Source organism: Camelus bactrianus, chromosome 4 (genome assembly GCF_048773025.1).
Source record: "Camelus bactrianus isolate YW-2024 breed Bactrian camel chromosome 4, ASM4877302v1, whole genome shotgun sequence".
NCBI classification, from domain to species: Eukaryota; Metazoa; Chordata; class Mammalia; order Artiodactyla; family Camelidae; genus Camelus; species Camelus bactrianus.
The window spans coordinates 60,251,103-60,378,817 of NC_133542.1; the positions used below are offsets into that span (position 1 = coordinate 60,251,103).

General features: G+C 44.1%; 3 protein-coding genes and 1 long non-coding RNA gene across 10 annotated transcripts; 2 read left to right on the plus strand and 2 right to left on the minus strand.

Annotated features, from left to right (window-relative positions):
- Positions 1 to 16,690: 16,690 nt before the first annotated feature.
- On the minus strand, positions 16,691 to 34,034 carry LOC123617449 (uncharacterized). Its single transcript, XR_006725579.2, has 3 exons — positions 33,904 to 34,034; positions 32,534 to 32,630; positions 16,691 to 18,812 (listed from the first exon to the last, which is right to left on the minus strand). It is a non-coding gene; the product is annotated as an uncharacterized LOC123617449 (long non-coding RNA).
- A 92-nt stretch (positions 34,035 to 34,126) lies between these two features.
- ATP6V1G1 (ATPase H+ transporting V1 subunit G1) lies at positions 34,127 to 41,340 on the plus strand. The gene is made up of 3 exons (XM_010957250.3): positions 34,127 to 34,323; positions 37,804 to 37,904; positions 40,543 to 41,340. The coding sequence occupies exons 1-3, from the start codon at positions 34,242 to 34,244 to the stop codon at positions 40,714 to 40,716; spliced, it is 357 nt and encodes a 118-aa protein (XP_010955552.3). The 5' UTR covers positions 34,127 to 34,241; the 3' UTR covers positions 40,717 to 41,340.
- A 1,645-nt stretch (positions 41,341 to 42,985) lies between these two features.
- Positions 42,986 to 76,174, plus strand: TMEM268 (transmembrane protein 268). 7 transcript variants are annotated; one of them, XM_045518235.2, is made up of 9 exons: positions 42,986 to 44,099; positions 54,777 to 54,963; positions 59,296 to 59,429; positions 61,970 to 62,080; positions 63,087 to 63,236; positions 68,047 to 68,157; positions 69,186 to 69,266; positions 70,277 to 70,462; positions 73,187 to 76,174. In XM_045518235.2, the coding sequence occupies exons 2-9, from the start codon at positions 54,855 to 54,857 to the stop codon at positions 73,364 to 73,366; spliced, it is 1,062 nt and encodes a 353-aa protein (XP_045374191.1). In that variant the 5' UTR covers positions 42,986 to 44,099; positions 54,777 to 54,854; the 3' UTR covers positions 73,367 to 76,174. The 7 variants fall into 7 exon arrangements, with proteins under 7 accessions (XP_045374191.1, XP_074218183.1, XP_045374192.1 ...); XM_074362082.1 differs by lacking the exon at positions 42,986 to 44,099 and adding an exon at positions 44,143 to 44,570; XM_045518236.2 differs by lacking the exon at positions 42,986 to 44,099 and adding an exon at positions 51,399 to 51,598.
- A 13,136-nt stretch (positions 76,175 to 89,310) lies between these two features.
- On the minus strand, positions 89,311 to 95,485 carry TEX48 (testis expressed 48). The gene is made up of 4 exons (XM_074363176.1): positions 95,435 to 95,485; positions 94,145 to 94,394; positions 92,531 to 92,659; positions 89,311 to 91,422 (listed from the first exon to the last, which is right to left on the minus strand). Exons 1-4 carry the CDS (start codon positions 95,483 to 95,485, stop codon positions 91,319 to 91,321), a joined length of 534 nt encoding a protein of 177 aa, XP_074219277.1. The 3' UTR covers positions 89,311 to 91,318.
- Positions 95,486 to 127,715: the final 32,230 nt, after the last annotated feature.

The following is a 127,715-nucleotide window of genomic DNA, read 5'->3' on the forward strand; positions in this document are numbered from 1 at the left end:
ACTTGGTTAAATAATTCCTGGTTACGTGACCCTGGAGGAATCACATCACCTCTCTGAGCCTCAGTTTCTTCATTTATTAAAAAAAGAAAGCTATAAAAAGGGCTATAAAAAAACGGAATAGTTGGAAGGCTAGTGAAGCTAATGCATGCAAAGCAGTGAGCGCCATGCTGGGGACCAGTGCTGCTCTGGGCTGCTATGAGAATAGCTTTGAGAAAATAACTCCTTAGCTTTGCTTATCTGTACAGATCTCGTAAAACTTTTTGTGTTTTAATAGTGAGGTGCCTGAATTTCTGGCTAATTGCCGAATGTCCTCACTGATCTTCAAGGAAACTGCTGTGTGTTTTTATCTTTAACTTCAATCTTCAGGAGATTCTGGAAAAGAATGCTATTCTTGGTCTCTCTATACATGGTTGGCCAAGACCTTTCCGAGCCTCAGTCTTCCCATCTGTCCAATGAGGGGCTTGGAGGCAGGGATCTGCTGGTACTTCTGGTTCTAAGAATTATGTGTTTGTTTCTAGGGCAGACGAGGAGGAGGAGAGAGGAAGACAAGGACGAGGGGGAGGCATGAAGAGTCTTCTGGGGGTTCTGAGCAGATTCAGACTCAGAATTCTGTCTCTGGCTCCGTGGCTGACGGATGACTTCCTCTGACTGGCTTGAGGCTCTTAATGCCTCTTTGCCTCCAGGTTTCAAATAGCAACTAATGGGCCTAGCTGCCTTTCAGCAGGTTTTGTGATTTTGCCTTTGACTTTGACCATCTTCAAAGACACTCGGCAGACATCATTATTACACTTACAGGGCCCAGTGTGCCCAACTGCTTGGCGGATTGTGTCAAAGACTCTGTAACTGTTACAGAAGAATGCTTGCTCTCTGCATTCTTCTTTATTCCTTGGAAATTGGATATTCTCATTGACCTTATATGAAGGTAACTGTACATGGAGTTTCAACATCCTAGAATTATAGTGATTTTTAAAAAACCAGGTGGAACCTTAAAGATCATAATCATCTAGTCAACAAACATGTATCAGGTGCCTACTGTGTACCAGGCACTGTGTGGGGTCTGAAGGAGCTGAACTCTAGTCCTTGTTCTCATGGCTCCCATCTAGTTGGGAATAATATATGAAGAATAACACTGGCTATGTGTTTTAATAGAGTGTATTAGTTATCTATTGCTGTGTAACAAATTATTACACACTTGGGAGCTTAAATAACGCACATTTATTATCTCATAGTTTCCATGTGTCAGAAGTCTGAGCTGATTCCTCTGCTCAGTATCTCAAAAGACTGCAGTCAAGGTGTTGGCAGGGCTGTATTCCCATTTAAGGCTCAACTGGGGAAGGATCACTTCCAAACTTCCTCAGTTGATGGCAGAGTTTATCCTCTGTGTCACTGTGACTGAAGGCCCCACCTTTTTGCTGGCTGTTGGCTGGAGGCTGCTCTCTGAACCTAGATGCCACTCACAGGTTTTTGTTTTGTTTTGTTTTGTTTTGTTTTTTGCCACATGGCCCACCCATGGCAACTGACTTCTTCAAAGCCAGCAGGGGAGTCTCTCTCTCCAGTGTGCTAAGACAGAGTCATCTATAATATTAGGTAATCTTAGGAGTCCCATCCCATCATCTTTGTCATATAAGGTAACCAAATCAAAAGAGGAACATCCTATGACTTTTGTCATATACTATTGGTTAGAAGCAAGTCACTGGTTCTGCCCACACTGAAGGGGAGGGGACTATACAAGAGTGTGACTCATTGTGGGGTCACCTTAGGGTGGTGGCCAACCCATAGAAAATGGACAAAGTGGGAAGGACACTCTGGGCAGAAGGAACAGCATGAACAAGACACAAAGGCAGGAAAGTATGCAAATTGCTCAGGGCGCTGCAAGGAAGTTCTGCATAGTTGGTTTCAGCAAGCATGTGGCCAGCAATTTGGCTGGAGAGGAGGTGGGCAGAGGCGAATCATGACAGATGTGTAATGCCGAGCTAAGCAGTTTTGAACAGTATCCTAGAAGCAACAGAGAGCCATCAATTTGCAGGTGCGGATTCCGATTCTTCCTCAAGGAGCACCAGGCACCTTCTCTAACAGCTCTCAAAGATTTATAGAAGCACTTGTATTTCATAAAGAATCCTCAGTGAGGGTGGCAATCTTTCAAGGGTATGACAGACACCAGAGCTTGCTAAAAATATGTCTGCACCTCCACAGCATACAAACCATAGACTGTTTATATTGGAAGGGACTTCCAGAATGCACACAGGCCAGTGGCTGCCTTTTCGCCTCATCTCAATTTGATGCAGCTGAGCAATGGGTGGCCGGCATCAGAGTCAGAATGACCTGGATTCGAATCCTGGTTCTGCCACCTGCCAGCTGATAAGACCTCGAGCAAGTGACTAACCCCCTGGTCTGTTTCCTCACCCATTAAATGCAGGTTAACAAAGAATGCAATGAGGATCCAATGTAATGGTATATGCCAGGCACTCGCCTGGCATAGAGTGTGTGTATTAGTTTGCTAGGGTTTCCGTAACAGAGTGCCACACGCTGAGGGGCTTCAACAACAGAACTTTATTTTCTCACAGTTCTAGAGGCTGGAGGTCTGAGATCAAGGTGTCAGCAGGATGGTTTCTTCTGTGGCTTCTCTCCTTGGCGTGTGGTTGTCTTCTTCCTGTGTCTTTACACGGACTTCCCTCTGTGTCCATGGGCATGTCTGTGCCCAAACGTCCTCTTCTTATAAGGACACAAATCATACTGGATTAGGGCTTACCCTAATTTTAACTTCTTTATGTCTTTAACAACCTTATCTCCAAATATGGTTATGTTCTGAGGTACTAGGGGGTTAGGACTTCAATATATGGATTTGGGGGGGACACAATTTCAGCCCACAATAGTATACTCTCAACTAATATGAGATACCTCTTCCTCTACCACTGATGGGTGAAAATCCTTATGTCCCAATTCCCAGCCTCTCCTAACTATTTCATGAGAATTAGTTTGTCTCATCAGTAACCTTCCAGAAGGACGTGTGTTCATGCCTCACTCTGTCAACAACAGTAGCAGCATTGACCGTCCGTGATGCTATCCCAACCCCACTGACACATGCCCGACGAATCAGTTGAATAACATTTCTTTAATTCAATCCTATGGCAGTAATTTTCTGGAGCACACCATTACAAGGGAGCCGTATCATCTCCTGGGCTTTTTGATGCCTAATTAAAAGGCAGTGTAGCAAGAAGGAGATTTCAGTTACATCTCAGAATCACAGTGTTCTGATTTTGGAGTTGGAGGAAAGGAGGAGAATTTTTTTTTTTTATTTTTTGTTGTTGTTGTTTTGTTTTGTTTTGTTTTGTTTTTAACCAGACTGTGAGAAGGTTGGGCAGGGTGGCCCAGGGAGACTGTGGGGGCCTCTGCTGGTCACGTGGAGTAAGCTCTGTGCCATTGTTCTTGCTTGTCAGAGTAAGCCAAGGTCATTCCTCTTTCCTTTCAAGTGATGGGCTGAGATGGTCATTGGCTGAGGAATTTCAGGGAGGGCTGATCCAGTTTCAGTACAAATTCATTCAGCAGTACCTTCTTATTGAGCGTTTATTAGGTGTTACTGATGGTGGACATAACAAAGGTAACTGACATCTATAAACATCTCTAAATTGTGGGTTTTTAACTTGAGGCTTGTGCTTCAGTGCATCTTCGAAGTTCCTGGAATCGTGCACATATTTTTTTCCATGTGTGTGTATATCAGTATTCTATTTCTCTAAATTATGTCCATGACCCCAAAAGATTAAGGCCACTCTATTGCAAATAATGCTTGCTTCTATATATTGAGAGCTTGCTGTCTCAGGTGCATTATGTTCCTTTCTTCATTTAACACTCATGTCAACTCTCCCAGGTCTCTGAATCATCCCCGTTTAGTAAATAGGAAAACTAAGGCTATGAATCTAAGCCTTTAAGAGGCAGGGCCAGGATTTCATCCATCTATGCAACAAACATTTACCGAATACACACTAAGCGCCATGCATTATTCTAAGAAGTGGGGATGCGGTGGAAAATAAAACACAAAAAGTCTTTGTTCTCATGGAATTTACATTCCAGGGAAATTTGAATAATCTATTGAGATTGCAATTACTAGATTGAAACGTGCTGTTATACTGTTTTACTTATCTTCTTATGATAACATGTAACAGTCATCAATTGCCATAATAGTGCTGCATAACAAACAACCACAACATTTCAGTAAACACTTATTTGGGGGTCAGCTGAGTATTTCTGCTGCTCTGAGCCCACTTGGCTGATCTTGGCTAGGTTCACACATGCGTCTGCAGTCAGCTGGTGGGTCAGCTGGAGTCTGATTAGCTGACCTCAGCTGAGATGCCTCTTTTCTGCTCCATGTGGTTACTCATCCTCTACTCGGCTAACTTGACCTGGCTCCTATGTTGGAGGCAGCCATCCAAGAGAAATTGAGACAGAGAGAGAGAGCGAGAGAGAGCACAGAACCACATTTCCACCACATTCTGTTAGCAAAGCAAGTCACAAGCCCTGTCCAGATTAAAGGTGTGGGAAAGGGGAATAGACTCTACTTCCTGATGAGAGGAATTGCAAAGTCACATTACAAGGAGCATGGATACAGGGAAGGGAACAACTGCAACTTTTTTGCAATTAATCTACACATAACAAGCTGTAATTGAATATCCCCCCCTAAATCCAATGACTGGTGTCCTCATAAGAGAGAAAAGAGGGAGATTAGGGAGATTTGACACACACAGACACAGGGAAGAAGGCCTGGTGAAGACAAGGGCAGAGGCTGGAATTAAACTGCCAGCAGCCACCAGAAGCTAAGAGAAAGGCATGGAATGGATCCTCCCTCAGAGCATCCAGGAGGAGCCCACCCTGCCAATGCCTTGATTTGGACTTCTGACCTCCAAACTGGGAGAGAATAAGCCTCTGTCCTTTTAAGTCACTCAGTTTGTGGTAATCTGTCACAGCAGGCACGGGAAACTAATACACATGGTTAATAACAAATATTGAAAGTTACTGTGCTTCCAGTGTTATGGTCTTCGACTCTCCCAATTTTAGAGATGGGAAACTGAAGTTGAAAAAACACGATGACTCTCTCAGGGTCCTTCCCTAAGACAGGTGGCGGAGGGACTCAGATTCAGGCAACCAGATGTGTGCAGGGCTTCTCACACTTAGACACACGCAGGAATCTCTACTTTTTGGCTATCATGAATCACGCTGTTTGGAACAGTCATGTACAGGTTTTTGGAGTGGACATACATTTTCATTTCTCTTAGAAGTAGAACTTCTGGGTCATACGATGACTCTATGATTCACCATTTGAAGAACTACTAAATTGTTTTCCAAAGTGACGGCAGTAAGCCTGAGAGTTCATAGCTCTCAAAAGTCAGCCTTTTAGGTTTTTCTAAGTTAACACTGGTTCAGGTAGCTTTTAGCTCCTTCCTTGCTATTCTTGTTTGTTTCGTTTCTTTGCTGGCTTTTTAATAAACCAGGATTCAGATGTGAGATGGCTTCAGGCCCCCTTAAGCTGATGTGTTTGGGCAGCTCTGACCGTGCCTCCTGCTGGCCTCTGAGGCTCCAGCAGGATTTACAGCCAGTGGCTCCCTCACCTACACACTTTCATTGGGCTCCTGCGAAATCTTTCTGTTCCCAGTTCTATTTCATTCCTGTTTCCTCTTCTACAGCGTCATCCATAACCCCACTCCTCTGCTAGGCCACCAGGGAAGGGCCTGGAGGTCACTAATCTAATCCCCTCTTCTTGCTGGGGACTGAGGCAGCAAGGGGTGGGGGTGGGGCGTTGTGATTAAAAAAAAAAAAAGTTGATAGCATTGAAACAGAAACCCAAGGGTTTTTTTTCTTTCTTTTTCTTCTTAATGTACATGTAATACAGGCTTAGCGTATAAAAATCAGAAAATAGATATAATTCAAAAATAATAAAAACACATTTAAAAAAAAAAGATCACCCATAATTTTACTACCTACAGAAAACTAATGCTAATGTTTTGGTTTATAGCCTTTATTCATTTAATTATTTATTAACTTATTTAGTAAATGTGTATCAGGTATCTGTTAATGGCCAAGTACTTTACTAAACCCTGGAGACATTTTTCTTTGCATACGTATATATGTAAATATATACATCTTTCCCTATGAAAAACAGGATCATCCTATACATGTACTTTATCACTTGAATTTCTCTATCATTCCTACAATCTGTTGTAAATCCCTTTCTATGGTAATACATCATCATTCTTAACGACTGCAAAGGATACACCGTGATTTATTCACAGCCCCCTGTTTTGTACTCTTAGATTTTTAATTTCCCCTATCATCAGTGTAGCTATAATCATCTTTTTATCTTCTCCGTTCTCCAGATAAATTTATGGAAATATGAACTGCTGGGTCAAAAGGTATATTCTTTTTTTTAGGGTTGTTACTAATACCTTTTGCCAATTCACCCATCGAAGAAGCACAATCTCTCATCAGCAGTGTGTAAGAGTGTCTATTACCACCCCTCACGAACACTCTACTAAGCCCTGGGGAAGTTATTCTCTTCATTCTTTACCAACGTGGAAAGTAAAAATGGTTTTATTCACTTCCCAGGGCTGTCCTTACAAAGCACCACAAACGGTGTGACCGAAAATCACAGAAACTAATTGTCTCATGGTTCTAGAGGCTAACGTCCAAAGTTAAGGTGTTGGCACGACCATACTCCCTCTGGAAACTCGAGGGGAATCCTTCCTCCTTTTCCTAGATTCTAGGGGTTTGCTGACAGCCTTTGGTGTTCCCTAGCTCGCATATCAAATCTCCACCGTAACCATCACATGACTTCCTCCTGGTGTCTCTGTCTTCATATGGCCATCTTACTACAAGGACACCAATCACATTGGAGTAGAGATCCACCCTACTCCCGCGTGACCTCATCTTAACTAACTACACCTGCAATGACCCTATTTCTAAATAAGATTACATTCTGAAGCTCTGCGGGTTAGGATTTCACTATGCTTTTTTAGGGGGTTGGGTTGGGGGAGACACCATATCAACCCATAACAGTGGCACCACATATGCTGAGGGTTTTTTTGCTTTTTGATTACTGGTAAAATTGAGCATTTTTCCATATGTACCTTAGGCCATTTTTCTATAGAGGTGTTTGTCTTTTCCTTATTTATAAAACCATTTATATAATAAAATATTCATACCTAAACCACAGGTTTTTCTCTTTTACTCAATTTCAAACACAGTAAGATCTGTCCAGACTTTGGGATATTTGTAAAATTGCCAGAGTGTGTGGCTTGCTCTGGGTGCAGCTGTCTGCCCACCAGCCTGGTGAGACAGTCCTCTCAGCACAGTCCCAGGTGGAGGACAATGTGACGTCATGGCTTCTATGTTAGTCAATATACGATAGATTTTTGCTCCTTAAAAAAAAAAAAGACCTCAGGAATCTTGCCAGGTCACAGCACAAAGGCTTGCTCAGTTCTTGCTCAGACCATGTGTCTACTGCAGGATGGCCAAGACTCTGCCCATACCACTACTGCAAGATCCAAGATGCTGGAGGAGCCCCCATCTGGGACATCAGGGTCAGGAAAACAAAAACAACCTTGTGGTTTCAATACAGATAATTTAATACCAGGGACTGCGTTATTGAGTCCTAGTGGACTAGAAAGTCAAAAGGAACAGAGGTTTAGTGCAGAGAGAGTAACTGCAGGGAGCAAAGACCACTCCTAGGTCTAGGGGAGCAAAGGAAAAGAGTTGGGGACGGTGGAGCCTAGTGGCTCAGCGGTGGGGCCACACAGACCTCTGGGGAGGGGATGCAACTGCTGGCACCTCGCAGGGGGTGCCGTGGGGCTGGCTTTGGGAGGGCTAGAGCATCTGGAAACTGGAACCAGCTGTTAGTGTAGGACCAAGGGCTATCCTGCTGTGGCAGCACTGACAGGATCACAGGCAAACAGGAGCGAGCAAGACCCTCCTTCTCTCCTCCAGCCTTGCATCCTCCCTCAACGCCCACTAATGGTGTTCCCGTTTGAGCGGCTATACCAGAATACCACGGACTAAGCGGCTTAAACCACAGAAATTTACTTCTCACAGCTCTGGAGTCTGTGCATCCAAGTGGGAAAGGCTCTTCTCTACAGCACAGCATGCCTGGCAGTCCCTTTTACCTGGACCGCAGGAGAGTATCCCTTGCATTAAGGCTGGGTAGGTTTTTTCCCAGCACCCCCCCCACCCCCCACCCCGACCCAGCATCAGCAGCCTTGAATTCCTGTCAGTTCCTCGCAGATTCTGGCCGTAATTTGAGAGTCTACCTTAGTTTTCCTCATTGTTGGGAATTTTCTTTTTCTCTCTTTTTTTTTTCCTGCCCAGTTGTAAGGATTTAGTGAGAAGTCGGAGGGGCCCCTTAGGGGGTTGCTAGTCAGTTGCCACTTTCTGGCAATTTTTTGATCCCGAGTCCATGGTTCTAACTTGCCTGGATTCTGGTTTGTAACTTCACTTGGGCGTCCATTCTGTAACTCTCCTAAGAGGCTCTGGGGTTCTATGAGTTTCCTAGGGTACCATCACAAATCATCACGAACCTGTTGACCTCACACAACAGAAATGCATTGTCTCACAATTCTGGAGGCTGGAAATCCAAAACCAAGGTGTTGGCAGGGCCATGCTCCCTCTGAAGGCTCTCAGGAAGAACCCGTCCTTGCCTCTTCCTAGCTTCTGGTGACTGCCCACAATCTTTGGCCTTCCTTGGCTTGGAACTTCATCCCTCTATTTCTGCCTCCATCTTCACATGCCTTCTTCCTTTGGTCTAAGTGTGTCCTCTCGTCTTCTTAAAGGACATCAGTGATTGGACTGAGGGCCCATCCTAACTCCAGGACGAATCCTCCTTAGATCTTTAACTAATTACATTTGCAAAGAACCTACTTCCATGTAAAGTCTCTTTCTGAGGTTCTAGATAGACATGGATTTGGGGGGATACTATTCAACCCATGTGTGTGTTTGGCAGCTTAGGGGTGGGGTGGGCATCTCTGGGACTTACTCCAAGCCCTTGTGGGCTTCATGGTTTCTTTGCACAGATGCTTCAGAGCATCCTGGCCTCATACCCTAACTCTACAGTGAGGCCGCATGTGACAAGACGCAGGTGTCCCTCCTGTAGCTGGGAATGTGCTAAATATCAAGTCCAAATACTGTAAGATAAGTTCATTAAGAGCCAATCTCTTTGCTTTTACAGCTTGCAAATCTGTGGATTCTGTACAAAGCCAATTATCTCAAAAAGTGCTTTTAATTTTCCACGTGCTGTGGCTTCTCCTCAAAGCAGCAGCCTTGGGCAGCACTCAGTAGCAAAGCAGGTGAGGCCACTCAACTGAGTGCTCGGGTAAGCTGTTCTGTTCCTCAGGCTACACCCAGAGGGAGCTTGGTTATCTGCAGACACAGGGCCCAGAACCAAGTGATCCCACCAAACTGTGAGCTCTCCAAGGGCAGAGACCATGTCTTATTCCTTTCTGAGCACGCGGGACAGTTTCCGGCACACAGCACTTAACTCAGTTGACTTCGGTCAGATTTCCCGTAAACAGATCTTGAGATGAAGATTTGTGGCACTTGAGTAGTTCTGGAAGAACTCCCAGGGGAACCCCGTAAAGCAGTAGGGGAAGCAGACAGGGGAGACAAGGAAGGCCAGCAAGCAGGGTGCAGGGCTGGGGGAGCCAAGTGAGGAGCCCCAGGGGCAAAATGTTTGGACCTTCATGCATGAACCTGAGAGTAAGTGTCCCTTTAAATTCTGCACCCTGTTGCCTCACTTGCCTCACCCTAGTCCCAGCCCTCTGGGCAAAGATGTGATTTCAGACAAAATCTCCCAGAAGGCAGCTCCAGCCTGATCCTGCAGGGGTAGGCACCCTGGAGTGTAAGTTATACAGTTTTCCTGATTAGAGGCCAGAGGTCTGGAGCTTTCTAACTCTTGCACTCCACAATCATTGGTTAAAGTCACCCTGGGGGTTTCAAGGATGTCAGTTCCCAAGGACAGTCCTAAAAAGAGCCATAGATGTTCCTTGTTGGAAGAGAAGGCACACCTAAGGAGAGGCTACAGGGCACAGGAGCAGTAAGAAGGGATCTGTGCAGGCCATTCATGACATGCCTCTCCAAGGTTAGTTGAGCGAATGAATGAAGGAAGGAGAAACTTTATGAGTGAATTAACAATTGAACAAGTGGATGAAAGCACTAAAAGTTGAGAATACTCATAATAATCCTGTCCTTCAACTAACTGTGAGCTCCCACCCCACTCAGCCTACAGACTGTGTGAAGCTAATATTTATCTAACACTGGGTGGCAAGTGTGGCGGTGAACATCCTTACAGCAAAGACCATCTCTCTCTGACCAGGAAATTTCCCATTACTGGTGGAAACACAGAATGCCTAGTGACATGACTCAAACACTGGGGGACAAAACTGCTCCATAGAGAGCAGAGCAGTATCCTTCCCTTCCCTGGGAGCACCCCCTGAGGGAGAGGAAGGGAACAAGGAACATAGTTGCTGGCTGATTAGTGCCCTGGATGCTGGGCTCTTGCCTTCCCAATTTCTCCATCCCTCCCATTAACTAGGGCTCCTAAAAGCAGCCCAGCATATTGTGTCACCGTTTAAATCCCATCACATCTCCCTGCTGACTCCTATTCCAAAATATTTATTCATTTGATGGCTCAGCATAATTGCCTCAGTCCCCAGCCTCTGAGACTGGCAGTGCCAAGCAGCAGATAATTCCCATCCTCGCCTGGCTCTCCTGCTGCCAAGGGAGCAGTGGTGGTACCAACCACCCAGGGAGCAACCTGAGACACTCAAGCACTCTGCCCAGCCCAGCCCCTTTCACCCCAGAACCACTTTTCCTCTCATTTTCTATCAGGGGCATCCTCACTGTTCTAGCAACCCAGGCTTAAGACTGAGGGTCATCTACTAATTCATTTAAAACTTACTGAACACCTACTTTGGACCGAGCCCTGATCCTGCTCTTTAGCTGTGTGGTAGATGATCAGCACATGGGTGCCTGTATGGTGCCAAGCATAGGAAAAGCTTTAAATAAATGCTTGTTAGACAGACAAATGGATGGACAGATCCATGGATGGATGAAAGAGTGGATGGATGAATAGATGGATGGATGGGTGGATGGGTAGAATGGTAGAATTTGTTTGTGATGCGTCTTCAGTATCCTGTACATATTCCCAGTGATTAGATGGGGCTGAACTTGACCCCTCACACTCTCCAACTGGCCATGTGTCCCAGGCCTAGCTAATCAGACTATTCCAAACTTCTGGCTACAGAAATTGGTTTCAGGCAAGGACATGTAACATTAGCCAGATCCGATCCCTTGCTGGGATTTTTCGCTTGGGGCGGACAGTAGGCAACCTCTCGTCCGTGGGTCGCTAAGCTGCTAGGATGTTCACTTAGGTCTGGTGGAGGCTCTTTTACTCAGCACAAAGAGAGAGCCTGACTGAAGGATGGGAAGATGAGAGGTGGGAGAAGGGAAAAAGGAAAGGAGAGAAAAAGGAGGAGGAAGACAGACACCTAGGTGTATAATTAAAGCCCCCAGTGTGGGAAGCCGGTTGAACTCTTGGGCTTTTCAGGCACTTGAGCCAATGAATTCCTTTTGTCTGACTTAAGGCAGCTTGAGTTGTGTTTCTTTTACTTGTATCCAAGAGAATCTTGTCAGTGCAGAGTGAGGGACTGAATAAATGAGTGAATGCAAGATTGAATGAATGATTGAGCTCCATAAATATCAAACTAGACACTGGTTTTTCCTCTCTTTAGAGCTAGATCTGCAAACATAAGGATTTAATTAGATGTTCCTGGTTTCCACTGGGGCCTATCTGATTGTTTCTGTTATGCCTGGTATTGACTCAAACTCTTGAAATGTAAATGAAAAGTGAAAAGGAGAAAACAGCCCACTAAAATTAATGAAGTTCTGGGGCAGGCATTCAGCTCTGGCTGCAGATTCCAGGTTCCAGGAGTTATTATAAAAGGAAGATTGAAACTAAAACCAATAACATTAAAAACTCCTGCAAAGTCTTCTTCCCCAGCCTCTCACCTCCATTCAGACCAAAGGAGTGGGAGCAGGGGGCCAGGAAAATCTGACCGTACATACATACTGCCCCACCTTTCCTCCCCCATCTTCCAGAACTTTATCCCCATCCAGAACTTTCCAAGGGCTGCTCAATGACTGACAACAAGCAGAGCCTGAGAGTTCATGGAAGGCTTCCCAGGTGAGAGGATGTCTGAGCTGCACCTTGTGGATTAGGAAGGATCCAGGTCCAGGAAGGTGGGAAAGACTTCACAGACATGGAAACAGCACAAGTCAAGTCACTGAGTGGTAAGTACAGGTACTGGGAGTGGCCAGAGACGAGACTGGAGAAGTTGCAGAGGCCAGCTCACAAAATGCCTTATAAATCCAGAATTTGTGTGCTGCCTCAATTGCCTTATTGTAATTTTCAGAATTGGGTGTTTCTCTAATTGTTCTACATGGAACGTCTGTAATGGGAGCTCCCAGGGTGCTTTTAAACAACACTGATCACAGGGCCCCACTGCAGATCTACTTAGGAGAGAACCAGCTGGGGTGAAGTCCCCACCAAATTGTCTCAAGTGCCCTGGGGATCTGGATGCTCACGAAAGTTTACAAGCGTCTCCTACAGTTGATGGGAGAGTGTATCAGTTAAGACTGAATTTGACTTCAGTGACAGAAACAGAGATGCCAATTACTTAACCAAATGGAGATTTATTTTCCTTGTGTAGCAGGAAGTCTGGAGCTAGACGGTCCTGGGTTACTGTGGCTGCTCCAGAAAGTCATCACAAACACCAGTTTCTATCCTAGCTTCCTGCTCTACTAACCGTAATGTATGACGTTCATCTCCCTGGTGTCAAGATGATTCCTCCTCCTCCAGTCATCAATCCTCTGTGTGACAGACAGAAAGGGGGAAGAGGAAAAGGTACCACTTAAGCCCTCCCTTTTTATCAGGAAAACCATGGCTCCCCTAGAAACCCCCTTCCATAGACTTCTGCTTCCAGCTCTTTGACAGGAGGCTGGTCCTCTTTGAGAGAGTCTGGAAAGTAACTTTGTTTGTTTGTTTGTTTGTTTGTTTGTTTGTTTGTTTTACTGAGCACATTGCCACCTCAAGCAAAAGTGAAATCTCTATTAGGAAACAAGGCAAGATTGGATATTAGGTTAACAGGAAGGGGATTGTATAGGGGGCCATGGAAGGCTTTCAGAGAGGTAGACCCTCTCTGGGGTGGATGCCAGTCACCCTCACTGCAGAGTAGAGAATGGGCTGACAGGGGACAAGGCAGAGGCAGGGGGCCCAGGAGGAGGCTGCTGCAGCCCATCAGGTGAAAGATGACAATGATCCACACAGGGTCATGGCTGTGTGATGAATTCAGGAAACACTCAGCAGATAAAACTGACAAGACTTGATTGTATGGGATCAGAATGGGGGGATGGGCAGGATGGCAGATGATATAGGGTACAGGAAAAGAGAAAAAGGAGACCTCAAGGATGTCAGTGAGGTTTCAATCCCTGGGAGGATGATGCTGTTTATAAGTGAGTTTGCAGTCACAGGGAGAAGAACATTTAGTTTGGGACAAACTGCATTGCCCAGAAATACGAAATCTTAGCACCTCGGGTGGGAGTTCAAACTCCAGGAGTTGCTGTGATTGTCAAGGAGCATAAGGTAAGAAAAGACATGGAGCTTACATACCCCACACTGATGCTGATAAGGCCTCCAGACAGAAGTAGCATCATTTTGAGGCTTTTGTTTTTGAAACCTTGGGCCAACAGGGAGCAGAAGCAGAATGCTCCAGCTTCCAACCTCTCTCTGGTGCAGGGAGCCACCAAGTGGCTACCACCCCCTCTGGGAAACCATCTAAGATCTTGTCCTCCTCTGGACTGAGAAAGTAATTAATAATAATAGCTTACACTGAGTGTTGACTTGGAGCAAAGTACTAAGTACATTATGTATCTCATCTTTCTTAATTCATACAACTGCCCTCCCTCTCTCTCTCTTTCTTTTACAAAAGAGGAAACCAAGGAGAAATTAAATGACTCTGGAAATAAAATGACTTTCGCAAGGATGCATAGTTAGTCAAGGTCAAAACCAGTAGGTGAACCCTGGTCTGACTCCACAAAGTCCTAAATCTTAAACCACTATGCAATGCAACCTCTTAGCCCTAAGCATTTTCTACCACGAGTTCCAATAATTTATGTCCTTGTGTATACCCCTATTGAGCTGCAGCCATCTGAGAATAGGAGGTTATCTTAGACTTTTTCTTAGTAACTGTTGAATAAAAGAATGAATACAGGCCCCAAATGATGGCCCTAGGTTTAGCTCCCTGAACATCCTGGATTCTTTCATACCCCATCAACTCCAAAACAGTCTTCAGGGCCAGACTTAGTCCTTTTTAGTGTATAGATATTTGTGAAAATTCTGTTTGTGATTATCTTGCTTTCAGAGATGAAAAGGGGGCAAGTGACAACTTGTTAATGAACTGCAAGCACTATTATGCGAAACCAGTGCACCCGTGGTCACTGCTGATTCGAGCATGAGAATTTAAATTCTTAATGACACAGTAAAACCACTTTTCTTAAACAAGATAAAGCAGCACAAAGGGGCTCCTGCTTCTTAAGACTGTGTCTGGAGTGTTGATAGCTCGCAAGACATAAGTCTCTGCAGCACTCGGGCAGGAGGGACAGTGGGGAGCAGAATCTATCTCTGATGATCGAAGCAGGTAGGAAGGGAGAGGCTGCCGTAGAATTCTTCCTACTTGTTCAGGTGACACATACTGTGACCTGCCTCGAGCTGCTGGCTTTCCTCAGGCCTCCAGGAGAACCCAGGGAGATGTCTGGTCCATAAAAAGCTATGACCACATCAACACTGAAGGAAGATGTCTGCAGGCCAGGAATTGGAAATTAAGGGGATTGGGGGGCTAGGTCACTATTTCTTTCATTTCAACCTCATATCCCAAGTAAGTTTCTTTCCTTTCTTAAAGAGCTGAGTTCTCTATCCCATTTGCCCCTATGGCTACCGGGGAAGAATTGGAACCAGCTCTTTCTCTCCTGCTCTGAATTCCTCTAGCTAACTCAGAAACGGACCTCCAGACTCACATGAATTAAACTCTGGTTTGCTCTTCCAAATACCCTTGTTACATTAATTTAGGGGGCATAATAAATCTGGAGTGAAATATGTTTTCTGCAAATGCTAATTTGCTCGATGAGAATATCAGTTAGATCTCTGAGGCATAGAAAGTATGGCTGTTAAAGATCTCAAAGGTCATTCTTAGCCTGCTCCAAAGAAGAGGATGAGTAGTTATCTGCTGGAGAGGTCTGGGATGAAGCGATAAAGGTACAAATACTTAATGCCAATTAAATGTCAGATACTGTGCTTGGGACTGAAAAGTCAGGAGTTTTATAGACCCCAGAAACCCATGCATAGATCACCATCATCACCATCATCATCACCATCATCACCATCATCATCACCACCACCATCATCACCATTATCATCACCAACACCATCATCACCTTTGTCACCATCCTCACCATCATCAGTAATATTGATAATAATAGTGACAACAACAATTACAAGAATGATGGTTTCTACTTATTGAGAAATTACCGTGTTTCAGAGTCAAGTATTAAAATGTTTAATCCTTGCAACAGCTCTATGACATGGGCACTAATATTATTGTCATTTTATAGGTAAGAAAATTGAGTCTTAGAGAATTTAAATAACTTTTCAGGCCAAACTGGAGAAACAGGGATCAGATTTACTCTATTTGAGTAACTGAAAAACCAAACAACAGTTCTCAAGATATTGGCTATTACTCAATGAAGGGCAGTAATCCCTGAGAGATGGGAAACAAATGAAATGAGTCTTACACATGCTCCAGCTTTCTGCCTGGAGAAAGTTTCTAATCTATAGTGCTGATAGCGGAACCAGGTAGAATCCAGCAGACTCCTTGAGTTAAGGATACAGAACTGGGAGTCTGAGGAAGTCAAAATGAGTAGCGTTTATAGGGCAGGGTACCAGAGAGAGGAGAGATTAACAGAGATTAACTTGTGCTCTCTCTGCACAAGTATTCTGTTTACTGACAAGGGCACGTATGTGAGGAAATTGCCAAGACTGAGGAAAGAACCACCTGAAAGAATTAGAGGGAACACTGATGAGAGCTCACACAGGACTCGGAATAGACAGAATGGAAGCCTCTCATAATACACGGGGTATCAGAGGACTGGAAAGAGCATTGCCTCATTAGTAAAGAAAATGAACACTAGACTAAGTATCACCCTGGTCATGCTTAATAAAGCTTAAAGTTAAGCCTTGAAAGAATGCTACTGCTGCCAAGTAACTGAACCACATCCCAGAAAAACAGCTCAAAAATATATTTTAGAAATATGTAACTATGACCAGGCCAGATAAAATGGTAAGTGGATGGGCTAAAATGTGTAAAAAAGTTTAAAATCTATACATTTTATCATTTCTGGTTATATGTGTACTAAATTAAAATGGTCTCTATTCAAATTTGTTAGTTTAATATAACAATGTCCAGTACACAATATGGTAAAACTTACAATGTCTGGCATCCAATAAAAAAAAATGATTAGGTATGTAAAAGCAGTAAAATAGGAGAAAAGTCAATTAAACCTGACCCAGAAATGACACAGATGATAGAATTAGTAGATAAGGATGTTAAAACAGTCATTATAACTTTATTCCATACGTTCTAGAAGCTGGAGGAGAGATGAGACATGTTAAGTAGATACAAGGAAGGTACTTTAAAAAACAAAATGCCCGAACTGAAATTCTAGAGATGAAAACTATAATTAGAGAGTAACAATGTATCAGATGACACGCATGGCTTGTTAAACATCAAAGATCAGCGAACTTGATGATGTAGCAACAGAAACGATCCAACACTAAACACAGAAAATGCAAATCAATCTATTATGACAGAAAGCAGATCAGTGGTTTTCTGGGGGCAAGGGTAACTGGGAGGGGTGGGAGGGGCAGGAGGAAACTTTTGGAGGTGATGGATGTGTTCATTATCTTGGTGGTGGTGATGGTTTCGTAGAAACTTATAAAATTGTATGCTTTGAACGTGTGTAGTTTATATTATGTCAATCATACCTCCACAAATCCGTTTTACAAAACAAGTTTCCAAAGGTCATATAGCTCATAAGTTGCAGTCTAGCTCCAGATGCTAAATACTTAAACACTACTTTATAATGCAAGGAAGATATTATTATTATTCCCATTTTATAGAAATGAAAGTGTGGGAATCAAAGAGATGATGTGACTTCTCTGAGGTAAGTGCTGGTAAGTGCCAGAGCTAGAATTTATACCCCTGTCTGCGTTACTCCAAATCAAGTGCTCTTTCTGTCCCATCCTCTCTGGTTTTGGTGTCTATTTGAAGTTTGTGGACACCATGCGTACAGCCTCTGCTCTCCCCTGGGACTCTGGGTCACCTCTTCCCAAGCCCCACACCTCTTCCTCCAGATACAGAGCCCACCCTGGACTCTCAGCCCTCATCCATGGATCATTATTCAGCTGCTTACCTTCTCCACCTGGAAACACAGGGACAAATCAATTTCTAAATGCCTAGAAGACAACAGGGCTCTGAGTAATTGCCAATGCATCTTTGTGAAGGCAAGAGCTGGCTGGGCACTTGGAAAGCAGCCCCTGCCTGTTTTAAAGAAATAGGCACTCTGAATCGAGACAAATAGACCAGCATGCATGCAGCACTTAGCATCCAGAGGGTTCTTTCTCCTCTCAGGTCTTCAAAACAACTCAGTAAGCTCTGTATTCTCATTCCCTCTCCTCCCCCCACCATTTATTATTTTTTTAAGATGAGGCAACTAATGCTGAAATTGGTTATGAGGCATGGAAAAACATAAGTAGCTAAGCCTGCATCAAAATTCATCCTTGTCTTGGGGAGAGAATGTTGCTTTGTATTCTATATCCTATTCAGGTCATGGCAGAGTGAACATCTGACCACTTTTTTCAGTGTATGCATGAAGTTTATATAGCCAGAGCTGTTACAAAAAACCCCCAAAAAACCTCCAACTACCTGGATCCTGGAAGAGGGGCTTTCTACTCCAAGGGGGTGCTTCTAATAGCTGGCTATTAAGAATTTCACTAAGGAGACCCCTGCACAGCCCAGGGGGCCAGCCCTGACAACTCCTAAGGTCCCTTCCCAATCTGGTGGTTTCTGAATAACAGGGGTGCTTAGAACATGAGTGCTATTTACATATGAGGTTAGGAGTGAAAGGAATGTCTGACCTGTGGGTTGCCCTGTCCCTTGTCCTGACTGATTCAGCATTTCTCAACCACTGGACTGCCTCTCCATGTGTAGTGCAAAGCTTTAATCATTATGTTAAAACAATTTTTTTGGTAATAACTGAGAGAAGAAGCCATTGCGTATTGTCTGTTGGATGGGACACTGAGTGGTTACCTGATCCAGGGCAGAGCAAGGCACGCCTCTCCCTGCGCCCCAAGGACACAATTCACATAAATCCGAATTTTGTGAACTATAAATGTTGTGATTTAAAACATGGTAATTAAGTTTCATTCTATGGGCAAAATTTGAAATAAGGCAAATTCCCCTAAATTGGGGGAAAAATAGTCCATGATGTAAAGAATGATTTCCAAACTGGAAAGAGGCTGGGATGAATCGTCTTCTGGGTTTATGCTGTTGATTCACGGCTGTTCCTCTTTAGCAGGTACGGATCCTGACCATTTCCCTTGGTCAGGACTTGTCTTGGATCATGTATTAACTTCAGGAAACTTGTTCCTTGCATTGTCCTGTTAAGAGCTAAAAAAAACATCAAGTCAACTCCAATGAAGTGTGTATTTTCTGGAACAGAGGAGGACTTGATCTCCAGAGCAGCTTGTTCCAATAGGAATGCAATGTGAACTATATACATAATTTTAACTTTTCTAATAGCCATATTCAATGATGTTGAAAGAAATGGGAAATTCATTTTAATAATATATTTGACTTAATCCAATATATCCAGAATGTTTATTGTAACATGTAATCACTAGAAAAAAAATGATTTTTGAGATATTTTATATTCTTTCTTTCATACTAAATTTTCAAAATCCTGTGTGTATATTACAATTATAGCACATCTCAATTCAGAATGGCCACATTTCAAAGGCTCAGTTTTGGATATGCTGAGTTTGACATGCCCAGGAGAGACATCCACGATGAAGATACAGCACCAGGGCTTTTCAACATGTTGGTCAGATAATCTTCACCTAGTGATGATGAAAGGAGAGGGTTCTCTGGATCTCTGTGGGTAACCGAGAATCTCTAAATCTCCTACAATATTTCCAGATGTTTAGTTTATAATTTTTTTTGAAGAGGTAATAAGGTGTTTATTAAAAACTCATTTTCACCTGGAGGCAGTTAACATTGATAATTTAAAACCCAGCCCACTACAAAAAGGGGGAAGAGGAGGTTAAAAACTGTGTGGCTAATGGCTGATGTATTGGACAATGCAGGGCTATAATACGTATGGGGTGTGGTCACAGCATTAAAGAAGTTTACTTGGTGAGGGGCCTAGTTGCAGGGGTGGTTCCTTCTAGGAAACAGCATGATAACTGCCTCTTTTAATGATGCACTAAACTGTTCTCTGACGCCGGCGGCCATTGTACCTTAATTACTGCTCCCTTTATCTAAAGTCTTTTAATCCTGCCAAGTGGCCTGCCCTCAACCCCAGTATCCAACGGCATCTTCTCACACAAGACTGAGAACCACTGGATATAATATTAGACAAGCCACAAGTCAGTTAACTACTTTTTAGCATAAATTTCCCATCTGTAGAATGATGACAGGCAGGGATACCAAGAAGATAAAGTGAGGCAGCTGACGTCAGTGGTATATTTTAAATTTTCATAATGGATGGTTAAAGTTATATTCCTTGGCTAGATTGATATGTGAATGTCTTTGTATAATTTTATATTTCACCCCACCTTCAAAGCAGGTATTTGAACTTAAAGCAGGGAAAAGCAAATCTAAACAAAGAAACTAAAAAAACCCCAAATGAACTATATGTATTTGCTGAACCTCTAACAAACCAAATCTAATTTTTAAAAAAACATTTAACTGAGAATTAAATCAACCTCCCCAAAACAACAATAATAATAAAGCAAAAGACCCAGTAAGTCCCTTCTAACTAGTCTGAAGTGTTTTTGGTCCCTCTTCCTTGCTGCCTGATCTCAGTCACAGATCCCAGTTCAGGTGCTCTGAACCCATCACAGGGCTCCTCTAAGGCATGCGAAACCGAAAGATGTGGCTCCAGGGAAGGCAGGGAGGCATCAGCCAAATAATCATTCCTGTCTTATGATGTGATGCAAATGCAGTGAGGCTTATCTGTTTACTTTATAGAATGGGAGAAAAAGGAATCATTCAAGAAGAACTTCCAAGCTACCAGGACAGGGCAATCTGTTCCCAATCAATTATCACAACATGTACAGGTACCCTGATTGAGGACTTGCTTAAAGGAAATTGCCCTGAGTGAGAATCCATTCAGTAGCCTGTTCCACTCTGTCCTGCTCAGAAGCAGATTATTCTCCTTCCATTTGAATGATAGGTTATTATTAAGTCCCTGAGAAAAGATGTGAGGCTACCGAATGTGGGTGTCATACAATATTTCATTCAATGCAGTTTAATGAAGAACAACCAAAATAGCTACGTTCAATCTTTGCTTACACAACCAATGGCACCTCCAAGTGCTAAGTTCAAAAGAACTAGTCTACCGTGCTCCAATGGAAAATCCGTGGGCTTCGGAGTGGGGCATACCTAGTACATATCCTGGTTTTCCTCCTATACTGTATCTTAGTTTTTCCATCAGTAAAATAGAGATAATCCTGGCTGCCCAACAAAAGATAAAATGAGGTCATACAAGTAACTTCTTGGCACACAGAAGGTGCTCAATAAATACTTCCCTTTCCAATTGCCAAGCCAGGATTCCCCTCCCAAACTGATCTTTCAAGTAATTGCTGGATGTTTTTCAACTAGAACAGCAGGTGATGAATTTGTTGACCCTCTATAAATCATGACCAACTTTATTAGAGCAACCTGAGGAAGACTTCCCACAGGCTGGTGGCCAGTAACCAAAGCACTGCCAAACATGAGGATTTTCTGCTCTTGTCCCTGAATGAGTGGTTGGATACTATCAGCTCCCATGACTGTAATGTCAGTCTGTTCTTAGAGGCAGCCGATCAATCAGAAAATAATGAGAAATTAATGGGAGCTGTATGTGAAGATGTGTGTGTATTACTGTTTAATTCCTTGGAATAAAAATTCTACAACTAGAGTAGTTGGTTTAGCAGAGCCTGCATATTTAAAAGACTGTTAGAACATATTGTAAAAATGAGCTCAGGAATATTCCACCAGCAGTGGATGAAAGTGCCCCTTTCCTCGCAACCTCATTAAAACCAAGAATTGACAGTTTTCATGTCTATTAATATGAAACATGAAATGGTATAATGTTTAATTTGTAAGTTTTCGTTGGACATTTTTTCCATGTGTTTATTGGCTGTGTTTCTTATTTTTGTTCATGTTTTTAGCATCATATTCTTTGGAGGTTAGGTTTTTCCTTATTGGTTTATAAAAGATCTTGGTAATATAGATATATTAACTCTTTATTCTATTTATAACAACTGTTTCCACCCCCTGCCCCAATGTGTTATTTGACTTTTAAGGTTTATTATTCTGTTTTTCAAAATTGTCTAAAAAGTAATGAGCCACCATTTATTCATCCAATAAACACCTGCTGAATGACAATTATATGCCGGGCTGTGTGCCAGACATTGGCACTGGAAGAGAAAAAAGCTCAAATCTCTGCCCTCTAAGAGATCATAGTCTAGAGGGGAGCAGACATTTTTTAAAGAGAGTTATCAACCCAGTGTAATAGTTACTATGGCCAAGGGGAGCACTAGCGTCCATGGGAGCAGAGTAAGGGCATTCTAACCCAGTTGGGAGAGGAGGAGGGGAATGAGGGAAGACTTCATGGAGGTGGTGATATTAGAGCCTAGTCTCAACTAGACACAGCAAGGAGGGCATTCCAGGAAGAGGCAAGACCACTGGTGAAGGTCCCAAGGCATTGAAGAGGCTCGATCTTTTCAGAGATTCCAAATAATTCAGTGACTAAAGAATGTGATATAATGGGGTAAGGGGAGGCTCATTCAAGGAGAGAGATTTGACAGCAATGAAGTTGGACAAATACACAAAGGCCAGGTCACGAAGGTCCCTGGACTTCAGGATAAGGAGCTTGAATGTCATCCTGAGGTCCTTGGGTTGCCACTGAAGGGTTTTGGGCAAGGAAGGGGCTGGGTCAGAGTTAGGCATAAATGTTAAGGCATAGACTAGAAGCACAAATCCAGTTAGCAGGGGCAATGAACCAAGCCAAGAAGGAAAGTTGGTTTCCAATGGGGCAGGCAACTCTTCAATTTTTCTCTGGAATAAGATGATATTGGACCTCTTTGCATGCATAAGCCTTTTCTGGAAAGATTAGCTGCTTTTGCTAATAGCCTGAAATCAGATTCAAGAGGCACGAAGGGAAAGCCATCATCTCCGTGTCCCAATTCAGCCGTGGTCAGCCAGGGAATTTGCAGCCCTGGTTCCTGGGATTATTCATACTGGGGAGGCAGGAAGGAGGGGTGGCAAGGGAGTTGAGATCTGCTTTTCTGTTGGCTTCCATTCAGCAGGCTCTTTCCAAGCACCCTCTATATATACAAAGCCACAAGAGAGGAATAAATTATGGGCCCTGCATATAGTACACGGATAAGAAAAGCATGAAGTGTAAGATCAAAGTTGGCCTAAGCTTCCCACCGTATGAGATCCATACCATTAGACTCTAAGAACTAGGAAAAGTATCAAGGGGATTTTGGAGGCTGGCCCTAAACGGTGGGGTTACATTTCAGTTGTAAGAGGGATAGGAGAGAGAATTAAACATTTCAGGCAAAGGATGTGACTATTCAGCTTGAAAAAAGTATTCAGATGGAATGTGACATGGGAGGAAGTGTCATTTTCTTTTTCTTTTTTACTTTAAAAAATTTGTATGAGCTGATGGATGTTAACTAAATATAATGTGGTAGTCATTTCATGACATGTATAAGTCAGTCGTTATGCTGTATACCTTAAACATATACAGTGCTGTTTGTCAAGTATATCTCAATAAAACTGGAAATAAAAAAGCATCAAGCCCTGGACCGACGGCCCCAGAGGCGTTCTCAGCTGACCGTCAGCACCAACCTGCCCACCATGTGAGTGAACCATGTTGGAAATGGATCCTCCAGCCTCAGCTGAGCTTCCCCGGCTGACACTGCCTGGAGCAGAGGTAAACCTACCCGCCAAGTCCCCCAAATTGCAGATTCACAGGCAAAATAACTGATTGCTGTTGTTTTAAGCTGCTATATGTTCGAGTGGCCTGTCACATAGCAATAAATAAAGGGAACAGTCATCTACCAGAGGAGTGGCAAACTCTGGCTAGACAGAGTTTGGGCCATCACCTGTTTTTGGAAATGAAATACTACAATGCCCCCTTGCTCACCTATTGTCTGTTTTCCTGGTGCGACGGTGGAGTTCAGTAATTACGACAGAGACCCTCTGGCCCACAAAGTCTGAAATTCTTATTATCTGTCCCTCTACAGAGGAAGTTTGCTGACCCCTCATCTAGTATATTAGAAAGAGGCCCAAGGAGAAGAAGGGAGGGCTCAAAGCTGACATACGAGTTAGGGACAGAGTCAAGGCAAAACCTCAAGATTCTCTAATCCTCCCTCTGGGTTTATTAAGCACCTACTATAAAGTAGGCTTTGAGCTGTTAGTGTCCGGATGACAGGTGTCACAGCTGCTCCCCTAAAGCACACAAACACTGGGGAAGACAAGCAGGTAAAGAAAAAAGCATCTAGAAAAATCTACGGTAGAAGTGAGCACAGCGCATGAGAGCAGGCGGAGCAAGCACTCTTCATTCCTGCTGTGGCGACCAGGAGAGCTCCCGAGTGCCTTCCCAGCACCTGGCCGTGCCATCAGTTCACAGCGTCTGAGTGGGGCTCACCTCACCTTGCGGCTCCAGGCCTGGCCACTGCGCTTGGCTTCGTTCTGGGAAGTCCAGAACCTGGCAATGAGACTCCACCCTCAGACTCTTGCTGGATCTTCTAGACAAGGAGGAACGGAGTGGCTAAGCTGGAAGCCTGACAAGCTGGAGCCATTGGTGACTATCTCTGTCCCCACACTGGCAGCCCCCAGAGAGGAAGGCAGAACCCGAAGCTGGAGAAAGGTTCCTTATGATATTGAATCCGATATAACTTGGAGCTCTTCCGTCAATAATAATAACTTCCCTTTTTTCCTTAAACCACATAGAGTGTCATTGTAATTAAACAATTCCAGCCGGTATCGGTTTTTTCCTAGGCAACCACCACGCCGCTCACATATGAACCCTTCTCTTCCCCTCCCCGTCTCAGCCGCCTGCTATCTGCATCCCAATCTTCCATCTAGGAATGCAAATTCAGAAACCACTGGTGTCAAAGGCATGTCTGAGAGGAGCGGAGCCAAGTTTGATAATGAAATCCTACGCGCGCTGTGTGAGCCATTCCGCGATTATTCGAAAACCCATTCAATGTTTTTCTCTAGTGATAATAAGTGCGCTGTTCTTGGTATTGTGTCTGTCACCAGCTCAATGAGAGTGATATTTCCACTCAGGATCTTCATAGACTCGTGGCTCTGGAAACGATGCTTCTCAGAGGAGACTGGCAGCGCCACGCGACAGGTGTGTGTGAGTGAACGCGCTCGGAGCAGCTGGCGGCAGGCGATCGGCTGCCTTCCGAGGAACTGCTGCTGTCTGGTCCCCGATGTTTTCAGATTCCTGGCTTCAGAAGGCTTTTCCCTTCCCTTTGAAGTGGGGGCTGCCTCCTGGCATTGGCATCTCCAGGGTGGGCAGCAGGGCAGCTGGGAAGGAGGTGGTTGGCAGAACAATGGGTTGGCTCAGATCTTGGATCTCCAACGCCTGCTGCTTCAGAATTTCCTGGAGAGCTTTTTTCCAGTCCCCATTCCCTGCAAGATTCTGAGTCAGCAGGTCTGGGGCAAACACTCTTGATATTTTCTAAGCTCTCCGATTCTAAAGGGCAATAATCTTAGGTATGAAATGTCCAGAAGTCAAGGTCCATCTCCTTCCTCTTTGAGGGCCTCCCATTAGTCCAAGGCAATACTTCTCCCAGCCTTTAAGGCCCCCCACCGGAACCCTCCCAGAGTAACCTTTATGCCATCAGATGCTGTTGGGAGCAACAGTAGAAACCACTGATGTAGTGCAACCCCATAACATTGCATTAAATGAAACCAACTGAGAACCAGAGAGGCCATATGAGTTTCCCAAGATCACACAGCAAGTCCAGGGCTTAACCAGCGTGCAAACCAGGGAGGCTGCACAGAGAAAGCTCCCCTGGGCCTGATCCCACACACTCGGAATTATGGATGGTGCGCTATCTTCTCATTAGCACACTCAGCCTCTCAAAGCAGTCTCTGCAGCCTTCTCCCCATCCTGATAAGTGAGAAGAAGCTGCCCACTAAGGGAGGGGAGCAGGGAGGCTTGCTCAGTTCCCCACTCCCGAGCACAAGCTTTGGGCTCTGCAGAGGCTGCTTGGAAATTGACAGGTAGCTCACTAGCATCTATACGTAAACTTCCCCCCTCTCTTCCAGGCTGGGGTGACTCTGGATGGTGGGTACCCACTCTGTCCCCACCCCACCTCCTTCCCTCCGCTCTGCCCCCAGTATTCCATACGCCCACACAACCACTCTCTTACAGTGGATGACCCCCTTATCAACTTATGATCAGGCCAGACACAGACCTTCCAAATTCCTATTCTTGGCCATATAAATGATTTGCTATATTGTTTTGCCCCACTGATCAGTCAGAACAAACTTCATGTCAACCAAACTGTGGTTTATGAAATTCTCCTTCTCCCAGGGCCCTGAGCTTTGGCCCACTCTTCACATGAGCCAGCATACAGCCCCTCCCTAGGGTCCTCCTGAGTTGGGCTGACATTCTGAGTTACTCTGTCCCACCATACCAGCCTTTTATCCTTCTTTCCTCAGCTGGTTCTTTCTGGCTTTGATTACTTCTCTCCATCAAAGAAAACCTCTTGGCCTAACCCTTGAGCAGGTGCACATCTTATGGTGGAGGTTCTTCTCTACAGTGATTGTAGAGAGAAATAAATAAATCTCTTGCAATAAAGTCTCTCTGTGTCTCAATCCAGACTTGTTTTTTATTTGACACTACAAAGTTGGTACAGGAGGGTGCAGTTTTCTGCTTTCACCTAATGTTTCTTGCGGATGAAATAAAAATTTGCGTTACATTTAAGTTGTTCTCCAATAAATCAATTGCATTGGAACAAATTTACATCTTCAAAACAAGCATTAAAGCAGAAATAACTGCAGAGATCTGACCCAGACATTCTGAATCTCAGTGGTGGACACAGCTTATCCACGTGCCAGGGTCCCAGGTACATGACAGTCCTTTTAGACTCACAAAAAGAGAGATGCTGGGTTTGTATTTTGGTAACACTTTGGAGCTTTTGCAAAAATCCATGACAATTCGACTGTCTCCCATCTTTACCTTTATCGCCAAGTAAAGCCTTTCTTCACAGGGCTTCCTCCTAGAATTGACCTCATGTTTATAAAAATAATAGAATTTCAAGGTAAGAATGGATTTAAAAATCACTTAGCCCAATGCCTTCATCTTACAAAGAAGGAAGATGATGTTGCTGACAGTGAGCTCCTCAGGGCAGGTTCTGGGCCAGATTTATATCTGAGACCCTCATGCTTAGCTCAGGTCCTGGTACGATTAGGTACTCAGGAGGAATCAAAATGAGTTACAAACCCGAAGGGAAGGTGGAGGGAAAAACAGTGATGCAGGCTGGCTTGCTTGTGGGGGTTCTCTCAAACGATACCAACTGTCCAGAGGCTACTCTTCCTTTCAAAACCAACCAACAATTGTTCTCAGTCCCACCCTCTAGATGTTCCCTAAGCCACCAAAAATATAGAGGCCTCTTCGGGCTCAGGGAAGACTGAACTGAACCTTTTCAATTTTTCTGGTTTGATTGTTTTTGCCCGTATCTCAGAAGATAATGTGGATTGTAAATGATCAGACCACATCCTCTAAAATGTGACTCCTCTGGGAGTTTTTAATCTATGCAAGACGCAGACAAGTGCAGCAGGGAAAAATGAAAATATCTCAGCTTCATTAGAGAAAATGTATGAGCTTGCCGAGGGTCGCTATGGTGACCAAAAGACAGGAACTATTTGTAGATGCCAGTACCTGTAGAAGTTCTCAGGGAAGGGACAGAGCCACGTTTACTGACAACAAACTATGTGCCAGGTTGCCTGGCACACATTACTTTATTTAATTATTATGAATATCTGTGAGGTGGTTAGTATTATTCCATTTAGAACCGAGGAAAACAAGGCTCAGAGGCACTCAGCTGTATTTGCTGAAGACCACACAGAACTGATCTGAACTCAAGTCTGTGTGACCCTGAAGCCTCCGTGAGTTGGATTTTTTGAGACTGTGAGGATCGCCATGCTTATGCTGACTCAGGTGGTGGAAAATGTTATAAAACTGAACAGAGACCTACGCACACCCAGGGAAGCACGTCAGTGGGGGTGCCAGGGTCCAGCTCATCTGTTGCCGTTTCCTTTTTCCTACTTTAGCTTCTTCCTTCTCCGTTCCCTGAGAAAAAGAATCAGGTTGCTTTGCTTAATCATAACCATGCACGGAGTGGAGTTCTGGCCCACCATGGGTGGCTGTCTTGGGTCAAGGCTCAATCCTTATCTAATCAGTTGAGCCTGGTGGTGAGTGTGGGTTCCCTGGGAAGCAGACCCTGAAGCAAGTTCTTACGTGGAAGGTGCAGGGCAGGCTGGTAGGAGGGTATACAAGTGACCCAAAAAAGGAGCAATGCATTATTAAGCCAGTGGGAGAGGAGAGTTAAATCCAGAAACCCAGCACAAAACATGCCTCAGAATTATCCCACCCAAAGGTCGAGGGAACAGAGGTATTTATATGCCAACTCCCTAGTGTCACGGGTTCAGGGCTGCTCGCTGGGGAGTGCTCCCAGTCCCTTTCAGCTGGATCTGTACCTGGAAAAAGCAACCTTCCTCAATTCTCGGGGGGGGGGGGGGAGCCTTCAGTCTGAGAAATTCAGATACTGGCAGCTGGAAATGGGCTGGAGCCCACTAAGAGGTCACAGGGAATTGAGTGGAGCAATGACAGCTTCTACCACACTAGAGTTGCAGGGTCACAAGAGCAAAAGCATGGTGACCTTTTTGCAAAGATCAGCCTCTGGCCACTTGGTTCGTAGGTGAGCTGAGAGAGTGGCGGGCACCAAGTGGGATCTAGAGTCTTCTTGTAGGCAATGGCCTCTCACTCCTTTCAGAAGACCAAACTGTTTTCCCAACAGAGTCTGTAATAATAACAGGCTAACATTTCATGCATTCACTCATTGATTCCTCTCAACATCCTTGAAGGGTAGGCACGATTATTTTCATTTTACAGAAGAGAAAACTGAGGCTAAGATAACAGAGACAATAATATCTATAATATCTTTTTCAAAAGGTTGTCGTAAGTGCTCAAAGAAAGTTGTGATGATGACAATTTACCTAGAAGGTAATAGCATGTTGTTGCTGGTAGATTTATGCATCCTGCAGTCCAGTGCCTCACAAAGTGCTGTGCACAGAGAAGGTGCTCAATGAATGATGTGTTCAGCTGAACTGAATCCATCCTTGCTGTATGGCACATAAGTGCCAAGATTATAGTTTCCACAAATTCTGGTTTATGAATTTATTTGTCTGAAAGAGCTCGTCAAAGACAAAACACAGATTAATTAAGGGGATGACTTTATTCAGACTACTGCAACAAGGAGAGCCAACCAGATGTGAAGGATCAAAATGTCTTGGCAGAGTGGTTTTATCTTTGACTTTCACAGGAAGGTTAGACAAGTTATAGGTGGAGTGACGCAGAGTTGGAATTGTTCTGCAGTCAGAGGAAGTCTGAGCCAGCTGATCAGGAAGTGTTTACCTTCATTGTCTGGCTAGTTTCACAGGGACAAACAATTTTAATCTTAATCACTCGGGAGACAGAGAGCAGGAAGTTGGAGGGGATAATCTGTGTTTGGTCTCACCACAGGTGAACAAGAGAGTTGTCAGTGAATTTGTGGGAGTTACGGTAACTGGTGGACAGAGAGTCTTTTCTCAATTATGTGGGGAGGAGTGGATTTTTTTTGCGTAAGTCATTTCCAGAAACACAAAAGTGTAGATTTTGGAAAACAAAGCTTATGGGGATTTCTGAACTGTTTGCCGTTTTCCAGGAGCACAGGACTCAGATAAAAATCTAACACCATCAATCTCATTAATGAAATAAAATTCATATTTTATGGCAAGACAAGAAAAATTTAAACATAAAAATTTCCCCTACCCATTTGGACCTCCTCTCTCCACTTCAGCTTGTATTGTGCACTTGCATTAGCCTGACCGCAGAGGGAGAGAACCTTCCTTCTTACTCTTGTAAAAGGTCATGATGACCCATCACTCACCTTGTACTTGCAGAGCTGCATTGTGGAAAATGTCAATACGTCATCTGACCTATAACCTTATTCCTCAAAAAACATGCACAACAGTGCTTTGACCTTTGAAGGACAGAACGGTCCTCAGAGCTTTCTGAAAGACTGTCTCCTGGGGTTACAATCCTCAAGTTGGCTCGAGTAAAACTTTCTATTTCTTTCGTAGATTGACTCTCAAATTTTTTTGTCGACATCATGAAAATAGGATAAAAATTAACTACATTTGACTACATATTAAGCCTCATTTATTTAAAAAAATAAAAACAAAAACTACTCATACACATGCATACAGATACAGCAAGAGCAGTCTTTTCAGAAGACACATCCCTGTTCCTGAGCTGCTGGCTTCCCACGGCTTTTAAGATAAAGGTCAAAGTCCTTAGCAAGGCCTCCAAGCCCCACCTGGTCTGGCCTCATTTCAGACCCTCTGCCCCTCCCTCTGTGCACTCCAGCCTCACTGTTCTTTATGGAATATTCCATGCTCTCTCTTGCCTTCGTACTCTTCTTTGAGCTGTGTTCTCTGCCTCAAAAGCTCTCCACTCATCTTGACCTTGAACCCTACGCAGGACAGACACCTCAATCTTGGCTGGTTACCTCTTCCTCTACAATCAGATCAGGTTCCTTTGTTAAAAATCCCTGAAGACCCCTCAACCACCAGAAAGTTAAGCTTCAACAAACAGTTCAAGGCTAATTCTCTTCATTTGAATGTCTTCTAGAATGTGTAAAAAAGTAATAAATAAATGTATCTTCCATGCTACACATACAGTAAGAACAGACAGCTATGTTCTTATAAATTGGGAGTACATTCTAAACTAGTTACATATGTTAACTAATTTAATCCTCATTATAACCCTAGTATACTATTAATTTCATATGAACAACTTGAAGCTCACAGAGATTAAGTAATTTGCTCAAGGTCACCTAGCAAGTATGACAGGGCTGGGACCTGAACCCTCTCCAGTTTCCTAAGCCCAGGCAGTGAGAGAAACCCACTTCCTTAGTCACTGCTGACCTGGGGTCTGGAAAGATTGCTGTTTCTCCTTCACCTTGTTTCAGGCTTGTGTCCAAATAGCTCCACCTCAGAACGGGCACATTATTTCCTAGACTTGCTAATACCTTCCCTCATCAGAGGAACAGGGTCTGGGATTCACTCTGTATCTTTCAGATGACTTGGCTAATCTTTGCTCTGGCCTACTGGCTCAAGACTTCAAGGCTTCCCCTGGAGGGCAATGCTTCACTCTCATTTCCTAGCTATTGAGGGACACCTCCCCAAGGCACCCAAGTTCTGACAACAAACACCCACTCAGATAATCAGAAAATCCAAACCAGTCTGGAAAATTCACAGGACAGATTGTCTAGTGTTTCCTTCTTTACACAATAAACTTTTGAAAGGCTGCAAGAAAAAAAATGGGGAATTGGTAGATATTTAGATGCTTCAAGGAAGCTGGCTGTTAGAGAAACCCTGAAGTGAAGGCTTTTGTTAAGTGGAGGAGCAGATTTGTAAATCAAACAATCACCCCCTGGCCAGATGAGAACAACAGCTTCCGTTTGCCGGCACTTACTACAGACTAGAAACTGAGCAAGTCGTCACAACCATCGTTGCTCTCTTTTCATAACAGCTTTACTGTGACATAATTCACATACTGAACCATTCACTCTTTTCAAATGTACAATTTGGTGTTTTAAATGTATTTACAAGGGTTTGCAACCCTCATCACCTTATTCCAGAACATTTCCAAGATCCCCAAAAGAAACTGATACCAGTTAGCAGCCCTTCTTCATCCCCTCTCCCTCCAGTCCTACTGGCCACTGTAGGGGAGTGAGACTTGCCACCGCAAAATGTCTCTTTGGTGTGCAGATTATTTTGAACTGAAAATAATCAAGGCCCAAAAGACTCAGGAAGAAATGCTGACCTTCCCCCTAACTGCCTGAAGAATTTAGGGGGCCTGTTCCTGGAATAGAGCTATCACCAGAGATATTTGCAAATAAGATGGGCTGGGTGCGGTGGGGTAAGCTCTTAGAGACCAGAGTCTACTCTGTGTCCCATTATCTCTGCCATGGTCAGCAAACATTTATTCACCAAACATTTGCTTTTCCATCTTCATGTTAATTGCCTCCCCCCCACCCCTTGGAAGTCCCAAACCCCTATCCCCAACATCCTCTTTTGTCTTCAGCTGAAGACAGTATTTAAGGTGAAGATTTCAGCCATTTTGGTGAGTTACTCAGTTTTCCTGGGTCTCTCCTGGATACATGCATGAAATAAAATTCGTATTTTATGGCAAGACAAGAAAAATGTTAACATTAAAAAAATTTCTTGTCTGCCCTTTGGCTTCCTCTCTCCCTCCTCACCGTGCATGGTGTATCTACATTATGCATCAACCAAAACATCCCCATCAGCAGGTAATACCTGCTCAACCATAAACAGCAACTTTTTCCTGGCATCAACAAGACAACTCCTCAAAAGATAACATTCCTTCCTGAGCTTGTTAGGGGTCACATGACCCCCTAGGACGCCGCTTAGATCTGGATTATGTAAACTGTCAATAATATGTCATCTGATGTACAGCCCTGTGTCTCCAAAAACATAAAACCGTGCCTTGATTTTTAACCAGTGGAACAGTTCTCAGAGCTTTCTGAGATGCTTTTCCTGGGTTATAATCCTCAAATTTGGCTCAAATAAAATTTTCCATTTCTTTCTTAGATTCACTGATTAATTTTTCATCAACACTTAGAAGTGTATATTGTCCTCCACAGATTGAATGAATTATGTTTTCTCAAAACACCAAAAATGACAAATTTTCCCAAGAAATCACTAACTGGACTTAAAAGTCCCAGAGACCAGTTAAGTATCAGTTCTTAAAACAGGAAAGGATAGAAAAGTCAGATTTCAGCCTTCTTTTCAACCCCACCTCTAACCTCATCAAATGAAAACGTCCTGTTTGGCAGGAATCCAGCTCCTCCTGGAGTAGAGATACTTCCACTAAAACATTTTGATGTCGCTTATATGTGGAATCTTAAAAAAAAAAAAAAAGACACAAATGGACTTATTTACAAAGACTCACAGACACAGAGAAGAGACTCGTGATTACCAGAGGGTAAAAGGGGTGGGAAGGGATAAATTGGGAGTTTGAAATGTGCACCTCTAGGGGAGTGATGGGAAATGTTAGGTATCTTGATTGTGGCAGTGGTTTCATAGGTGTACACATCTATCAAAATTCATCAAATTGTACAACTCACATATGTGTAGTTTACTGTACAGAAATCACACTGCCAAAAAAGTTGTTTTAAAAAATTAAAACTAAAAAAAAAAAATTCCCACATCATTCCATGTTTTGGTCTTCGTGAATTCTGTAAGATCATCTGGTCCTTTCCACTGCCCAGAAATTCTTAAAGAAGAGCACAGTGGGTCAGATGTTCCACTCTGCAGACCTGAGTGATTCAGATGCCCCATCTGACAGATAGTAGGGGTGTGACTTTGGGCAAATTGCTTAAACTTTCTAAGCTTCAGTTTTGTCAGCGATAGAATGGGGTTAATAACTCTACTTCTAAGTTACCAACAGGAGTTGTGTAGTGTTTAGGACACTGCTTGTCATATTGTAAACTCAACCACTGGCTTCCTACTGCCTTATTTGTGATGGGATACGTCTCTATGCCAAGTTGCTCCCCCTAAATCCACACATGTGGGTCCTTCTCCCGTAATCACCCTCCACCCCATCATCCCCCACTATCCTTTCCTCACCAATTTCTCATTCTTCTGATCTCATTTTAAATGACACTTCCTTGGGAGAGTCTTCACAGGCACCTCCACAACCTGCATTTTTCCTTCATTACTTTATCGCAGTCTGTAATTTTCTATTATTTTAGTTAATATGCTTTTGTTCATAAACTCTGCGCTCCACCAAGGATCCTGCTGGTCTTGGTCTCCGCTGTAGCCTCAGTATCAACAGTCGTCTAGGATCGTGGCAAGCATTCATTAAATACTTACGGAAAACAGTCTAATCCTTTCCTGAACTAGAGTTCAGAGAGGGAAAGCATCCCTTCCCAAATCACACAGCATATTAGCGGCAGACTTGAACACAAGTCTCCCTATTCCCAATTCCAATTCCATCCCAAGAGACTGCCAAGAAGTCTAATCCTTAATATATTTTGAGTGCCGGGGAAAATTCTACAAAGGAGGGGAGTAAAGCAGTGTGCAGAAAAGGAGCGTGATTAGACTTGGCCCCTCCTCTCTGGACCTGAATCAGAGCTTAATTGTGAAGGGAGGGATTACGGCAACGACAACGTACCAGAGCGCCAACAAGGTCGCAACCAGAGAAAACACAGGCATTGCAAGAGTCTGCGGCTGTGAAAACAGAAGGAAGCGAAGACAAATCCTGCGCAGGCGCAGTCAAAGCCCTCCGCTCTCCGTCCTCCGCCCTTCCCTGCCCCGCCCCTTCCCGACGGAGTCACCGGACGCCAAGCGCAGTCAGCTGACGCAGCCTCGCGGCGGTCACGTGACGGTGGGCGGGACGCCGGGAGGCGGGCGCAGGCGCAGGCGCAGGTCTTGGGCGGCTGGGTCAGCTGACCCAAGGGGGCAATCAAGCCGATTTAGGCCGCTTTCCGTTGCCTCGGAGTAGCTGCCGCCATGGCTAGCCAGTCGCAGGGCATCCAGCAGCTGCTCCAGGCCGAGAAGCGGGCCGCCGAGAAGGTGTCGGAGGCCCGCAAGCGTGAGTTTCGGGGTGGGGTTGCTAGGCGTGACGCGAGTTCAGGGATTATAGCCAGGCCGCGGTGGGTGGTAGCTCGGTGAGGCCTGAAAGACTGTGGACAGGAGGGGTGGTTACAGTCGCAGAAGCTTGTGTGACTCGTTACTCCCTGGACCCGAGGTTCTGGAAGGCTTGTAGGTCGCCTAGAAGCTGCGATGTGGGATAGTAGATTGGACGTGGAGACAATAGGTGGACGTCGTTCTTGAGGCCTGGGAGGCGGGTAAAATGGGCTATCCGAATGGACCTCGTTGTCTTTCCCCCTCCCACTTGCTCCTTTGAGGTCTTCCGTCTCAGAGAAAGGAGCCACCGTCTGGACTGTTGCTTAGTCTAGAAAGAGTTCTCTTCGCCACGTCTCAGACCCTCTCTCGTTCGCCATGTTTGGTCAGTCCCCAAGGTTTATCTGTTCACTTTTCCTCCATCCCTACAGTCAGTATCTTAGTCCAGGACTCCAAATTCTCTGAGGCTCCTAATTTAATTCCTTAATTTTTTTTTAATGTGGGTAATATGTGCCAGAGGCAGTACTCGGTACATCATTGCGGTATTCAAAGCCCCAGTTAAAGAAGCAAGTATTGTGTAGATAAATTGCAGGTGAGAGAAGGGTTGGCTTTGAGAAATTGAGATTGCTAAAGAGCTTTACAGGTGGATCAAATCTAGATTGGTGAGTGGTAGAACGCTTCCTCTTACCCACTCCATTCTCCTCCCCGCAGTCAGTCATTCCTCTCTAAAATGCAACTATGACTTCCCCATTTCCATTAAAGTCAACGAAAGTTTAGTGCCTGCAGAATAAAGCCTAAATTCCTTAAGATAGTGTAGGAGATGCTTTGGGGTCAGGCTCCTGCTTTCTTTTCTAGTCTCACTTTTTTTTAGGTACTCTCTTCCAGACATAGTGATTGCTCAGAGGCACTTTCGTTGATTTCACCTGCAAGCCTTTGCACAGCCGGTTCCTCTGACTGGAGGAGCCTTTTCCTAGTTTACGCTCTTTTTCTTCTAACCTTAGTCTTCATTCAGTTAGACAGTAGTTCTTCCAGGAAGTCTTTCCTGATTTAGTCTGTTACTCTCAGACTAGGCTAGGAGTCCTTCCCAAGTGTCTGTTTCTGTCATCACAGTGCAGTAACCTGTTTTGTTTTTTCATATGGCTCAGTCACTAGACTAAGCTCCTGGGCTGTATCATACTAACTTTACATATTCAGTTTCCCATCTGGTGAGGTAGATGTTTTTATTCCTATTTTATAGATGGGAAAAATGAGGCTCAGGGAAAAATGATATGAACATACCCTGGGAAACAGCATAGCTAGGGTAGGATACCAAAAACTATTAATCATAGTAATTTCTTGGTGTTTCTTCGAGTATAGGATGTATACTCTTAATCCCATATTCAAGTAGGTTTCAAGCATGGCTCTTGTACTTTATAGTTAGGGGTTTTGTGGTACTCTGTATTTCATTAGAAAAGCTTGCTTTGAAGGAGCTGGAGATGGGAACAAGCTCCTATTCTTGCTCTGGTGACTGTAAAGTTCTTTGTTCCTCATGGAGTATTTCTGATCATACCCTTGATACAGTATTTCCAGAGTGACTTCTCAGAGTTTGTCCTGTGATGGCTCATCAGCAACAGAAGTTGTCTGTTGGGAAGCGTGTGAGAATATTTGAGGGAAGTACAGGAACAAATACTTGGCCTATGGTTAAGAATGATTCTGAGGGCCTTGGAGGTATGGGTCATGTTTCACACCTTCCTTTATCCCATCAGGCCTGGTGCAGGGGCTTGTATATCTCAGGTAGCTGTTATACATTGACTGAAAGAATTTGTTTTAAAGGAGTGAGTTTATGGCTAATGTACATCTCAGAATTTGCCATAGTTGGGAACAGAAGTATTGAGAAGACCTACAATTTGAAAAAGTGAATTGGCTGTCTTAATCTGTAATTATCGTTGACTTGCCCAGTTTGAAATTGGGAAGAGGTAGTGCATGATGTGGTAAAATGGTCCTACCCCAGTTTTTTCATGAAATCATCGCCCGGACCATAAAATTTAAAAAAACATTTGTAGTTTGTATCATTGGAGTGAAACCAAATGCTGGCCTCCACATATAAGTCTTATAATAAAATAAGATTTAAAAAAAGATTTCCTGTTCAAATACTTATTTTTGATTTTCAGAGAAGTCAATCAAAATTGAACTTTGAAGATGTTTGCTGACAGGCAGAGAATGGTTTATCTTAAGTAATTAATTCAGGGAGCCATCGGAATTGGAAGTGATCAGGACAGTGGAACTGTGAAATTATGTAGAGCTACTGCATGATGTTTGGGCCATGTTATTTGCTGGTTTGGAAAAGAACCTTGGCTTTGGAATATGGCTTTGAATATATGGCCGATGAGAACAGCATGTGAAGCATTGGGGTAAAGGTTGGCTGGAGCAGACAGCAGGAGGCCCTAAATAGTACTGGAGTAAATATTTACTTGCAGAAATTGTCCTTGGGTTGCTTGGATGCCTGTTGATTGATGTTAAACTAGCCTCATGGAGTATTGATGTCATAGGATCATCACCAGTCCAAAATCCTGTTGTTAATCAGGATGTGGGAGGTTAAATTCAGTTTCATTCATCTACGTGGGCTGAGTGGGATTTGAGCAGATAACACAGCGAATTCCAACACAGCTTGCTTTTAGGTGCTTGAAGTCTTTTACTCTGAATTAAATAAATGCTCAGACTGATTATCTAGGACCTGCTCCCCTCTCCTTCCCCTTTGGATACCTGAGAAGTTTGGTGAACAGAAACTTGTTGGTTGGTCTTGTGGTCTGTTTTCATAACAGGCTCTGATAGAACCTAGAGAATTTTTCCAGCTGTATGTTAAACGAGGTTCTTCTAGAAACCAGAGCCCCTGTATTTCCTCACTTCTTAGATGTTTGTCCAGTGCTCTCCATTCAGGATTCCTTCCTAGGACCACTTCCATTGCTTATTTCCTTGTGCACAGGCATGGTTTTTCATTTCCAGTATTGCATCATCTGTTTCATTAGTTACAGTTTAGCTTGATGTCCCTTGGGAGCAAATTAGCCTCCTTGCTAAGCTTATGAGCAGAGCTTCAATTGTAATCAGCTGCATAGTTGTTTACTTCTCAGGAAGAGAAAGAATTCCTCAGATGGCTAATGTCATCCATTTTATGTGGGTTCTTAGTAGTTGAGATTGAGAGAATATTCTGAAACATTCCAAAATTTTTTCCATCATTTTTACGGTCTGTAGTTAGAGAGGCAGTCCTTTTTATCTAGTCACTTCCTAGTTAAGTACAGGAGGCAAGAACCTGTACTGTTAGCTCTGAATTCCCTCTTTCCCATGCATGTCTCTTGAGACTGTATCTTTAAACTTTTTTCTTTGTTTATTGTTAGAATTCACCATCTCAGTCTCTGCTTTCTTTTCTTGTCACTTAACCACTTCCTGATGTAGCTGTTTCCTTTGAAAACAGGAAAGAACCGGAGGCTGAAGCAGGCCAAAGAAGAAGCCCAGGCTGAAATTGAACAGTACCGCCTGCAGAGGGAGAAGGAGTTCAAGGCCAAGGAGGCTGCGGTGGGCCTGGTTTATTTTCAGTGCTGCCTTAGTTTCCTGAGGTTTCCTTCTCCTCCCCTTCCCCTTCGGCTCACAGAATATCTGGCATAGCTCAGCTGTTCTGATTCTGGCTGAAATTTGAAAATTTGGTTATTGGATGCTTAGGCTGAATCTCTTAGGGTGATCAGTTTTTGTTTTTTAAAAATTTTTTTCTTTTCTTTTCTTTTTTCTGTTAGTGGAGGTACTCAGGATTGAACCCAGAACCTCATGCATGCTAAGCATGTGCTCTTCCACTGAGCTCTTCTGCCCCCTGGCCCCTCCTCTCCCCAGGGTGATCAGTTTTTAACTAACATTGAATTCTAGTCTACACTTACCCTGTTAAATTATTAAATTATTAATAGATATCATTATAAAGTATAATCATACATAAGGAATGTAATATTTAATATATATGTTAAATATAGATATTATTAAATATCTGTTGTACAGTTACTGTATGCCAGGTCCTATGCCAGATGCTAGGACATCAGCTACGAACAGAAATGGACATGGTCCTCATGGAACTTAGCTTACAGTCTGGTGGTCAGGGACACTTAGTAATAAAATGTAAGTCATGCAAATGGACAGCTGATGAGGGCTGTGATGGTCATAAGCATAAATCAGGTGGAGCCCCACTTTAATAGATAGGCTCTTACCAGTGGATAGGCTAGAGCACAGTGCATAAGATGCATATAATAACAGTACAAAAACAGATCACAGAAAGTACAGAGGGAAATTCTGGAAAGGAGAAAGGATGGAAGAGGCTTCATAGAGAAAAGAACCTTTATCAGGACTCTTGGATACGGATAACAGAAGACTGGAATTTATTGAAATATATGATTAGAAACCCAGGTGAAGACTTCACTATTTTGACCTAGGAGCTTAGTTAATGCTTTCAGGACTGTTTCCCTCTCTCATCCCTGCCTTAGCCTTGTGGGCTTCATTCTCAAGTTCTATATTGTGGCTTCCACTAGTTCCAGGCACACACCACCCCCCCCACCAGGGCCAACAGTGGTTAAAGGCTCACGCCTCCCTCTTAGCAGTAAGTAGCAAAAGGTTCATTCCTCTTTGCACTGGGCAGTGACAGTGCCGTTCAAACTTAAAATGGGTCTCTGACTCAAACTGGGCAGACTGGTGCTGTAAAATGTCAGACTGCCCACAAGACAGTGTAGAAATAGTTTTGTCAGGGCAGCCATCTCATCCTGTTTTTACATCTGTGCTGCAGCTGCTTGGGAAGACAGTCTCGATAATGCACTGCAAGCGTGAGCTCTTGAGTTTTTCTAGCAGCGTTGCATGGCACCCTCTTCACTTGTGGGACAGCATCTTGGGCTTGCATACCGTGTACATATTCAAAGAACAGAGGTAGTGCCCCTCCCCAGCCCCACTGAGTAGGGGTTATGGACTTTTAAAAATATGAATGAGCAACTGAGGCAGCCATTATGAAGTGCTCCAGGTATTCCTGTAGTGTGAACAGTGATAGTATGAGGAGCCCTGGGTTTGAACCTTTGCCTGTTCACTTGGACCTCTGAGCCCTGGTTTCCTCATCTGTGGAAAGGGGAGTGAGAGCCTCCTAATAGGTTATGGAGGAATAGGTAACAGGTCACATGAGACAATGCTCTGTGAACTAATGTGGTACCCAGATACGAAGAAGGGATACAGTCGTTCACATACGTAATGAGGCAGCAGCAGGTTAGGCAATGAAAAGGGTCAGACCCAAGTGATGCCTTAAGAAGCTGATAGGTCACATTCTAATAAAGTAGGCACAACAGTTAATGAGAAGACAGTAGACAGTAAAAGAAAATTTATGCATCAGTGTATGTTAAATTGTAAATGGAAACTGAAATGCTAAGACATCCATGTGCCAAAACTTCAAGCAATAACACGGCAAAAAATAAAATAAAAATTAAAAAATTTTTAAAAAGGTTTGCAGTACTAAATATTAAAAAATAATAATAATAAGTAACACCGGGCAACAATGAGAGGATAGGTTGCTTCTCACCCAGACCTATAATCCTCCTCAGAAACAGTCACTGTTCTGCATGCTTCTAGAATATTTATATTTGAAAGGACAGGTGTCCTGTATTGATAATACCAGTGAAACTAAAATGTTAACCAATAATAGTGAGACTGTATATTCCTCCTAAATTGCTTCTTCCTTGTGTTTATTATTTTTTAAGAGCTTTTTTTCCTTCCCAACACCATATATCTCCCCTTTTAAAACTGCACAAGGAGACTTATTACTAGCCACCAGGCCTCAGTTGTTAGGTCTTTAGGTTCATTCCAGCCTGTGGTTAAGGCTGCACATTAGACTCCATAGAGAGATGGAACTGTGTCACCCTCTGGGATAATTTCCTAGCAGTGGCAGTGCTGTGCAGTTTACCTTGGATAGATGTTGAAAGGCTACCGAAGTGGTTGTATCACCTTATGCTCCCCTTAACTGTGGGAGCGCCCACTTCTCACTGGTTCCTCAGTCACGATGTTACGTCGCCTACTGCTGGTAATTTATATTCATGATGAGTCGGGTTTCTTCAAAAATAAGGAAGTTGCTTATTAAACGGTGTTCCCGGCCAACGGGAGCACCGTCCTGATGTTCCCGTCTGTCATTGCTCCCCGGCTCCAGGCTCTGGGATCCCACGGCAGCTGCAGCACTGAGGTGGAGAAGGACACCCAGGAGAAGATGACCATCCTCCAGACCTACTTCCGGCAGAACAGGGATGAAGTCTTGGATAAACTCTTGGCCTTTGTCTGCGACATCCGGCCCGAAATCCACGAAAACTACCGCATAAACGGATAGGGGAGGAAGGAAGACGTGCCCGTTCCATGGCTGGCGTTTTAGATGCCTTCATGGAATGGGAAGCTTTAGCAGGGCTTGAGTTATATTCTTGTGAAAAGGCATTAAATTATTTCTGTATATTACGTAGTAGGTTCCTTCACTTTTTGCAGAATAGCAAATCTAGCTTCTTCATACAAACTTAGAGCTTATCCAAAGATTTTTATCTTTTTACCTCATATTTCTTAGCAATTTAATGCATATACGTTGTTTTCTTATGCCTTTTTGCTCAAGCAGCATATATATCAATACTGAATTTTTCTTTCTTAGATATAGTTAAACTTTTTTTTTTTTTTTTCTTAAGAAAGAAAGGGATTAAAAATTTTTTTTCCCTAAAGCTTTCTTGAAGGTCAGGGGCTTTATCTATGAAAAAGTAGTGAATAGTTACTTGTAATCTACATGAATCAGCAGCCAGCCTTAAAACAGTCCTTTCTGGCTAAGGGTTAGAACAATGAGTACTAGTATGATTGTTCAGGCTGCTTTCAGTGTCTCTTAATCAAAATTACTAGATGATAGAATTCAGGAACTTGTCACATGTTATTACTTGGTGTACTGATACTCATTTAAAAGTAAAGACTCTGTCATACACTTTCCTCTCCCTCTGGTTTATCTTTTTTTGATACTGCAAAATTCACTTTGAACCCAGATGTTCCGGAGAATTTCACTTAAGAAAATTAAATTAGCACATGTATTCCACACACATATTTAGAAAATATTCATGGCCTGTCTCGCTCCCTCCTCTTCGGAGACGGCCTGCACTCAGTCTACGGAGTGTGTATCTACTTTTACTTTAATGTGAGCACCCAACCCCCACACCTCATGGCCTGTCTTTCGCCTTCTGAAACAGCCTACACTCAATACAGTATGTGTCTCTAAATAAATCTGCCTTACTCAAAAAAAAAATTCATGGTATGCATCTTCACAGGAAGGAAATCACTTGTGATTTCACCCTACAGCTGTTTTGAAAAACAATAGCTAGTAAATCTGAAGTTTGCCTTTTCTCTAGAGCGCTCTGTCCTGGGACAGCCTTGGGTACAGTGTCAGGCATAGTTCCTTCCCAGTGGGCTAAGTGCTCTGTGTGGTGCCTGTAGTACCTTCGTACCAGCACTGAAGCATTAAATGCCCTCTGATCCTCTGTTAGCTGAAAGTCTTTGACTGCAAGATAATTTCTGTAGGTAGAAACAATTGAAAGGGGACATTACAGGATTTCCTTGCTTGTCCTGAAATGGCGAGAGAATTAGATGACCTTTAAAAAAAAGTAGTGTATTTTATGTGAGTGAGAAAGGGTTGATCTTGGGCCACTTCTGTTTCTAGTTACTGTTCCTTTTTATAGAATTCCTCAAAAGAATTTTCTGTATGAGCTTTTCTATTTTTTACTGTTAAAGCAGCCCAGTCAGGCTGGCCACGTCATGGAAACTGCTTGTCACGGTCACCAGTGATAACCAGATTGAGGTCCAGTCCTCCTCCGCCTGACCTTCAGTGCTGTTGGACGGGCTGGACTGTTCCCTTCTTGAGCCACTCTCCACGCTCCTCCTGCAGTGACGTGCTGCCTCACTTCTCAGTCTCTTGCTGGTTCCTCATCTTCCCAAGATTTGTTCTTGGATGTCTCTACACTCACTCCCCTCGTTGAGACCATGTATGTTTCATGGCTTTGACAGCATCAGTGTTGAAGAACCCAGATTTCTATCTCCAACTTACATCTCCTAAACTCATTTCTTAGATTGCTTATCTAATGTTTTGATTTAGATACGTTCTAAGCATCTCCCACCTTAAACGTGTCCCAAACTACACATGGTTTTGTTAGGACTTAGCTTATGGCATTGCTAAGTGTGGTGACGCCAAGCCTGCCTACTGCAGGTACAGATTTCCCAAACTGGAGGACCATGAGGAGGAACACCTGTGTTCACCGGTTTAGACCCAGAGTCTATAACTTGGTGGCCACTAGTGTTTTCATCCTGGATTAATAGGGTTGTATGCGGTTTGACTGACTTTTCTAGCCAACCAGCTGAATCTTGCTAACGTTGCAGAAGCAACAGAAGGAAGTATTTCAAAGGGGGATATGATCTAGGGTCAGTTGAGAGGACAAAGTCAGATCTGAAAAGAGCTTGGTGACCTGGGAGACAAGAACCTAAATGGTTTTGGCTGTAAAGGGTTCAGGAGGGAGAGGCCGCAGTGGCTGATGGAGCGGGTGGTCTGAGGGAGGTGATCGTGTGTTTAAGTGCTGGTGGGGAAGGGAATAGAGGGAGTGAGATGGGAGAAAGGCGTTCTAGGTGGGGTGAGATCCTCAAGTAGTCCACGAAGTCCAGGGTTCAGGTAGAGGGATTAATTCTGTGGTAGTCAACTTTGGCATCCCCAGTGAAAATGGTGGCTGCTCAGGCCACTACTAGGCCAGTGGAATCAGTCTCTGGAGTGGGGTCAGGATGAAGATTTTTTTTTTTAATTTGCCTTGACGGGATTCCATTGTGGCCTGACATGAGAAATTAGCACCTGGTAGGTTCTTTGACCACTAAGACATGCAGGTGTGTTGGTTCTGATGTGGAATGAACCTCAACATAACACAATGCAGAACAGTGTGTGACTCATCCCCTTTGAGCATATAAAGATAAACACGTGCTTGTGCTTCTAAATGCAGCGTATATATGGAAGACAGAATAAACTGGTGGTAACAGTGATCATCTCAGAAGAGAAGGTCTGGGCTGTGGTGGGAAGGTTAGTTTTCATACACTTAATCTATAGGGATGTTCAGCAGTGTCCTTGGCCTCTACCCATTAGATGCCAGTAGTACCCCTTCAGTTGTGACAACCAAAAATACCTTCATTGTCTGATGTTCCCTGGGGGCCCAGATCACCCCCAGTTGAGAACCACTGTTCTACAGCTACAACAGAATTTTATTAAAAATACCACACATGATTCCTGGAACATTCCAGTGCTCAACAAATGTCTCCCAATTTTCTAAAATTTGCCTGTCCCTTTCTCATCCTAATCATCCTTGATTACAAGTCTGATAATAGCTGTTATTGGTCAGGATAGGATACACTCTGGAGTCTTAGTGGCTTAATACAACAAAGATTTATTTCTTACAATGATACAAGTTGGGTGACCAGGGCAGCTGTTCACGTGGCAACACAGTGACTCAGACTACCTCCATGTTGTGGCGCTACCATTTTAGCACATGGTTTCCATGATTGCAGAGGCAAGGGAAGAAAAAGTTGGCAAACACGTACCAGCTCTTCTATGCTTCAGTCCTGAAATAATACATGACACTTGTTCGCAGCTCACTGACCAAGCCTGGGTCCCCTGAGCTGACCTGACTGCCGGGAAGGCTAAGAAATAAGGCAGAACCTGTGGTGAGTGAAAAGTACCTCTGCTCCAACTGCTAGGAATAGCTTTATCCGTGCCAGCTAGTGTTCTAAACTTTTGCTTTTATATTAACTCAGGATCATCAAATCATCATAGCAACTTGACTTTACGGGACATGAGACAGAGAGATTAATTAAGGAACCAGCCCAAGCGTGTGTGGTGATAGAGCTAAGATCTGGACTGGCAATCTGGCTTAGCATCTGTGCTTATCCTCTTGTGCATATGCTCAGTACTGGGCTTCATATTGTACACCTTTTATGTATCTCACCCATGTGACTCTTTTGCCTTTACATTTTTCCCAAATCCTAGGCTGACTGCTCCTCTGGGCAACTACATGTTCTGTGAACCATTTTCTAGTGAGAAGGATGCCCCCAGTATTGCCCATGACAAGGAAAGAAACTCTGACCGTGCCATTTGGTGCCATAACTCAGGCCTGCTCAAGTTCTCCTTGATAGAAGGTACAAACAGCTCACAGTAAAACCAGATCCTGTGTGTAACATCTTCCCAAATTCCCTGAAGATTCACCCCCGACTTTACAAGTGGGAAAACCCCCGAGGTTCTGAAAGGTGATGCAACTTGTCAGAGGCCGTACATTAAAGCTCTGCTTGCTTCTAGTGAGGGAGGCTTCTTATGTGCCGGGCACTCTAAACATTCAAGCTGGGGAGGTTAGGCACTGTAACCCTACCTGTGGATGAGGCAGCTGAGGCCCAGAGAGGCTTAGGGAATGCTCAAGGTCACAGAGCTGGAGATCAGATCAGCCCAGCTGGAGGGAAAACCCACCTCTGCCTCTAGGCTTTTTCTGAGAACTCTGCTAGACGGGTACTCAGGTTCCTATAACCTCATAAAGCTTAGAGCCCTTTTGCTAACATTCTGCATTTCCAGGCATGCTTGGCCCAGAAAAGATGGCACCAGAAGTCAATGAAAACTGTTAGGCTGAAAGTAAGTGCTCTGATGGTCTTGCGTGCCCCTTGTTTTTCACCTTTCTGTTTTTCCTCTCCTTCAGGGACAGTCTGGCAGATCTCAGAGTGGTTTTCTAAAAAAAATAGTATACATACCTTAATTAAAAATTGCTAAACAATGCTAACCATCAGCTGAGTCTTCAGCAAGTCGAAATCTTTTAGCTGGTGGAGGCTCTTGCCGCGATGGTGATGGCTACTGGCTGATCAGAGTGGTGGCTCCCAAAGGTCAGGGTGGCAACTTGCCAAATAAGACAACATTGAGGTACGCCAAATTGACTGACTTTACAATTTCTCTGTAGCATGCGCTGTGGTTTGACAGCATTTTATCAAAATTGGAGTCAATCCTCTTAAGAGCTTCTGCTACATTACCAACTAAGTTTATATAATTTTCTAAATCCTTTGTTGTCATTTCAACAAGAGTCTTCATAGCGTCTTCACCAGGAGTAGATGCCATCTCAAGAAACCACTTTCTTTGCTCATCCTTAAGAAACAACTCCTTGTCTGTTAAAGTTTTATCACGAGATTGCAGCAATTCAGTCACTTCTTCAGGCTCCACTTCTGATTCTAGTTCTCTTGCTGTTTCTACCACGTCTGCAGTGGCTTCCTTCACTGAATCTTGAACCCTTCAAAAATCATCCATGAAGACTGGAATCAACTTCTTCCTAACATGTTGATATTTTGATCTCACGAATCACAAATGTTCCAAATTCCAACAGAAGAATCACTTTTGCAGCTATAGCCTTATGAAATGTATTTCTTAAATAAAAAGCCTTGAAAGTTGAATTTACTCCTTGACCCATGGGCTGCAGAACGGATGTTGCGTTAGCGGCATGAGGACAACATAAATCTTGCTGTCCATCTCCATTAGAGCTCTTGGGTGACCAGGTGCACTGCCAATAAGCAGTAATATTTAGAAAGGAATCTTTTTTTCTGAGCTCTCAGTAGTGGGCCTAGAATACTCAGTAAACCATGTTGTAACAGATGTGCTGGATCCAGGCTTTGTTTATCCTTTTATAGAGCACAGGCAGGGCAGATTTAGCATAGTTCTTAAGCATCCTAGGATTTTTCAGAATGGTCAACAAGCCCTGGCTTCAACTTCAAGCCACCAGCTGCATTAGCCCCTAACAGGAGAGTCAGCCTGTCCTTTGAAGCTTTGAAACCAGGCATTGCCTTCTTTTTAGCTATGAAGTCCCAGATGGCATCTTCTTCCAATATAAGGTTGTTTTGTCTACATTGAAAATCTGTTGTGTAGTGCAGCTACCTTCATTAGTTGTCTGCGCTAGATCTGGATAACTTGCAGCTCCTAACCTCAGCAATTACTGCTTCACCTTGTACTTTGATGTTATGGAGAAGGTTTCTTTCCTTAAATCTCATGTACCAACCTCTGCTAGCTTCACACTTTTCTTCTGCAGCTTCCTCACTTCTCTCAGCTTTCATAGAATGGAAGGGAGGCGGGGCCTTGCTCTGGATTAGGCTTTGGTTAAAGAGAATGTTGTGGCCGGTTTGATCTTCTGTCCTAACCACTCAAACTTTCTCCGTATCAGCAATAAGGCTGTTTTGCTTCCTTGTCATTCATCTGTTCACTGGAAAAGCACTTTTAATTTCCTTCAAGAAGTTTTCTTTGCATTCGCAGCTTGGTTAACTGGTGCCAGAGTCCTCACTTTCAGCCTGCCTTGGCTTTTGACGTGCCTTCCTCATTAAGCTTAATCATGTCTAGCTTTTGATTTTAAATGAGGGGTGTGTGACTCTTCTTCCACTTGAATACTTAGGGGTGACTCTAGGATTATTTGCTGGCCTAATTTCAATATTGTATCTCAGGGAATAGGGAGGCCCAAGGAGAGGGACAGAAATAGGGGAACAACCAGTCGGTGGAATCATCAGAACACATGTAACAGTCATCAAATTCACCATCTTATATGGGCATGGGTCTTGGCACCCCAAAACAACAGTAACATCAAAACTCACCAGTCACAGATCACTGTAACAAATATGACAATAATGAGAAAGTTTCAAATATTGTGAGAATTACCAAAATGTGACACAGAGAGACGAAGTGAACAAATGCTGTTGGGAAAATGGCGCCGATAGACTTGCCTGACACAGGGTTGACACCAACTTTTAATTTGTAAGGGAAAAAAACCAAAAAGCATTATCTCTGAAGTTCAAAAAGCAAAATGCAGTAATATGAGGTATCTTGTGGGCAGGTCTTAAGAGGTAGGAGAGGCACATTCTTTGTTAAAAGATTTTGCAAGTAGTTTGGGAGAGGAAGCTGCCAGATCATGTCAACATCTAACTTCTTTGGCTTCTAAAAAGCTTCAAATGACACTGCCTAGCTCCTGGGTCGAATGTGAATTCAAAGCCATAGCTCACATAGCTCACTGATGGGGATGGGTGGGCCTGGAAGGTCAAGGGGCAGACAACTTTTTTTCCTGCTAGAAAATAACTTGCAAAGGGTGGAGTGAGTGGCCGCATTTTAGAACAGGTGGCAGTGGTTGAAAGGTAAGACTAGGAGAGAAGTTAGGCTGGTTGTTCTGACAGTATGACTGGGTTGTCTACTATTGTCCTACTGGGCTTTTAAAATGAAAAAGGACAGTGGAGCTTTCAAGTTGAAAGCCTGCTCACCGTAGATTGCCTCTCCCTCCCCTTCTCAACCAGATGCCCGTTCTCCCTCCTCAGGCTCTGCCCCATCTTATTCTCTTTGTATCTGTCTGTGGCCCTTGTCTTTCTGTCCACAGTGCAGGAACAGATTCCTGACTCCCCAGGGAGTGGTGGTCTTCCTGACAGAAATTCAGAGTATTTCTTCTGGTTCTGACCCAGTTTCCTAACAAACAGCACATGACTTCTCTAACTTCCTGCGCATTCCTGACAAGGACAGCTGTGTGTTTAGTCCCAAGCTCTCACTTGTATATCTTCTTCTAAAAAATTGAGGTACAGTTACTCTACAATGTTGTGTTAGTTTCAAGTGTACAGCAAAGGGATTCAGTATGTATATATATATATTTTTTTCTTTTTCAGATTCTTTTCCATTATAGGTTATTACAAGGTATTGAACATAGTTCCCTGTGCTCTACAGTAGGTCCTTGTTGTTTATCTATTTTATATAGAAGTGCGTATACATTAATCTCAATATCCCAATTTATCCCTCCCCACCTTCCCCCTTTGGTAACCATAGTTTGTTTTCTATGTCTGTGAGTCTATTTCTGGTTTGTGAATAAGTTCGTTTGTATCACGTGTCTGTCTTCTAGTGGAGCACTCACTGTGTGAAGTGACTTCCAGGATTTGGAATCAATGTAATGGAGCTGTGAGCAATGGAACGTTCTGGGGGACATGCTTTTGGAAATGCTTTTTAAGATAGCTCTCATTAGTGGCAAAGCCTAGATTTGAACCCAGGTCTGTCTGACTTGCTGTATGATTTAGTTCTGTTTGTTCAGGCCATGGCAATGTTTTAAGCAGTACATTTCTAAAAGAGTTAGAAAGTCAGTGAATCTACAACTGACAGACTCACCCCCCTCTCCCCAAAAGAAACTAATTTTGGATCTTTGCCTCTTCACTTACTCATCCAGTGGTGCTGAGGCTCACCTCTGAGGCTGCCACACGAAGATTCTGCCAGGTTGGGAAGAAGTTCTTTCCATCTTGCTTCATCCCGATTGCCAGATAGTTGGCAGCTCTCCTCAGACACAGGCCTGTAACCCTTGCAAACATGACAGGGCAGATGGTGCAAATGCTGAGTAAGGGTGGCTTTGGTTGGGGTTTGTGGTTATCTGGATTTATCTGTAGTTGAGGCCCTGATGATTTCATTCATAGCTATTCATTCACCAATTCAGATGCATGAACGAATGCTGAGGGCCGGGTGCTGGGGAACAGCTATGAGTGTGGGCAGAAACAGCCCCATGTCCCCAAAGATTTATTCTCTTTTAGGGATAGGGGAAGTTGAGCAATGACCATACCCTGTGCTAGTGTGGCCATAGGTCAAGCAAGGGTAACTATGAGAACGGGGTCCTGGCCTGGGCCCAGGACAGGAAAGGGTGCTCAGAAGAAGGGCCCTTTGAGCTGAGACCTAAGAATATGTCAGTTAACCAGGTGATGGGGTGGGGATGAGGTTTGAGGGTTACCTTCCAGATGGAGAAGGATGGCAACCACTGAGAACTGGAAGTGAGAGAGAGCACGGGTGGAGGAGGAACTGAGAGATGGTCTGTGTTCTTGGAGCTTAGGGTTTTTAGGGCTTGGGGGACAGTGGGTAACAATTAGCACGGTAGGCTGTGGGTGGGGAGGGGCTTAGACCCACCACACAGAGCCTTGTGAATCCATCAAAATATTGCTACCGAAGTCTGTTTTCTTTTTCTTTTTTTCTTTTTTATAAACATTTTTTATTGAGTAATAGTCATTTTACAATGTTGTGTCAAATTCCAGTGTAGAACACAATTTTTCAGTTATACATGAACCTACATATATTCATTGTCACATTATTTTTCGATGTGAGCTACCACAAGATCTTGTATATATTTCCCTGTGCTATACAGTATAATCTTGTTTATCTATTCTACATTTTAAAATCCCAGTCTGTCCCTTCCCACCCCCGACCCCTGAAGTCTGTTTTCTAGCGGACTTTACCAGATATTACTCACCTTTACTGGATTTCATTCACCTTTCTCCATTCTCCATGGAGCCCCCACTCCCTCATACCATAGTGCCCAGGCCTTGCCATGTGCCGAAGTTTCACAAATCCAAAAGAACTGCCCAAGAACGCAACTCACTTTTACTGAGCACTTTCTGATAAGCATCTCAGCATCTCCTTTAATTCTTACAGTCTCTTAGTTTAGCAGATCTTGTTACCCTTCTTTTATAAATGAGGGAATTGAAGCTCAGAGAGGGGAACCGACTGGTGCAAGTTCAGATGCCAGTGAGTGGTGGAACCCTGTCAGTCCTTTCCAAAGGCCCACCTCTTCTGTGCCTTCCTAGAAAAGAAGACTGCTGTGTCAAAACGTTAAGTTCATGCTGGAGCGACAAGCAGTGAGAATGCAGAGCGAAGGTGCCCTGGCAGAAAGGGCAGGGGTACAAAATCAAGTTTCATGGAGGAGGTAGGCCTTGCTGGAGAGGCAGGATTTAGACAGATGGTGACCAGGCCACATACCTGTCCAAGGATTCCTTTCAATAGCCTATCAGCAGGTAGGAAAGCTCCAACATCCCATGAGACTTGCTCCTATGCCCCCAGATTGTGTTTTGGGAAGTTAGACAAACTAAATAGGGATCTTGTGTGTCTTGCTCAGGGCTGCCTAGTGCAATGCCTGGCACTTAGCAGACACCCGATGTTGATCTGTTAATGAATAAATGAACGGACCTCACTTTCAGTAGCCTACGTCCTGCATCCTCACTCGCCTAGTGAATGAGGATGCCTGGGCAGTGTGTGATGCTTAGCTCCTCAATCACTGCTCACTGTCCCCAAGCGCTCTGCCTCTGCCTCTGGCAGAGCACGAACCCACCAGTCCTGTGACAAGAGGTCCCCAGCAATTTGGTAATATCTGTTGAAACAAAAAAATGCAGCCATATTCTGACTCAGCAAGTCCACTTGTAGATATGCAGGCAGTGGCATGTACACTGCATGTGGCTATGACCATCCCAGCAAGGCCTGTAAGCAAGAGTGGAATCCCCCACTGGCGGGGCAGGGCGACAGAAAAAAGAACCTTCCTACAATGTATGGAGGTTTATGCACCTTTAAAAAGAAATGAGGCAGAGTGGAGTGTTCTGGCATGAGGTGAATGCCAAGGCACTTTGTTGAATGAAAAAGCAGGGTGCTCAACAGAACAGGTTCCCTTCTGTATAAGCACGATATGCGCATCCGTCCATATGCGCTCTGAGAAAACCTACACAAGGTTAGTGCTTTCCTCAGCGAAGGGGACGCTTTTCACTGTAGACGCCCCTGAAAACAGGAGCGATGGTGGTGGGGGTAGCAGTCATCGCCTAGTGAGCAGCTATCCCGTGTCTGGCAGTTGTGCTCACTTCACACAAATTCTCATTAAAGCTTTACACAATCCCATGACATAGCATAATCTGCTTTTTACAGAAAACTAAGGCACAGAGAGGTTAAACACTATACCAAAGATGATCTTAAAATCGGAGAGAACTGGCTAAGAGCTCAGGTAGCCTGGTCCCCAAACGGATGCTCTTAACACAAAGCAGATACAATTTTTCATTAAAAACAAGTCCCTGGGAAATTTCTGGTCGCAAATATAGCCTCATCCACCAGGCCGGATGACTGTGTCACACGTGGGCTTGACCTCAGAGGCAAGCCGCTGCTCTCACGATGGGGAGACCGAGGCTCGGAGGGGGCGGGAACTCGTCCCGGCCTGGCGCGCAGGGGCCGTGAGCCCCAGAAGCCACGCACGTGGTCGGCGAGCGCGGAGCCGCTTTCCGGCGTCCCTGGAGGGAGCCCAGCTGATGAAAGGCAGCTCCCAGCTCGGCTTCGACGCGGGCCTGGGAGCTGGTTTCCCTCCTGGTCCCGAGGCGAGCCCGGCGGGCGGCTCCTCCCGGTGGGGTGACCGCGCGGGGCCGGCCCGTCCCGGGGGCGGGACCGGGGAGGGCGGCGCGCGGCGCGGTCGGCGGGCGGGGCGCGGGCGGCGGTGCCCGGGCGGCGGTGCCCGGAGGCCGCGGCGCGGAGGGGCTGCGGCTCCCCCACTTTCCGCGTCCCCGGGCGGCGGCGGCGACGGCGGCGCGGACGGGTGAGTGTGCGCGGGCCCCGGGCGCGCGCCCCTGTGTCTGCGCGCGGCCGCGGGCGGCCGCGAGCCCAGATTTGAGCCGCGCGGGTCCAGCGCTGCGCTGCTGCCTGGGCATCCGCGTTCCGGCCTGGGGTGGGCGCAGCGGGCCGCGTCCGCGTTCTTCTGCGCCTTAAGGCCCCATTGCCCAGTGTCGTGGAAGCTGCTCTCGGGCTGCTCCTGTGAGCCGGTGGCGGGGGTACGGTGGGCGTGATTTCGGGGGTGAGAGAGGCACCAGAGGCAGTAGACTCTGGGCAAGGCTTGATTGAGGGCAGAACCTGGAGCAAGACACAGCTTACCCAAGGCCAAGGCCAGATGTGGTGGAACATCCCCTGCCTGACGAGCTCGGTTCCGTTCTGGTTCCATCCCCCAACTGGCTCCTTGACCTTGGATAGTTCACTTTCGTTTCTGGGTCTTAATTTCCTCATATATAAAGTGAAGAGCTTGGGACCATTGTCTCTCAAGGCTTCTCCGCCCCAAAACTTCTGTGACAGACCCTCTATGGCTCCTTCTTGGGACTTCCCAGCTTAACGAAAACAAAACCTGATTTGTGACTGTAGGTCTCCCCTCCTCCCCCAGCACACACATACACACCCCTCAGTGAGGAACACGGGCTCCTGGGGGGCCTGGGCACTCAGTGTCTGCGGAAATGGAGATCTTTGCTCAGTGGGACTTTTAAGATATCTTCCTTGGCAGGGTCTTGCCACCTAGGTAAAAAAGATGGATAACTGGAAGGTCTGGTTAAATGCAGAATCAACAAAGGGAGCTAAGGAAACTGGGGAGTGGATGACCAGTTAGTTGCAGGAACCTCAGGGCTGTGCTCACTTCCTAGCTCTGTCTCCACCCTGGTACCTGTCCCTCCCTTCCTTGTCCCTCTCGGGGCTAGTGCAGGGTTGAACAGGATGGCAGTTTAGAACACCCCCTGGGTAACGGGTCAGCACCTGCCCTTGGCTAGTCTTGCCAACTCCCCTCCTGCCCTCTGCAGCCTCCAGGTTGCACGAGGAGCTGTAAGGTAAGAGCAGAGGCAGTCCTGATTGGGCCCATCCTGACCTCTGGTTTGTACCTCTCCCTCCTTGGCTGTCCTCTGACTCCACTTTTGCCAAGCCAGGGGCCTCCTTCCCTGCTCCAAGGAGCCTCCTGAAGAGCTCTTCCCTCACTGCAAGGTGCTGCCAGCTCCCTCTGATGCCTTCTTTAGTCACTATCTGTTTTTTCTCTGAGTTTACCTTTCCCACCAGCTGGTGATACCCAGCAGGGAGGATTGAACAGGGACTTAAGATTTTATTTCTAGTTTTATATTCTAGACAGCACAGGGCTTGGCACTAGAAGTTCTTAGGGAGTGTCTGTGGAGTAAAAATAATGGTAGCTATATTCCTTTTTGCCCTGTGCTGTTCTTGATTCATTTAGGTATGAACTCTGTAAGCCTCACAACAACCTAGTTATATTATCCCCATTTATGTGTGAAGAAACTGAGTCACTTGCTCCAGGTCGTACACGTGGGAAGTGGCAGGACCGTACAGGGTGCTTTTATCCATGACAGTCAATAGCCTCCAGGTGAATGAGTTCTTCTGACTGGAACTTTGTGGGAGGCGAACTGGGCCAACTAGGGTGCTGGGATTTCTTCCCAAAGACAATGCCCAGTTGTGGGATTTTGCAGCTGACGAACCTTTCACACAATCTGGAGGAGTGTCTGTGCAGATCCAGCTTGTGTGGGTGGCCCCTCCTGCCTGGAGGAGGGAGAGTGGGTGCCTGAGCCCCACAGGCCTTTCTGACTCTAGTGCAGCTTCTCTGGGCTGCAGGCTCCTAGCTATGATGTCCTTGGGTTCCTTGTCTGGAAAATGGATCTAAGGATTCTGTTTGTCTTGTGGGCCTAGGACATGATCAGATGAGGCAGGAAAGGGCTTCAGTTATTGCCAAGTGCAGGGCAGACATCCTTGGGCTGTTGTTGCTTTCATGCCTCCTGGGGGTACAAGGTAAGAGGAAGGAAGTAAAAGGCAGTATGATTGACTGGCACTCAGTGATGTTTGGACTAGGTCAGGGTAAGATGGTCCCTGCCCTCCCGCAGCTCAGCATCTCAGATACTGACTGGAGTTTGTTGCCAGATTACACCTAGGAAATGCAGTTTGCAGTCTCCCTGCACCTACTCTTCTTTAAGGCAGTTTAAGGAAGAGGCTCAGAGACAGCCAGACCTAAGTCCCACCTGAGGTTCAGGAGCATAGGAATGATGGGCTTGGACTCTGGAGCTGGATGGCCTGGTTCATCTCTTGTCTCCACCGCTTCTATCCAGCCCACCTTGGGCAGGTCATGTCGCATTTTGACCCTCAGTTTTCCTAACTGTGAAATGGGAAAAACCTGTGAGGAAAGGGGCCTTATGGCGAGCAGGATACTGGATGCCATACTTGTATTTCCTTCTGTTATCCGCACAGTAGTTATGGCAGATAGACCTCACTGAACCCATTTTACAGATGAGGACAGCAAGGCTCAGGGAGTTAAGTACCTTGACAGTGTATGTCCCAGAGCATGTGAGGGCTGACTGAGGGTTCAAGTCTAGGTCCTTTGGTGCTAAAATCATTGCTCTTTTCTTAACATTTTGCTGCTTTGTATAAACAGGGCTCCCCATGACGAAGATACCTGCCCTGTGCTCAGTCAGGAAGGGGAATCCCAGATGCCTGGGAGGGGGCCTGGTCAACTCTGAGTTCCCTGAGGGTCACTGGATATGTCTGAGCTGGAGGAGATCCAAGACCAGAGGGAAGTTCTCAGCAGAGGCCTTGGAGGGTTTTAGCTTCTCCTCTCTCCCACTGAGAACGCTCCTCAGCATGAGCAGCAAGACCAAAGTCCGTGGAAAGACTTTGGGTGGCCCTCCCTGGCCTGGTGGTGGCTCTGGCCTTGGAGAGCCAGAGGAGCCCAACCTGCCTGGGACAAGGCCTGAAGTTCTTTCTTGTGATGTTGTTTTCTGAAGGCAAGCGAAGCTCAGCTGGCTGCTCCAGAATGAATCGCAGCTCCAAGAAGGGGAAGTAAAAGTCTTGCCAGCTCTGCCATGGCCTGTGAACCACGGATGGACCCCGGCGGGGCGGCCAGCCCCTTGCCCACCTCCTCCCCTGGCTGGAGCGCCCTGCCTGGGGGGAGCCCTCCTGGCTGGGGGCAAGGTAGGGTCATGAACCTTGATTCCTCCCCACTCTCCTCCCCCTGAGGATGCTGAGCTGGACTTATGAAGTATGATTGAGGGGGAGGGAGTTCAGGGGCACAGAAGTACCTTTAGATAAGGGTGGGCATTTGGGGATAAGATTCTAGGCCAGTTTCTGTCATTTCTACCTATTTTGTCCGTCACCAGCTCCTTAGATCACCTTCTGCTTGGATCCTTGCTATCGCTTCTCAGGACCTTTCCTCCTTGCCACTTCCATTTATTCTCTACACGGGGCATCCCAGAGAGAGCTTTTGAAAATGCACAACCAACCCTGTCACTTTCTGCTTGAGTGTTTCCCACTGGGCTTAACGTGAAGATCTGTCTTTACTACCTTGCAAGATCTGCCTTAATGGCTACCTGCTGCTCCTGTTCTCTATTCCTGCCCTGCCTCAGGACCTTTGCACCTGCTGTCCCTCCTGCATATTATGCCCTTTCCTTGCCTCCTTTCCCCTACTTAATATCCATTAATCCTCCAGAGCTTAGTTCAGATATCCCTTACATGAGGAATCCTCTTCTGATGGCCCAGCCTAAGTCAGGACCCTTTGATGTATTCCAGGTTCTCCCCATAGCACTTATCATAGTCTGTAATTAAATAATTACCTGTGTAATAAAGTGTTGAATGTCCAGCTTCCTCACTAGAATATAAGTTCCCAGAGGACAGGGGCTCTGTGTTGCTTTGTTCATCCCTGTGGCTACAGTACTCAGCATATAGCTTTGCCCATAGGAGGTGCTCAGTATGTATTTTGTTGAATGAATGAATGAATGAATGAATGAATGAATGGAGTGTCTGGGTATAGGCAAGGGGAGTTGGAATTTTGCATTGTGGCTGGTTACTTAGATGATTTGAAACTTAAAAACAAGGGTTCCTTTTATGACTACTATTATTAGGAAAGCAGTACACACATACATGCTCCAGTAGAATGAAATGGAATGGAATAATTTGCCTTCAGCTCTTTGAAGACATTGCTCCACTGGTTTTTGGCAAGCCAGTTCTTGCTCCTTTATAGGAAATTGCTTCCTATACACACACATACACACACAGGCTTCGTTAGTAGCTTTTCAGATCCTTTTTCTTAGTCTAGGTTTAAAAGCAAGTGTTTCTAAGTGGAGGACTTGCAGTTTTCATTTTAAGGAACTTCAAGGAGAGAGATTTAATTTTAAGGAGAGAGATTATTGCCAAGAATCCAGGAATTCATGGTTCGAAAGGCAAACAGAAGCACCATGAAAAGTCTTTGTGTCGCTTGGGCAGACACTTTCCTCACAATACAGAGAGCCAGAGCAGTTCCCAGTCTCCGTGCCCAGGACCCAGATGAACTTGGGTTTTCCATAGTGTGCTGTGGAGTGAAGGGCTAGGTGGAGGCCCCTATGGCACGACTGCCTGCATTTTGTGAGCTACCCTTTCTCCTCGCTTCTTCTCTTTCTTACTTTCATTTCCCCTGGTAACACCGGGCAAGCTGGTTCTCCTTTCACAGGCTCTGTTTCCTTCCCCATCATAGTGGTTTTCCAGCTTCTAGGGTCTTGGAGGATTAAGCGGAATCACGATGTGATGCCTTAGCCTCGGCCTGGTGCATGGTGAGGCTCAGTCCCCGGAAGCTATCCTTATTTTATTTTTTGTTCTGTTTTATTTCTGCCTTTATCTTCTTTTTGTCTAAGTTTACTCTTTTGCTTATTTTTAAGTCTAATTTTGTAACTTTGGCTTTTCATCTTTTATTTTTATGAAGCCACCCTCAATTCTCTCTGGAACAGGTGTGGGAAGATAAAAACCAATACAACTAAACTGGTGTGGCTTTATTGTAACTTACGAGCTCTGACAACCTGGCTTTTAAATTATGGCAACAATAGTGGCCGATTATTCAGGCCCATTTTGCACCAAGTGCTTTATTTCCATCATCTTAATTATTTGCAAACCCCTCTGCAGTGGATATGATCATCCTCTAAGTGGATGGCCAGGGTTAAACTGCTTCTTCAGTGTTGCTCTGTTAGTGAGAGGCTGAGTTACAACTTGAACCCCAAACTACTCTAGCTTGTGCTTTCCCCACCTCATTTATATATCAAACATTTATTTAATGCCTGCTGTATATCAGGCACTGAATCCAGCTCAGGGGATTCAATGATGGGCAAAACCAATGTGGGAGTATATAGTCTGATGAGGACAATGGACTTTAATCAAGTAATTACATACAAGAGTAACCAAATAATTGCATGCATATGTACTCATCCTTGATAAGTGTAAAGAGAAGAGCAGGTAGTTATGGGCAGGTTTATCAGACAGATTTGATCTGTTAAGTGTTCCGAGTGTTGGGGAAGACTCCCTGGGAAAGGGATTGATGAGCTGGAACACCAATGATAATTAGGATCAGACGGGTGACTCTAGGTGGATGTGTTCCAAGGAGAGAGCAGGGAGAGCATGTGCAAAGGCCCTGGGGTGGGAGAGAACACGACATGTCAAGAAACAAAGGAGGCTGGGGTGACAAGACATAGAATGAGGCTGAGCACTGAGGGTGAGTTTGGCAGGAAGCTCTTTCTTCTAAGAGCTGGGGGAGTGTAGTAAGGAGGTTGGTTTTGTTAGAGCACCAGGAAGCTATTGAAAGTTTTACTCAGAGGATTGCTATCATCTGATTTGCCGCTCTGGCCGCTGTGTAGAGAATGCACTGTAGGAGGAACAGCAGGTTGGAGAAGCCAGTTAGAAGACTACTGCAAGGTACAGAGAGAGGTGAACATAGCCTGGCCTAGGGTTGTGGTGAAGGTGCCAAGAGATGCATGGAGCTGGGAGAGATTTTGTTGGCCCAGTTGGCAGGGCCCAGGGATGGACTAGGGGACAGGGTGGAAGAGTGTTTGGGGAGGCCAGGAATTCCCAGGAAGGTAGAGTTGGTCATTTTGCTTTAAGACTCAAGTATTGCCCAGAGCTGGGCTCTGGGCCAGCAGATAAGATATTTATGGTTTTATCCCATCAGTCCTGCCTTATTTTCTAAGCTACAAAATATGGGCTGAAATATCCAGCCATCCAGCCTTGCTCGCTGAACCCTGGGATCCTAGAATCTCAGGGCTGGGACTCCCCCCAGCAGCTGCCCTGTCTGCTGACTGGTGGCTCCCAGGGCCTCATACGTGATGGGAGGAGATCTTGGTTCTTTTGTCCAGAGTTTCTCTACTCAGAATGGAAGTAGGTTTGGCTTCCTTCTGGGCCCAAGGGAATTTCACTCCAGCTGGCCTCACCCAGTCTCCTGGTCTGCTTCATTGCAACCCTGCGGGGCAAGAGTTTTGATAGCTGTTGAGCCTGAGTTGATGTGTGTTTTTTGAGGTCTGACTTTACTCATATTTATGCTTTTAAAATGTTGAGTCAGTGCAGATAGACTAGGGAGGGCTTACCAGTAAGTCAGCATATTAGTTGTCTGTGGCATCTGTAACAAATTACCGTAAAATAGTGGCTTAGAAAATGCAAATTCTCTTACCATTCTGGTTTGAAGTCTGACACTGGCTACACTGAGCTCAAATCTCAAGGTCAGCAGGGCTGCATTCTTTCAGGAAGCTCCAGGGGAGAATCTGTTTCCCTTTCTTATTCCAGCTTTAAAGGCTGCTCACATTTCTTGGCTCATGAAGTCTTCCTCCATTTTTTAAAGCCAGCAATGCTCCGTCTCTCTGCACTTCTTCCACAGTCACATCCCTCCTGACTCTTCTGCTGCCTCCCCCTTCCACTTTTAAGGATCTTTGTAATTGCAGTGGGCCCACCCACATAATCTTGGTTAATCTCACTATTTCAGGCCAGCTGATAGAGCACTCTTAAGCTCATCTGTAGCCTTAACTCCCCTTTGCCACCTAAGGTGCGTATTCCCAGGTTCTGGGGATTAGAGTGGGGACATCCTTGGGGGTTCTCTGGTCTGCCTACCACAATTGTTCTCTCTTCCTTGGACTCTGAACCCACTGGGAATGTAAGTTGTTTGGTTGAGCTTCCTTTGCAGTGCTAAAAGAAATGTCTGCTTGCTCATCTCCTCAATGTAGTCAGTTGTTCAGTCTCTGTTTAAATATCCCTTGTGATGGGGAGCTCACTACCTTCCAGTCTGTGTGTGGACAGCTCACATTCTTGGGAAGTTCTTCCTTTTATGGTCTCAAATAGTGTCCTAATAGCCTCCGCCTTCTGGCCTCAGTTCTGCCCCCTGAAGCTTTTGGGTCAAGTCCAGCCCTTTTTCCATGGGTTTGAAGATGGCAAGTCCCTCCTTGCCATGAGACTGTTCTCAAGGCCAGAGGAGGTGACGCCATCAAGCTCAGAGCTCATCCAAAGTACTTATCGCTCTGGCAGATGAAGCTTCTGGTCTGCTTTCAGAGCTTCGCAACGGCCAGGTCCTCACAGTTCTCCGGATCGACAATACCTGCGCACCCATCTCCTTTGACCTGGGAGCCGCGGAAGAGCAACTGCAGACCTGGGGCATTCAGGTGAGTGTTGATTTTATTGAGTCCTTGCTACTTTTTCTTCCATCCATCCATCCACCTGTCTGTCCATCTATCTATCCTATCATCCAGTGAGGCACAAAATATTTATTAAGCACTTACCCTGTGCTCGATGTGGTAGGGGTCATAAGGAAGATGTCCTCCCCTTCCAGTTAACTCACGTAACAGATGTGTGTTTTGGGCATCTGTGCTGGGCACTTCGCTGGGCGCTGGGCACTACAGAGGTTACTGGGTCCCAGTGCCTGTGCTCACCCTGCTCGCACAGCCCCGTGGGCGACGTGGACGTGCATCGGGTAAATCAGGACAGTGTATAAATGCTGCAGCAGAGGGCTGCACAAGGCGTTGAAGACGTTCACAGGAGCAAATGATAAACTCGCCCAGGGAAGTAGTGGTTGTGAAAGTGTCGACTGTAAAAGTGAAATAGCCATTTATTTTACCAGCAAATGGGTTCATTTGGGAATAGCAGAAAATTGCAATTTGGGACAGGCATGCTATAGTAAAAATTGGGCAGGTCCAGAGAAGCAAAGGAGAGGAACATTGTTTTATAGAGATAAAGGGAAGTTGAGAAGGGCTCTTATAAACAAAGAGTCTGCAGAGGGAAACTAGGGGTCCGAAGTGTAGTAGCTTTTCATTGGCTGAGTTGTGACAGTCTCTCGTTGCCTGGGCTGTTGCCAGGCAAGGAGAAAATCGTCCTTCCTCCCACTGAGTTAGTAAGGTAGTAACCTCTTTCCTGTTGGAGGTGCAAGGTAATTCTCTTCCTGTTTGGAGTCTGCAGATGGCAGAGTGGTAGGGCATGAGTGCGCCTCCTTCTGGCCTTCTCAACTCCAATTTAAATATCATTTTCTTTATTCATGTTCACAGAAGCTTTACAGAAGAGCAGATGCTTGATCTGGGCTCTTGAAGGAAACATAGGAGTTTGCTGGGTGGACAGGAGGAAAGGCATTTTAGGAGAAGGAACTGCTTCTGCAAAGGGAAGAGTACATGAATTCATTAGATAATAATGCAGTCCCTTCAAGCACAGTGACTGGAGGCACAGGCTTCACAGATTCATAGATCTGGATGCAGATCCAGCTCTGCTCCTCACTGCCTGGGTGACTTTAAGCAGGTGGCTTAACCTCTCTGAGCCACAGTCTCATCATCTGTAAAACAAGGGCAATGTTAATACCTACAACATAGGGGGTTTGTGCAGATTAAGGGGAATAGTGCTCAAGGAACACTTGCACTGGCTCTAGCACATGGTAGATGTTCAATAAATTGTAGCTATTGCTATTAAGTTTCCACTGATGTGGTTCTCTCTTCCCAGAGCCCCCAGCATGATTAGGCCTTCCTCTTCACTGCCCAGGGGAGATAAATTATGGATGGGGAAGATGCACTGCTAATTTTACTGTGAAGATTTGAGAGTTTATTTCTTTAAAACTGAATTGCATTATGATTTAAAACAACATTTTGTCACCACTAAAGGGAAACTTTCCAAGTTGACGGTACTAACCCCGCATAAGCACAACAGCTGGTTTTTCTTCCCACGCTTCCTTCCAGCCTTTGTACAAAAGAACATTTTCCTTAAACAGCTGTCTTCAGATGGGGTTTTCTTAGCTGTTGAACAGTTTACACATTGTTCTATCGTGTTCCTGAATATCATCTTTAATGATCAAATTCTGCGTTCTTAAGCAGTGCATTCTTGTAGGACCTTTACGCCCTATGACATTTTTGTTTTGGCAAGAAGATGCGAGTTTTCAGTTTGAACTGTAGTAATAATTATTGACATTGCAGTTTTGATATCAAGTGTTCAGTATGGAACAGGCATTGGGCCTGTATACTATATGCTTAGATAGACATCTCTAAGTAAGAGAACAGAGGCCCCCAAAGATGTCCAGGTAACATGTATACACCATATTATACATATACTTACTGTATAATACGTATGTAAATATTGTTTATATGGGGGGGTGGGTATAGCTCAGTGGTAGAGTGCGTGCTTAGCATGCACAAGGTCCTGGGTTTAATCCCCAGTACCTCCATTAAAAAGTAAAATTAAAGAATATGGTATATATGTTATCTTGTTTAATATGCACACCACTTCTACAAGGTATACTCTTGTCATCCTCATTTTACAGAGGAGGAAACTGAGGCTCAGAGAAGTGAGTTTCCTTGCTCCAGGTCACATAGCACGTGAGGGGCAGGACCAACGTTTGGACGCAAGGCTGGCCAACTCCAAGGCCTGTACCTTAACCTTTAGGCTATCCTGGTTTTGCTGTGAGGTGACCCCTCTCCTGGATGTCCTCCTGGATCTCGAGCTGTCCCAGCTCCCCAGTGATGCCCGTCCTTCTCTGAGGCCGGAGCTGCACCCTGTGATTGCTGTTCGGTGGTTTGAGCTCCTCATTCTGCCTTCTGGGGCAGCCTGGAAAGTGCCTCATCCCCCTTTCATGTGATAGCCGCGTGAACTGGAAACGCCGTGCTTGCTGGAGGGAAGGAGGCGGGCAGTGGTTCTCCGTGGCTCATGAGTCTCTTTCCCTCGGGTGGCCAAGCAGGTCCCGGCTGACCAGTACAGGAGCCTGGCCGAGAGCGCCCTCTTGGAGCCCCAAGTGAGAAGATACATCATCTACAACTCGCGGCCCATGCGGCTGGCCTTTGCTGTGGTAAGGAGGGAGGAGGCGCTGCTGAATTCGGCGTCCTGTCCTGGAGCTTGTTGCTGCAGGGAATGGGTTTGGGGGCTAGTGGCCTGGCTGCCTGGGAGAGAGTAGTACACATGGACCTGGGTTTGGTGTAAGGGGAGGTTCATGGGGGAGAGTTGTGACCAGGTTCCCACGTAAAAGACGGGAGGCAGGATTTGCTAGGGGCAGAGCTGGGGATTGGGAATCTGCAGACCTACCACTGAGGCTCTGGACTCAGTGTCTGGCTTTGTCAAGAGTTTTCTCCTCTCTGGGACTTAGTTTCCCCATCTGTTCAACAGATTGGTCCACTTCAGCTCTAATCGTGTGTGTGTACACACATAAGTACATATACATATAAACACACACACACACACACACACACATACATACATACATACATATATATGGCCCAGCCAGTATTTGAACCCAAGCCTTCTGGTTTCAGTATCTGTGCTCCTAACCGCTGTATGTATAAATGGTCAAACAGCATTCCTGACTTCCACGTCCTGCTTCTAGGGAGGGGAAGGGATGGCAACTGGCATTTATTAATTTCCTGAGACGTACTAGGCTGTTGTATATGTTATCTCATTAACCCTTATAACCTTATACCCTGTGAAGTAGATACTATTACCCCCATTTTACAGATGAGGAAACTGAGGCGCAGAGAATTGTTGTAACTTGTCCAAAGCCACCTAGCTGTTGAAGGGTCATTGTTGGCTTCTGACTCAAACTGATCTCACTCCCAAGCCCCATGCCCATTTCTGTTTTATTTGAAATCAGAGTAAGCAAGGATTGAGAGTAGCTATTCTAACCCCTTGCCTCTACCTTTGCTTATGAACAAGGAACAAGGGCTCATTCTCACAGACCTCCTTCCACCCCACATCAGTCTCTGGCCCTGAGAGCTCTCTGAACTCAAGGAGGGTGTCCCTTAGAGCAGAGCTGCTTCATTTGAGGACTGGTATTCCGGTGCCCTCTCTCCGTCTTCTTGCAGGTGTTCTATGTGGTGGTGTGGGCCAACATCTACTCCACCAGCCAGATGTTTGCCCTGGGGAACCACTGGGTGGGCGTGCTGCTCGTGACCCTGGCCGCGGTCAGCCTGACCCTGACCCTCGTGCTCATCTTCGAGAGACACCAGAGGAAGGTAAGATGTCCGGGAACCCCAGCCATGCTCCTTCCAGAAAGGCTGTGCAGGCAGGAGAACCCTAAGGCAGTCAGTTCTCTTTTATCTGCTTCAAAGCATTTCTCCAACCATGGAAATTCACGCTGGCCCATGTGCCCAGTGACTAAAAGAAATCAAATCACATGTGTGATTAAATCCTCTCTGTTTTCCCTGTCTAATCCCTGTGGATTGTTTTTTTGGAAGCAAGCCTTGTTTTGAGAGCGTCTGGGAGCGGGGAGGATGGCACCGATAGCCAGTATTCCTATGGCCACTGAACCCTTTCACGTACCTCCTCCTGCTGGATACTTGTGACAGCCCCGTGAGCAAGAGCAAGGAGGGGGTTCCTGAGCCCACCTCACAGCACAGAGTACCAGGGGAGGGGTGGCTGGACTCTGACCTGGTGCTCTGTTGACAACTGTATCTCATCTAACCCCAGTAACCCTAACCTTTGAGGCAGAAGAGTGGGTGCCAGGGAGTTTAGGTAACTTGTCCCAATCCCACTGTGAGTGGCAGAATCGGGGTTCAGAGCCTGACCCCTCTGATTCCCAATCTCAGTCACAAAGGAGGTCGACACCTCCTGACTTACTGTGTGGTTTGCTAATTGTCTTCTGTTTTTCACCATCTGTCTTTTGTTACTGTTGAGCGCTCCATATATGGTAGGTTATCTCTTAAATGTTTATGTACCTTAACTCATTAAGCTCCCAGTGATTGTCTGGGTAGAGTCTTACATTCATTTCACAGTTGAGGAAGCTGAGGCTCTGAGAGGCCCAGGGAGTAGTCCAGGGTCATGCTGCTAGTAAATGGCAGAGCTGGAATTCAAGGCCAGGTGCTCAGATTCCAATTCCATGTTCACAGTCAATACCCAACTATATATTGGTATTCTGTGGCTGCTATAACAGATTACCATAAATGTAGTGGCCTAAAGCAACACAAATGCATTATCGTACAGTTCGGTAGTTTAAAAGCTTGACACGCAGGGCTGCCTCCTTTCTGGAGCCTCTAGGGGAGAATCTGTTTCCTTGTCTTTTCTAGCTCCTGGCGGCCACCTGCATTCCTTGGCTTGTGGCTGCCTCCTTCATCTTCAAAGCCAGCAGTGGTGGGTTGTGTCCTTCTCACATCCTTGATTCTGAGTTGTATACTGGAAAAAAAGAGCACAATCTAAAAGTTTAGATTGCGTTTTTTTTTTCAGAGGGCATTTGTGAGGTCTTAAACCCAGGAGGCAGCGTCTCAGAACTCTCTGAGAGACTGCGCCAAAGAGGCAGAGGAGGAGTCAGCATATGTAGTACGCAAACAAAGACCACATCAAAAGATTACTGTTAGTTAAAGAAAACCAGATATCTCAAGTTAAGGAATTTAGTGCTTTTCTATGTATGGGAAGGTACAGAAGTCTGTGCTCCTTGAAATCATTTCTTTGATGTGCACCTAGGTACCCAGGGCCAGTGTCCTGTTCTCTTCCGTCCTGAGTTCCCTCAGGCGCACTGTTGGGGGTGGTGGCAGAGGCTGAGCTGCCTGCTTGTCTCCATCCTGCGTTCTCCATCAGCTGGTGACTTGACGGCTGCAGCGTCCTTTGTTTACCGAGATGGCAGGCAGTACTTTTCATTCACAGAGTCTTCTGCCTCCCTCTTCCACTTTTAAGGCCCCTTGTGATTACATCGGGCCATTCGGATAGTCTGGGACAGTCTTCCTATTTTAAGGCTAACTAGTCAGCAACATTCATTCCATCTACAACCTTAATTCCTCTGTGCTGTGTAACATAAATTCACAGGTTCCAGGGAGTAGGATTTGGGTATCCTTGGGGGCTCTTATTCTGCCTACCACCCCTCCACTGTCTTTCCAGCTGCTTAGGAAACTCCCTGAGCACCTGGCACCGAGCTGGACTTGGAGATCTTTAGCAAACACTCTGCTCTTTCCTGATTCAGGAGGGGAGGGCTGGATGTTGGGAAATGTGGTCAGGGTTTGGGGTATGAATTCCATTGAGTGCCTGTGCTTGCAGACAAATAGGAACTTTATGGCTTAATCGTTCTGAAAGGATCTTTGTTGGGCTTTGCGATGAGGCTGACAAACTAATGCTGCCCTTGGGCTCTTTTGAAGCTTTCATGACCCTTGTGTTTGGCCTATAAAAAATAAATCGAGCTGGCTGCTTCTGCAGCAGGAAAGTTCTCTTGGGGAGGGGGAAAAGGCAAAGTGTTCTGCTTTATCAGGCGCAAGCAAAATGTCTGGCACCTGCCAGGTGCATCAAGGATGCAGTCCAGGGAATGCCTGCTGTGGCTCCCTGCCTCCTTCCTCCCTTTCTTCCTTACTCAACTGGTATTTATGAAGGCCAAGCAAGTACCAGGTCATGTGCTAGGTGCAGAAGTGAGCAGGACCTGTGTTTTTATTCATAGGTGCAGCACAAAGGCCCCAGGTACATCTTGGCCCTTCTGTGATTGCTGCTCATTCAGGGAGCCCCTCCAGAGTTCTTTTCTTTCTAATAATGACTGCCATGTAATGAGCATTTATCATGCACTGTGTTTGGGACCTGATTTCTTTGCCCAACCACAACCTGACAAGGAGACAGGATACCTCTACCAGTTGCTAGCTCTGCAACCTGGGGTGATTTATTACTTAACCTCTCAGAGCCTTAGTTTTCTCATTTGTAAAATGGGAAGGTAATTGTAGCTCCTTCATAGGATCGTTGGGAGAATTAAATGACTTAATACATGATGTTCTTATAATCCTATCTGGTATTACGTAAATGCTCACTAAGTATTAATTGTTATGATTATTTACTCTTCACCAGTGGGGAAACTGGTGCTCAGAGAAGTTAAGTAACTAGTCTGTGGTCACACAACCTGGCTCAGGTCTTCCTCTGGGCCTCAGCTCAATGACTTCTCTCTCCTCAGATCCCTTATCACTCAGGACCATGCAGATCCCCCTTCCTGACCATTGTCATTTTTACTGTCTGTGTCCTAACTACATCACAGAGCATCCTTGAGAGCCTCAGCATTTTGTACCTTGTTTTCCCCTTATTTGGGGCATTATTAGCCTTTCTCAAGGTCGGAAGAGATATGAAGGCAGGCAAGACCCTGCCCTGTGTTCCCTACAGAGTGAAAAATATCACTAGGATTTAGGATGGGAAATTCCTAAAAACATTTGTTTATAGCTAACATGGTTTAGTGGAAAACATGGTATTTTCAGTTCAATGTCATCGTCATAATGATGTTATTAGGTGCCATATGTTGAGTATTCATTCTTCCAAGTGTCCTACATGGATTAACTCATTTCACCCTTGTTATAGCCATTGCTATTAGGGGATGTTAACTCTAATTTGGAGATGACGGTTTGGAGGCAGAGAGATGCTGAGTCATTTGCTCAAGGTTATACAGATGGTTAGGGATGCAGTCAGGACTTGAACTCCTGGTGATAGGAGTTTCTGAAAGGATAACCACCGTTATTAAAGTTCTAGGCAAAACAAAATGTAATCACCCCTTGATTTTCATAATATAGGCAGACCTTGGAGATACTGTGGGCTTGTTTCCAGACCACCACCATAAAATGAGTATTGCAATCAAACAAGTCACACACATTTTTTGGTTTCCCAGTGCACTTAAAAGTTATGTTTACACTACATTGTAGTCCATTAAAGGCACAATAGCTCTATGTCTGAAAAAGCAATGTACATACCTTAATTTAAAAATAATACTGTTGGGAAAATGGTGTCAATAGAATTGCTTGACTCAGGGCTGCCACAAACCTTTAACTTGTAAAAAAACTGCAGTATCTGTGAAGCATGATAAAGCAAAGTGCAATAAAACAAGGTATGCCTGTAGTGACATGGCTGAAAAATTCAGTGTATTTAAAAACCCATCCAAAAAACACTTTAGGTTTATATGTAAAATGGAGTTTTGGTGGCCAGTCAGAAAACTATAAGTGTTTTTCACATGCATTCATGCCCCGTGGGGCATTTGGGGTTCAAGTAGGCTGAGGGACAGTTCTTCTGGGTGTAGGATTGTCTCTCATGGGACATGGCCTTCAGTGGAAGGCATGCGTTTAGCATCCCTGGTCCTGGTCCCTAAGTGCCAGCGTTGCCCCTTCCATCCCTGTGATAACTGGGATGGGCCATCCCACACTTCCAAAAGCTCCTGACTGGGGTCCTGCCCCTTTTGGGAACCATTGTCCTGGATGAGGCTACCTCTAGTCCTGGTGGGTTTTTTCAGAACTTTGGGTCGTGTCACCCTTCCTCTCCTCCCCTCTCCCCCTGTCTGCTTAGCACCTACTTTTTCAACTAAATCCTTGGCGTCGATTGGTTCTGGTGGGAAAAGAAGGAGATGGATTTCCAGAGCCCCCCTCCCCCCGAGGACCAGGCACTGGGCTAGGCACTTAGAAAGTAGGTGCATTGTTTCCACAAGAGATGCTGTCCAGCTCCCTTCTCCCACGGCGTGTGTTGCACCCGACTGTGTCCCAGGCACTGGGTCCACACATACAATGTCAGTTAATCCCACCACATTCCTAAGGGCTGGGGACTCTATTTTTATTCTACAGCTGAAGAAAACAAAACACAGAGAAGGGACACACTTGTCCAGGGCCACACTGCCAGGAAGTGGCAGAGCTGGACTTCACCCCGGGGCTCTCTGACACTGTTGAATTTACTGTCCCAACAACCCCACAGTCTTACAGGGGAGATAATGGATGTGTCTTGAAGACAAGGATTGTTCTGTGGGGTTCACGGGTGGGGCAATGTGGTTACTGCCTGGGCCCAAGGGCTCCCTGGCAGCGTGGGGGTCAGGCCACAGGGCTGATGTTTGTCTTACAGGCCAACACCAACACGGACTTAAGGCTGGCGGCTGCCAATGGAGCCCTCCTGAGGCACCGGGTGCTGCTGGGGGTGACGGACACAGTGGAAGGCTGCCAGAGTGTGATTCAGGTACTCTGTCTCAGAGTAACCTCTCCTGGGGGCCCACTTTTGGGCTGGGCTCTCCCAGTCTGTGCAGGGTCTCCTGGAGTCTGCTAACGGAGATGGTGTCGGCAGCCCTTCCTTCTTCCCTGGCTCCAGTGTTCCTTTCTGGAGACTCCTCTCTGGATGGTAACCAGCAGCCTGAAACCTCCACGAGGCAGGGCTGGAAGGGAGCTCAAAGACCGACCAAGGCACATTCCTCATTCAACATTCGTTCAGCAAAGGGATGAGGCCTCTTCTGTTTCCATCCCTCAGTGCCCAGACGAGGTCCCCTAGAGAGGCAGGTCAGACCCTGAAGGCCTTGTTCTCCTGGCTTGGTCATTTTCTTGGCCCCAGGGCAGTGGAGAGTTCTTGAGTGACTAGCAGAAGGTCACACAGTGGGTCTGGGACACAGCTGGGCTAGATGAGGTCCGGGTCTCCTGATCCTGGCTGGGCTTTGTTGGGGGGATCAGTAGATCTCCTCAGCACCACGACTGCATTCTCACCTGGTGGGACCCCAGGGCTGGGAGTACAGTTGGGCGCTGGGAGGAAGCCCATTGGGCACATGATCTGTTCACTCCACAAGTATTTACTGGGCACCTACTATGTGCCAGGCACTGTTCTAGGTACTGAGGCTGCAGCAGAGAACAGACATGCCCAGATCCCTGAGTTTTTGGAGCTCACCTGAGAAGTGTAGGGCGTAAAGGGGTCTTGCTTGGCATGAGGAGTGAATTAAATGGCATCACAAGAATACTGGCAGTTCAGGTGTGATGTCATAGGCTGGGGGCTCCCTGAATCTGGGGGTCCTTACAGCCTCATTTATCTCTACCAGCCACACAAAGGAGATCTCGTCATGTAGGGGGCCTCTGGGAGAGGGCAGAATGGTGTGGATGAATCTGGTGGTCCCTGGAAGGACGGGCCTCTGGTGAGGAGGTGGGAGGTGAAGTTGGTCTCAGGGATGGAGAGTTCGGGGTCCAGTGGGCTTTGGCCTCAGTGGTCACGCCTGCTTCTCTCCGCAGCTCTGGTTTGTCTACTTCGACCTGGAGACCTGTGTGCAGTTTTTGTCCGATCACATTCGAGAAATGAAGACAAGCCAAGAGGTAAAATACCTTAAGTGGAAAACAAAACAAAAAAATAAATGGGGAGGCTAAACTTCAGTGTTGGAAAAGTGTCTGAGGAAAAGTTACTTGACAGGAAGAATACCTCTGTGGAGTCATGGTGGTTTTTGCCTGGGGAACTGTGGCTGTTTTTCCCTTCTTAACTAATCACATGTTCCACATTTTCTATAGTGAGCATACATTTTATTTATAATAATAATACGTGATAATTAATTTTACTTATAACAATTAATAATAATAATAAAGATCTTGGCAGAGGAAATTACCAAATATTTAGATGACTTTCACTTGTTCAAAATCTCGAACATTTTGAAGAACAGGGAGACTTTGCTCTGATTCCACAGGCTCTGAGAAGTCACGGAGCCGGTTGTTGATGCCAGGTTTGGAGCTCAGCCCTCCTGTCCTCGCACCCTGTGCTGCTTCCCTGGGATGCATTTCCTGGGCTATAGTTGGTCCTGAAGTCAGGATTGTGGCTTAGCCCTGATCCAGGCCTGTGAGTTCCGGTGTGGCTTTGGGCAAAGCCTTTGAGCTCTAGCTTGCTCATCTGCAACATACAAATAAAGTTTCCCACATCCCAGATTGCTTTTAGATGCAGATGAGAGCATGGGAGAAAAAGTGTTTTCAGAGCAATTAAAGACCAGTGGGAGAGGGTATAGCTCAAATGGTAGAGTGTATGCTTAGCATGCACAAAGTCCTGAGTTCAATCCCCAGCACCTCCATTAAAAAATAATACTAATAAATAAATAAACCTAATTATCTCCCCCACCCTCACCCCCACATGCACAAAAAAACCCAAAAGGATTAAAGACCAGACTTTTGCAGGGAGTTATCTGATCTCTGCAGAGTGGCTCAGCTCTGCATTCTCCTGAGGTCAGCGTCTGCGCCTGTAGATGGTCCATCTGTCCTCGGTGGGTCGGCAGCTCAGGGGCCCTCTGTCTCCTACATGCACCCCACTCAGAACACCACCAGGTCCCTCTGTGTTCCCTTTGCAGTCCTTGCTGAGAAGCCGATTGAGCCAGCTGTGTGTTGTCATGGAGACCGGGGTGAGCCCCGTGGTGGCTGAGGGGCCGGAGAACCTGCTGGAGGAAGCGCCTCTCCTGCCCAGCAGCCCTCATCCCACAGAGAGACCACTCATGCAGACCGAGCTTCGCCAGCTCGTCCCTGAGGCCGAGCCCGAGGTAACAGGCGCCGGGGCCAGTCAGGGCCTCCCTCCGTCACGGGGTGTTTGCATACAGTCCTTGTGGGACCTCAGGTTCTAGATTCCTGAAGACATGGCTTTACTTTAGTGGTAGGGACCATTCACATCTTCTGGCCTACCAATTTTCAATATTTTTTCCCCATCACCCTAGCACTTTAAAAAAATAGCTTAGTGGAATCATTTTCTACTTATTGGGTCTTCCCCCATTTAAAAAACATCTTTGTGTTCTTTTTGGTGGTTCCATTGGCTATGTAGTTGCATGTTGATGGATCATAGCTTACCTAACCGTGAGCATGATGATGAATATTTGGGTCATTTTTTAATCTGTTTATCAATCAATCTATCATGTATCCATCTACCTGCTTAAATTGCAGTTGGATTTTTAAATCTTGTATGCATCTCTGTTGAATTCTATTTCCTTCTGCCCGAGAGTTCTATTGTGTCCTGCCACCTAAGCTATTTGTTGAGTGTGGCCGAGAGCTGGTAGACCAGAAGTCTGGTAATGTGGTTTGCAACCTGTGCTGCCCTCTTCTTACCATGAGCACAGACCTGCTGTCTGGGAGACATGCAGTGAGGGGTGATCTCAGGCAGGTTATGATGCAGGAGAGGACTTGCATTTTCTTTTCTTTTTAGCAGACAGATTTGGGGGGGTTAAAAGTCCAAACCAGCCCAGACTTTTCCTTTTGCATAGATGGGGAGTGGGGGGCCTGCAGATAGGACTCTTAGGAGGGGAAATGGTAAATGTATTAATCTTTCAAAGAGCAGAGAAGATTGATAAGGTCCCATTCTTTCTTGTGCATGCATGTCTGGGTTTATGTGAAATAGCCTATTAACTATGATGGGTCTTTTAAATTATTTTTTCAAATTCATTCACACCAATAGTAATGCAATTTCCTGTCATGAATATCAAGTCTCAGTGTGTGTGCACATGTTTTTAAAGTAGCTGCCCTTACAACGTAGCTAGGAAAAATACAGTCAGTGCCCATATCTCAGCCTGGGCTGGACTGTCATATTTCAGTGGGAACCTCGTGTGTGTGAAAGGCCGAGAAATAGTTATAATGACCTCTTACATTTTTACAGATTTTTATCATGCATAAAATTCTTTAGCATACCCTCGAAGTGTGGACTATTTTCCCTTCTTCTCTGATGGGTGAAAGGAGCTTCCAAGAGGTCAGCTGCCTTGCCCAAGGTGGCAGAACCAGGGAGAATGTGGCAAAGTCTGGGGCAGAAGCCAGCCCTGTGGATTTTCAGTAGGCCAATTTTCTTGTCATAGTTCTTTGCTGTCTTATGTTATCCGTTCTAGAATAAATGGGGTAGAAGACCAATCTGAGTTAGTAAGTGGGAGGCTGTTGGAAGTTTTCAGCGTTTTCTAGCACAAAGGATAACTTCAAGGGAACACTGATCCTACAGAGCTGGGGGGTTTCTGCTTTGCTGAATGATGATAATGTAATGATAACTGATGGCAGTTAGTGAGCACTTGGTACTCACTTTAGTTCCTGTAGTCCTCTCTCCAGCTCAGCCAGATGGATGCCGCGACTTTCCCTCTTTTACTGGTGAAGAAATGGGCTCAGCAAGTTGAAGTGCCTTGCTTGGGGCCTGTCACAGGGTGGCCGAGCTGACCTTCCCACTCGGCCTTTCTGATTTGAAAGCCTTGGTCACTGTCTGTACAGAAATAAACAAGCCTGGGTGTCACCCACACCTTACCTCATTACATTCGGACTACACCCAAGTCCCGTGGAAGACTCCAGTGGTACCCATAAGGAACTGAAAGCATCTTCCCTGGCATCTCAACTGCCCGATAGGTGGATGGAACTTTACAGACCAAATGTGTTTATAAGAGTATGCCTTAAATACAATTTTTAAAATTCATTTTTTAAACTTTTTAACTTTTTCCCATTGCAGTAAAATATACATAATGTAAAATTTACCACCTTAACTATGTTTAAGTGTACAATTCAGTGGCAGTAAGTACATTTACATTGTTGTGCAAATGTCACTACATTCACCTCCAGAATTTTTTCATCTTCTCAAACTGAAACAACTTACCCGTTAAATACAAACTCTTTCCCCTTCCCCAGCCCCTAGAAATCACCAATCTACTTTCTGTCTCTATCAATTTACTGTTCTAGGTGCCTCACACAAGTGAAATCATACACTGTTTGTCTTTTTATGATATACCTAGTTTTTGTAAGCAAGCTTTTAATATAGTAGGAGTGCTTGTCCGAAGAAATCCAGCAGGTACCATGTGTGAATTGAAGAATCCTGCCTTCATACGAGTATTCCTCCAAATCTGCCCTTTTTTGCTGGTGGTGATTTTCCTCCAGTACATTACCTTGCCCTCAAGTACTTTACAGACTCACAGACAGCTGAAACTGGAAAAAGTGTAAGTGTGCGTGTGTGTTTGCAGTTGGCTGATAGAAACCAATGGTAATTTCTAGTGCTTTGAGGCTCCCTAGCTTTTTTGTGCATGTTATTATCACCTGTTGGCAGTTAGGTTACCCACCTTAGAGATGAGGAAATTGAGGCAGCAGGAGCCCCACAGAGTTTGAGAGCTGGAGTTCCAGACCAGGCCAGGCATCTTCCAAGAGCCGGATTCTCCCTAGTGTGCATCACTGCTGGTCCAGGGTGTGAGGACCGCTTGGCCTTCCCCTTATGCATTGGCTACATCTCTGCAGCCCTCATTCTGCCTCCCTGCCTCTTTCAGGAAATGGCCCAGCAGCTGCTGGCAGTGTTTGGCGGCTACTACATCCGACTCCTGGTGACCTCCCAGCTCCCCCAGGCACTGGGGACACGACACACAGACTCTCCAAGGATCCCATGCCCCTGCCAGCTCATAGAAGCCCACATCCTGGGCACAGGGTGCTGCCCATTCCTGACTAGGTGACCTAGGGTTGGAGGTACTGACCTTCCTCCAGGACTGAAGGTGAGAAGTCAGGGTGGCCTCCGGAGCCCACAGTGCCTGATGGCAAGCCCTCGGTGGGGAGAGAAGCATCTGGACCCACTCTGAAGGGCGTCAATCGTGTCAGCAACGGGGATGTGGTGCTCACTCGAGGATCCTGCACAAAAATGGCTGTTGACATCCCATGCTGCCCTCTGGCCTTTCCAGAAGCTGATGTCCCACTTGAAGCTACTTTCTGTGCGGCTGAGAACTGTAGGCGTGGACGTAAGGGCCACACGCCCATCCCTTTCATTGTCTGGAGAGCCCAGGAAATGTGAAGATGAATGGACTGGACCAAATGCATCCAAAGCTTGGTCTCAGGTGATGCTCCCATCCCCACCCCTTTCATGTCAGACGGGGGAAGCTGAGGCTCAGGGAGGACACTGCTCTTCGTGGCATTGCCTTGGGCCCCTTAAGTTATAAAATGCCTCTTCCCAATCTGAAGAAAAGAAGCAAATTCTCAGAACCTTCTCCATTTTTGAGTGTTTCTTCCCCTACATTTTATGAAAAACAATGGCACCTGGTCTGGTCTGCTAGCATGCAGGCCTTCAGGAGACAGAGGAAAGAAAGAAAGAAAGAAAGAAAGAAAGAAAGAAATCAGCACATAAGTGCTAATACGAGTATTTGGAAAAGACTGATCCTGTCTGATTGGAGGACTTATTTTGTGTGCATGCTTTTGGGTGTGGTTTCATACAGCGGACGTGGAACAGCTGTCCCGTTTCCCAACACTAACGTGGCCCTGGAATGAAGCACAGTCTGTCGCTCGTGGGATTCCATGCAGAGCTCAGAGGCTTCCAGGTTCTGTGCTTCTGAACAAGTCTGAAGACCCAATGTTCTTCTCGGCCCAAAGATAAAGCCCTAGCCTGGCATTTAAAGGCTTCCCAGTGCCTAAGACCTGGCCTTCATCTGCAATTTTGACTTCCTCTCCCACAAAAATCTTTCATAAGTTGAAACTCTTTCCTGGACTGACATACGTATTCCTTTGCATCTGTTGGACTCCTATGCATGCTTTAAAAATTTTTGATATAAAATATTATATAAGCTTCAGGTATACAACATAGTGATTCACAATTTTTAAATGTTATACTACATTGATAGTTATTATAAAATATTGGTTGTATTCCCTGTGTTGTACTATATATCTTTGTACCTTATTTATTTTATACATAGTAGTTTGTACCTCTTAATCCCCACCCCTATCTTGCCCCTCCTCCCCATGCATGCTTGGAAACCCAGCTTTACTCTCCTCTCCTTCAAGAAGCCTTTCAACATAGCCAGACCTGCTAGTCTCTGCCTCCTTTAAATTCTTGGTGTAGCTGCTGCCTTTATGGATATTTTATGTTATTGATTCTGTTTTCCTGTGCACATGCCTATTTTTCTAGCTAGGCCATAATCTCCTCAAGGACAAAGATTGCACCTTGTACTTTTGTGCATGACCTGGACCTGCTAAGGAAAAAAAAATGTCCTATGGATTGAATGCTTTGTCATCTCCATAGTAGCTTTTGCAAATTGCTGTCTGTATTCAGTTGAATGATGAGGTTGGCACAGACCGGAGTTCTGGTCCTGAACTGCCACTTGTAGCTGTGTGACTTTTGGCTGGTCCTCAGTTTACACATCTATATAATGGATAGATTGGATGATTCTTAATAGCCCTTCCAGAGCCAAAGTTCTGGGAATTTCCAACCTTTTTTGTTTCATTCTAGCCTTTGGCCTGTCTGTCTGTTACGCCTTTACAGGTTGAAAGGTGCAATGGCCCAACACAGATGAGGTACTCCAGACATGATACCCCTTTGGATGGAACACTGGCCTGTAGCTAGCAGGAGACCTGGATTCTCATCCCAGATCTGCTACTTCCTAACAGTGTGACCTTGTCTAGGGTAACCTCTCTGAATGTCCGTTCACTCCTTCATAAATGAATCTGGACAACATGAAATTATGCAAGTGACTCGTCATGTAGGAGATGAGTCTGACTGGTCGCTTTCTCTGGGCCAGAGAAGAGAAATAGTGTGCATAGCCCAGCCCTTGGAAATGGCTGTTTAAGGCATTTCTCTTCAGCTGACTCTGCGGGCTGCCTTGCTCAGTGAGAATTACTCATGAAGGCGACCACTGTCTTTCTCACCTGCCACAGAGGAAGTGTGGGCTGTGAACGTGACCAGTAGAAGCCCTATATTAACACCTGGGTAAGTGTAACAACAGAGAATGAAATGTGTGTATTTTGACAAAACAGCAGTTTTTCCACTTTAAGGCTTCCTTAAAGAGCCCTTGATGTGTTCTTTCCTGTCTTTTCCTCTCGTTAGAGTGGAAACTCTGGTATCTAGGGCACACAGGTGTGCCCACAAGGTACATTTTGTTGCATTCGAGCCTCAGTTTCTTCTTTTAGAAAATTCTGTGATCTCTGTCCTGCCTGCTTTCCAGGGTTACTGTGACGATCAGACTCCACAAAGAAACAAACGCTCTGTTTTAGGTCCCTGTGTTGACGATAGGCATGGCTTTGGTGAAGATGGTGCCGTGGCATGAAGTGGGGGCGGAGGGCTTGGATTCTAGAATCACAGTGTATTCAAATCCAAGTTCTGTCACCCCAGAGCCACTTCCTTCCCATCCTTGGGTCTCACTTCTCAAGTGTGAAGTGGGGAGAAATGTACCTACCTTGCAGGTGATTTTAAAGATTAAGTGATATGGAAACTATAAAGTGCTTTCAACTGTGAGTTACAAATGAGTAAGAGCTCAATAAATCATTGCTATTATTATTATTAATTATTTTATCTCTCATTATGTCTCGTATGTTGTAGGTGCCTGATGTATGTCTTTGTTGATGACGGAGTTCATTAACAGTTAATGTTTATTCAGTCTGCATCAGACCCCAGTTACTACAGCACCATGGGGCTGTATTTATATGAATAAAGATTCTAGCCAAGTCTCTCTGAAATTCAGTACTGGGAGACAGCCTAGCAGGGAGGTTAAGAACAAGCGGGTTGGTGACTCTGGGCCAGATGCTCAGCCTCTCTCTTCATCCTCTGCCTCCCTCTCCTCATCTAGGAGGCTGTTGGGTAATAGGGGGATGAATCGAGGTGGTGCATGGAAAGCACATGGCCCGGCTGGTGGGGTGGTCCATGGGGCTCCGGCATCCGATGATGGCTTTTCTCCTGCAGCTGCTGCATGCTGTCTTCTACCTGTGTCTACTTGTGCAGGCTTTTACTTGCCTTGTTCAAATCTATACCCTTACTGGTTTCAGTTGGTTGGTTCTGTCAGTGACTAAGGGAGGAAAATCTCCAACTATGATTGTAGATTTTCTGTTTTTTTCTTTTACTTTTGAAAAGTTTGATTTTTAAAAAATTGTGTAGTTTTAAAAATTGAGATGTACTTAACATGTCGTAAAATTCACTGTTTTAAAGGATAAAATTCAGTAGCTTTTAAGGTATTCACAAGAAGGCACAAACATCACTATTCTAGAATATTTTCATCACCTCATTCCCCTAAAAAAGCCCTCTTATCCATTTGCAGTCTTCCTCTTCCCCCATCTCTCCAGCCCCGCTTCCTGCCCTCTCCCCAGCCCCTGACAACCACTAATCTACTTCCTCTCTCTATGGATGTTCCCATTCTGGACATTTCATGTAAATGTAATCGTATGGTTTGTGGCCATTTAGGTATCGCTTTTTTCACATAACATAATGTCTTCAGGATTCATCCATGTTGTAGCATCTATCAGTACTTTATTCCTTTTTAATGGCTGAATAGTATTCCATTGCATGGATTTTTGTCTATCCATTGGTCAGCTGGGTTGATGAATCTACTTTTTGGCTCATGTGAATAATGCTGCTGTGAACAATTGTCACCAAATTTTTGTGTGAACATATATTTTAATTCACTTTTGACAAGTTTTGCTCTGTTAATCCATGCATACAAATTTAGAACTGTTAAAACTTCCTGATGGGTTGAACATTTTATCTCTATGAAATGTCCCTCTTTATCTCTAGTAGATTTTTGCCTTAAATCCTTCTTTGTCAGACACATTAGCTTTCTTTTGATTAGTGATTGTATGGTATATCTGTTCATCCTTTTACCTTCACTTTATCTGCATCCTTATGTTTAATGTGCCCATCTTGTGAGCATATGGGATTTAAAAAATTCAGTCTTTGTTTTTTAACTGAAGTATTTACTACGCTGTGCCTAGTGTGTTTCCTGATACATTAAATAGATTTGGGCTTAAATATTCTTAGTGTTTACTTTCTATTGATCCTCCCTTTCTGTGTTCTTTTTTGTGTCCTTTTTTGCCTTCTTTTGCATTAAGGTTTTGGGATTTTTGTAATTTATTCTCTATTAGCCTGTGAGGTTATGTGTTCTTTTAGTGGTTACCCTAGATGACAACACACATCCTGCATTACCAAGTCTGTTATAAAGAGAGTCCTTCTACTGCCCTCTGGACAATCCAAAGACCTCAGAACTCTTTCACTTTTATGCCTGCGGTGCTATGGTTATCATGGATTTCAATTCTCACTATATTTTAAACCGCAGCAGACATTATTATTAATGCTTTATACAGTCAGTATTCATTTAGATTTATCCACATGTTTATTTTTTATTATTCTTCATCTGTTCCTTTTTTAAAATTTTAAAAAATTTTAAAATTTTGTTTCTCCCTTCTTGCATTTCTACACATTTGTCTAGATCATTTGCCTTCTTCTGGAACTACCTTTGGACTTTTTCTTTAGTAGAGTATTAAGTATATTTAGAAGTACCTTTAGTATTTTCCTTCTAGTACAGATTTTCTGGTGGCAGATTGAGTTTTTGTTTGCTGAGAGGTCTCTATTGTGTTTTTATTTTTGAAAGAAATTTTTGTTAAGTCAAGAATTCTAGAGTACTAGAGTTTTTTTTTTTTTTCCAACCTTTGGAAGATGTCATTGGCTTTCATTGTTTCTGTTATGAAGTCAGCTATCTGTTTCATTGCTGTTCTTGAGGTGTTTCTCTTTGCTTTGGGTTTCTGCAATTATATTTTGATAGGGCTTTCTTTATATTATCTTGTTTGGTGTTCATGGTACATCCTGAATCCGAGACAACAGTATTTTTCATTATAGCTTCTACCCTCTTTTTTTCTTGTCTCCTTGGACTCTAAGGATATGTGTGTTAAGGCCTTGTCACCGTATCTCTAAGACTCTCAGTGTTTTCCATTCTTTTGTTTCTTCATGATTTGGTCTGAATATTTTTTTACTGACTTATCTTCTACACCATTATTCTTGCCCTCATTTGTGTTTACTTGAGTGAATCCTTTTAACCGAATTCTTAATTTTCAGCTATTGTAAAATCCAATCTTACCATTTTAAATTGATTTTTAGAATAGTGTACAGTTCTCAGATGAAATTACACATCTTGTCATCTATTTTCTTCAGTGTTTTAGAGTCCATGTTTGCTGACTCCAATATCTGGTTCTTCTGTTAATCTGTATCTTTTGCTTTTTGGTCAGTTGGTCTTATCTTCTGGTATTCCTAGTCATTTTTGATTGAATGCTAGGCACTTTAAAAAAAATTAAACATTGACAGGATATACAAGACTCTGGATATTCCTTCAGAAAGGATTTACTTTTGCTTCTGAGAAAAGTAGGGTTGGGATAGTTTGATTTTGGGTCTCAGTCCTAATGAGACCTGGTCTATTTCTGATTAGCCCTGATTTGCAGGTTCTAGACCTTCTGGGATTTTAAATTGGAAACCTATTTTTAAAAACTTTTAACAACCAATCCTCTTTCTCTAGGGTGAGCCCTGAACCTCCAAATGTGAGTCTGCTGAATCTCTGCCCAGTTTTCCAGCTTTTTAGACTCCACTTAAGAACTGGCAAGTGCCTTGAGGAGGTCAGGAGACCTTGGTGTCCATTTCATCTCTCTGCACTTCATTTTTCTCCAGGATCTTGGTCCCTCAAGTCCTCACTGCATTGGTAGCTCTCTGATGCATTCGAACAGATTTAAGAAAAAGGAACTACAGCCTTTTAAACTGCTCTCAGCAGGAGGGTTGATCTGATACCAGCTGGTCTTCCATAGTCAGAGGTAAGGTCCATCTGTGGCTTCCATTATGATTTTTATTGTTATTATTTGAAAATCCTCTAAGGAAAGATATCACTCTTAGTCCAAAAACCCTTTGACAAGTTCACCGGATGTGAGCCCCCTCCCATCCTTCTGTGAAGTGGCTTCTAAATGATCAAAACAGGAGGTGACATTTAAGAAGCATCTTTTATGTGCAAAGCACCTGCTCTGTGTGTTGCAGGAAACAGTTCCAAGACATAAGGAACAGGGTTTTCTGGGGAAAGAAAGTGGGACCTTGGCATGGGAGGTGTGGAGGAGTGTGTAGGATTAGAAGACTCTGGGTCAGAGGATGCACCCAGGGGATGCAGTGTGAGAACTGGCAGCAGAGAAGGACCTTGGACAATGAGGCCCCAGGAAATTGAACTGTCTTTTCACCCAAATGATGCTGTTGAAGATTCTTCCCCTGTGAGAAGAGGTGCCTAGTGAATTGATAATCCACATACAATTAGCAAGCCCCCTTGTTTTCTTCCAGCCATTGTTCTTTTAACTTTTCTTGCTACATATTTCCAACCTCCTGGATCTGGCCACCTGGATGTCCCATAATCTCCTCTAGCTTGACATAGCCCAAGATGAAATGATCTGCTGTGTGTGGTCAACTTGGCCTCACTACCACCCCGTTTTCAGTTCTCTGTTAAAAAAGAAGCCAAGAGCCTCATTTCCCAGAATCTTCTTCCCTGTATGGTTCTGAGTTAGACTTGGCCAGCTTTACCTGAGAAATATGCTGTAACTTGGGGCTCTCTTTTCCATCTTAGGGCTGCTGACCTAGTTCATACCTATATCACTGCCTGTCCTGACTGCCTAGGCAGCCTCTTTTTGGATGTCTATATCAACCACAGTCCAATCAGAAGACAGAAAGCACACAGTACTTTGAATATAAGAAGTGCAATATAAAGAATTATTAACTGCAACAGGGGGTTCGAATAATAGGTTGTTTAGTAAGAAGTAAGATCCTATAAATATAGAAATAGCAGATCTAAGGCATAGCTGAGATAGAGCCCCCAAGGAAGAGCCCCCCACATCCCATCCCCAGCTGAGATAGGAACCTTGAGGACATGGCTGTGGCCCACTGGATGCAGAGAAGTCTCTGAGATGCCATGTTGACAGAAGGTTCTAGAAATCTGCCCTAGGGTGCTAGAGAAAGCTATCAAAGAGAAATGGAGGCACTCCCTCATTGGTTGGGGGGGCATCGGAGAAGCTGCTGGCTTATAAGTGCTACTGACCCCTGTGCACTGCAGGATCTGGGTGCTGGAGAAGCTGTGTGAACTGCCAGAGGCAGATACCCAGGAAGTGGCAAGAGCTGCAGGAGCCTGCTTGATGAGCTCACCAAAACAGGAAGAAAAGCTCTTCCTCTTCCCATGTCTCTAGCACCCCCTACTGACAAAGCCTAACATTGCACTAGCTGCCAAGGGGAAAAGATTTAAAGGGCCCAGCTCCATTTTTGAAAAGCAGGCAATGAACAATTTGGAGCAAAGAGCAGTAACTGAATGTCATTCTTCCATCACTGTGAAGGGCTGAATAATTGGTTGGTTAAGAGTATGAACTCTGGAATCGGGCATCTTGGGTTTAAGTCTCAGCTCTACCACTTACTACTGGTGTAACCTTCAGATACTTATTGAAGCTCTCTGTGTCTCTGTTTCCTAATTTGTAAAACCATGGTAGTAACAGTATTAACCTTGTTGGGTTGTTCTGCTAAGTGAGTTGATATTTAAAGAACACTTAGAAGAGTAAGCAATATACCAGATTTGTACATTGCTATTGTCATTATTGCTCATACTCCTTCAAATTGCAGCCAGGATGGGCTTTCCATTGTAGGTATGAAGTTTGGTCTATAATATTTGTGACATAAGACATCATCTTCCTTTATTCTTCTCTTCTGAGGTGGGGACAGGGAGTGCTAATATGTTATCTTCTTAATTCTCCGTGTTCTTATTGCCAAAACCAGAAATATAACTCTATCACTTTGTTGCCTGAACATTACCTTCCATGGTTCCCTGTTACCTTCAGGATAGCGTCCAACTCCCTTTTTGTGGATATGAGCCTCCCTCCACACCCTTGCTCAGGTTTTCACTTCATCTTTCCAAGCATCAAAGTTCACTGTTATACTCCTACCAGGTTGTGTCTCTCTTTTCCAATTTGCTTATTTTGTTCCCTTCTTCTAGAATACCATTCCGCCTCCTCTTTGTTTGGCTAATTCCCTTTCAATCTTGAGAAAACTCAAGCACCGTATTTTCCAGGAAGCCTTCTTCAGATCCCCAAGTTGTTGCAAAATCCCCCATTGTTATTTTGTTTCCAAAGTCAGTGTCTATTATGTGATGTGCTTCTGCGCCTGGCTTCTCCCTGGCTAAAGTTGAAGCCACTTGGGGTCTTCTGCATGTGACTCACATTTGTGTGCTCTGTGTTTTAGCACAAACAGCTCTGTACATCTGCCTGGGCTGCACATTGATTGGATCACTGTGGGGCTGCTGGTTGCAGAGTTTTGTACTACCTGCCCCACTGTTCACAATGGCCCTGAGCAGCAAAGGAGCCACACAGTAGTTGGGCAGAATTGTGCCCTCAGGCTCTAGACAGTTATTACAGCATCTGTTTATAGCTGCCCATCATGCTGACCAGCCTCTCCCAAGTACTTCCTTGTTAGGTTGGTGAGGAGTGACAGAAAGTGTTTTAGAATAAAACCTCATTTCTTTATAAGAGATGCCAAGTTCTAACTGTTTCATCTTCAAGGGAATCTCAGAAGTGGGGCTGAGGGTGGGGGAAAGAGGAGGGACACAGGCTTATGATGCAACTAATGACTTTAATATGAGGCAGCTCCTCTGCAGTGGCTTTTTCAGGAGCTGAAGTGACTCTTGCCGGTGGCACAGGGATGGCTCAGACGTCTTCTCCTCCGGGGAAGTTTCCAAATCAGTCTTCATGCCTCTGTTCACCGCACTCTTCCTCCTGGAGCCACTCCAGCAGCCATGCAGCATCGGAGACCTGCGAGGAGGCTGACGCCTAGAATGCTCAGGGTCTTCCAAGAGCACATTTCTTCAACACCAAATTGTGGGGATGAAGGTGTGGGTGTCTCTTTTGCCTACAGTTTCTGTGAGGATCTGCATTCATATCTGAAAGAGTGAAGGAAAATATTTACCCTGGGTAAAGCCTTTGAATTACATGTGAGTAAACAGTCTTGGTCACATTCCACTTGAGGATGGCTCATATTATTAGTGACATAAAAAAATATTTTGCTTGCTTGAGCTGCAGATAACTCCAAACTGAGTCAAGCAATTGAGATCTTGGTGTTTGCTTGTTACTGCAGCATAGCCTACCGGGTCCTGACTAGGTCACATACCCAGTTACCAGCCGTTGAGTGCCTAGGTGGGGCCCGAGTCTAGGCACTTAGGTATGTTGCCTCATTTCATCTTCCCAACAATCTGAAAAGTAGGTAGTGTATTATCATCATCGCTATTTTGCAGAGAAGATGCTGAAGCTCAGAGGGAGAGGTTCAGAGACCTGCACAATAAATGGCTGACGCTGAATGCAAACTGGTATGTAGGACTAAGCCAGTCATCTTTAGTATCTAATATCTAATAACTAATGTAGTTTTTAGGCTGTGTTGTTACAGATTTGGGTAATAACTCCCCTTCTACACCACCAAAAGGCTGAAAGAGATCAGAGTGTCCCAACAGAAGGTGGCCAGGGAGTCAGAGGTCCAGAGAAATAACTCAGGTGGTGTTGCCAAACCACCACACACCCACATCTGGAACCTACTGAAGGTCCGTGGATGGTGCTGTTGGGATGTCCTTTGACTGTGGGAGCCAACAGGGGTAGCAGGCCCCTCACTGGCCTGGCAGCAGCAACAGAAGATCTTTGACGCCATGTTTTGGTGGGCTGTGGGAAGAGGAAAGGGCACGGGGGTGCCTGGCTCTGCAGCCCCAATCCCAGAAGCCCATTGTTATTTAAGCAGTGGGTCATACTGGGCCAGCCTCTCCCGGGTATCACACCCCTCCCCTCTCCCAAACCTCCTGTAGCTCCAGCAGGTCCAGGCCTTCTTTTGTCCAAAGTTTTCTTAACCACGGGAAGGACTGGATCTCTACTCTGTGGGGCCACCATGTTGAATCAGCAGATCTTGGGGTCTGGCACAGTTCTCTGGATAGGGCTGTTTCCTAAATAGACATGATACTTTAGCCAAAGAAGGCCAGTCCCTTCTCGACCAGGTCTGGTGGCAGAGGAACCTCAGCACACACAGCAGTGCCCACAGACAAGCCCATCCTTAGGACTCAGATTTGTCTTCTGCTGTCTAGGTGTGTGCTCTTGGGTTGATTATGTGATTTCTTTGAGCCTCACTTTCCTACCTGGAAAATGGGAACAGTAGTACCCACCTTAGAGGAATAGGTGATTAGCTATGCACAGTGACCACTGTGATGGCAGGTGCACATAAGCACTGCCTCCGTGCTCATTCTCTTTCCATTCTCTTCTTTTTATGTAGCTCCTTGGCTCTAATCTAGTCCCACTGGGCTCCAGTCCCACGGCAGCATGGTAACGCAGCTCAGCCTTGCCAGTGCGCACTCCTGGGTCTGCCACTCACTTGCTTTGTAGCTCTGGGCCTCGGCTCCCATCTGTAACAGCAGGTGGTTGGGCTGCACCAACTCTCCAAGGATCCTTCCAGCTCTGATGACACAGATTGTGAGTCCTTGTCTTAGTCCCTCCTTTCTCTTTTCCAGGCTCCTGGCCGTCCCCTGCTCTTGCTCCCCTTTCCCTGTGGCCAAAGCCTCACCCTGGGAATTTCCATCATGGCTACTAGATTCACGAACATCACACTGGGTTCACTCCATGGCCTCACCCTGGGGCTTCCGACCTCTCACAGCCACCACCATCTCTCACCTGAATTACTGCAATGGCCTCCCGACTAGCCTCCCTGCCTCTTCCACCTTGGTCTTCATTAGTGTCAACTCAGCACAGCTGAGTCCTCTTACGATGTAAGTCAAATCATGTCACACCTCTGCTCCAAGTCTCCCAGTGGCTTCCCGTAGCACACAGAGTCAAAGCTGAAGTCCTCTGCCTTGGGGTCTGCTTCAGGATCCGGCCTTGCCAGCTTTGCCAGCCTCATTTGCTCTGGCCTCACTCACTATGTTCTGGCTGTGGGAGCTGCTGGCGGTGCCCCAAACTCTCTCATTGTGCCACTGCTGTGCCTTTTGCACAAGGTGTCCCTTCCACCTCCGTGTTCCCTCCTCACTCCTTCACCCATCAACTTTGAAGATTCAGCTCAGATGTCACTCCCTCCAGGAAACCATCCCTTATACGTTTTACTTAGATGGACTCAGGATTTAATCCTTGCTGTGTATTTTAGAGCAATTTAACTTCCTTAAATCTCCTGACTGTAAAAAAGGGGATGGTAAAATCTACCCCGGAATGTTACTGTGAGGATTGGGTGACATAAAGATGTGAAGTGCTTGGCACGATGTCTGGCACACGGTAAGTGCTTAACAACATGAATGACTGTAATGTAGGAGAGATGCTGGCTGGGGTGGGGTGGGTGTGGTGCTTGTTACACTCCCGGTATCCTCTTCTAGATGGAAATAGGAGCCAAAGAAAAGGGCCTTTGGGTTACCTACGGTGGGCTGTGAACTTCAGGTCTCCACTGACTCCACAGCAGTTCAGGCAGAACAAGGCAGATCAATCAGGTCAAACAGGAAGAATTCTGGAGCTGGAGGAGCCCTGAGGGGTCATTCAGCACAGGTGGGGAGATTGGGATCCAGAGATAGAAACAGTGGGGTCGAGATAAATTAGAGATGGTGTCTGCTTCCTGGAGCAAAGTGAAAAGTTGCCCAGGACTGATGGAGACATTGTCCCTTTAAGTACCAAAAAATACCCATCCTGCTCGCAGGTCTAACCTTTGAACCTCACTCACCTGCAGTTGGCAGAACAGAGATGGGGCTGTCTGTGATGTCACAGAGAACCAGGGAATGTTGGGGATAGAAGGGTTTGGCCGGACCACAGAGGTAGAGAGGAGGAGGGAGGTTTGCCTACCTTCTCTCCCGTGGTCCTTCCCTCTGTGCATGATGCCATGCTGTCCACCATGCTCCTCAGGCTGGCTGGGGTGCTGCTGCCTCGTGTATCTCTTATCCTTGGAATAGTAGGCTAGCTGGGGCATGTTCTTCTTATGGGGGTTCTAGAGGCAAGCCCTACTGTGAAAATACATTTCTAAGCTTCTACTCGTGTCCCATCTACTAAGTTTCCATCGGTTAAAGCAAATCATGTAATGAAGTCCAAAGTCAAGAGGGAGGAAAGTATACTTCATCCAAGAAGACATGGCTAAGAAGGGTGAAGAACTGGCCAATATTTTGCTTTGCCACAGGTAGATACCATTGCTGTACCCATTTTACAGATGAAACTGAGGCACAGAGTTTATTAGGTGTCTTGGCCCAGGTGACACAGCTAATAATTGGCAAAGTGAGGTGGGTCAGAGACTGGAGCTTTTGAAAAGTTCAAATTGCTTTACAAATGGGTTGTACCAATTTAGTCCCTTCTCTGCTAGGGAGGGAATGCTGGTGTATTACCTGCTGCTGCCACTTCCCCTCCTTCTGTCTTGGCCTCTGTGCTAAGGCAACAGAAACCAGCCCCAGGGCTGAGCTGCAGAGCTTGTCCCCATGTGATGAGATGGGGCCCACCCAGATAATTAACATTGTCTCTTCATTTTAAGGTCACCTGTCTAGAACCTTAATTATGTCTACATCCTTAATCCCCTTTTGAACTGTAAGGAAGCAGGGAATAGAATGAAGACATCTTTGGGGGGCCATTACGACAGTCCTTAAACACTTGTATCAAGAAAATAGAAGAATGAAATAAATATCCAATTCAAAAAGCTAGAAAAAGAACCTCAAAATAATCAAGGGAACATACAAGAAAAGGAAAGACTAAGGATTAAAAGCAAATTACTGAAGTAATTAGTAATTAGCAATTAGCATTAACCTAATTAGTGAACCAAAATCTTTTTTAAAAAAAAATTAAAATAGAAATACTATGTTACTTAATCAGGTAAAAGGGAGAAAGTCAAATATGTTAGATTAATTTACACCTGAAACTAATGTAATGTTGTATATCGACTTCAATTAAAAATTTTTTTAAAAAGAAAGGTAAGGGAATATAACCATTGAAACAAAAGAAATTTAAAAAATCTTGAGTGTACATTATATACCTTTATGTAAATAGATTTGAAAACCTAGATGAAGCAGATAATTTCTTGGAAAATACAGTTTATCAAAATGACTGCATTAGAGATTTGAAAACTCTTATCATTTTCTGTAGAAGAAATACATAAATTTGTCAAGGAACTCCCCTGCCCCTTAAAAGGCAACAGGCCCAGTTGGTTTCACAGGGAAATTCTACCAATTTTTAAGTCCAAATAGTTCCAATCCTACATAAATCATTCTAGATCATATACGATGAAAGGAAGCTTCCAGGTTCTTTTTATGAAGCAAGTATATAATATTGATAACTAACTGAAGGGATACACAAAAGAAAATCGTAGAGCAAAATTCTCTATCAATATTGATACGGAATACTAAGGAACATATTAGTGAACAGACTCCAATTCCATATTATAAAAATAATACATCATGATCAGCTGGAATTCATTTGTGAAGTGGAAATTTGTTTCAATAGGAGGAGAGATTATATGATTTTCTTTCCATTTATGATGGAAAAAAAGAAGAAAGAAAAAGAAATTGATGGATATTACCTTAACATAGTATCTCTATCTCTACCTCTGTATTTTTGTCCTAAAATGAGCTTCTTAATTAATAGGCAAACACTGGGGGTATTTCCTTCAAAATTGGAAACAAAGCACAGATACCCACTTACTCCACTATTTAACATTGGGCCAGTGGTATTAACCATTGCAATTAGACAAGATAAATCAGAGACATAAAAATTAGAAAAAGAAGCTAAAGTGTCTTTACTTGCAGATGGTGTAACAGTATTCTTGTTAAGTCATAGGGAATCAATGACAAAACTGGCTCAAACAATAACATAATTCAGAAGGAAAGCAGGACATAAAATTAACATAGTGAACTCAATCGTATTAAATACACAAGCACTAACTAGTTACAGAAATAATGTAGAGAAAAACCCAATTTATAATAGCAATGAAAAAGATAAAATACTTAGGAATAAATTTAACAAGAAATTTGCAAAATTCATATGGAGAACATTTAAAAATAGCCCTGAAAGACAAAAAAAGGAGGTTTCAACAAGTGATTAACCTTTTGTTTGTGGATTGGAGGAATCAACATTATAGAGGTGTCACTTCTTCCTACATTAATTTATAATTTTTCCTAAGTTAATTTTTATATTTATCACAGTCACCATGAAAATATTAATATTTCGAATAGACCTAGACAAATTGATACTAATATTTATATTTTTTTAAAATGCAAGAATAAAGAAAAGTCATACCAGCAGATGAACAGACAGACTTACCAGTGGAATAAAATAAGAGGGTCAGAAAGAGAGTAAAATATGTATGAAATTTTCATATATGATGATGAAGGAGTCATCTCAAATGACTGGGCCAAAGGTGGTCTTTTTAAAAAATGTGCTGGAATGATTATATAACCATTTGGAAAAAAGATAGAAATCCATATCTAATACATGTATAATAATACAAATGGAACAGGGATCCAGGTGTAAAAAATAAAACCATATAAGCACGTAAGAAAACATGGATGAATTCCTCTAGAAACTGAAATTACTGACTTTCTAACTAAGACCCAAAATCTAGGAGCAATAAACTAATAAAGTTGACTTCAAGACCCAAATCATCACAAGCAAAATCAAAAGACAAGTGGAAAACTGGAGAAGTTATTTTTAATATTTGTCTCATATGAAAAACTAATATCCCTAGTATATAAAGAATGCCTAAGAATTAAGAGAAAAAGCAGGAAAAAAAGAAATAAACAGATAATTTACAAAAACATACAAAAATGGCCCTTAAACATATGAAAACATGTCGCTCTTTATTCATGATATGACAAATGAAAGTAAAAATCAAACTGAGATACCACTTCTCATCTGTCAGATTGCCAGATTATTAAAAAGTTGGTGAAGTTATGGGGAGACACGCATTCTCATACATCATGTATAACTCTCACAGAGGGAAATTTAGAAACACTTAACAAAAATATATATGTGTGTACTATTTGTCTCAAAATCCACACTTAGGAATTAACCCTAAAAGTATACTATCAAATACAAAAATATTTGTGGATATGGCTGTTCATTGCAAATTTTTTTCATTCATTACAAAATATTAATTTTAACTGCAAAATGTTGAAAACAATCTAAATGTTCATATATAGGACAGTGATTAAATAAATTACAGTGCACACAATGCAGAACTTTGTAATGTATGAAGAATGAAGATCTCCATGAGTTCATATAAAGTGATTTCCAGAATATATTGTTAAATTAAAAAGAGCAAAGTAGAGAAGAGCTTCTATAGTATGTTACTTTTTGTGTAAGAAATAATGGGATATAAGTAAATATTTACGCACTGGCTTATTTTTGCAAACAAGAAACATAGGAAGGGTAAACCAGAAACCAACGTGGGTGGGACAAAGAGAAGGGGTTTGGTGGGAAAGTGACATTTCTGTGTATGTACCTTTTTGTATTGTTTTGACTTTTGGACCAGGTTAATGTTTTATACACTCAAAAAATTAAACCAGGATAGGAGAAAAAAATACTAAAATTAAACACAAACAGAGACAAATGAAATCAACTGTAATTCAAATGAATAATGTAACCCCCATGAGGAAGAAAAAAGAAAGAGGTAACCTAATTTTTGAAGGCAGTATTTGGCTATAAATCTTTAGTCAGTACATAAAAAGAGCTGCAACTGTTCTGAAACTAATTTCAGGATGGAGCAAATGAGTAATTATTTAGAGGATAATTGGATCCAGGTTTTCCAAGGAAAAAGGAATTACAAATATGAAAAAGGGGGAAAACTACATAAATTTTATAGTATTGTATTGAATTGGAGATATCAGTATGAACTACTGGTTTTTATTATCTCTCTTGTTCTGTGTGTCTGTGTAAATATGTTTTGTGAAGTTATATATACACATATGGATGTGTCTATACATGTGTGTTCGTGTATTTCCCAGCTCTGTCACCTGAAAAGGCCTAAAAGCAATGGCACCCCAGGAGCGATGAGCACAACTAGGACCAAGATCTTGGTTTCTAAGTCAACTTCCTCACTACAAGGTACCAAGGGTCCTTGAAGAACTAGCTGATTCCAGGGCTGATAGGGAAAATATGAGTCTAGAACATCTTATGTGCCAAAGCATAAATGCTAAAAGGATGGAGACACGTCGTAAGAACACAGGAGCCAGCTTCAAAGGTGCTCCCAGGTCAAATTTGGGACAATTTGAGCCTCAAAATAAATAATGATAGTAATGGATTATAGTCACTTCAATAAAATAAGGATTTCATGGATCTAAATTTACATAAACATACACATAAATAAAGGGGGAGAAGAAAAGCTATTCTTTATAGTAGGAGATTAACTAACAAATGTAGAAGGAGTAATGGAGTTAGAAGAACCATTATTTGGCAAATATCATAGTAACAATGAATTCTAGCAGGAAATCATTTATACATGGTTAAATTAGAGAGTGAAAGTTTGATGGGGAACAAGATATTCACAGAGCCTCAAGGTATCCCTCACCCCCAAATTACCTATTAATTCCAAAGGGAAAAATAGTAATTGTCCATAGATAAAATATGCAGCATACACCCCCTTAACCATGTAAGTTAGCACCACTAGCAGTGGGACCCAGCTATGTCACGTACCACTTGATATGATGCACTAAGGAAGACACCATGTTGCGGTTGTGGTATTCCTGCCCAAAATGCAAAACTGGAATCTAATTGTAAGGAAATATCAGATAAACACAAATCGAGGGACAGTCTGTGAGACAGCTGTGCCTGTCCTCTTCAGAAATGTGAAGCTCATGGAGGTGAAGACACAGCTGTCCCAGATGAAAAGAGACAGATGAGGCATGACAACTGCACGCAGTTACGATATTGGAGTAGATCGTGGACTGGGCAAAGAAGTAGCTGTGAGAAATGTCTGAGACAACTGATGAGATTTGAATTGTTCTGCATCTGTTTTGAATTTCTTGCTTCTGATAACTATTGTCTTTAGGTAAGAGAATACCCTTGTTTTTAGGAAATGCGCACTGAAGTATTTAGGGGTAAAGGCACATGATATCCACAACTCTACTTTCAAAAGGTTCAGAAAAAAATAGTAGGGAGAGAGGGAGAATTGAAATGATGAAGCAAATAGGGAGATGTAAACAACTGGTGAATTTGGGTAAAAGGCAAATAGGAGTTTTTTTTTTTTTAACATTTTTTATTGATTTATAATAAATAGGAGTTCTTTGTACTATTCTTGCAGCTTTTCTGTGAATTTGAAATTATTTAAAAATTAAAAAAAAAACCTATCCAAAAGGTTAAAACAATTTGTTTTAGGTTAGTTAGATGTGACAATGTATTTAAAAATGACCAGACATTATTTGGAAGAGATACTCCCCGGTAAGGGGGACGGGAAAAGAGGAGGCACAGGGTTCTGTGATGTCACCAAAGACTTTAATTGGAGGCAGCTCCTCTGCAGTGGCTTTTTTGGGGGCTGAAGTGACTCTTGCTGGTGGCACAGGGATAGCTCAGACGTCTTCTCCTCCTATAGGGGAGTTTCTGAATCAGTCTTCATGGCCCCTGTTTACCGCCCTCTTCCTCCTGGCGCCACTCCAGCAGCCATGCAGCCTCGGAGACTGCGAGAGGGCTGCCGACTAGAATGCTCAGGGTCTCCCAATGAGGCATGGCTGGTATGGCCAGTGACCCTGGAAGTAGCAGTTTAGGTTTCTCTTGTAAAAGCCTCTTTTGGAAACATGTGAATTCACATCTGAAAGAAGAAAGGGAAAAATTACACCAAGTTAAGCCTTTGCGCTGGGCCTGGCTGGACTGTTCCGGTCGCCTCCATCCCCAGTCATTGTCAGATTCTGGAATACTGTGTGAGCCGTGTGGACCCCTGCCTGGGATGCACTGGGGCTCCACTGGAGCATTCAGTGACACCAGGGTGTCTTGCCAAGTGCAGTGGCCTGGAAAATAGAAGAACTGGGCCCATCCTGGTTCTGACACTAACACCACTCTCTGCTGGACTTTTGGAAAGTCCCTTCCTGCCATAGACCGCTGCCTTCTCTATACAGTGAGAAGCTGGTTTTTAAACTATGTTCCCTGGAGCCCTGTGTGAGGAGGGGGGGGGTAGGTGGGTTAGTGGGGCTTGCAGACCACCATCCACGATTCAGGTAGAGCAGGATGCCTTTGAGTTTTTACAGAAATTGGACTTTGAGATTTTGTTTGCAAGGAGTGTTTAGCTATTAAGAGAATTCTGAAGTGACTGGGCTGGATGACCCTTACCTCTCAACAGCCAGCCTCATGGGGTGGTTGTGAGCTATGTGAGATCATGTGGACACAGCCTTGGTGCCCATCAATGAGGCTGCAGTTCTTCTTCCTGGATATGGCTGCCATCCAGGACCCAGAGACATTTCTCCCCCAACTGGACTACGCTCAATCCACAAGCATTTTCTGGCATGTTTACTTGCCATGTACCTGGCTGAGTTTGGAGGAACAAAACTGATGTAGGCCCTGCCCTCCTGGAACTTACTGTCTGGTGTCCGAAGCAGACATTAAGCGAACCATCACACACAATACACATATAAGACTAGGTCACGAGGGCTTAGGAGGAAAGTATGGATGTGTGTTCTTTCCTCCCAGACCTGCTGCTCCTCATGTAATTCCCAGCTCCGGGGATCATGAGGACAGGTCTTAGACCCCAGAACTCTGTCCAGTGTGTTCTAGAATATGACTGCAGCTTCCTGAGGGGAGCAGTCCTGCCTCTTTGTCACCCCACTTGGCTTAGCTCAGTATCAAATTGGAGTTTGGTCATTAGGACAAGGCTCCCTCCCCCAGAGGTTTCCTGGTCAGTGTTAGGGCCCCGATTTGGAACTCACCTTCAAACTCACTGCCGCCGTTATACGAGGCTCTCTTTCCTGGCTCGATCAGGGGTTGTCCCAGAGGTTTGCGGGACACTGTATCACCGTGCTTGGGATTTTGTCCATCAAGTTCATCCTTCTGCAAACCTGGCAATGATAATTCCATGTGGTCATGTGGGGAGGCTCAGAGGGGATGACGGAAGGAAAGGCGTTTTGCCAACTCTAGAGCAGTGCACATGGACCAGCGGTGGTTATTATGCAGGTGGGGAGTACCTGAATCTGCATCCTTTAGTCTTCTGAGTTCTCCCCCTCATAAGTAGGTACTGGGTTCAAAATACACATTCTTTTTAAAACATAGTTTACTTTTTTTTTCTGTTTATAAAAATAACATATATCCATTATAGAAAAGCTTAGGAAATATTGAAGAACGTGAAGTAGGAAAAAAATGCCCACCTCTCCCTTCGGATATCACCAGTGTTTGCCTATTTGCATATTTTTACGTAGTCCATCAGATCCTGTATATTATGTATGCATTTTACTTTGTACAATCATAAACATTTTGCTCATGTCACTAAATTTTAAGAAATAATAGTTGCATAATATTCTGTTTTATGGATAATTCAGGATTTATTTAACCAGTGTTCTATTTTTGGGTATTTCGGGGTAATTTATTTTCAAATTTCACTACCATAAATACCATTATGATGAACATTGTTGTTTAAAAAAAATTTTTTTTAATTAATGGAGGCACCAGGGATTGAACCCAGGACCTTGTGCAGCCAAACATGTGCTCCACCACTGAGCTATACCCACCCGCAAACATTGTATATAATGCTTTGTTTCGATATACTCCTAGATTCTTAAAAGTATAACATGTGATTTTGTCAACAGGCTGAGCTGTGCTCTGTAACAAACAGCTCTGTCCTTTCCCAGCTGCCTACCTCGAACAAACTGCCTCACCTCTCTCTGTCTCTGAGATGGCTGATATGTAACAGATTTTGCATGAGCAAGAAATAGACACTTTCTTTTTGTAAACCATTGAGATTTAAAGCCATACTTATTTTAACAGAAGAGCCTATCCTATCCTGGCCAATATATTATAGTTTCCAATTGTTGACCTTTGTTGAATGGCTACTTTGTGCAGGCCCCGTGCTCGGTGCTTCTATATATTCCCTCATTTAATCCTCCCGATGATCCTGAAAAGTAGTAATACAGTATGCATGTCCCAATTTGACGGGTAAGGATGCTGAAGCTCAGAGTGAGAGGGTGACCCCTGCCCAATTCTGTGGAGAGCTGATGGGAGCTAGCCCCAGCCCCAAAGGCAGGGATCTCGACCACTGCTTTTCTGGTCTTTAGGCAAGTGCTTCTCATACTGTAAGGTATATTCAGATTCCCCTGAAGGTCATGTTAAAGGGCAGGTTCTGATTCAGTGGGTCTGGAGTAGGGTCTGAAAGTACAGTTCTAACAAGCTCCCAGGTGACGCCCATGTTGCTGGTCCATGAATCACACTTTAAGTATCGAGATTTTAAGCTCTATTGCTTATCAATTTGGTACTCAGCCACCCAGTCTTCACCTCCTTTTAGGTTGGAATTATTCCCTCAGCAGCGGAAGGCAATCTGAGGATATCTCAGCAGGAGGGGATGAGCAAAATGAAGTCTTGAGAGGCTAGGCTGGGTGTTTTTGCCTGGTACCTACCATGCTTCAATGGCTGAAACTCTTGGCTTTGACTGGGGGTCCTGGAGTCATCTATACCATCAGGCTCCTCACAGTCTTTGCAGCAAAAACAGAACATCTTCGAAGCCAGGTTTTGGTGGGCTGCTGTATGAAGTAAAGGAATGAGGGCCTTGGGTTCTGGGGCTTGAATTCCATGTGCCCCATTGAAGATTTACTGTGATTGGGGTTCTTATAGGGTCAGCTTCTCCCGAAGTATAATATAGCCCTTCCCTCTCCCACATCTTTTGTAGCTCCCCATAGCCAGCAGGTCCACGCCCTTCAGCCTAGGTTGCTCTCTCTTAAGGCCATTTCCCCTATTTTATACAAAAATTTTCTTACCCAAGGAAAGGAGTCCAAGTCCCTATTCTTCCAGGTTCGCTTGTGGGGGTGCCTGATCGAATTGACCGATCTTGAATTTGAGCCCAGTTCCCTGGGCAGGGCTGTTTCCTAAATAAACATAAGACTTTGGGTGAAAAGCATCAATCCTTCCTCTGGCCTTACACTCTGGATAGGACCTCCACTATAGCAAAAGCCCAGCCCATGCAGAAATGCGTACAAACTTGCTCAGCTTTTATAGAGGTCTGTATTCTACCCCATTTCTAGGTGTATGTTCTTGGATGGATTCCTCAACCTTCTTGAGCCTCACTCTTGTCACGTGGAAAATGGGAATAGCAGTGCCTACTTTGCAGAAGTAAGGGTTTAAATAAAATAAGAAAAGTGACCCTTGTGGTGCTGGGTACACGGAGTGCCCAGTTAGTGGTCATTTTGTTTCCCTTCCTTTCCCTCATGTAGCTCATTGGCTCCAAACTATTCTCGCTGGTCCAGGTCCTGTGAAAACATGGTGAAAAAGCACAATCTTGTAGACTTAGGTCTTGGTTCTGCCACCAACTTGCTGTATGGCTTTTAGTAAGTCCATGCTTGTCTCTGTGTCTCAGGCTCTTCATCAGAAATAAAAAAAGAAGGGAGGTTAGATCACCCTTCAAGGATCTTCCTAGTTCTGATGGTCCAGAATTATAAGGCCTTGTTCAGTCCCAAACGACCTTCGTGGTGTATCAACTTTTCCAGGTCTCTGAATGCCTCCTGTTCTCCGTCCCCTTTCTGTGGCAAAGTCCCCTTGAAGGGAATTCTTATCATAGTGTTGGTTAGGTGTCCCTCGCCTTACCCAGCGGACTGTGTGAGTTGTCTCGTTCATGGGCATTTGCTTCTCACGTTCTCTGCTGTGCTACCATCCAAGCCAGCATCATCTCTTGCCTGCGTCATGGCAATAACTCCACCTGATCTTCCTGTTTCTTCCACCCTGGACTTCTTAATAATCAATACAAAATCTTTTAACTTCCTGCACATAAGCTATTCAATAAGCACAATTTATATACTGTGGCTAGATGCACCCAGCAGAGTGGACACAGGCAGACATGCCCATTGCGTGGAGTCCTTGGGCCAAGACGGGTATCTCTGGGCTCATTTAGCCTCAACCTCCAATAGTCCTTTGAATCTACTGCCAATTTTTCACCATAATTTGAGCTGTGACATATTTCATTGAGTGCTCTTTAATGAATGTTTTATTTTCTTAGGATTTGTAAACAAATGGAAGTTTATATAAGGCAATAGGTCTTCTGTTTTGGAGATGTAACATTTATCAAGTATGCTTGATAATATACTGATTCTTCTGCTGCTTTAGTTTCAATTTTCTTCATCTACTTACATAAACTCTTGCTTTGGGCTTTTTAAAGTTTTTTTTCTTTTTTTTTTTTAGAATTTTGGAAATCTCTTTTGGGGGAAATTAGGATTGATTGATTGATTGATTGATTGATTTACTGGAGGTACTGGGGATTGAACCCAGGACCTCGTGCATGCTAAGTATGTGCTCTACCACTGAGCTATATACCCTCCCCCACTTCATGGGGTTTTGTTTCGCTCTAGATTGCCTTACATATATGGAGTGTAGAAGGAAGTGCTTCATAAGGAAGCAATGAAATCTTAAATCTCTTATTTTCAACACTGAAAGTTTGCCGTAATGGCCATTGTAATTCTAAGTCATCTAGCAAAATGTTGCCATTTATTAAGATAAGCACATCAGAGTACATTCAGTGAGAGCATATATACAAAGCAAGAGTTTTTCCAGGAAGAGGCAGCAACTTTAATGTAGGTGAGATGATGACAAATCAGAAAGAATAGAGTGCAGTCAGTCAAAAGTTTGTATTATGTATGACGTCTTGAATTCCTTGGCCAAAGATAACTTAGAAGAGTTCATATGATCAACAGCCTGGAAATCACTGACTCCAAATATGGGCTGAATAAAATGACCTTTCATTGGATGTAACAAGACATGTGCTCATGAAGGTTTGGAGGGACCTAAGACAAAATTTTAGCAATTTCCTTTATATAAGCTGACCATCAGTCTAACAGACCTCCAACCATTCGTTCTCAGGGCTGACCAGGGTATCATTTGAAATTTATTTCCTTGGTCATTCCTGGGAAATCATGGGTTATGATTCTAGAGTGCCTTCCAGACTCTTCTTAAAATACTTTTAATTATTATTGTTTGTCTCACAGTCATTCATTGGCTGCTGTCCAGAGAGTCGAATACTTTTATGCAGCAAGTAGCTTAACATATGGTTCCACAGATGATTTAAAGACCAAAGCAAGATATCAGGCTGCCTGATGGTCAAACTGAATTATCAGACCGTTGTAAGTGGAAAAATGGAACTGTATCTTCAAGGAAAGTCAAGGGCAGTGGTTAAGATCAGTATAATCCCTGAGGGTCTCTCCTGTGGCTTTGGTTGAGGCCCAAAAGGGGAGATTGAGAATAAAAGAGGAGTTTTCATACTCCTTCGTGCAGCCCACTTGCTCTGTAACCATGGTAACGGACAATCACTGGAACCTGTTTAAACCAATTTAATCTATTAATGGACCTTTACCTTGGTGACCATTCCCCTGAAAGTAACAGACCCATGACAGTAGGTACACCTTCATAGCTGACGGTCTACCACTCCTAAGCACTCCTGCCTCTTAAATTCCACCTGTCAACGAACTGAATGCTTCCTCAAGCTCCATATGTATCAACCATTAGCTTTGTTCAAAGACTTCGTCATTGGAGCATAGATATCCCTCGTTCAACGAGAAATAAATTCAGTTTTTGTTCCACGCATTGAATGGAAGCCTCTTCTGCTACAGCAGCTTACACATACACAAGTATCTTGGAGACTGGAGATTTCTCAGCAGAGATTTTTAAATATAAGTTTGTCTGAATCTAGTGCTGGTGCTGTTCATGTCTTTACTCCCCGGAAATTCTCAGAGAAAAAGAGGGGAGTAGAGCCACTTTCTCCTTTAAGTGTTGGTAGCAGAGTTTTGAACTTTTGAACCCTCATCAGAAATGGAAAGGGTTTTAGGGAAAGCAGTGTAGCAGTTACAAGTACATTCTTTGGGGTATAATTCTTAAGGATTTATTACTTATTAGCCATGAAATTTAAAAGAACATGATTTTCCTGAACCTCCGTTTTCTTATTTGTAAAATGGGAATTATAATAGAAGTATCTATCCTAGAATGTGGTTGTGAGGATTAAATCATGATGGACAAAAATGTGGAGCTGATTTTGGCTGGGGTAGGGTGGGTGTGGTATTTCTTGCACTACCAGCGCCCTCCTCTAGATGGAAGCAGCTACCAAAGAAAAGGACCCCTGGATTACCTCCACTGGGCTGTGAACTTCAGGTCTCCACTGACCCCTGCAGCAGTTCGACCAGGACAAGACAGATCAGTGAGGTCGAACAGGAAGAATTCTGGAGCTGGAAGAGCCCTGAGGGGTCATTCAGCACAGGTGAGAGACTGGAACCCACAGAGAGAAACAGTGGGGTCAAGATAAGAGGGATGGCGTCTGCTTCCTGGAGCAAAGTGGCAAGTTGCCCAGGACTGATGGAGACATTGTCCCTTTAAGTACAAAAAAAAAATCCCTCCTGAGGGTCTAACCTTTGAGCCTCACTCATCTGCAGCTGGCAGAGCAGAGATGGGGCTGTCTGTGATGTCACAGAGCCTGAGAACCAGGGAATGTTGCAAGTAGAGGGGATTGGACTGACTGCAAATGCAGGGAGGAGGGTCGATGTCTGCTGACCCTCTCTCTCGTGGCCCTTCCTTCGGTCCACAATGCTGTGCTGTTCTTTGGGCACTGGAACTGAATCCCTGGGCCTTTCGTGAAAGCCATTGAAGATGGGGGGGCCAGAAGGGGGCAGTATAGCACTGGCTGCAGAAGACCTGGGTCCACATTCTGTCTCTGTACCCAGCTAGATGGTCACCTTAGGCAAATAGACGTCACATCTGTTTCTTCCTCTTTAAAATAGGAATAATTATTATTATTTAATTTACTTAATTAAGTAATTTAATTATATTTTTAGGATTAAGTGATATCAGGTAAACATTTAACATGGTGCCTAGATGTAGTAAACCTTCAGGAAATGGTGGTGGTTAATGATATGTGCAAGAATAAAGTGACATTTGCTCCCCAATCTATCCTTGACGGAAAAGGGAATCACTTTATATTGGAGTCCTGACAAAATCTCTCTCCTTATGGAACACTCTCATTTCCTTTATTTAGGACAACCAAGTACTATTAGGGGAAGCCAAATTGGGTTAAAATGTTCTCAATCAGTGCTATTTTGGGATGCTTATAGAAGTCACCTGATACCAAAGAAGCAAAAGCGAGCCAAGATTCAGCACAATTTTGGATGTCATGGTACCGGGTGGGGAGTTGGTAGGGGGAAGCGGGATGCGACCTAACCATCATCATTATTTGATGTCTTCTAAATCTTACTTGTAAAGCAGTACTCCTAAGTGGTAATGTTGAAGGTTCTCAACTCTTGCTAAAAGTAAGGTTCATCTGAGATGTTTTTAAAATGTAAGAACGCCCTGGGGCCTAACTCTGGATAAATTAGAATCTTTGTCGGGGATTGGTGGGTGGGGGGAGCCTGGGCGTCAGTATGTTCACAAAGCTTTCCAGGTAATTCTTGTATGTAATCAAGACTGCGAACTACTCAGTTACATTGCTGAGATCTCTAATTATACACTTGGGCAGTGATTCTCTGCAAAGGCTGCCCTTAAAGTCACGGGAGGAACTTTTAAAAAATGCCACGCCCAGTGCTTACTTCATAGGTCAGGAAAATCACTATTTCTCAGCATTGACAGTTTTTAAAGCTCCCCAGATAATTCCCACCCTCCTTTTAAAAACTGAGATATAATTGACTTATAACACTGTGTAAGTTTGAGGTGCACAACATGTTGGCTTGATACATTTATATTCGGTAGTATGATTACTATAGTAGTGTTAGCTAATACCCTTATCACATCACATAATCATTCCTTTTTCATGTTGAGAACAATTAAGTTCTAGTCTCTTGGCAGCTTTGAAGTTTATAACACAGTATTGAAACTACTGCATTATAACAGCATTGAAAACTATTGACTTAGAGAATCGATTTTTAAAAGCCTTCCTTTTCTTGATGCTGTATAAGCGTGTCTTTCAGCTTTTCAGGGACAGCATTATATATAGGTTCAAAAGGACTAGTTTTTCAAATAACTTAGAAATGAAGAGCATATACTCTGGAAATCTGTGTTAGGTGAAAGCTGTAAAGATACTGATGTTAGAGATGTGTGAGAAGTGTTTGAGTGAAATTGTTTCAGAAAGTGGGAGATTGAGGATAGCAGTTCTTCCAGATTAACATATTTTGTATAGTGTGCCACTGTAAACATATATCCTGTATTGAATCCTTGTAAATAGATGCTTTGTTATTTCACCCATACCACTAAATGTTTACATATTCAAGTTGGCCAAAATACTTTAAAAAAAATCTTTGCACGGGGAAATTGGGAGATTGTCTTCTGTTTGGGGTGGTTTATCATTCAAGCATTTAGGGTCTTGTTGCTTCTTTCCTCTTGGGTCTGGGGTAGGAGTCTAGTCAGCAGTCTAATTCCTGGTCTAGATTGAGAATATGAAATCCTGAACCAAGGCACTGGCCTGAGATGAGTGGATTTTGAATCTGGTGATTCCCTGAGGCAGGGGCTCTGGAGTCAGACTGCATAAGTGAGGAGCCCACCCTTGTAATTTGCTGTATGACCTTGGCCATGGCCATTCACTCCTCTAATCCTCAGTTTCCTTACCTTTAAAATGGGAATAATAATAGAGATGATGTGAGGAATACATGAGACCAGTGTGGAATGTTTTAAGTTGCCCCTGTGGAAGAATTGGTCCCAGGACCCTTAAGGATACCAAATCTGAGGATGCTCAAGTCCCTTGTATAAAATGGTGTAGTATTTGCATATCACCTATGCACATCCTCCCGTATAATTTAAATCCTCTCTAGATAACTTATAATGCCTAATACAGTGTAAATGCTATGTAAATAGTTGCTGGGGCAAATTCAAGTTTTGCTTTTTGGAACTTTCTGGAATTTTTTTTTTCTCTGAATACTTTCTCTTGAGGTTGACTGAATCCTTGGATATGGAGGGTCAACTGTAGTGCCTGATAGAGAAGAAGCAGTCAGCGTGGCCTATTATTATTATTTGATACTGCAAGTGAAGGTTAAGGAGGCATCTGGGTTGATGGCTATGTGTCCAGCTTTCACATCTGTGGATGTGAAATTAGAGAATTCAGGAAGAGTAAATTTTGGATAGGGATTCATTTAGGTTTTCAAAAAACTTTATTTTGAAATAATTTAAAAATTCACAGGAGGTTGCAAAGAAATGTACAGAGTTCTCGTGAACCCTTTACCCAGACTCCCCCAATGTTAACATCTTGTGTCACTAATGATATCAAAACCAGGAGGTTAACAATGGGTACAATCCGCAGAGATTATTCAAAGTTCACCAGTTATGTATGTACTCATATGTGTGTAACTGAGAGCAATTTTATCACATGTGGCTTCATGTAACTCCACCACAATCAAGACACTTAACTACCATCACCGCAAAGTTCCCCTGTGCTACCTCTTTATAGCCACACCATCCCCTCTCCCCACCGTCTCTAACTCCTGGAAACAGCTTATCTGTTCCCCATTTCTATGATTACGTCGTTTCACGAATGTTCATAAATGGAAACATGCAACATATATGTACCTTTTTGAGGGCTTTTTTAAAAACTAAGTATAATTTCCTTGAGATTCATCCAAGTTTTATGTACCAATAGTTTATTCCTTTTCATTGCTGACTCATAATTCACGGTATGGCTGTACCACAGTTTGTTTAACCAGTCACCCACAGAAATTCACTTGAATGGTTTCTAGTTTTTTGCCATTACAAATAAAGCTTCTATGAACATTCATATACTAGTTTCTATGCAGAAATAAGTTTTCACTCCTGTGGGGTAAATTCCCAAGGGTGCAATTTCTGAATTGTATGGTAGATCCATTTTTAGTTCTAAAAGAAGGTGTCAAATTGTTACCGATCCTCCCAAGTTGGACCCCAGCAAGTGTCCTTCTGCCTGGTGATGCTTGTGCCAGTAGAACGAGACCAAGTTGGATTCAGAAGCAAAGGAAAGTTTTATTCTTTGATTGAAGAATGGAGAGGTGTGAGCTCCCTTCCAGAGTGCTCACTCTTGCTGATAGGCCATGGGCGGGGCTGCTGTATGGGTGGGGGTCCTCCTCCGTGGAGGGGGAGGGAGCGGAGTTCTCGCGGGACCAGCTCGGCTGTGCTGCTCAGGCTTCGGATCACAGAGCCAAGCGCAGCCTCTGTGTGCACGGCCCACTGCCGCCATCTTGAATTATAGTGTCGTGTGTCGTGTGTCGTGTGTTGTGTGTCTATGTGTGTGTGCACGCGCGCGTGTGCACTTTTGCGGGCAGGGGCCCAGCTGACATGTGGACTCAGGTGTTTCGCACTAGGAACTCTGAAGAACTGGGTGCCAGGCCTCTGCACCTGGTACCCTACTAGCAAGTGATACTAGACGACGCTCGAAGGAAAAGGAAAAAAAAAAGGTTAGACTTTATTTTATTACCCAGACCCTAATTTTATTTCCCAGGAAGTGTGAATGGGCTTTGCCGGTGACTAAAGTATTTTCCATAGTGATTGTGCTGTTTTAGAGGCCCACCAGCAATGGACGAGTGGGCCTATTTCTCTCCTCTCCTCCAGTGTTTTTTTACACTATTTTAAATTTTAGCTATTCTAATAGGTGTGTTTTGGTATCTCGCTGTGATTTTAACGTGCGTTTCTCTGACGCTACTGATGTTGAGCATCTTTTCACGTGCTTATCAGCCACCTATCCCTCCTCTTTGGCGAAGTGTCTCCGTGTCTTTTGCCCATTTTCTAATTGGGTTATTTTTAAAATTCAGTTTTTAAAATGGTGGTTTATTGAGATATAATTCATATGCCATAAAATGTGTACTTTTAAAGTATACAAGTCAGTAGTTTTTAGTATAATCAGAGTTGTGCAACCATTACTACCATCTAATTCCTGAATATTACAGCACCCCAAAAAGGAGGCTTCATACCCATCAGCAGTCACTCTCTATTCCTCGCTTCCTTCCAGCCCCTGGCAACCACTAATCTGCTTTCTGTCTCTATGGATTTGCCTATTCTGGACATTTCATATAAATTAAATCATAGAATATGTAATCTTTTATTTCTGGTTTATGTCACTTATAATCTTTCCAAGGTTCACCTATGTTGTGACATATATCAGTTCTTTATTTCTTTGTGTTGCCAAATAATATTCCATTGTATGAATATACCACATCTTATCTATTCCTCTGTTGATGGACATTTAGATTGTATCTACTTTTTTGGTTCTGTGAATAATACAGCTATGAATATTTATTTGCAAGTTGTTTTTTATGGGCATATGTTTTCTTTTCTCTTGGGGATGTATACCTGGAAGTGAAATGGCTGAATCGTATAGTAACTCAATTTTAACATTTTGAAAAATCACCAAACTGTTTACAAAGTGGGGCTATCATTTTATGATGCTTCCAGCAACGTATGAGGGTTTCGTTTACTTTATACCCCCAACAACACTTATTATTGTCTGACCTTTTATTTTAACCATTTTAGTGAGTATGGTTAGTATCTCATTGTGGTTTTGATTTGTGTTTTCCTAGTGATTAATGATATTGAGCATCTTTTCATATATTTATTGGCCATTCGTGTATCTTGTTTAGAGAGATGTCTGTTAAACTCCTTTGACTATTTAAAAATTGGATTGTCTTTCTATGGTTGAATTTTAAGAGTTCTTTACATGGTCTGGATATCAGCCCATTATCAGATACATGGTTTGCAAATAATATTTGCATTCTGTTGATTGTCTTTTCATATTCTTGATGGTGTCCTTTGAAGCACATACAAGTTTTTTATTTTGATGAAGTTCATGTAACCATTTGTTGTTGTTGTTGTTGTTACCTGTGTTTTTGATGTCATAGCTAACAAACCAACCACCTAACCCAAGGTCATGAAGATTTACTCCCATGTTTTCTTTTAAGAATCTTATAGTTTTCTTACTTGAGGTCTTTGATCCATTTTCAGTTAATATTTGCATATAGTGTGAGGTCCAACTTCATTGTTTTGTACGTGGATTTCCAGACTATTCTCTCTCCATTGATTGGGCTTGGCACTGTTGTCGAGAATCAGTTGACCATAAGTGTAAGGACTAAAATTTACTTCTGAGAATATTGCATTTGATATTGTAAGGGACAGTCAAATGAAGGTTTCCAGAGAGATCAAATGAGACGGAGTGTTGCGGATGGCATTTTTGGTCCCAGTTCCTCACCCCTGCCTATGGTCATACCTCTTCCATGGCATCATTATAGGCAGAGTGTATTTCCCTGCATTTGGTTTTAGATTTGATGAAGTGATTTGCGTTGGTCTCTGGTTTGTAGGCAAAAGGGACAGTATTAGAGTTTTGAGCTTAGAATGCCGAACATGTTGCCACTTCTGTTCTTTCTCTTCTGCTGCTGCCCTGACAGAATATGTGCCCACTAGCCCATTAGTCCAAAAGGAGAATGGGAGACATAGATCAGAGTCGCTCCAGGCAAGCAGCCCAGGTAAGCTCAGCTGAGATCAGCCAAAACCCATGCAACTCATAGACCAGGAATGATAATGTGACTGATGCCACTGAGATTTGGGGTGTTTTGCTGTGCAGCAGTGATTAAGTGAGACACAGGACATTAGACATTTTTAAGTACACAAAATATTGTCCACAGGAGAAGGAAGATTGAGATCGTTCACTCTGCTTTCTTTTAATATACTTCTGTTTGAACAAGAGCTCTGACCAATTAGAGACCTGGGGACGTTTGCTAGGCCCTGGCATTAATGCAGTATTTCCCCAAAGTGTGGGGCACAATCCCCTAGTGGGAAGTGAGATGATTTAGGGTCAGACATGGACATGACATTATATAGCATTGTATCATATCATGAGAGAGTGACTCCCTTTTTAGTCTTTTCAGTTACATACAGGGAGACGTCTTAGCTAGGTGCTGCCCACTCCGCCATGCCTACAGAAAGTTGACAACCTCCCTTTATAACAAAAACAAAAACAGCCTGCAGGCTCAGGGTCTTTGCAGGTGATAGCATCATACCAGAATTTTAGCACCTTATTCTGTTTTTATTCTATTTATTTTTGTGTTGACCTTTTCCATTTATATGGTACATTTGTTTCTGTGCAAAAGAATGAGATGGTGTAAAGAAAAATATTAAGGAAATAATAGTAGAGATAGTAGGCAGATCCAACAATGATGTGTGAATAAATGGAGTTTAGGAAATACTGATTTGATGCACAGCATCATGTCAGTGACCTATGTAGTAAATATTCTGGGATGGGTTTATGTTTGTCTTCTAAGCAGCCTGTGGAAGGGCATCATTTTGGATGTAAACTCATGTCTTGCCCATACTTTTTGAGATGAAGATTTAGTTTATTCTTTCAAAAAATTTAAGCTTCTCAATTTCCAGGAATCCTAACCCCTGGACTCCTTTCAGAGCCCCAAGGTGATGGTCACAAATAAAATCTTCTTGTGGCTCTTACATAACTAAGAACCTTATAGAAAAATCTTCCTCTGTAATCTCACATTCTAAACATAGGCTTGACTTTTGGATTGCTTCTAAATAAAAACATATTTTTCGATTACACTGGAGACAAAGAAAAAAATTTCCAGTATCAATTTGAGACTTGTGGGAAAATGAAGAGAATCAGGTTTCACTGTTCTCAGTGAAGGTTTTGGTATTGAAATTCTGTCAGGTTGGCTGACTTCTGAGTGTGGTGGGGGTGGGGAGGAAGGAAGGGTAAACATTGTTACCAGTCATTTAATATGTCACTTATTACTCAGATCTGACACTAAATGCAAAGGCTGTGGCAGGAAGACAAAGCTCACATCACTGTACATGCTGTGGTCCAGGAGAACATCTCTGAAATGTTATGGTTTCTCTGAGTAATTACTGAATCATCTCTTTATTACAGTGAAACTTCACAATGACACTGTTTGCTGTGGAACAGAACCAGAGGGCTTCATTCTGGGCCTTCCTGGGCAGCGACTAAAATGGCTTGGCTTCCAAAGAGGCGCTGCATGCTCCTTTACAAGCCCCTCTCACCCGAGCACAGCCAGCGGAACAATGCTGCAGTGCAGGCCATTCTCAGGAACTCCTGCTGGGCAGTCCCTCTGGGTGCTGAATTTTGTTCTTCCTCCCTCTTTTGAAACAGTGGATAGAGAAGAAGGAGCCATGGGCATGTAGGGTAGCAGTTAAAATGTGGGCTTCCCACATTCCTTCAAGGATGTTTTCCCTTTACAGCAAGTCATCTGCTAGGTCCATGGTCTAAAAGATTACTTACTCTTACGTGGATTTTTGCCTTTCCCACTCAGGGAAAACCACTTCCCCTTTTTGAGTCTTATTTGCTCAACTCTGAAATGGGACCCACAGTTCCCACCTTGTCCAGGGCAAGAAGAACAGGCGTCTGTGAAATTGCGTGTTGAACTGCCCCATGTCATGCATTTTGAAAGGACATCTGTGCCTTCCCCAGTGTCTCACCAGGCTGCCTTTAGGTAGCCATCCACCCATCTGTGCTCTCTCTGGAAGCCTTTGTGCTCACAAAGCTCCGTCATATTACCTGACCCAGATGGGGATGGGAGTAACTTGACTGAATGATAAAGGGGCAAGCTTGAGACCCTACCATGTGTCCCTGACCTCTGAACAGCAATATTGTTTATAATGCCTCTTTATATTACAAATCCTGGCAGAATGCCATATATACATGGAGAATGGTGCGTATGTATACTTCAATTGGATTTGAGTAAGACTCTATATTTATTGTTGCCTTGGTGCTTGAAAAGTAAACAGAGGGGATGTAGGAAAACATACTTATACGGTGTCAAGCGATAGGGGGAGAGAGAAGAAGCATGTTTGAAGGCAAAGGACAAAGTCTTACAGAGGAAAAAAAAAGTTGAGAAAGAGAGATTCAAGGTTTCCAAATCAGCAGACTTACCTACTTATGTCTCCATATACCTTTTTCCAATATTTTCTCTGGCCTACTGATGGGCAAAGGTGCACCATTGGAATTGACATACAGCAGCTCTTCTGTTTCTAACATTTGACTTCTGAACATATTCCATCAGTCGTGTCTTCACCTGGATAAATTGGAGGTTTCTCCTTGTAGAGAAGGATTGGAAGCTACCAATTTGAGGCCCTACCCTTTTCATGGTGATTTCTCACTTAGCCTTATAACTGATTTCAAGATAGTTTGCCAGTTCCCCAGGCATATGGAAGATCTTATTTCTTCAGACTGTTCAGATGAAGACCTAAAAAGTGAAATCCAACATTCTCAGAAACCAATGCAATAAGACAAAATCCTTTGACCTTGGCGAGGATGCTGGAGAGAGCTATTGGCTTCTCCTGTGGAAGTCTGCTAGATGCTGTGGGCTTGTGTCCCTGGGGCCACCTTGCCCCAAAGTAGGCAAGAATCATTTTATGGGGAGTCAGTATAATAGTAACATGAGTGTTGACTGTATGCCAGGCACTGTACTAAGTGCTTTGTTCAGGGCAATGGCCTAGGATGAAATATAACCTTGGACATGTTATGTGGTTTCTCTGAGCTTCAGTGTTCATGCCTCTAAATGGGGTCATAACACCTAATTCTCAGGAATTTTTAAGGATTCGCTGAGACATTGAACTCAAAGTAATAGGTGCAGAGGAAACACACAATATGTAATGTTGCTGTTTTCTTGTTGTTATTCATGCCTTTTCATACGAGATTCAGGCAGTTGTGAATTTTGTGGCAGATGGAGTGTTCTGCTGGCCCTGGGCTTCAGTGCCATTTTGAAATTTTTTTTTTCCCCAAAGGGAGAGAGAAAATGCTTGAATTTTAAAGGAAGAGGATTTCTGAGTTGTAAATTAAATGATTTATAAAAGTAGAATAATTTTGACTGCAAATCCACAAACAATGATTTCAAAGTAGATAAAGACAAAGCCGTAGACCTAGGCTCATTCTGTAAGAAGAGATTCTTATGTCTCTCAGATGGAAGAGACTTTTTTACTCTAAGATTTGAAAGCCTCATGATATTGTCCTAACCCACAAGGGAGTATGTTGTTTCTTTCCTCACAGAATTGTAAGGCTTTGTAAGACTTGTAGAAGGCCTTAACTAGACTCTGAGCAAAGGTTTATTTCCTCTTTATAAAGTGTATACCTATGGGCTATATAATTTGATAGAGGTAAATGAAAATATGTTTATTTTCTATTCCCACTCCAAACAGGGTCACATAAGTGTTGCCAGGTTAGGTTTTTAGTATCTGACTGCTCCCTTCTCAAATCTTGTTGGGTCGCACAGCTTCCTAGCTCTGGGTCTGGGGCAGGAGTTGAGTTTGTTCTCTGACCACTACTAGGTACCTGAGGGTTCTAGCTAAGGTCAGCCTTAGAAACTTCCAGAACCCCACGACAGCCACTTCTATACAACTTGAAAAGCAGCCATGACAGAGCTCAGATAGGTCTCTCTCATCCTCCAACACAGGTTTGTATTTGGCATTTGCTTTTTTGTTCACTAAATGCTTTCAGACTAAAGGGGAGATGTCACCTAGATTTATAGATAGTTATATCTCTGATGGAAGGCTAACCCTTTCAGAATCTTCAATCTATTATTCGGGAAAGGCAAGAGCCAGAAGGAGATTGAGATCATGCAGACCAACTCTGCATACAATGCCTCCATTGTATAGGTAGGAACACTGAGGCCTGAAGAAGGAAAGAATTTTCCCACGTTTGCAAGTTGAGCTCCTGGTTGGGCTATGATATGGCTCTAAGTCTGATCCAAAACCTGTTTTGGACTTGCAGGAGAAAGTACTGATTGTTTCCCAAATTCCATCTTCCACTTCCCCCTTATTTATGGAACCTCCAGTTTATGGTTGAGCATATAACTGTCTGGAGTAAAGATTTATTTTCCAGTCTGCTTTACCATAGAGGTTGCCAAGAGACTTAAGTTATGACCAGTGACAAATAAGCGGTAGTGTCTTTTGTGTCTTCTGGAAGCATGACTTTGTCCTTCCTCCATCTTATGGCTGTAATATGGAGGTGATGACTGGAGCTTGAGCAGCTATCTTGGATTATGAGGTGGAAGCCATGTGTTGAGGATGAGGGAACATCCAGATAGCAGGATCTTGGGTGCCTCACTTTGCAGAACACTATACCACCCCTGAAATGCCCATCCCTGGGCTTTTTATATGAGAGCATAAAATCTGTGTGTTTAACAGATGTTGTTTTGGGAAAAATTGTCAGTTGCACCTGAACCTTATCTTTTCTGATACTCTGCTATCTCATTCTGCCTCCAGATCTGTTTTCTTGTTTTTAAGAGGATAGAAGTTAGGTTTGGGGAGTTCTGCTGGGGGATGATGAGGCAAAATCCTCCTCGATAAAGAAAGAGATACTCTGTGTATCTCTTCCAGCAGATTGGGAACCCTATGAGGGAGGATCATGACTGATTTTTCTTTGTGGTTCAGAACTCAGCCTAGGACATAGAAAACACTGGTAAATGTTGTTGGATCTATTTATTGCCAAAATAATCCCGAGTAACAAGTAACCACAAAACCTTGGTCGCTTATGACAATGCCTATTTATTGCTCATGTGTCTGGGGTGGTCAGCTAGGCAGACCACCTAATTTCACCTCTGCTGAAATTAATTAGGACTGGTCACGTGTCTGGGGAATTGACTGGCTACTGGATGATCTAGGGTGGCCGTGGCTGGGACAGCTGGGGTGGCTTGACTCTACTTCACACACCTGTCATATCCTACCAAGCTAACCTATGCCAATGGAAGAGGCCACAAATGATGAGTAGAAATATGCAGGTTATTTTTCTTGCCTCTATTTGTGTCACATCTGCTAACACCCCATTGGCCAAAGCAGGTCCCATGGCTGAGGTCCCAGAGACAGAGTTACATGGCAAAGGCATTGGTACAGGGTGGGATGAGAACTGGGGCCTTAATGGATCCAGTCTACTATGATGGGTGAATGGATGGAGGGGTAGATGGAAAGAGAGAGAGAAAAAAGGCAGACATGGGTAGGAAGTTCTCTACACTGTGTCCAATACAAGGGAAAACAAGTCACTTGGGGGCAGTTTCCTAAGTCTCTGATGCTCTCTGGGGTTAGCCACTCTGGGGCCATCATGCCATGGGGACTGCCCATGGCACATGGGGTCTGGAGTTTTGGTGCAGATCCAGGCTGTCGGGTGTTTATATTATGACTTGCTTCTGTGCTGGGGAATCTTTGCGTCTGAGTGAGTAATTATGAAAGGCTTCACAAGCTTTACTGAGTAGTTGGGAAGAGTCTATTTTGGAGACGAGAAGTGTTTTCAGAGAGAACTAATTCATAACATGAAGACTGTTGTGTTGTGGCCTGAGAGCTGAACCGGGAAGCAAGGGGCCTCTGCCAAATACGAATAAAATAACACCAAAAATATGAGCTTATCTTGGGCAATTTCTGAGTACTATAGTACTTGTCAGCAAGAGAGAAGGCTAAAAAAAGTTTTAAAAAATCCAGTCTTCATGGTTGTTTGAGCTCCTGAAAATAATATTTTTTAAGAAAATGATAATTCTGTAGCACTAATGAATTTGGTCATTTAGTTTTCTGTTATGTGTATTGAGGATCCCTTTCCATTAGTTGTTTCAAATACTTTCGAAATAATGCTTAAATATTTATGTAAGTCATAAAACAATGGCTGGTATCAAAATTAAATCATAAAATGATGGTTAGTGTGAAAATTAAAGTGAAGCATAGTTAATGTGAAAATTAATAATGACTAAATTTTGTAATAGTTGATGCAGGAGATTTAGCAGTCTCACCAAGTTTTCCTCAAAGATGAAAAAAAAAAACCTCAATTGATCTTGATGGTGTTAGGATGAACAACTCACTTGGTCATTTTCCTTCCGTTGTAGAAATAAAAGTGATTCTGGCAATTTTCCTCAATCTTCAACACAAAGTAAATGCTTTTTGTTTGCTTACTCAGCTTGAATGCAAGGAAAATTATATCTAATTCCTTGGCATCTGCAGATCCTGCTGGTTTTTCAGGATCAAGATCAAGAGCGCCTAAGTAGGATACTTTCTGAGGGGCTGAATCTGGAGGACTGAGACTTGTCCTTCTGATCCTCTTTTTGATCCTTCCCCACCTTTAAATTCCAGGGAATACTGAGGGCTGGAAGAGGAAAGAGACTTGCCCATGTGAGTCTCAGAGGACCTTCAGGAATGCAGGATCCTCATGCTGGTTCTCTGCACGTTGCGTGAGATCATGTCCTTCCATCCTACACAGCTCATGTTCCTTTAAATGGTGACTTGCCAGTTCCTAGATGCACTAATTCAAAACATATTTCAATATCTGCTTTCCAAAGAGAGAAAACAGTGTTATATAATGTTGCCCCAGAGGAAGGTGGAGCAATAGCGATTTCATTTCTGAAATTCACTTGAGCCCACTCAGCCTAAACCCTGTGAGTTTGTCGAATAGATCCAGGGCCTGTCTCAGTCTGTCTCAACCCTTTTTGTCCCCTTCCTCCATGGCTTACGCTGAAATGTCAGAGATGCCTTCTTTTTCCCGGTGCATGGTTTATGATTTCACTTCATTATGAATTCAGGATAGGCAAGAGATTGAAAGCATCAGCACCAGGCACTGACAGCTTTGAGATGGAAGAGCTCCCAGGAGTGCCTCAAATCTCCCTCCATCAGAGGCCAAATAGATCTTAGAAGGGCTTCTGGTCCTGTCACTTTGATTCATGTGGGATAATGATGCCTGTGTGCAGAATGATGGCTTCTAATATAGGAGATGATCTTGAGATTCATCTGCTGATTCCTTGAGTCAAAACCTTGCAGCTGGAGAGAAGCAACGGTCTCTGACTCCCTTGCTGACAGTGGCCAGGATTGAGCATGCCTCTGGTGTCAAGATCTGTTAACTACTTCTTTATATTTTGTGTTCTTCCAAATAGAATGAAAATGACCACCTCCAGACTATTGGCTTGGAAGGCATCCAGGGTTCTGGAGTTCAGAGACCCTAAAATCTCATGGCTTTCTCACTGGAGTCTGTAGAATCATTTTCCCTTCTCTGACCTTGCTTTCCCCGCTGCCAAAACTGATATCCATGTAGATACCACCCAGGGGATTAAGGAAAGGCTGAACAGAAAGGGCCCTGGCCTCTTCCACAGGCTTTAAGCAGAGCAGCTCCATTCTTATGAATTTCATAAATTGAGAATACATGTAAGAGTGTGTTCAAACAAAGGATTCTGCTATTGCAAAAGACACTTGACGTCTTCCTCGCCTCTTTTACAAACATGGCCCATGCTTGATACCTGAGAACTGTTCTTAAATACTCCCAGGGACATGAGGTGGTGGTGAGGAAACATAAAAACCACACTCTTTATTGTCCATAGCATCTCAGCAACAAGTGGACTTTTGCAGTATTTTTGCTTCTCCTCTTATATGTGAATAGTTTCTTTATATTTCTGGTTGTTGGCCCTGGATTGAACCTCTGAATCCTCCTAAGTAATGGTTAGCCTTGGGAGCAGACTCATCTTATCCAAGTTCATAATAGACTGATGTACAAACTGGATGCTATGGTGTCAGTTTACAATCTATATAAATAAAAAAATTGTCCATTTACCTGTTATTACATGATATGGAAATATTGATTGAATTGAGAGATTGTTTTGGATAGAATAACCTAAATAACAGTCTCCGTGTCTGTATTAGTCAATTTTTTTTGCCTGATAATGCCATATAAGAAATAGTCCCACCTACCCACCCCCATGTCAGTGACTTATGATAACACATATTTTTCTTTCTCACAGATTTGCTATTCAGTTCATGTGTCTCTGTTGGGCTTAGTTTGGATCAGCAGGATGAGGGTCAGTTCAGGTTTGGTTCACATGTCTTCATTGTAGGACCTGAACTGAAAGGACAGAAACTACTTGGGGGGAACTCTCATCATGGCAAATAGCATCAGTACCAGAGAGGTGAGCAGAAATATATGATGCCTCTTAGGGCTGTTAGAACTGACGCCCTGTCACTTCCACCCATGTTCCATTGGCTAAAACAAGTCTTATGGCCAAGTCCAGTGTTGATGGGCTGGATGTAGACTTTATTTCTTCTACTCAGAGGCAACGTCAAGTCACAAAGCAAAGAGAATATGTAGTCCTAATAATAATTACAGGGCAGGGAAGAATTGGGAATAGTAATTCAGTCTACTACAGAGGCATACGTTAAATTCATTTAGGGGGAGGCACTGGCGAGCAGCTCAAAGAGAACCATTTACCTCCCAAAGTAGCTAAAATGGGATTACAGTGAGAGCCCATGTAATGCTGTCCCTCAGAGTCTATCACATAAGACAGCAAGCAGGGGTTTCAGACATGAGCTCCACATTGGAAATCACTCCAAAATGCAGATATTGATTTTCCAGGTGAGCTGTTTCCCACCACATGACATCTCCATTCACTATACTCCAGGGTTGGTAGCACCAAAACCCAGTTGAGTCCACATTCAACCTATGAATTTTGGGTTTTCCAGAAAAGATCAGAATTCTTCCAACGATGGCAGATCTCATGAGTTTCATGTCCATTTGTCTTATTTTCATTCTCTGGGGATAGGCTGAGTTCTAGATTTGACTCTTTCGTGTTCTGCCTATAGTAATGCTGCTCAAATGGGAGAAAAGGGAGTGAAAATAGAATCCAGACAAGGACAGGGAGTTGAGAGGGACCAATCTACTTACAGTACTCATGACAGACACCGATAAACAAGTGCTCTCTCTCCTGCTTAGCTCCCATGTACCCTCAGTCTTCTCAACAAAAAGCTCCACACAGCCATTGCCAATCCAACCACCTGGCGGGAACACTATCTGCCATCATTCTCTAAAAGGAAATGTCCACGGTGCCACAGATAGTCTGTCCTGAGAGATCTCCGAGGAGGGAGGCAAAAACGGTAGACCGACAAGAGCTTTGACCTACAAGAGACACAGGTTCCGTTCCCAGCCCTGCCGGTGACCTCCTGTGTGATGTTAGGCAAATTGTTTTCCCCTCTCTGACCTCAGTTTCCCCATTGCTCATTGATATCAATGATGGGAGTTGTGAGTTTTAGTCCTGACTCAGCTATGCGTCTATAGTCAACCGATCTGGGCTTTCAGAATCCCATTTTTCTCAATGGGTAAAAAGGGTCAAATTTTCTCCAATGTCTGGGACAAGGAAGTGACCTGTAACTCTGAATTGTCAGAGAAGTGTGAAGGGCTTTCTTTCAAGGTCTATATTTTGATCAGTCCTGGAAAAGCCAGGATTCTTCCTCTAGTGGCTTTTCCAGTTGACCTAGTAGAAGGCAGAGGACTGGATCCCAGAAGCTTCGAGGGTCCCTTCCTGTCTGACTTCAATGCTTCTGCAAACTTTCCTCCCAGAGAAGGGGAAAGGCCCCGTTACATGCTGGTGTGAGTGTGCATGTTGGAAAAAGCAAAACGAAACACCACCACTTTCTAGCCTGGGCCTCTTCTGAATCTCTCTGCAGAAAGAAATCAGGGATGCCCCGAAATTGAGAATGTGGCAGAGGACTAGACCAAATTGCTCACAACAGGGTTATGTGACGGATGCTCAGTCATATCAGGACCCAGAAGACGCGCAGAGCCCTGCCTTGCGGGCTGTTTGAAGGTCACGCCAACTTTGCCCTGCTGGGAAAGGAACTCAGTGTCTCTGTTTGCGGGTTCCCTGTGCCGAGGGCACAGTTTGCTGAGGCTCCGGGTCCCCTATTCCCACTGCTGCCTGGCTGTCTCTGCTACCCGCCCTCTGGCCCCTACCCCGGAGCCCCTCCTGGTGGGGGCAACTTTTCCACTTAACTTTATTTTTGTTCTCTTCTCTTTTTTTGGTGTGTTTCCTTCTAAATTTTTTATAAAGGGGCCAACTTGGCACAGGAAATGCAGCGGTGGCCTGAGGCCAGTCCTGTCTATTTGGATCTGGGCCAGAAAGGAACTTGCGACTCATCTGAGGAGAAGCTGTGGTCTTTATGTTTTGTTGCAACCCCTGGGGGAGTGAAAGCAGAATGACCCCTGTTACTGCCCTGGGGTCACTGGGCCACTCAGGACGGTAAAGGGAAATGATTTCTATGGAGCACTTGCTATGAGACACTTTTTCCTATGTAAACCTCACAACCCACAGCACAGGGAGGGAGTATTACTCCTGTTTTGCAGATGTGACTCAAGGAGGAAAAGGACATGTCTATGGGGGAATGAATAGCCCCTTGGCATCTCCTTTTCCAGCCTCTCTGCCTTAAAAAGTATGTGCTGAGGAGGGTAAGGTGTCACTCCATTCTGTTCTGTGTCTTTAGGAAAATCCCTTTTTTTTCCTCTGGGCTGCAGTTTCTGTAAAACACAGTCCTTGGCAGTAGACCTCTGAGCTCAAGAATCCTATATTCCAGGCCTTATTAGTGCTTTCCTCAGCTCTCCTTAGCTCCAGAACATGCCAGATAACTTCCTGAATGAATGTTGGCATCCATCTCAAGGGGTGAACCCGTGTACAGCTGTGGATCTAGTAGATAAGAGGATGGAGGTACACCTAGATGTTGTAGGAGAGACAGTGAATGACTGTAAAGTGGACTGAAAAGATTACTGGGTGTCTTCAGTGGAAAACTACGTGTTTCTATGGGGCCTCTGTGCCTTTGAGCTATTTTGAAACTCTGAAAGTCATAGATAACAGAGCCACAAAAATGGTCCTTGTTCATAGATATCCAAAAGATTTTTTTTTCCAGTGAGAGTACAGTTGGTTTAGCACACCCCCTGTGGAATATAAACCACTTGTGCACCTTTTTGTAGTTTCCTTTCAACATTTCTTGTTGTTTGTGTCTATGTGATTCTTTGAACCAACTGTGACATCTTACTGGTTCCCTTACTAATTAATAAGCTAAATAAAATCCTTAATACATGTTTATTTTATATTTCTATAAGGGTAATGATTATACCCTTTTAAGTGAACTGTCTATGAACAATGTATAGCTAACTAAAACACAAATCTGTTTGGCATTATTGGAAAGGGTTGAAGGTGGGGGTATATAAGCCTTTGTCTACACTTCCAGCCTAGAAGCTGTTTTTCTGGTCCAATCTATTTCCCACAAAACCCTGGTCCCCTGAGTTTTTCTTTTTGCATTTCCTGGAAGGGAACCCATACTTTCCAACTCCCTACTTCAAAGCTACCCTAGAAGTCTTGCTAACCTACTTCTGTGTTTAGATTTGACCCATCATGATGGGAGGATGGAAATACCTCCCAGGGGACAGTGATGAGGCTTCAGTTAGTCTGTGCGTATCTGAGGGTACTGATCTGCAGTCATGTCAGGGACCAATTGAGATGGCCACTCAAGGGATCGATGCTTTGTGCCTGCCTCAAGTTTGTTTATGACAGTTGGGCTCCCCCAGCTCCAGGCCACTTCTCTCCCCACTATCTGGCCCTTAGCAAGGCTGCTGGAACTATCTACTGTTCAAAGATGAAATCTGGGTCTGAACAGCCAACCAGACCAGGATGTTAGGTGCTCCTGCTTCTCAGACCAGGTGATGGGACTTTCTGAGGCCTCCAGTATTTCCAGGAATGATCTCTAGGATTTCCTCACCAGCACTTCCCTATTGACAAAATGTATTTCCATTCATTCTGAGTTGAGCCTTACAGTAATTCCTTAGCTAGGCTGGATTATCCTCCACTTTACACATGCAAGGGTATGAACTTCATAGAGAGGACATAGCTTGCCCAAGGTAAGCGTGCCAGGGAAAGAACCCCAGCCAGGACATGGCAGTCCCTGGACCTCTGTCTGCATACTTCACTTTGATCCTAAGCTGCCAGCTTCCCCTAGCCTTGGCTGTTTTAGACGTTTGTGTCTTTGGCCAAAGAGAGGGTCTGAGAGAGAGGGGGGAGGACTCTGTTCCACCCTTCCCCTCTGCTTGGGGTATTCCTCTGCCCTGACTTTAGTTGATTTAAGATGCAAATAAGATGGAGTTAATGGCTTGAATATTATCGCCTAGGCAGTGGGGGCCCTGGGGCTCTCCCAGTCTCTTTCCCTGGGAGTATCAGTTAGAATGCATTTGGCCACAGGTACCAGAAAATTCAATCTGCAGTAACCTAAAAATTAGGGATTTCTCTTACACAACAAGGAGTTTGGAGATAGATGGCTCATCAGAGAGCCTATGATTCTCTAGTCCTAGCTGTCCAATAAGGTAGCCTCTAGCCACAGGTGGCTATTTAAATTTAGATTAATTAAAATTAAAAATGGAAAAGAATTCAGTGCCTCAGTCATATTAGCAACATTTCCAGTGGCTACTGCATTGGATCAGTGTAGATACAGAGCATTTCCAATGTTGCAGAAAATTCTGTTGGACCGCAGCAAGATGTCTCCTGCAGTCTAGGTGTGGAATATAGGTTCAGAGAAAGGAGAAAGGCAGATCGTGGTGGTGCTACCATGTTTACTCCTTTTTATCAAGAAGGAAACACTTTTCCAGAATTCCTACAAGACTTCTGCCCATGACTTACTGGTGTCATCACGGAGCCCTTCCTAGCTGCCAGGGAAACCAGGGAAATGAGACTCTTGAGTGGCGTTGGGCACTTTGTGGCCCCAAACAGAATTGGGGTTCTAATAGCAAGAAGAAAGGGGAAAGGATATTGAGCGAGCCATTCTGTGGTGAGGACAGGCTTATTATCTTTTCCTGGTCACGTCTCCTCTGAGATCCTCTCTGCTCAATTTGTTCTTTCAGTTCTTGGGTTGTCTCTGTGTGTGTTCATCTGGTCTACCACTTTCCCCAGCACCTCTTCTTCAATTTGCTCAAAAACAGCAATAAAAATGCTCACATAAGTCACACTCTAGTAGAGGTTCCCGGGACTGGAAGGGGCCTTAGATTCTATTAATGCAAATCACTTAACACTGACATCGGATGTTCCTGATTTTACCAAGCTGTCTGTGTCACATTGCCGTGTTGCTCTGCCATCCTGTTTCTCCTCTCTGTGTACCCATTTTTAAAACCCCCCATTCCTTAGACCACCCACTTCCCCTCCTTTTGTTAAGTAGAGCAATTTAGGCTGATACTATAGGCCACGTGGCCTAGGGATCTCCCTTTTCATAATTAAAAATGCTGCAAAGCAGTGGCAGTCTTCTTCACCCCCCTTCCACTCCCAAGCCTCCTGTCTTTTTGCTAGTGCAAGAGAGCCAAGGAAAGGCTTTGAAATATCCATCTATTCCCTTCTTTGTCTCTACCAGCTCTGCCAGACAAGAGGACGCTACACAGATGTAGCTTCCCTCTGATAGAAAAGAATTCACCTATTTTTGGAAGGCAGCAAAAACTACAGCTAGTTTTGATTTTAAATAACATTTTTTCATCTATAGCATATGCAGCGTTTGTACTACTGAACACTGAAAATGCAATTAATTAAATATTTTGGCTAAGAACCAGGGGTTAATAAATTTTTGAAGAAAGAGAATAAAGTATTCTTAATTCCAGAGGCAGAGTGGCCCACAAGTCAGATCTAAGTATGAGTGAGAGTCCTGATGGCTGAGTGACCTTGGACAAATGTACTTAGACTCTTTGACCTGTGTGCAGTGAGAGGATTGGATGAATCAGAGATCCATGAACCATGGTCTTCAGGCCAAATTCTGCCACAGTCCTGTTTGTGTACAGCCCCTGAGCTAAGAATAGTTTTTCCATTCTTAAATGGCTTAAAAAACAAAACAAAAAAGACTACATGACGGAGACTGGATGTGTCACACCAAACCTAACATATATACTATTTGGCCCTTTACAAAAGAAGCTTGCCCTTCTCTGGAGTAGATGGTCTCTCAGTGTTCTCCCAGCTCTCAAGGTCTAGATGTCTGGGACCCTGGTAGCCTAGATGATTCAGGATGTATTAAGTCCAGGGCCTTGTGGGGCTCAAATAATGACAGCGATTTCCCTCATTTCTGGGGTCTCTCCATTCCCGTATCAAAAGGGAAATGAGAGGGGACATGACTAATCAGGGACCGGGGCTGGAAGCTACCAGATGATGACTTTACGGTAAACCTGCTGACGTGGTCCGTGGAGATTTCCCTCAGCAGGTGAGCTGCCGGCATGCACGTCAGATACTGGAAACTGTGGGGCAGAACATTCAGGCTTTCTAGCCGCAGCCAGGCCTGCCCATCCGGAGCAGGTGTCAGCAGCTCCGACTGCGGTCAGCTGGGCAGCTCTGGCACCAGGCCTGGCTTAGGTGTGTGTGTGTGTGTATGTGTGTGTGTGTTTGGGGAGACATCGGAGGTGGGGGGACTGAGTCACACTTGCTCCCCTATGAGGTCCCAAGGTCTTGAGTTCCACCCTGGTTAGGGACTTTGTAAGGGGACTGCCACCCTTGGCATTTCTCGCTCTGAGGTCTGGGAAACCAGCCCTTTAGCACACGGCTTGGAAGGGAACCATTTTCACTTCTTTTCATCCCCAGGGTGACCGTGGGCAGGTCACTTCACTTCTCTGAGACTCAGTTTTCTCAACAGTAAGATGGTGCTAATGAATCGTAATCTACAGACCTTCTTGAGTTGCTGAGAGGGCGAAAGATTTTATATGGAAAATCAGTTACAAACAAAAGTACTGTAAGGTCCCAAAGGTTCAGGAGAAGCTTTCTTTTAAAACTACCATTTACTGAACACTTACTATGTGCCAGGTACTCTAGCAAGCTCTTTGCATAGTTTATACATTTAACCCTCAAAACAACCCTCTGAGACACGTGTTATTATCCCTGTTTATGGATGAGGCATCTCTGGGTCATGTGCCTTTTAAACTGCAGCACTGGGATGCAGTCCCAGGTCTACGTGATGCAGCTTCTTGCTCCTAATTTTCAAGATCTAGAAAGATGGCGAACTTCTGTAATAGATGCTTTTAAGTGGCTAGGAGGAATCCTTACGCCATTTGTGGGAATGACTAGTGTTGCTTTAGACTGGCTTCATGTTTGTTGTCTCACAGAATTTTATGCTGACTCCTGACAAATCACAGGGATGAATACTCCAGTTAAGAGATTCCTATCAAATCTCTTACCTAGAGTCTTCATATTGTTTAGTAACTTTAGAGAAAATAAAGTAGACAATGTTCTCAGGAAGTAAACACCCAAAAACCTCAACCACAAATAAAGTAATAATAGCAACGAAAAAACAGTTAAGATGAAATTTTGATGTTTGACTTTAAGCCAGCTTTGTGCCAACAGACGTTTCAGAGTCCTTTGATTTTATTTTCTCTCTCCCACTGCTAATTCTCATCTTTTCTGCTTACATTCTGGGTAATTATGAGATGGAAGCATTTTAAAATGACAAATATCGAGTCATATCTGAATAATTATTATTGTCTTAGGGAGCCATGCTACAGAGTTTTCTAACCACCTTTATTTCCAATATTTAGTTGAATTTTACAGAAGCCTTCTGAGGTCTGGAAAGCTTGATATTTTGTCCACAAGAGGAAGTGGAGGCTGAGGGATGTTAAGTGACTTGCTTAGGATCACATTAACTACTACTTGGCAGAGGCCGAATTTCTAAGACTCATCAGATCTAGCCACCTCTAGGACAGGCAGCCTACCCTGATTTCATGGTGTAGCCAACCATGCAAATATTGTCTGATTGTGCTGTAACTGCCTTTTCTCATTAAACTTCTTGGCAACCCTGCGAAATAGGTGCTTATTATTATTGGACTTTTACAAATGAAGAAACCAAGACTTAGAGAGGTGGATATTTATCCAAGTTTACTGAGAGGCCAAATGGAAACAGAGGCAGGATTTGAACCCAGTTCTGCCTGGTTCCAGAACCCACACTCTTGCGCATCATTGGCACAGCCAGGGAAGGTTTAAATGAGATCATGGCAGAAGGGAGGGAATAGGGTATCTTGGTTCCAAAACCTATTGGGATTTTATCTGGCCCATGAGAGACCCAGGGAGCACACTGAATGAGTGGCCTTAACACAGGTTTGGTGATGGAGACTGAAGGTGTGTCCTGGCCTCTGTCATCAGGAGATGGGCATGTATGAAGGCAGCTAACAGAATGGTCAAAAAGCAGCCGTGAGTCTTTTGAGTGAGGTGAGGTGTGTGACTATGTGGGTGTCTTCTCCCTTTCTGTCTTCTAGCTCAGGATTCTGGAGTTAATCACATTTTTTAAGCCCCTCCTAGATACCTTGTGCTCACTGCAAGCTGCACGTTTATGGTATTCATTTCAAAGAGGAGGAAACAGAGGCTGAGAGATGTGCCATGACTCGACAGAGATCACACACCTGGAAGGGGCAGAGCTGGGATTCACCCTGGTCTCTCTGGTATTGAGTCACTCCTCCTGGACCCCTTCTTTTTCAAGTTGCACTCCCTGCCATATTTTTTATCTCCTTGGTCCCTGGGCCCAGCTTCTGGACAAGTCCATGCTGGGCACAGGCAGGAGAAAACACAATTCCCAGAGACCCAGACGCTGCTCCTGTGTCCGTGCTCTACCAGGGGTAGCGAGCTCCAGTCTTCTAGTCCTTGTTCCCTTACCAGCAACTTGTGTGACCTGGGCAGCCTGTCCCCAGGAGGGTGAATGGCGGTAATAGCTAACAGATGCCCAGCTCTTCACATGCACAATCATTCTCCATTCCAACCAGGAAGGCTCAAATACTTCATGAGTGTTGCCCCCTTTCCAGGTGGGTTCCCGAGTCCAGGTCTAAGCTCAGCCAACAATCTTTGTATGACTGTGGCTTCATGCCTTCCCTTTTCTGGACCTCAGCTTGTCCATTTGCAAATGAAAGAGATTCTTGGAGAGCTTCCAGGGGACAGATCTGAAGCTTCTGTGAGAAATACTGTCTTTCTTTGTTTTTTAAATTTTGATCTATTTCAGATAACTTTATTTAACCTTATAGAAACATCCAAATAAACAACAACTCTCAGACCTTTTTTTTCCCCCCACTGTTGTTGGGGCGAAGGCATTTTTCTTCTCATAGTGTGACCTTTGCCCAAATATAATTGGTTATTCTGCTCTACTCCACCTCCAAGAAATGGGGAAGTGGAATTTAGCTTTGAGGTGACTACTACTAATCCAGCACAAAGTCTTCCTGCCATGATCACAGTCACAAGCTGAGCTCCTAACAGCACATCAGAATGACGACACATTTTCCACCCAGGGGACAATATCTGTTTCCGTCACCAACCTCTCCCTCTCACTGAGGGCTCAGTTCCTGGACAATTTCAAGAGCTCATTTTAGGGAAAAGCCCATTTTCTACCTGACAGCAGATTTTTCTTTTTGAATCAGCTTTGGAAATTGCAGCTCAGGGAAAGAAGATTGCTCCTTTTCCTTTACCAAATGCTTTCTCTTTTCCCTTTACGGTTAGTTACTTCATGAGTGTCCTTTTACCCATCAGTACCCCACCCTCACCCCTGAGCTAACTGGAAGCATGGGTCTAGGATGGCAAACAGGACATGAAACCTGGAACAGTGTCTTACCAGGCTGCAAGGAGAGCTGCAAGGGTAGGAGTCTTTGGTCCATTCTTGGCCACTCTGTCCCTTATGGCTGCACAGCATGTCCTGGCCAGGTTGGGGCTGTTCTCCTCATCTCCTCTGAAGCATCATAAATCAGCTGCCCCTGCTCTATGCTCAGCTGAGCTCTGGAGGTTTGCAGAGAAGCCTGAAGGTCTGCTCTTTGTCCTCAGGGGATGTCCCATTGAGGCAAGGAGATTTGATTGGAAAAAGTTCAGAGTTGATGAAGAATGGTCTGAGGTCGCACTGAAATTACTAACCTGCTGCTTGCCCCGCCCACGACTTCTGGGGCTGCAGGCTCTTCTGGGTTTGTGCTAACCACCTGGGGCTTTGCAGATCAAAAATAAATGTAGCTATTTGGTCTCTGGAGGCTACAAGATGGCCTGGTAAAATACCACTTTCATAGTGTCCCTGCTTTGCTCAAGAGTACCCAATGATTCCTCCTGAAAGTTTTCTGCCTTTGTGCAACAAAATCACCCCCAAACCTAGTGGGCCAGAATTTGGGAGCAGTTAAGCTTGGTGGTTCTGGCTTCAAGAGGGTGTGTCCTCATACCTCAGCAGGAGAGACAGACTCATTAACAAATATAAATGCTGTAATTTGTGTTGCCAGTTTTAAGTATAAACATGGTCAAAAAAGGTTATTAGGAAATATATTTTAAAAGCAAAAAGACCTTAAGAATTGTGTAAGATGGGTGTACTCAACCTATCCTAAGAAACAAAACATTTCCAATCATATAGAAACTGCTGGGTATCCCTGTCCTATCACATATTCCCCACCACCTCTTCACTCACCTGGTAACCAGTGCCTTGAATGAGGTCTTTATCAGTCCCAATCATTTCTCTTATGCTTTTACTGCAGCAGTGTTCTTTGTGGACTTTTAGGATCTACTTAAAAATTTTTTTGGTTGTTGTTTTTGGGGAGGGGGTGGGAGGGTAACTAGGTTTGCTTGTTTCTTTATTTATTTTTAAATGGAGGTACTAAGGATTGAACCCAGGACCTTGAGCATGCTAAACACACACTTTACCACTGAGCTATACCCTACCCCGCCGCAGACTTTTAAATTACATTAAATTATGTCATACTTCGTATGCTTTTCTGCAATTTGCTTTCTTCACCCAACATTCTACCCATGAATACCCTTGTTCATTCAGTTTTTGCTGCTGTATAATATTTCACTTTGTGGCTATACCATAGTTTATTTATTCATTCATTCTCTTATTGCTGGATACCTGTTTATAGTTACTATCAAGTTAATTGCTGGAGCTCTCCTTGCCCCAATTAACAGAATGTTTCTTATCACCCCCTTGAGGTTCTATGACACCCCCAAATGGCTAGGAATCTTAGTGACTTTCTTAGGCATAAGGAATGAGTCCTGCTCTTGCTTCAGGGATAATTGCATGGTGTCGCTGCTTAAAACTTGTTTCACGTTGTCCTGTGTGTCCTTATTCCTTGATATGCTAGCATCCCCAGGAGAAGAGTTGAGCAGGTGAGTATGAACCAAGAGCTGTGACCCAGAGTGTGAGCCTGGGCCAGTGCTGATCCCAGGCAGGGACCCAGTCATCACCTAGGCATTCCCTGCAGCAGGGTACAGGAGAAGGACTCCCTGACCAGTGTCCCCCAAGCCCCGAGAGCACTGTAAGCATGGCTACAGCCATGGTTATTGAGGTTAGAATGCTCCTGCTGAGGCCTCTAGAAGCATAGCCTTTCATGGGTCTGTATTAACAGGAGGCACCTTCATTTTTCAACATCAGTCACTTAGCCTCTGTGTTTTAGTTTCCTCATCTGTCAAGACTGAGTTACCCAACATGATGCAGAAAATCATTGTCACTGGTTGCTTAGCTGGAAGCAGCCACATCTAGTAGGAGCACCCGGCCCCAGTATGCCCTCCTCCTTCCCAAAAGTGTTGACACTTGCCTGGACTTCCCTGTTAAGAGGCTGCTCAGCCTGGCCAGAACCTCCCTAATGGAAGGCATGGCCAAAGCACTGCTTTTGGAATGAGAGTACCTGGCATAGGCCCAGGCCCCACTCATCAACATTCAGGCTGTGTGATCTTCTTCATATCCCTTAACTTCTCTGAGCCTCAGGTTCCCCATCTGTAAATACAGGGAAAATCACCTCTCTCTGCAGAGAACTGCTATGAAAGCAAAATGAGACCATGGACTTGAAAGGGCTCTCAAGAAGCTGGAATGGGTGGGCTGAGGCTGAGGGTCTCTTCAGCTTTGGAGGCAGCACATTCTGCTGTTGAACAGCTCTGACTTTGCAAACGTGTGAGGCTGGTCCTGCTTTCCCAAAGCAGACACTGGACAGCCTTTTGTGAATTCAGAGATTCCCAGCATGTTCAAAACATCCCCCTTGCCCCAAGGCTTTTATTCTCCAAAAATCTTCCCTAGTTCCTTCAAAAATGATATTACCGGCCATGTTTCCATAAAACAAAAGAAGGTTGTGGAGTATAAACTGCTTGCAAAAGTATAAAATTCCATACAGTTCTCAGTTCTAAGGCGATATTGTTTTTGAGGCCATTTGTTATTATTATCACGGTGAGAATGGCAACCTTGTCTACTGGGGACAGAAGTCACTGATGACTTCCATGCCCCTGTATCCAGGGACATCTTTCAGTCCTCATCAGACCTGATTTCTCACCTGACCACGTTTCTTAACTCTTTTTTTTTTTTGGCTGCAGGAACCAAGGGAACAGTGTGTTTTTCACTGGCAGCTCCTTTTCAGTCTCATTTGCTGTCTCTTCTTCAGACCAGCCCTGACATGTTGTAATTGTCAGGGATACGTCCTAGGCCCGCTATTCTTCCTCCTCACACTGTCTGGGGAAGTTCACCTATGCTTATCTACTCTGGTAGCTTCAATTATCATTCATGGATGGGACTTCCAAGGTCATCCGGTCAAAATTTCTCTCCTGACTACCAGTTCTATAGCTCCAACTACCTGTTAAACATCTCAATTTGGGTATCTCACGGGCATGTCATTCTCCTTGAGTCCTTCCCCCAACCCCAAACCATCTCATGCTCTAAGTCCTGTACTGTATCACAGTAAAAGCTACTACCATCCTCCCAGTTGCCCGAGCCAGCAGCCTAGGAATCATTTGTGACTTCTTTCTTGCTTTCTGCCCTACATGTAAAGAATCACCAAGTCCTGTCAAAACCATTTGTTTCTCCATTCACACTGCCACTACCTACCTCTGTCTAGGAATCAACAGTTCATTTATTGCACTAGCCTCTGATCTAGTTTCTCCATCTCCAATATTGCCCGCTTTTAATACAGTTTCTACACTGCAGCCAAAGAGCTCTTTCTAAAGTCTAATCAGATCATGAGGATTTGGGGCTGGATGGTTCACTCCACTCCCCCACTGGCCCTCATGCCCTAACCTCTGCCAGGAAAACCTGATCACTGGAGACTCTGTGGAAGGAGAGGGAAGCACGGAGGCACTGAAGAACTAGCATAAAACCATGAAGACCTCTGGGGAGGACATCCTGACTTAGCATGTGGAGGGAACACGAGCCAGAGGCAGAGGGGGATGGGGAGCCTCACTAGGGGACAGATACGACTTCTGCTCTTTCCCCTTCCCACTTGTTGCCTTGGGATACCAGTGCCTGCCTGGCACAACTCATCTATGAGACAGAAAACTACCGCGGCACCTTGGGTTATCACTGCACTTGATGCCAAGAGCAAAAGCAATGAGAAGTTGTATTCCCCCAAATTTATATGTTGAGGTCCTAACCCCCAGAACCTCCGATTGTGACTGTATTTGGAGACAGAGTCTTTAAAAAGATAATAAAGTTAAAATGGGGTCATTAGGGTGGGCCCTAATCCAATAGGTCTGGTGCCCTTATAAGAGGAGATTAGGACACAGACATGTACAGAGGGAAGACCACGTGAAGACCGAGAGAAGATGGCCATCTACCATCCAGAGAGAGAACCTCAGAAGAAACCCACCCTACTGCCACCTTGACTTCAGTCTTCTAGTGTCTAGAATTGTGAGTAAATAAATTTCTGCAGTTCAAGCCATTTAGTCTGTGGAACTTTATTATAGCTTCCCCAGCAAACTAATAGAGAGGTGTGAAGATCGAAGGGAAAAGATAAAGCGATCGTTATTCACAAGTGTTACGATCATCGACAAAGAAAGCCAACTGAGTCAGCAGACCCTCCTTTAAAACTAATGAGAGGATTCAGCACGATTGCCAGACCCAAGACCAACTGCCAAAAACCATAGCGTGTTTCCACACCAGCAAACACCCACCATAAAATATATAAGAGGAAATATGATGCCATTCACAGTAACTACAAAAACTATGTCGGAGTTAGTTTATCAAGGAATAAACAAGTCCTCTATGGAAGAAAAATTTAAATTCAATTAAAGGACATATAAGGAAGTTTTGAATAAATGGAGAGATATTCTATGCTCATGGTAGAATAATATAACATTGTACACATGTCAGTTATCTTTAAATTAATTTATAAATCAGGTGCAATTGAAATCAGAATTCCATATAGATATGTTGAGAAACTTGATAGACTTATTCTGAAATTAATAAGTATAAAGATCTGCAAATAGCTGAGCCAACTTTCAATAACAGGAGGGACATATCACCTAGATGTTGAAATATATTAAAAAGTCATAGTAATAAAAGAATTATGTGGTTCTGATGGAAGGCCAATAAACCAATGGAAAAGGACAGAGAGCTCGGAGACAGAGGACGCATATGGGAACTTGGTATATGATAAATATGGCACCGTAGATCGATGGGAAAGGTCCCACTGACTTGCAGATTGCTTTGGAAAACTGGCTGATTGTATTTCTAAGAGAACTGGATTCCTGCTTTACCCGGAATACAAAAGTGAACTCTACGTAAGTTGAAGACTCAAATGTCAAAGGTTAAACAAAAAAACTGATGGAAGATAATGCAGGGGAACATTTTTATAACCTAGGAGTGAGGAAGTCTTCTTAAATAAGACCCCAAAAATGCAAAGTGTAATATGAAAAATTAATTTTGTAAATCAAAAGCATGGATTTCTAATCAATGGAATTAGATAACCATAACCCAGTGGGAGGGACAACCCTGTAGACCAGTGATTCTCAACTGGGGTGATTTTGTCACTAATCCTGGGACATTTGGCAGTATGTGGAGACATTTGTGATTGTCACAACTGGGCTGGAGGCACTACTGGCACCTAGTGGGTAGAGGCCAGGGACACTGCTAAGCATGCTCCAATGGACTGGACAGCCTCCCAGTGAGGGAGAATCAGGGCAAAATATCAGTAGTGCTGGGACTGACAAACTGCTATAGACACGTCATATAAAGATGCCTCATCTAAAATAGCTAATATACAAGAAATTCTATAAATTGTTAAGAAAAGGGCAGGGAACCCAATGGAAAATTGAGCAAAGTATACAAATTAGCCATCCACAGCAAGATAAACCAATATGGCTCATGCATATATGAAGAGCTGCTCAGACTCATTAATAATTGGTAATGCCAGTTAACGCAGCAGTGAACTGTTACTTTACACTTACTAGACTGGCGAAAATGAGAGAACTGGAGAATGCCAAGTGTTCACAGGGA

What these genes read in the sequence shown, in the direction of transcription:
- TMEM268 (XM_045518235.2), top strand. Translation starts at nt 54,855, where the DNA reads ATGGCCTGTGAACCACGGATGGACCCCGGCGGGGCGGCCAGCCCCTTG. An exon ending in GCTGCCAGAGTGTGATTCAG is followed by an intron (nt 68,158 to 69,185) that starts GTACTCTGTCTC and finishes TTCTCTCCGCAG; the next exon opens with CTCTGGTTTGTCTACTTCGA. An exon ending in AAATGAAGACAAGCCAAGAG is followed by an intron (nt 69,267 to 70,276) that starts GTAAAATACCTT and finishes TTCCCTTTGCAG; the next exon opens with TCCTTGCTGAGAAGCCGATT.
- ATP6V1G1 (XM_010957250.3), top strand. Translation starts at nt 34,242, where the DNA reads ATGGCTAGCCAGTCGCAGGGCATCCAGCAGCTGCTCCAGGCCGAGAAG. An exon ending in GGTGTCGGAGGCCCGCAAGC is followed by an intron (nt 34,324 to 37,803) that starts GTGAGTTTCGGG and finishes CTTTGAAAACAG; the next exon opens with GAAAGAACCGGAGGCTGAAG. An exon ending in TCAAGGCCAAGGAGGCTGCG is followed by an intron (nt 37,905 to 40,542) that starts GTGGGCCTGGTT and finishes CCCCGGCTCCAG; the next exon opens with GCTCTGGGATCCCACGGCAG.
- TEX48 (XM_074363176.1), bottom strand. Translation starts at nt 95,485, where the DNA reads ATGACGCAGGCAAGAGATGATGCTGGCTTGGATGGTAGCACAGCAGAG. An exon ending in ATGGTAGCACAGCAGAGAAC is followed by an intron (nt 94,395 to 95,434) that starts GTGAGAAGCAAA and finishes TCACAGTAAATC; the next exon opens with TTCAATGGGGCACATGGAAT. An exon ending in CATTTTGCTCATCCCCTCCT is followed by an intron (nt 92,660 to 94,144) that starts GCTGAGATATCC and finishes TATCATTGCCAG; the next exon opens with GTTTGCAGAAGGATGAACTT.